At 44.0% G+C, this 103,500-nt stretch overlaps 2 protein-coding genes and 1 pseudogene across 3 annotated transcripts; 2 read left to right on the forward strand and 1 right to left on the reverse strand.

Moving 5' to 3' along the window:
* Positions 1–11,401: 11,401 nt before the first annotated feature.
* Dnajc22 (DnaJ heat shock protein family (Hsp40) member C22) lies at positions 11,402–15,620 on the forward strand. The gene is given in 4 exon segments (XM_027396515.2): positions 11,402–11,497; positions 12,917–13,231; positions 13,233–13,865; positions 15,018–15,620. Coding segments are annotated over 3 exon segments (1,020 nt in total). The 5' UTR covers positions 11,402–11,497; positions 12,917–13,024; the 3' UTR covers positions 15,198–15,620.
* Positions 15,621–26,040: 10,420 nt separating this feature from the next.
* LOC113831614 lies at positions 26,041–28,163 on the reverse strand (annotated as a pseudogene).
* A 2,681-nt stretch (positions 28,164–30,844) lies between these two features.
* Positions 30,845–93,984, forward strand: Spats2 (spermatogenesis associated serine rich 2). 2 transcript variants are annotated; one of them, XM_027396516.2, is made up of 13 exons: positions 30,845–30,997; positions 44,640–44,862; positions 52,199–52,278; positions 57,139–57,247; positions 58,525–58,574; positions 63,111–63,369; positions 65,888–66,067; positions 67,713–67,848; positions 81,965–82,023; positions 86,267–86,376; positions 88,813–88,915; positions 91,015–91,229; positions 92,793–93,984. In XM_027396516.2, exons 2-13 carry the CDS (start codon positions 44,838–44,840, stop codon positions 93,102–93,104), a joined length of 1,638 nt encoding a protein of 545 aa, XP_027252317.1. In that variant the 5' UTR covers positions 30,845–30,997; positions 44,640–44,837; the 3' UTR covers positions 93,105–93,984. The 2 variants fall into 2 exon arrangements, with proteins under 2 accessions (XP_027252317.1, XP_027252318.1); XM_027396517.2 differs by lacking the exon at positions 44,640–44,862 and having other exon boundaries at positions 30,855–30,997.
* Positions 93,985–103,500: the final 9,516 nt, after the last annotated feature.

The raw sequence follows: 103,500 nt of genomic DNA on the forward strand, positions 1-103,500 counted from the left end.
CGCGGCCAGGGCCAGCAAATCCTCCTCACTTTTGGGCGCAATGGCGGCGGAGGCCCGGGGCTCTCCGCGGGCTCGGGCCCCCGTCCGGATCTCCCGACGGCTGTGCCCGACCACCTTGCCCCGGCGGATTCTTCCTGTCACAGCGGAGCTGTTCCCCAAACCGCCGGTCAGGGTGGAGGTCTCCCCCGTGGGCCGGGCCAAGGACAGCCCTGCAGGGTAGTTCAGAAGTACTCTCGGGTGCAGATCTCACGGTCCAGGGCGCCTGAGATCCACAGCTTCTTGGACGGCTGGTTTCCCACAGGTCTATGATGCCTGCTCTCCAGACAGTTGCTTTCTCGCGGATGGCAGTGTCTGGGTCCCGGGCGCCCCTCGCTGATTTCTCCAAGCTAGACCGGGGGACCTCTCCCCGCTCTCCCGACGTCCCAGGCTGTGAGCTGCGGGGGCGTGGGGGGGTCTCCCTGGACGCGACCTCGTCTCTTTTGCACTTCAGCTCTTGAAAAGCACTGCCTGCCTCCTTCAGCAGCCGTGGCCTCAGCCCTATTCAGCGCCCTAGCCAGGCGTCCCTCTCCCGCAAGCTCTCTCCCTCTCTGCGTCCCTAACCTTCCTCCCTGGCAGCAGTGCGGGTGGTGTGAGTCGCGGCGCGGCAGGAGTCACTATAAGCGGCCGCAGACGGAGCGACCCCTGGCGCCCAGAGCGGGAAACGCGGGGGCGGGGCAGGGCGGGCCACCTCCCCCACCGCCCCGGCGAGCCCCCGGCCTCCAGATTCCTTGACTGCTCCTACGGCCTTACAGCAATTCTCATTCCCCACCAAATCCTCACTTTCCACCCTGTACCTGGAGTTTGGCATTCTCAGACCTTAGGGGAAGATGGACACAGTAATGGGGTAAACAGGGATCAGGCTACAACAAACATATAAGACCCAACAAGGGGACTGCGGAGCTAAACAAGGCGATGTGGGGTGGGGGGCGACTAACATATAACAAACAGAAAACAGAAATAAAATGCCATTTGCCACCACACGTCCCTCGGTGCCTCCAACCAAATAAAGGGTTCAGTCGTTACTTGTTGACCAGGCAATTCTCTTGCCGCCCTGAGCCTGGCCTCTATGATTGGGGAGCGGGGGTCTCAGAGCAGCATCAGAAGAAGGAAGAGGAGGAGGAGGAAGAGACAGAGACAGACAGAGAGGGAAGGGGAGAAGGAGACTAGAGAATGAGCAGGAAACATCTGAGAAATCAGAGACAGAAACAGAGATGGGGAGACAAAGCTTCTAAAAGAGACTGACAGCCCCAGAACGGGAGAGGGAGAGACAGAGACACAGAGAGGGAGAAGGGAGCCTAGACAGGTTGACAGATCGAGAGAGAAATGTAAATGGCGCGCTGCAGAGAGACACCCAGGTCCGTGTTCGGACTCCAATGTGACATATCAACTGTGAGGAAGACGCGGGGGCGGGGCAGTTCTGCAAGCAGAGTGGCTGTGGGTCTGTGTGTTTTGACAGTGCTGGATACTATGTGTGTGGTGGGGTGGCCATAAGACCCTGGCCTTGCTGTCCCTGGGTGAGTAGGACTGTGAATTGTGGGGTGTCTTTGTGTACACATGTGTGAGGCTGCTTGAAGAGGGTTATGTCTCTCTGTCTTAGTCCTAAGACCTGAGACCTGCAGGAGTCAGTTCTCCTGTCTCAGGACTGACGCCCATAAAATCCCCTGGTGAGAAAGAGCCAGACGGGTCATCTCATTTGCCCTGCCCAGACTGGCACCACCCGAGTCTTGCCCTAACACCAGCCTTCATCAGCGTCATTCCCCAGTTGTTTGTTATTAGAGACAATCTGGAGAAATTAAGCCCTAAATACCGGGTGTTTTTTGATTATGCATGATAACAAATTCAAATTTGGATTAGGTATTAGCCATCCCCACCTATAACGGTGACACTGTCTGCTTTCAGAGTGACCAAGAAGGAACACTGGCTTTCATCAGAGTGCAGAGGGAAAGCCAGTAGCTGTGTCTTCTCTAGGAATGGGAGCTCAGAGGCTGGCACAGTGGGGCATAGGACTGAAGGGTGCAGGAGGGGTGTTTGGAGACCTAGCAGTAGAAGCCTCTTGGAGAGTAGGGTAAATGCCAAGAGTGTGCTGTGTAGAATGTGTTGTGTAAAACAGAGAGCACAAGGCACACCAGGGCACAGTTGTCAGTAGAAGATAATTTCTTCCTCTCTCGACTGATTCCTGTGCTCCTTCCCTGGACCACCTGCCACACCTTTCTCTGTCAGGAGAAAGAAGTGTTTGGAGCTGGAGCTGGGCTGGGCCTTTGCTGGGAGTGGGGCGAGGTCCCAACCTGCCCTAAAGGATTCGGAGAGAAAGGATTGGCAGCCAGTGGGGGAAGGGCTCCTCCTCCAACCATAAATACAAATTTTATTCAAGGTCTTTGTCACCATTTGTCTTCCTCGGGGGGCTGAGGGCCATGTCGGCCCTGTGCATGTCTAATTCTAGATCTGCTCCCCCAGGCTGCATGATGGATGGATCAGGGAAAGCAGGTCTCAGTTCACACCAGCCTTCTGGATCAAAGAAAGCAGGTCTCTGTTCACACCAGTGTCCCCCCCACCCAAGAGAGAGCCTCAGGCCTCATCCACCCCCAAGTCCATATGCCCTTCCTGTTTTCTCCCTACATTCTTCTCCCTCCATTCAGCAGAGGCCCTCTCTGGCCAGCTCTTCTACCGGACTAATCCTAGTTCCCATTACCCCTTTTTGATCCCCTCACCTTAGCCCCTTTCAGATGCCAGGTTTCTTCTCTGGAGCATCCCCGTCTGCGTCTGCTCCTATCCCCAGCCCAAGCTGTGAGCAGCAGTGATCAGCCAGGTTGCAGGAGGCATCGGCTGTGTTTGGTGTGTGTAGGGGGTGGGGTGGGGGAGCAGGCTTGGCTCACAGGGAGCCAAGGGGCCAGCTCTATGAATTTATTCATGTTCTGTTGCTCTTTCCCCACGCTCTGGAATGAAGCTGCCAGCTCACCGGGTCCTCATAGCTCTCCCTGCAGCTGTCACATTCATCCTAGGAGGGACCTAGTTAGGGCTAAGACCAGTAGGTCTTTGTGGGGCCAAAAATCTATGAGAGAATGCAGGGGAGTGGGGAGAGGTCAAGGACATTTTAGCCAGCACCTCTCTGGTGATTGAACTAGCAGGTCCCAGTGAAGTGGTGAGCCTAAGAATGGGAGGTAGGCAGCCAGGGGTGCAGCAAGACAACAAAATCCTGGTGCCATGTGGGGTTGGTGGAGAGAAGGTGAGGATGACTTCAGCAATCTCCTAATCAAAGCATAGCCTAGTCTGACTCTGCACTTCCACTGTTTCTAACCCCAAGTTACACACTTAACTTCTCTCCAATCATTTCACGATTGGAGAGAATTCCACAGCAAGACCCCAAAGGGAATCCTTACTTTCCTAGAACCCAGGGGTTTCCCCGGAATTTTCCCTAAGGCTAGCCAGGTGTGTGTCAGAGCTCTAAGGACCAGATTTTAGATTAGCATGCGATTAGCATATGATTTGCATGTGTTATGTGCCTTCTACTCTGCAGAAGTTTTCATGTTAAATTTTTATGAAGTCTAGCAGAAAGGTCCTGGCTCCTTGAAGGTTCTTGCTTTTTGTTCTTTCTCTCATACTTATTGTCACTGACCCAGAAGCCCTCTAGGGAAGAAAAAAGGTGAGGAGGTCAGCAATAGAGAGGGTGGGAAGACTGGCAGTGTGGCTCAGTTTCCTCATCTGGAGAGAGAGAGAGAGAGAGAGAGAGAGAGAGCACCTGGCTGGTGTCCTGTTAAAATGGAATAATCACCTTCTTTCTCCTCTTCAGGGCCTGTAGAAGTGATATTCTCCCTAATCTTTCATGCTCTGGCTTTCCATTACACTTTGGAGGACATGCAAGCTAGAAGCAGCTTGGGTTGTCTGTTTCCACCTTAGAGTATAGGGCACAGCATAGGACTGGAGATAACATTAGTAAGTGCTTGTTTAACTTTAGGGTTTTTAACATGCAAGTTCTCATTGCATCCTTTCGGTATACCTAGGAGATGGGCACATCATTCCCTATCGGTAAAAGATGAGACAACTGGGCTCCAGAACTGGGAGGTGATCCTTCCAGTTACCACCCTGAAAGGAGATTATTCCTACAATGGGAGGGGGTGTTCTTAGAATGGGAGTTTTGATGTTTCAGATTGCTTCCCAGTGCTTGGGAGACAGTGGTACCATAGGCAAAGCAAGGGTAAGAGAACAACAGTAGGCAGCAAGAGTTTTATAGGATCCAACAATCTCCATGTTTACTTCAACCGGGCAGTCTTAACTCCTCGCTTTCCCAACCTCTGTCCCAGCTGTCAATTCTGACACCCATCAAGGTTCAAATATTGGCCAACAGAAGGCCAAAGTTAGTTATCAAGAATGGTTCCGAGAGACAGAAGAGGGCACAGAAAAAGGAGGGGTTGCACACGCCTTTAATCCCAGCACTCCTGAGGCAGAGGCAGGTGGATCTCTGTGAGTTCACCCAGCCTGGTCTCCAGAGCGAGTGCCAGGATAGGCTCCAAAGCTACACAGAGAAACCCTGTCTCGAAAAAACAGGAAAAAAAAAGAGAAAAAGAAAAAATAAGCTGGGGGAATTTTGCTTCCTGCACCAAAGGGAAAACTGAAACTCCCTCTGTGACCAACATGCAAAAGCTTCATTCACCTAAACACATCCAGTTTGCCTTCTTTTGAAGATGATGTGCCAGCATCGAAGGTTCAGAGGGTCCCTGCTACCTCCAGGCCATTGTTTCCACTCCTCAGTTAGTCAGCCCCCTTGGCTTAGGGCCACAAACAGCCTTGTTCAAAGCCCCGCAGGCCTGAGAGCAAAGCAAGCTCTAGGCTCCCCTTAGCCCCCAATTGAGTAGAGTGTTTCCAAAATGTTTATAAGGTCCGAGTGCCGGTTTCCTGCCACAGCCCTGCACATCTATCCAGATGAGGCTTCTAGTCTTCATTCGCACCCTGTCCACCTCCCTTTGAGCTGGCACCCCCATCCCTTGTCCCCATCACCACCTCTGACCCTCTCCAGTGTCTGGTTAATGAAATGTGGCAATTGGCTGCACAGACAGCTGTCATAACCCTCATTTCTCCACAGGGATATTGAATCCCTCGCTGGGAGATCGACAGGTGAAAGGAGGTGGATGAGGTGCAGAGAACTGAAGGAGGGATGCGGGCTGTTGAGAGCTGAGAGCCCAGGAGGGAACGCCAAGCTCGAAGTCTCCAGGGCTCATCCTAGGCCCTGGGAAGCTCTTTCTGTCGGGGGGTGGGTGGGTGGTTTTTTTTATTCTTTGACACCAAACTTAACTAGCCCCACACCCTCGGACAATAGTGAACCTCACACTTCTTGCCTTCACCCTGGGTCAGCCCTGGCTTCAGTGAGCTCAGCAAGCAACGCCTCAGAGCCCGCGGCGGCAGCCCAGTGCTTCCTGCCATCTCCTTCCATCCCTTCCCTCTCGCTCCCCCTCCTTTCTGCGCTCCCTCCCCCGCGGCCGCGGCCTTTATTAGGGATTCCGCGGCTGTCGGTCCCGCCATCCATCCTGTCCGCCAGCAATTAGGCGGCCAGACAAAGAGCAGCTTCGGATGGATGAGGGTCCCGGCGGATCGGAAATGTGAAGGGTCAGCGCTGCCGCCCGCGGCGCACCCCGCTCCCCCTTCCGCATAATCACCCGCTGCCCGTCACTCAGCCGGCCGCCCGGGAGCTCCGGGGCCCGGGAGAGGGCGGGGCTGAGACTGCAACCTGGGCACCCGGGCCGGGGCGGAGCACACTCCAGCAGGTGCGGCTCCTGTCCGAGAGGAAACGGTCCTCCCTCCGAGGCACTAACAGAGGAAGAGGAAGGCATTTGTGCATCCCCTAAGGGACACTTGGTACCCGTGGCCTGAGGCCTTCCTGAGGGGAAATGGACACTAACTAGTTGCCAGAAAGAAAGAGGCAGATCAAAGTTTTGGGTGTCCCCTGCTGGGAGACTAGAGGACTAAGCCTTTAGGGTCTCCACTCCCCGCAAACAGAACTAAACCCAAGGCCACCCCTTTCGGGGGGAAATGCCAGGCTTCTAGCCTATGGCGCCTCCTATCGGACTAGAATGACGCTGCGCGTCTCATCCCGGATCTCCTGAGTTAAAATCCAAGCCATCCATATCAAATCGAGAAATGCTCCAAATCCGGGCGAACCCAAGTGGAGCCAAGAGGAAGTTCAAGGAGTCCAGGTTTTACTGCGGATTCTTTGGAGCTGGCTCCCAGCTGACAAATCAACATCTCAATCTGACAATTAGTGGTCCTGGGTTGACGGGGGGGGGGGGTGGAGGGGGAATGGGGGGGAGGAAGGGCCCTTGCAGCCGGGGCCTCGGAGCCCTCGGCGGGAAGCAGAGGTGGGCGGTGCTGGCAGTGATGAACGACTCAGGGGGGGCCAGAGCCCCGAGCGCGCATTCATTACTCCACTGACAGGCCGACAGGGGCCGGGTGGGCGGCGAGAGGACGTGCCAGCAAAGAGGCCAGTAGCAGAAGCGGGAGCAAGGGAGCGTTTAACAGTCCCATGGCTCCCTCTATTCCTGATTTTTCATTTTGACCCTGGCCTTGACTACCTTGAACTTGGCCTCCCGGTTTGTTGGCCGCCTCCTTAACCAAGGAATTAGGAAATCCGAGATGGAGACAAGCTCTGCCCTTGGATTTGGCGATTTAAGGTCAGACACCGAGAAAGGAGGTAGATAGGCTTTAAAACTAGGCGCTTTTGGTGCCTGACCTCAGGAGAATTGTGCGTGATCCCTCACTCAGACAAAGGTGCGCGTGTGGCAGTGATGGATAGAGTAGACCCTGCATCAGCGCCAGGGACTATACGTGCCAGTGTCAAGGATGTGTCCCCCTGATTTTATCAGTGGAGGTGTGAGCTTCTTGCGTCGTCGTCGAATTAGCCACCACACCCCCCGCCCCTGCGTGTGTCCCCCTTCGACTTGCTGTCAGTTCTGTCTGCAGTTCTGGGGGAAATGGCAGTGCACAGGGTGACAGCTGAGGTGTGCTCCTGAGGGCGTGTGATATGTTAACTGTGAGAGTGCTGTGACAACTGATCCTCCTAGCACTTTCATCATCCCTTCCCCCGAGCGTTGAAGGCAGTGGACACTCTCCCCTCCCCAAAGTCTAGACATCTAATTGCTTAGTGTTGGAGAAATGATCGCTGCCGGAGTTCTTCCTAACCTACAGTCCTATATGTAGAGCATATGCAGTCTCTCCAGGGTAAGAAGTGATCTTCAGGGGCTGGAGAGACGGCTCCGAGTTTAAGAGCTGCTCTTCAGCTTCTCTTCCAGAGGACCTGAATTCAATTCCCAGCGCCCACATGGCAGCTTACAACTGATTGTAACTCCAATTCCAGGAAACCTGGCACCATCACACAGACATACATGCAGACAAAAATAAATAAACAGATCATAAAAAAGATGTGATCTCCAACCCAGCAGTGGGTCTCTCCTAGCTGGTAGTGACCTGAGAGTAGTGGCTAATGAGCAGACACTTGTGTGATGAAAGGCCACCTGGGTGAGAAAGACCGGATCTTTTGATATCTAAGGGAGCCCATTTCTTAGGGCCCAGAGAAGCATTAGCTGCTGGAGACCTCAGTCTTTGGACTCTTGGGCCTAATAGTTAATAGTTCACACCTTGGGAAGACAATACTAATCACACTATAATCATCTCTTTTCACCTAGCTTTGTCTCCATCCTTCCACTCCATTCTCAAACCATCAAGAAGTTGAGCCTGGCCTCTCCTGGACCTGTAGAGCCGGGGATTCTGGGTCTCTGGAACATTGCTGTAACAGGGCACTTTGAAGGCAGCTTCCATTTGCCTTGCTCTTTACAGGGCTAGATTGTTCTCGGGGCTTCTATAGTTTTGTCTCTTTCCCCTATGATTTAACCTTTAGGGATCTCTTCCAAATTTGTCTCCCCAGATTTGGGGTGATTTTTGTTCCTCTTTGGGCTCCTGCTTCTGGGAATAACCCGGTACAACAGTGAAGCAGTGAAGTGCTGTGGTGATCAAAGCAGTCAGGGGTAGAGCTTCCTCGTTGACACAATGGCGAACACAAGAATGACCAGGCCATGCCAGGGCACGGCTGCCTTCACTTCTCATTCCGGGCACAGACTTCTGGTCGATGCCTTCCTGTCCGCCCCCCTTGCAAACGGGCCCTCCTCCTGGCCCCCGCCCCCTCCGCCCGCCTGGAAAAGGCAAATTTGACATTTTTAAATCCCGAGCCTTAGAGGGATCGATGCGGCCCGAGGGCCCCGCCCGGGGTCGATATTCCTGATTGGGAAGCGGCCGCTGAGCGGAGCCCGCGTGTAAATCACCCGGGCTTGGGGGTGGGGATGGAGGGGGGTACCAGGGAACCTACTGAATCCCAGGCACGCTCAGCGGGAAGGGTCCGGGTCCAGGCTGGACGGAGGGCGACCGAATGAGAAAGAAAGGATTTAAAAGAAAGGGAGAAGAGCCCTCCCAGGGCCTCTCCCCTCCCCTCCCTGCCAACTCCAGCGGCCGACTCTGGTCTCGCTTCAGCGGCCGCCATCCTCCGTTGCCCCTGGAGCCGCGAGGGAGGCCGGTGTCGGAGCCAGCCATGCAGCGTCTCCTCTCCGGCCGCTCCCGCGGGGCCCGGGCTTCGGCGGCGGCTGTCACGGAGCCGACAGGCTGGGCTGGTGGGGAAGAGGCGGGTGGCGGGTGTTGGGGGCAGAGGGGGGAGATAGCTGGGAAGCCAGCGCAGTTCTTGTTCAGTGGGCGCAACAGATGTTTGCAGAATTGAGGGATAGCTAGGTGGTCTAGGGGAGCGAGCGACGCGGGGGCGAGAGGACGTGGGCACACTTAGGAACGAGACAGTGCAAACCTGGGAGGGGAGCAGGCACTCGAGGGCGCTGGCAAGAGAGAATGGGGAAAGGTTAAAGAAACTCTTGGCCTGGTCATCACCTCGGCCTCCAGCACTTGCCGCGTTCGGTTGGGGAAATCGAGGCCGCTGTGATGGGGGGGGGGCGTGGCGGTGCCAGGACGGTGGAAAGCGGAATCAGTGATGAAGGTTGGGGCGGCGATCAATTTCCGCTTCGGTTTCTGTAGTAACCAAGGCCAAGCCCGGGCCAGTAGCTGGTAAATGTGTTACCATGCCCTCCACAGCTGCTCACTCTCCTCTCCTGCTTCAGTTTGTCAGATCCCCCCACCCTCCGGCCGGCGCCCCACCTCCCACCTCTCGCCAGTTTATAGAACAATTTGGGGAAAACAATCCCGGCCGAGTGACGGCCCCGTAATTGTGACAAAGTGAGTGCGGACGTCTGGAGAGAGCGCTCGGGAGGGAGCGCGGCAGGGTGAGACGCAGGCAGGGGAGCCTCTAGCCCATCCCGTCACTCCTTAATCTCATTCTGGTCACCTCATCCCTCTCCTTGACTCTTCTCCAATTCCTCTTCTCTAGGCCCCTTGAGCCTCCCTCCTCTTGTCTCTCCATCGCTCTGCCCTTTCCTTGTAGCCATGGCTCTTCTCTTGCCTCTCACCCTCCGCCAACCCTGACCCTAGGTGTGCCTTTTCCTTGCTCATTTCTCACTCTCTCCCCCACCCTCCTCTCCTTTCTCCATCTTTTCCTCGCCTTCACATTGCCCTTAGGCCCCAGGCTCAACCGCAAAATCTGCTTCATTCCCTCCCCAGACCTTCCAGGGCTGGGTACCGAACCTCCATCCCTCCGGCGTTTCTAGGGAGTCTGGCGTCCCAGGCACTTTTGGGTTCCCGCTGCGCCCGGGAGGCCTTCCTGGCTGCTTGCCGGTCCCCTCCCCCTCCGCCGCGGCGGTCCGCACCGGGCTCCCAGCACCCAGAGCTAGTTTGTTTGTCCAGCAGCGGCTGCCGCTGCTGCTCGTGTGTTTGCCAAGCTTAGCGCGCCGCCGCGCTGTGCGGGCCCAATTAAGTCTCATTCATTATTCAGCGGCCCTGTCGTCCTCCCTCCCCCGTCCCCAGCCGTGGTTAGGTTGTCGTTTCTCTGCCCCTCCTCCGCCCTAAAGGGTCGGTGTCCGGAGCTGCCTTCTCACCCCCAAATAGGGGTAGGAGGTGTTGGAGGGAACGGAAACATTCTGCCTACTGTTGGCATGTGACTTTAAGTGACCCCCTCTGTCTCCATCCCTACCTCTAGTCAAGACCCGGAGATCTTGTAGATCCAAGCTTCTAAGCTCAGGAGAGGGTGTGACTTGGCCAAGGTCACCGAGCTGCACTAGGGATTGGAGTCTGGAATAATGAAGGCATTTTGTACGCCTCCAGCTCCATTCCACGCCGAAACAAGAAGGCGGATCCCCCCCCCCGCCCCGCCCATCCCGAGTCCTGGTTGTGATCTTATTCTTCTGAGGATGCGCTCCTGTATTCCTTGCTAGTGTGCGTTTTTTTAAGTCTATTTTTATTTTATGTACATTGATGTTTTGCCTGCATGTACTTTTTTTTTGTGTGAGGGTGTCAGATCTTGGAGTTACAGACAGTTGTGAGCTGCCTTGTGGGTGCTGGGAATTGAACCTGGGTCTTCTAGAAGAACAGCCAGTGAGTGTTCTTAACCGCTGAGCCATCTCTCTAGCCCAGCTAGTGTGTTTTTCCTTAGCTTCGGGTTGCAGGGTCAGAACAACTTCGAGGCTCTCTGGGGTTATGCAGGGTCAGGCTCAGGCGTGGGTGTGGAGTCCTCTAAAACTGGAAAGCCTGGAAGCCAGACGTCGAGGCAATATAGGGGGTGTTGCTGGGCTCTCCCTTTTGCCTATGGGTGGATGTCTCTCCCTTAAGAAACTAGAAGTGAAGGGATTGACATGTGAAACAAGCTTGTTCCTAATTTGAACTAATAAAAGAATAAAAAGAGAAAAAAGAAACTAGATGGTGGCTGGGGAGATAGCTCAGTGGTTAGGAGATAGCTCGGTGGTTAAGAGCACTGACTGCTCTTCCAAAGGTCCTGAGTTCAATTCCCAGCAGCCACATGGTGTCTCACAACCATCTGTAATAAGATCTGGTGCCCTCCTCTAATATGCAGGTAGAACACTGTATACATAATAAATAAATAAATCTTTTTAAAAATAATAAAAAACTTTAAAAAAGAAATTAGAAGTGATACTATAATGGCCATCTTGAAGCTCTTTGGAGTGTGGAGAGAAGCATTCAGCCTGAAGTGGGAGAGGGATTTCCTCCCATTTGTGGCAGGGAGAACAGGTAATCAAGAATTTTAGTTTTAATGATAGGAATGGCTTTCTTTTCCCCCAGGTAGCCGCACAGTCGGGACAGCTTTGGCCTGGGGTGTCCCAACTTTGCAAAAAGGTGATTTGGGACTTTTTGGGGAGTCTTCCTCCCGTAATCGGCAGCGCCACCTGGCGGTTGTGGTGACGTTCTGCAAGAGGTGCTCTTGGCGGGGATTGGGGCGGGGTTCCAGGCCCTAGAATATAAAACTGGGCGAGCCTGGGGCATGCTTTCTTTGAGTTTACCGGAGAGGGCAGGTAGAGGAAGGCAGAACCGGAAGGTGATTCCGAAGGGGCTGACGAGGGCTTCGGGGAGGGGCCTGGCGGAGGTGGCCTGACCTCAGAGACACAGTCAGCGGAGAGGGACAAAGTCCACTTGTGTGGAAGTGCGAGCAGAGAGAGAGAGGGGGGCCATTTTGATTCTATGGTCAAAGGAAATGACTAGTCTGAAGCGGCCTGGGCAGCCAGGTACTAAGGCTCTATCGGGACTGCCTGAGGGTGAGTTCGCTTGAAGTAGATAGGACATATTGGCAGGCACTTTTTTGGCACTGGATTTGATATTCAGAGGCTTTTTGCAGCTCTTTGGGGAACAGGGTAGTTGAGCTTTGGGGGTGCTAAGGTCTAGGTCAAAATGTTTCCCAGAATGTTTAAGTGGAAGGAATGCAGGATCACTTTCAAGTTTGACTTGTGGGAAATTTTCATGGCCTGGGGAGATGGGAAGGCTGGAGAAAGGCTAAAAAAAACTTTGGGGGCACGTGGTGGAGAGCAGCCACACACATGGAGTTAAAGGGGTGGGCTTTTAGATAAGACACTGGCTTTCAAAAGGGTTTGAAACTTTGAGAAAGTTTACTGTTCAGCCCTTTCCAGTCCCCAACCTCACCCCGGGAACCATTACTTTTCCATGAGTCAGAGGGGAGGCCTGAAATTTAAGATGTTTTTCTTTTTTTAAATTTACTTTATGTGTATGGGTGTGCACTGCAAGGTGTCTGGTGCCCTTGGAGAACACAAGAAGGTATCTATCTATGAGCTGCCATGTGGGCACTGGGAACTGAACCCCATACTCTGGAAGAGCAATAAGTAACCCCTGGGCCATCTTTCTAGTCCCAAGCTTCTAATTTGTTTGATTTTTGTTTGTTTGTTTTTGTTTTAGTTCAGGCACCCAGTTCTTAGTGTCTCAACTGAAAACATTTTAAACATTTTTACCCCTGGGAATGGTGTCAAATACTATTACCCCATGGACTGGGGAGATGGGGGCAGGGAAATCAGGAGCCAAGGGCATCCCCAGTTGTGGCCACGTAAGACCAGTTTGGCTACATAAGACTGTGTCTCAAAAATAAATAAATGAAAATTTTAAAAATGAAGCTAGGCAGTGGTGGTGCATGCCTTTAATCCCAGCATTCGGGAGACAGAGGCAGGTGGATCTCTGAATTTGAGGCCAGGTTGGTCTACTAAGTGAATTCCAGGACAGCCTCCAAAGTTACAGAGAAATCCTGTCTTGAAAAACCCAAACTTCCCCAAGAAAGATGCACTCCCCTAAATTTGGAGCCACTGTGACTGTAATTAACAGAAAGGTGCTAAGACAAAGGTACAAGACATCTAACCCCCAAGAGACCCTGAGTTAGGACCGGACTTGACTTACTGTGTTGGGGTTTGGATCTCGCCTGATAAGTCTGCTTTTTCTTCTTCACTCTATCTCTTAGGGCCTAAGGATAACTTTCAGAATTGTGGTGATTCTCACAGAGGACCTTGAGATTCTGCATTCAATGTCAAATGTCACTGGATTTGTTTTGAGACTCTTGCCCTAGAGGATGACCAAAGGGCTCCTGGTGACCTATGCCCTTTGGGCTTTGGGGGGTCCTGTTGGACTCCACCACCTGTATCTGGGAAGGGACAGCCATGCCCTGCTCTGGATGCTTACCCTAGGAGGTGGTGGGTTGGGCTGGCTGTGGGAGTTCTGGAAGCTCCCAGGCTTTGTTGCTCAAGCCAACAGGGCCCAGGCTCAGAAACAGAGGCCAGGAGAAGGGGATACCACCTCTGAGTCTCCTTCGCTTTGCTGCCCAGACCACAGTGGGTATCTATTTTGGTCTTGTGGCTCTGATCAGCCTCTCTTCCATGGCCAACTTCTACATTGTGGGCCTCCCACTGGCAGTTGGCTTAGGGGTCTTGCTGGTAGCTACTGTTGGCAACCAGACCTCAGACTTTAAGAACACATTAGGAGCAGCCTTTCTCATGTCCCCTGTGTTCTATGGCCGCCCCATAGCCATCCTGCCCATCAGTTTGGCTGCCAGCATTACAGCCCAGAAGCATCGGAGATACAAAGCTTCAGCAGAGTCTGAGACGATTAGCCTGAGGCTCTACCGGCTAGGTTTGGCTTACCTCGCCTTCACAGGCCCGCTGGCATATAGTGTCCTGTGCAACACAGCTGCCACCCTGAGCTACGTGGCGGAAACCCTTGGCTCCTTCTTGAGTTGGTTCAGCTTTTTCCCTCTTCTTGGCCGCCTCTTGGAGTCTGTCTTCCTTCTGCCTTGCCGGATCTTGTGGCTACTGGTTGGGGATCCTGGCTTCACCAGTAGACAGTTCCAGGAGTGGGAAAAGCTCTATGAATTTGTTGAGAGTTTTCAGGATGAGAAACGCCAGCTGGCTTACCAGGTAAGTCTCCCCAGGGTGTGTCTGGACTCTGAGAGTTAGAAGCCCTGCTGGAGCTGTTGGCCTGCATGGAGAAGCACTGTTGTGAGGCCTGCTGGCTAAGCTCTGAAAGGGAATCCTGGTTTCTTTGGGCTTTTGTGTGTACTGTATGAAGGTACAATACTGATGAGAAGCACATATGAATAATACTTTTGAAAAAATATTTATTTATTATGCATATAGTGTTCTGCCTGCGTGTGTGCCTACAAACCAGAAGGGTGTCAGATCTCATTATATAGAGTTGGTTGTGACCTACCATGTGGAAGCTGGGAATTCAACTCAGGACCTCTGAGCCACTTCTCCAGCCTTTTTGGCTTTTTAGAGACAGTTTCTCTGTGTAGACCAGGCTGCCCTGGAACTCAGAGATCCACCTGCCTCTGTCTCCCGAGTGCTGAGATTAAAAGCATATGCCACCACTACCCAGCTGAATAATACCTTTATTGAAGTTTAGCATAGCTAAAGTATATATGCCCCCCATGTCAGAGAATGGAACACTACCCGCTCCAAGAAGATTCCTTCCTATCCCTTCCCATTTATATTGTCTTGAAGGTTACCTCCTTTCTGCCACGTATCACTGTGGATTAGGGGTTTTATTCTTGTGGTATAGGAGATTAAATCCAGAATCCCTGGGTATGTAACACTGAGCTGAGTCCTATCATGACTTATTAGGTTAAGAAATGTATTACTGTGTATGTGTCTATGTGCCCTATGTGCCACAACATGAATGTAGAGGTCACAGGACAGTTGGCAAGATCGGAGTCTCTTTCCACCAAGTGTATTCCAGGATCACACTCAAGTCATCAGGCTGCTCTCATAAGTGCCTTTATCTACTGAGCCATCTTGTCAGCCCCCACCTCACCCCAAGTAATCCTGGCTCTTACACCATATCTCAAGTTTTTGGGGTGTTTTGTATGTTTGGGTTGTTTTGTTTTTCTCTCACTACTGTGGATACAACTCAGGACCTTACTCCAGGTAAGGTCCTGGCCCAAAGGGCTGAAATTCTGAGGTTCTGGGCCATTCTAGATACTAAATAGCCTGGTTTATCGAGCTGCAGAGAGCGCCAGGGGCTCCTAGAGCACTTATGAGATGCTAATTTGTGAGTTCTGTTTCACCAAGGTTTTGGGCCTTCCAGAAGGGGCAACCAATGAAGAAATACATCGGACTTACCGAGACCTGGTGAAGGTCTGGCACCCAGACCACAATCGGCACCAAAGAGAAGAGGCCCAGAGGCGCTTCCTGGAGATCCAGGCTGCATATGAATTCTTGAGTCAGCCCAAGAAACCCAGAGCATCTTAGAGGTGAGAAGTAACACCTCGAGGATGGACTCAATCTCAGCAGAGTTGGGCAATATACTAAAAAATGCATCCCAAAAGTGCCGAAGAAGCTGCTTGCGCCAGAGATGAGGAAGACTTCAAAGGAATGAGAAAGTTTGTGGTAGAACATATATATATGCTTTTCGTTTTTTGAGACAGGGTTTCTCTGTGTAGCTTTGGAGCCTATCCAGGCACTTGCTCTGGAGACCAGGCTGGCCTCGAACTCACAGAGATCCACCTGCCTCTGCCTCCCGAGTGCTGGGATTAAAGGCATGCGCCACCAATGCCTGGCTCTAGAACATATATTTATATTCTGAATTTATAAACTCTTGGCTACTGTATTCTTGATTATATTTTCTTAAGATTATATATTATAAAATCAATAAAATATCTTTCAAAGAATATACTATTGTATCCTATCCCAGCCCATTAATGTATGATGGAGGAAGGTTATTTTAACTTTTATAAACGTAAAGCACTGGGTTAGGAGACTGAAAAATATGAAGATTCTAGTATTTTCATATACTGTCATATGACAAGGGATTTCAAGAGGTAAGATGGGGTTAAATGCCAAAGTTCTGGGAAAATGTTTTTATTCCATTTGCACTTTTTAGTTCTATACTTTTCTCAAAAGGAACAAGTTGTTGTGGAGAGCCCCTCATGGGTTTGGAACAGGTTAAATTCTCAGGTCTTCTCAGCACTTGAAGTCTGATTGTATCATTTCACTCAGGAGCATCTGTTCCAACAGAGGATCAGAACATGGGTATAGAAATACCAAAGTCTGCTCTGTGCCATCATGCTTCCAAAGTAATGGTGAGTTTTAATTGTCAACTTGACATTATCTTGAATTACCAGAGAGAGAGAGACAGAGACTCATCATTGAGGCATTATCTAAATCAGGTTGGCTTCTGGGTAGGTCTGTGGGGGATTTTCTTTATTTTCCAGCTTGAATGCAGACAACACTATTTTCGAGAACTGGGCCTGGGACTGAATGAAAGGGGAAGACAAACTGAGCACTTCCATGTACCATTCAGGGCTGTTCCTGATTGTGGAGTCCCTGGGACAGGAGCCCTTGAGCTCCTGCCTTGACTGCCCAGACATGATAGACTGTGCTTGGCCTGTAAGCCAGAACGAATCCTTTTCTCTTAAGTTGCTTTTGTCAGGGTCTTTTATCAAGACAACAGGAGCAGAAACTAAGACAAGACTGATGGAAAGATTCATGATTTTATATCTCATGTGTCTTTAAGGCAGCTTGGGGAAGCCCCGGGGAATGAGCGGTTTGTGGATTTCAAGGAGGCTTTATTGAATTCTAGCTAGATGTGGAAAAGAGGCTAGGATGTTTCACTTCGTAGACCAGAAATGTGTTAAAATTATATACCTTTACTTGCTGTTTTCTTTTTGCTTTTACAGCGTGTTTTATTCAAACTTTTTTCCCCCAAAATATTAAAATTTAAAAACCCTAAAAAAAAGGCTAGGGGTGGTAACACACATCTTTGATCCCAGTACTCAGAGGCAGAGGCAGGCAGATCTCTGTGAATTCAAGGCTAGCCTGGTCTACATAAAGGATTATAGACCAGCTAGGGCAAGAGTAAGATGCTGGCTCAAAAAAATAAAAAAAAACCCAAAAAACCAAACCAAACAAAACAAAAAGCAACAGCAACAACAAAAACAAGAAATGACAATAAAAGGAAGTTATTAAGAACTGAACAAACGATTTGTCCTTATTCTATTGCTTAGCTGAGTTAATAAAATCTGATGTTTTCACATTGTCCTACTTCTACAAAATCCATAGACTTTGTATTGGAAAGGAATTGAGAAAGTCCCAGCCTAAGTATCATAGAGTCTTGAGAATTACTTTACAGGTGACTTTTCACTTTTGCTTGAATTAGAAATCCCTTCTTGGGGGGCTGGAGAGATGGCTCAGTGGTTAAGAGCACTGACTGCTCTTCCAGAGGTCCTGTGTTCAATTCCCAGCAACCACATGGTGGCTCACAACCATCCATTATGAGATCTGGTGCCCTCTTCTGGTGTGCAGATATACATGGAATGTTGTATACATAATAATTAAAAAAAAAAAAAAAAGAAAGAAAGAAATCCCTTCTTGGGGATGGGGAAATGGCTCGGTGCTTAAAAGCACTGGCTGCTCTTCTAGAGGACCTGGGTTCAAGACTATTTATTTATTTATTTATTTATTTATTATGTATACAGTGTGTTCTGCCTGCATGTATCCCTGCAGGCCAGAAGAGGGTACCAGATCTCATTACAGATGGTTGTGAGCCACCACGTGGATACTGGGAATTGAACTCAGGACCTCTCGAAAAGAAGTCAGTGCTCTTAACCTCTGAGCCATTTCTCCAGCCCAGTTAATTCGTAATTATTATTATCCTTGTTTATGCACCTATTTTTTTTTTTAAGATTTTATTTATTACGTATACAGTCTTCTGCCTGCATGCCAGCAGAGGGCACCTGATCTCATTCAAGGTGGTTGTGAGCCACCATATGGTTGCTGGGATTTGAACTCAGGACCTCTGGAAGAGCAGTCAGTTCTCTTAACCACTGAGCCATCTCTCCAGCTCCGTTTATGCACCTATTTGTATGCCACAGATAGCTTATGATTCTGTTTTCTCCTTCCATGTTGCGATCTGAGTATTGAGCTCAGACCTTCAGGCTTGCTCGTACAGTGCTTTTGCTCACTAAGCTATTGTGCTGGCCCTAAAAAAGTTAAAAGAGAGAGAAAGGGCTTGGGGAATGTAGCTTAATGGTAGAGTACTTGTCAAGAATGTCCAAGGCTTTGATTTGGTTTACAGCATAGCCCCCTAAAATAGTGGTTCTCAACCTATGGGGTCATGACCTGTTTGAGGGGGTTGAACAGTCCTTTCACATAGGTCATCTAAGACCATTGGAAAGCACAGATGTTTACATTCCGATTCATAATGGTAGCACAATTACAGTTATGAATTAGTAAGGAAAATAGTTTCATGGTTTGGGGTCACCACAACATGAGGAACTGTATTAAAGGGTCCAAGTGTTAGGAAGGTTGAGAACCACTGCCCTAAAAGGAAGAGAGAGACTCAGGGATTGTCTAGATGAGGTATAAAATGTATCCCCCTTTTTTTTTTTTTTGTTTTTTTTGTTTGTTTTTGGAGACAGGGTTTCTCTGTGGCTTTGGAGGCTGTCCTGGAACTAGCTCTTATAGACTAGGCTGGTCTTGAACTCACAGGGATCCGCCTGCCTCTGCCTCCTGAATGCTGGGCTCAAAATGTATCCTTTTTAACTTCATTTTCTTTTGTTAGGACAGGGCCTCATTCTTATAGGCCAGTCTGGCCTCGAACTCACAATCTTCCCATTTATTTCTTCTGCCCAAGGATTACAGGCATATGTCACTTATTCTTTTTGTTTTATGTTGTTTTATGACAGGGGCTCATGTGACCCTGGCCAGTCTTAAGCTCTCAGTGGCTGAGGTGATTCTGAACTGCTTATCCTCCTGGCTCTACCTCCTGAGTCCTGACTATAGGCACATAGGACTGCTTAGCTAAATGCATCCTATTATAGTATACAGTGTTAACCCCAGCACTGGGGAGGTAGCTATAGGTTGATCTCTGCATGAGTTCAAGGCCAGCCTAGTCTACATAAAGTTGTAGGATAGCCAGAGCTGTACTAACAGACACCATCTCAAAAAAAAAAAAAATTACAATGTTATGGTGTTATGCCTATTCACAAGTATAACCACCAGGACTCTAATTCTACAATTTCACACATACCCCAAAATACCCCACACTCCCTGGCATCACTTTTCCTTACTGTCTCCCAGTGGACAGTAAGTTCTCTCTATTTTGCTTCTGTCACTTGCTTATTTTGATGTTTGCTTCAATTAATTAACTAATTAATTAATTTCTCCTAGATCCTTTTCCCCCATCCTATCCCTGCCATTAGACCTCATTCTCATTTTCGTCCACCTTCTAGGCCTTTATCTATTTTTCCCCCTAGACAGGGCCTCATGTATCCCAGGGCTGACGGTGACCTTGAACTTCTGATCTTTTTTTTTTAAATTTATTTATTAGTTCTAGTTAGGGAACAAGCTTGTTTCAAGAGGGAGTCCCTTCTCCCTCTCCCTCCCCTCACCCCCAACCCTCCTCCCCCACCCCAAACTTCTGATCTTCTGAGTGTTGGTATGACTGGCTGGCATGCACTACCATGGCAGATTTATCAGTTTTGTTTTTTGAGACCTGCTCTTATACTATAGCTCAGACTGACATGGAATTTACTATGTAATTCTGTCCTCAAACGCCTGGTAATCTGCCTTAGTCTAGTGCCGGGATTATAGTCACAAACCACCACACTCAGCTCTATCCTGGATATTTTGTGTAAATGGAATCAGACAATATGCTACCCTCTCTCTCTCTCTCTCTCTCTCTCTCTCTCTCTCTGTTGACTCTGTCTGTCTCTCTCTCTCTCTGGCTTCTTTCACGGAGCATGACTTTTCAAGGTTTGTCCATGTTATTGCATGCACCATTACCATATTTATTTTATATTTAAATAATTTACTTTTTAAAGCTATTCAGTCATCCATTTTGAAGAAACATTTTTTACACAGAGTTATGTATATATAGTAAAGAATGTTGCGTTGATACCTTGCATATCTAATTCATCTAGTCTCTTGAATTATTCCCTTAGAATAAATTCCCAGGAGTGAGATTATTAGGTCAAAGGGCATGAACATTTTTACAGCTTGTCAATATTGCTCTTAAATTGTGGTGCCCAGAACTAATGCAATTCTCAGTGTGTTCAGACAGAACAGGGTGCTGTGGGGCTATTAAGTTCTCAAGGTCTGGACAATATATCATCCTTTAAATCAAGCAGCTCAAGAATTTAATAGTGTTTTTTTTTCTTTCCTTTCTTCCTTTCTCTCTCTCTCTCCCTCTTCTCCCCTTTCTTTGTTTTTAGCTTGTATGTCTGTCTTACTCTTTGAGCTTCTAGCTCACTAAGGCCCTTGCTTGTTTCCCAAACATTGTATCTTTATTTATTTTTCTGTTTTGAGACAGGATCTCAAGTATGTAGCTGAGGATGACTTTAAATTGCTGTCCCTGTCTCTGCCTCCCAAATGCTGAGATTACAGAATGTTCACACCACAAAGCTTGGGTCATGTGGTGCAGGGGATAAAACCCAGGCACCAACTAAGCCCCCACTCCCCACCCCCACACTGTATTAGAGTGGTGTTTGCAGCTGTTCTAAGACCTGGGGGCTTTTTGAAGATCTGGGACTTGAATTTAGCATGTCTTGGTGTAGCAGGCTTTTTCCTTAGGCCCCCAACCAGCTCCCAAATTATGACACAGAGACTTATAATTAGTTTTGAATGCGTGACCTAGCTTAGACTTGTTTCGGCCTAGCTCATTTAACTTAAAATTCTCTTTATCTGCCTTTTGCCTTGGGGCTTTTTACTTTTCTTTCCTTCTGTATATCTAACTTTCACTGCTTATCTTGTCTGGTAGACAAGTCTTGTCAGACTTTTGGCCCTGAGCTTCTCGCTCTCTTTCTCCCTCTCTCTCTCATTCTATTCTTCTCTTCTCTAGTTCTTTTCTCATATTTATTCTGTTCTCTGCCCAGCAGCCCCTGCTATCCTTCCTCTGCCTAGCTATTGGCCATTCAGCTTTTTTTTTTTTTTTTTTTTTTTTAAGATTTTATTTATTATGTATATAGTCTTCCGCCTGCATGCCAGCAGAGGGCACCAGATCTCATTCAAGGTGGTTGTGAGCCACCATGTGGTTGCCGGGAATTGAACTCAGGACCTCTGGAAGAACAGTTGGTGCTCTTAACCGCTGAGCCATCTCTCCAGCCCCCCAGCTTTTTTTTTTTTTTTTTTTTTAAGATTTATTTATTATGTATACAGTGTTATGCCTGAGGACCAGAAGAGGTCATCAGATCTCATTACAGATGGTTGTGAGCCACAATGTGGTTTCTGGGATTTAAACTCAGGATCTCTGGAAGAGCAGCCAGTGCTCCAGCTACCCCATTCAGCTTTTTAATAGACCAATTACTGCCAGGCGATGGTGGCGCACGTCTTAAATCCCAGCACTCGGGAGGCAGAGGCAGGTGGATCTCTGAGAGTTCGAGGCCAGCCTGGTCTACAAGAGCTAGTTCCAGACAGGCTCCAAAGCCACAGAGAAACCTTGTCTTCAAAAAAACAAAAAACAAAAAACAAACAAACAAAAAAATAGACCAATCACCTTAGGCAGGCAAGATGAGACAGATGTAACACATCTTATGTAATTAAACACACATCCTTACATAGTTAAACAAATGCAGCATAAACAACTGTAACACACCTTTATACAGTTAAAGTAATATTCTGCAGCTAAACAAACGTAACACATCTTTACATAATGTCAAAATAATATCTCACAGCATCATCGTGGGGGGAGGGATGGGGAACTGGCATTGGAATGTAAAAAATATATTAATAAAAAAAGGGTGGGGGTGGGGGAGGGAGAGGGAGAGGGAAAGTACATGTGAAAATATTAATAATTTAATAAAAAAAGGGAAAATATTCTACAGCATCTTTGCTTTTTTAAAAATTTTATTGAAATTTATTTCTTTTAATTGCTTTATTATTTTATGTGCATTGGTGTTTGGTCTGTGTGAGGTGTCAGATCCCTGGAACTGGAGTTACAGGCAGTTGTGAGCTGCACGTGGATGTTGGAAATTACACCTGGGTCCTCTGGAAGTGCAACTAGTACTCTTTTTTTTTCATTTTTCGAGACGGAGTTTCTCTGTGTAGCTTTGGAGGCTGTCCTGGAACTCACTCTGTAGACCAGGCTGGCCTTGAACTCACAGAGATCCGCCTGCCTCTGCCTCCCCAGTGCTGGGATTAAAGGTGTTTGTCATTACGGCCCAGCTTCCCCTTGTACTTTTTTTTTTTTTAAGTTTAATAGTGGCATCTTCTTAGGAAGATAATTTCCAGAGTTTAATTATTCCCCCTTTTGTGGGAAAAGGGCAGAGAAACTGTAAGCCTGAATTTGGGATGTTGTTAAAGGCAAGCTCCAGTTGCAGGGTGGTTTTTAGTTAACAATGTAATTTCCTGGGGAAATCTGGTAAAGTCAATTTCATTTTGTTTGGGCTCAGTAATAAAGGCCCTTGTGTGCAGCTCCATGACCTGAGTTTAAACCTTTGATCCCAGGGTGGCAGAAGAGAACCAACTCCTGAGAGCTGTTCTCTGACCTCTGACCTCCAGTCATGTGTACTGAGAAGCTGGCTTTGTTTTGCTTTTAGCACCTGTTATCTTTTTTTTTTTTTTAAGATTATATTTTTTTTGCTGGGCAGTGGTGGTGCACACCTTTAATCCCAACACTCAGGAGGCAGAGGCAGTCAGATCTCTGCGAGTTCGAGGCCAGCCTATTCTGCAAAGCGAGTTCTAGGACAGCCTACAAAACAATACAGAGAAACCCTGTCTGGAAAAACAAAAACAAACAAACAAACAAACAAAAATGTATGTGCCATTTTGGCTAAATGAGATGTCATTTTAACAATTTTTTCTTTTCTTTCTATTTTGTATACAATTCTCTTCCTTTGTCCCACTACACTGCTCACCCAAACTGTTATCTATCCCTCTGTTTATTTGCAGATTATAATGCTAAGCAAGGACTTTGGACTTCTGCAGTTTAAGTATTTTTAGCAAGTTTCAACATAATAAAACACTGTCCTGTATGGGAAAGTTGAATAGGAAAATTTTTTTATTTTTATTTATTTATTTTGTGGGGAGGTTTTCAAGACAGGGTTTCTCTGTGTAGCCCTGACTGTACTGGAACTTACCCTGTAGACCAGGTTGGCCTCAAACTCACAGAGATCCACCTGCCTCTGCCTCCTAAGTGCTGGGACTAAAGGTGTGAGCCACCACTGTTCAGTGAAAAGGACAATTTTAACTCAAAATGTTTCAGATCTCAGTTCTACTTCAGTGCTGAGAAAAACCAGGCAGTCAATCAGTTAACTTGAAAACTTGGCTTTTATTTGTTTTTAAATTGTGTGTGTGTGTGGGGGGGGGGCTGGAGAGATGACTCAGGTTAAGAGCAACGGCTGCTCTTCCAGAGGTGCTGAGTTCAATTCCCAGCAACCACATGGTGGCTCACAACCATCCATTATGAGATCTGGTGCCCTCTTCTGTCATGAAGAGGTACATGCAGGCAGAACACTACACAATAAATAAATCCTTAAAAAAAGTGTGTGTATGTGAGTGTGTGTGTATGTGAGTGTGTGTATGTGAGTGTGTGTGTCTTTCTGATGGTGGGGACCTGTGCATGATATAAGTGCAAGTTCTCAAGGAGGCCTAGAGATGGTGTTAGATCCTCTGGGGATGGAGCTATATGTGGTCTGTGAGTCACTGACACAGACACTGAGCACCAAATTTGGGTTCTCTGCAAAAGAAGCATGGGCTCTCTTAACTGCTCTCCAAGTCTAAACTTGGCTCTTACACACACACACACACACACACACACACACACACACACACACACACACACACACACAAATAAATAAATAAAATTGCTTATGTGTGGGAGATAGGGACTGAAGAAAACTTACCTCTGAACTCTGCAGGCCCATGTTGCAGATATGCACTCAGGGAAACACTCACACACATTTAAAATAATAAAAACTAAAGGAGTCAGGCTTGGAGGTGTAAGAGTTTAATCTTGCCAGGCAGTGGTGGCACACACCTTTAGTTCCAGTACTCAGGAGGCAGAGGCAGGCAGGTCTCTGTGAGCCTGAGGCCAAACTGAGCTACAATTAGAGTTCCAGGAGAGCCAAGGCTACACAGAGAAACCCAGTCTTAAAAACCACAAAAGGGCTGGAGAGATGGCTCAGAGGTTAAGAGCACTGGCTGTTCTTCCAGAGGTCCTGAGTTCAATTCCCAGCAACCACATGGTGGCTCACAAACATCCTTATAAGATCTGGTGCCCTCTTCTGGTGTGCAGCTGTACATGGAAGCAGAATGTTGTATACATAATAAATAAAATCTTGAAAAAAAAACACAAAAAACAAACAAACGAAAGGGAAGGGCTTGGGGGCCTATCAAGGTATTCTTTTCAGAAGTTTCCAGACCCATTAAGGCTCCTGTTACTTTCCACTCCAGACTTGATTTTTTTTTTCTCTCTATCTTTCCTTCCTGGAACCCACAGCAGTTTAAAATTACTGCATTTCTGTATAATTGGAATTTGAAAGCCAATGACTGCTTAAATTGGGCCCAGGGAGTAGGAACTTACTTCTCTTAGAAGAGGTGACCTTCTGTAACTGAGGGGGGCATACGGCCATGTAAGACCCTTCAAGCTCCAGTTCTCCCTCGGGTGTTGGCTGTTTTGCTGTTCCTAGCTTTGCTGATATCACTCCCATTTCTTATCATATTCGCCCCCTCCCGGCTAGTCTGTTATCTTTGCATTTCCTTTATGACCTAGCTTAAGGTTTATCCCTAAATGATATCTTCACAGATTAATTCTACCTTTAGTAATCTTTTCCCTTCAAATTCCTTTAGTATTCTTGTCTAAATTGCTAATTTGTACTGGTCTCTCAAACATTTTTTTTTGTTTTTTTGGTTTTTTTTTTTTTTTTTTTTTTTTTTTTTTTTCGAGACAGGGTTTCCCTGTGGCTTTAGAGGCTGTCCTGGAACTAGCTCTTGTAGACCAGGCTAGTCTCGAACTCACAGAGATCCGCCTGCCTCTGCTTCTGCCTCCCGAGTGCTGGGATTAAAGGTGTGCGCCACCAACACCAGGCTCAAACATTCTTTTTCTTTTTTTAAATTATGTATATAGCATTCTGTCTGGCTTGTATACTACACACCAGAAGAGGGCACCAGATCTCATGATAGATGGTTGTGAGCCACCATGTGGTTGCTGGGAATTGAACTCAGGATCTCTGGAAGAGCAGCCAGTGCTCTTAACCTCTGAGCCGTTTCTCTAGCCCCCTTTTTCTTTTTCTTTTTGGTTTTTCCAGAAAGCGTTTCTCTGTAGCTTTTGGAGTCTGTCCTGGAACTCACTTTGTAGACCAGGCTGACCTCAAATTCACAGAGATCCACCTGTCTCTGCTGGGGTTAAAGGTGTGTGCCATCACTGCCCAGCTTCGAGCATTTCTTACTATTTGTTGTGTGATTGTTATTTCTCCTTTTTACAAGTATTTTCTTAACTTCACCAAATTCCTTAAGGGCAAGAATTGTTTTCTCCCAAAGTAAATAACAAAACATTTAATAAATCTGTAATCGTGGATAAATTATTTAACACGCTTAGGGTTCAGTTTCTCATTTCTTACATGGGGACAATGTTGCCTATATCACAAGAATGATGAGGCAATCAAATGAGACAATGTGTAAAGAGTGCCTTATGAATTATAAAACATTTTTATAGCAGGTAGGCAGGATTAGTTATACAACCCAGAAAGCCTCAAACTTACAATCTTCAACCTCAGCCTCCCAGTGCTGAGATATGAATACTCCACCGTGATTGCCATTTTTATTTTGAAATTTTTTTTGTTTGTTTTTTGAGACAGGGTTTCTCTGTGTAGTCCTGGCTGTCCTAGAACTCACTCTGTAGACCAGGCTGGCCTCAAACTCACAGAGATCCACCTGCCTCTGCCTCCCAGTGCTGGGATTAAAGGTGTGTGCCACCACCATCTGGCTAAAGGCATGGTATTTTTAAAATAATAAATAAGAGCCATTTGATGGTGGCACATGCCTTTAATCATAGCACTTGGGAAACAGAGGCAGGAGGATCTCTGTGAGTTTGAGGCCAGCCTGGTTGAGTGAGTTCCAGGACAGGCTCCAAAACTGTCCTTGAACAGATAAACCCAGTCTTGAAAAACCAAAAAATAATGGTATAAAATAAAAAAAGGAAAGAACAATAAAACACCATTCTCATGATTTACTATTTTGAGACCCTTGATCTGTTGCCCCATCCTCCCAAGGCGTTGGGGTACCTGGCATCACATGCTCTTCTTCTATTGTTTTTTTGTTTTGTTTTGTTTTGTTGTTTTGAGACAGTGTTTCTCTCTCTGTAGCTTTAGCTGTCCTGGAACTTGCTCTGTAGGCCAGGCTGATCTTGAATTTGGAGATCCATCTGTCTCTCCCTCCTGATTGGAGATCCACCTGCCTCTGATTAAAGGCGAGTACCACCACTGCCCAGCTGACTTAGTTTCTTAAGTAGGCAGAGGACCTAGTCTTTTGTTGTGTGTGTGTGTGTGGTGGTGGTGGGGGGGACTTTTAAAAATATTTTTATTTTCCAAGTACTACTGATTGAAAATATTTACACACCTACTTTTTCTCTTTTCTTTCTTTTTTTTCCCGAGATAGGGTTTCTCTGTGTAGCTTTGGAGTCTATCCTGGCACTCGCTCTAGAGACCAGGCTGGCTTCGAACTCACAGAGATCCTCCGGAGTGCTGGGATTAAAGGCATGTGCCACCAACGCCTGGCTTTACACACCTACTTTTAAGTCCACAGTTTAGCACTCTTATTTGTATGGCTCTAAAAGTTATAGCACAAAATCTTTACATTAAGGATTGGGGGAAAAGATATCATTCAAAACAAAGCCATATATATATATATATATATATATATATATACACACTTTTCCTCTGTACTTTAAGTACATTAATTTTAAAATGATGCTCATCTAATTTTTTTCTTCATCTGGTGTAACTTCTCATCAAAATCAAGTTTACCGCAGATGTAAATGAATTTTTCCAATTGAAAATGGCCCTTCAGCTGCCGATAATGAAAATATTTCAATGTAACTTAAAGGCAAAAATAATTGGTAGCTGTCATTATAAGTGAAAGTACCAAATAGGCAAAATTTTAAAAAACGATTTATTTTAGGCAGGGTCTCACTGAGTAGCTTTGGCAGGCCTGGCACTCACTATGTAGCTCAGGAAGTAGCCTCCAAACGACAGAGATCGACCTGCTTCTTCCTCTTGAGTGCTCATCTTTTTTTTTTTTTTTTTTTTCTTAATACAGTATTTGTCTTCTGTTTGAGCCAAGCACTTTCCCAAGACTTTCTGGGGAGGTACAGGAAAAGGAACACACAGGGCAGACGGGACACGAAAGAACTACGGGAGGTGGAAGTGGAGACAGCTGCTTCACACGGATGAGAAAGGCCACCATTAGGCAAAAGAGCCCCATGACCTCTGAGAGGGCAAAGCCCAGAATCGCGTAGAAGAAGAGCTGTTGCTTCAGAGAAGGGTTCCTGGTATAACCAATGATGAGGCTCCCAAAAACAGCCCCAATCCCAACCCCAGAGCCAGCCACCCCAACGGTAGCAGCCCCAGTCCCAATGAACTTGGCGGCTGTGTCGATGTCTCTAGAAATGACGCTGGTTTGGAGGCTGCGGCTAGGCATGAGTAAGGTTGGAGGACGAGGGGCTGCCAAGTGCTGAAGCCCTCACCCATCCTGTCTGTGGTCGATTCGGGGATGACTCAGCAGTTGAGAGGTGCTCCTGATCAAGGAGCGGGTAGAGATGAACTTGTAGCAGGCATGCATTTTCTGGGGTGAGGGGTCAAGACAGGAGAGCTGCTCCCGGGGTAGAGAAGACAGAGAGAGCTCATCTTTTGTTTCTTGAGACAAAAACTGGCCTGGAATGTGCCGAGTAGGTTAGGCTGGCTTGCAGGTCGGCCTCAGGAATTCTCCCATCTCCAAACCCAGCATTCACCTAATGCTGAGATAACAAGGCCAAGCCACCACTCTTGTTTTGTTTCTTCAGAAGGGTTCCAGGAATTGAACAATTCTGATCCTCATGTTTGTATGACAAGCACTTTTACCAACTGAACTATGCCATTTGCCTTTTAAATCTGGATAATTATGTTTGGAGTAGATTGTACACGTGTTAACCAGGGCTCATCGTACTTCAGAGGTTTTTTTTTTTTTGTTTTTTGTTTTTTTTCGGAGACAGGGTTTCTCTGTGGCTTTGGAGGCTGTCCTGGAACTAGCTCTTGTAGACCAGGCTGGTCTCGAACTCACAGAGATCTGCCTGCCTCTGCCTCCCGAGTGCTGGGATTAAAGTCGTGTGCCACCACTGCTCAGCATTGTTTTAATTTTGTTTTTGTTTTTGAGACAGGGTTTCTTGGTGTAGCACTGGTTGTCCTGAACTCCCTCTGTAGACCAGGCTGGCCTCAAAGTCACATACCCTTACCCCCACCAAGTGTTGAGACTAGAGGCATTCACCACCACAGCTAAATTTATTATTTTTTCAAATTATGTGTATGTGTCTGTGTGTAATCACAAGAGTGCAGGTGCTCCCATAGAAGCTGGGGTGTAGGATACCCCTAGAGCTGGAGTTACAGGTGGTTATGAGTAATCTGATGCTGGTGCTAGGGACTGAACTGAGGTCCTCTGGAAGAACAGTGTATGTGCACATAACCACTGAGCTATCTCTCCAGTCTGTGCTTCATCTCAGGCTGGTTTAGAACCCACTATATAGTCCTAGGCTGGTCTGAAACTTGGGCTTCCTCTACCCTCAGCCTCTTGAGTATTGGAATTACAGATGTGCATCACAACTGGTGTGGTTCCAGATTTTTTTTTTTTTTTTTTTTATCTCCTACCCATGCAAAGTTAAGGAAGATAAAACTGGGCACCTGGAGCTCACTATGGAGACCAGGCTGGACTTGAACTCATAGAGACCCACCTGCCTCTTGAGTGTTGGGATTAAAGGATCGTGCTACTACACCCAGCAACTTGTTTCTTTTTAAAAAGACAGTGTCTTGGGGGTTGGAGAGATGGCTCAGAGGTTAAGAGCACTGGCTGCTCTTTCAGAGGTCCTGAGTTCAATTCCCAGCAACCACAGAACACGTCCATGCAGGCAAGACACTCAGACATATAAAAGATATCAATCTAAAATATTAAAATTACATTTAAAAAGAACGGTTTCTATCATGTTTAAGCCAAGGGGGTGGAGGGCACCAGTGCCCATCAGCATGGTCATAGGCCTTGGACCTCTTAGTTCTCAGAAGACTGAGGCAGGAGGATCCAGAGGTGGAGGCTTGCAGAAGCTTAGTAGCCAGATCTTGTCCCAACAAAAACAAAACCGTGCAAAGCAAAGCAAACAAGGATCACATAACGACTTGGTTGACACATGGTGTAGTAGTCAATTATATGACCTAGAACTGGAGTGAGAAATGTATGGAAACCAAAACTGTGTCCTGCCCGTAGTGCCCATTTAAAAGCACGGCCCAAATTTGAGGTAGTTCAGCCTGTTCAAAGCCCCTTTGGTTGGTTCGCGTCAAAGGATGTGAGGATTAATATTTTCAGTGGTGATTTAGTCTGAACCTCAGTTTCTATCAGGTGTATCCAACCTTTTTGAAACTGTGACATGAATGTCTTTTTTTTTTTTTTTTCTGTCTGTTTTGTTTTTTTCGAGATAGTGTTTCTCTGTGGCTTTGGAGGCTGTCCTGAACTAGCTCTGTAGGCTAGGTTGGTCTCGAACTCACAGAGATCCGCCTGCCTCTGCTTCCCAAATGCTGGGATTATAGGCATGCGCCACCACTGCCTATAATGTCTTGTACAAAGTCACAATCCAGATTTAAAAAATAATCGTCGAAACCGATCTCATGTTTAAAGTAAGTTCCTCGGCTTGCATGTGGGTCAGACAAGTGAGCCCTTTCTAGCCTCTGTCTCTCTAGACCAGCCAACCCAGCCCGTAAGACGCTAACTCAAAAGACACATCATCAATACTAGAGATGATTCTGGCCCTGGAGAGGTTGGAGTACTGATTACGAAAACAGGTACTTAAACGGAAAGATTCGACAACAGGCGTTACTAAGCACTGCCACGTAGAGGGATTTGAGTTGTTCGCCCACACATCCTCTCTCCTGACCCTGTCCCACCAGGCTGAGTGGCCCTGGGGCTCTGGAATGACCTTTAGGAGCAAGTGGGTCCGGAAGGGGTCATAGTTAAAACAGCGTGGTCGCGAGCGGCTGAATTGTACACAGCCAGAGAGAGAGGACCGACCTCCCTTGCGGACCAGGACCACCTTCGGCCACCTCCGGAGAGTTTCGGCTCTTTCCGTCAGTTCCCGCTCGGCTCTTCACTTCTGGGCGCGCTATCCTAGCCCAGCCGCTTCATCCAGCCTTTGGGCTGTCCCGCACGCGGACGCTCTCGCCGTTCCTTCTACGTTTGTCCCCTGACTCGCTCCTCCAACCCCTCCTCAGTAATCCCGGGTCTCCGGCAAACCCGGGCGCGCGAAGGAGGAGCGCCTGGGAGGAGCGGTAACCCGACCGGCCCAGCGTCCACAGCCGGCCGCGCGCCCTCGCGCGAAGCGGGGCCTCCTCAGCTCCGGTCCCCGCTCGGGTCCCCGCTCCGGTACCCCGTTGCGCGGCCCCCCGTCCGCCACCACCTCGCGTGCGCGGTGCAGCGGCGTCGCGCGGGCCTCGAGCACGCGCCCCTGCGCTCTGGCTGGCTGGGGCGCGCGCGTACGCGCACGCGCACGCGCGGGCTCCGAGGCGGGCGAGCCGGGCGAGCGGCGCGAGTGCGGGCGAGGGTCGCTGTGGATCCGCGGGCACTCCAGCCCCAGCCGCGCCTGCGAGTCTCTGCCCGCCGCCCGGCGGACTGAGGGAAGCGGGGAAAGGCGGCGGCGGCGGTGGGGGCGGGGCGGCGTCCGGCCTTGGGCGAGCTCGGGGAGGAGCGCGGCAGCGACGGCGGCGGCTCCCGAGGACGAGGACGAGGAGGAGGCGGAGGCTCTTCTTTTCCTCATCCCAGACCCAGGAGCGTCCGGGACGCAGAGCCCGGAACTGGGGGACGCGGCGACTGCAGGGAGCCCGGGCTTGGTGAGGTTGAGCGTGTTGGGGGAAGTGGGTGGCAGGGGTGAGAGGGGCCAGAGGTGGAGGGGGGGGGGAGGCTCGAGGTAGGGAAAAGAGAGAAGGGGCAGTTGTTGGGGGTTGGGGTACCGAGAGGAGGGGGCCGGGGGCCCTTTGGGACCTGCAGTGTTCAGAGGGCCGAGGGTTTGTGGGATTCATGGAGCGAGCGAAGCACACGGGTCCGAGTTGGGGAGTTTCCAAAGGATAGGCCGGAGAAACAATGGAGTGAGGGGGACCCTGGCGTGAGCGTGTGTGTGGTACTGGATTTAGAAAACTACGTGCGTGACGGAAAAGAATGAATTAATGGGTCATTCGAAACGTGAAGTACAGTGAAAGGGGGCATGTATGAAGTCTTCTGCTTGGGTGTCAGCGGTCCATAGGACGCAAGTGCCGTCATGGGACTTAAGGACAATTTGAGAATTCGAGAGGAAAACGGACTAGAGAAGGCAAAGAGAGGCAAAGAAATACGAGTTCGGTCTTGAATTAAAGCACAGTGTAGGATAGGTGCACTAGAGGGGTAGTCGTCTCTTAATCCATCCAGGATGATTGGATTTTTTTTAGAAAGTGGGTTAGTCTTAGTCTTGGCCCCTTGGTGAGACATGCAAGCCAGTCTTTCAACAATTTTATTTCTATTTGTAGTCCATTTTATTATTGTAAGGCAAAGCTGTAATATTTGTTCTAGATCAGCTCAGCAAGTCTGTTGTACTATACATAATTTCTCTGAATTTACTGAAGCAGGAGAGGACACATTACCAGAAATATCTTGCTAGGAGTGAGGTCAGTGATACTGCAGAGCTCAAGGTGTTTGGACTGGAAAGTAATGAATAGCTGCGACAAAAATCTAAATTGTTCATCCTTTGTTAGAATTTCAGTTTCCCACTGAGAAATGTTCACAAACTATCTAATTCTGGCTTTGTACTTGGGGAAGAGAATTGTTTTTGTTTTGAGAAATTGTCCAGTGATGCTAATTCCTAACGATAAGCTGCCTCAATACCTTCCAGTTTGAGTTAAGATGATTTGGGGATACTGTGAAAAAGTATTTCTGGGTTGTGGGATTTGTATCCACCCACCCTCCCGCTTTTTGGAGGGTCTTACTCTGTAGCCCAGACTAGCTTGGAACCCACTGTGTAACCCAGTTGCTCTTGAAATGGTAGTCTTTTGCCTCATACTCACCAAGTACTGGGATTACAGGTGTGAGCTACTATGGTAGACTTGTATTTTCTTGATACTTGTATTTCCAGATTGAATCTGATATAACACTGACTGCCATTATCATTACATATTCATAGATGTCTCTGTTAAACTTTTCATTTGTGAGGTGTTACATTTTGCTGACTCATCTAAACTAAAATTTCTGGGCAGTCACCAATTTATATTTTCCAGCAATGTTTCTGATAGCAGACAGCATTAGACTACCTTATAAATACCTACAAATCATCATCTAATTATACTTTTAAAAATTCTGGCTGGTGTGGTGGTGGTGGTGCACACCTTTAGTCCCAGCACTCTGGAAACAGAGGCAGACAGATCTTTGTAAGTTCAAGTCCAGCTTGGTCTACTGAGTGACCAGTAGACTACTGAGTGACCAAGGCCAGTGCTGTTACACAGAGAAACCCTGTCTTGGGAAAAAAATTCTTACTTATTATTTTAAATCATGTGTGTCATTGTATTTGTGCATGTGAGTGAAGTATCTCCAGAGGCCAGAAGAGGGGGTTGGATTCCCTGGTACTGGAGATAGTCAGTTTTGAGCTTCCTGAAGTGGGTACTGGGAATTGAACTCTGATCTTCTGGAAGAACAGTACATGCTCTTAGCCACTAGAGCTATTTGACAGGTCTCTAAATTGTACTTAATTTTTTTTTCTTTTTAAGATGATATCAGTCTATATGGAAAGCTGGTTTGTAATTCGTAATAACTGACTCTGTCTCAGGCTCCAAAATTCTGGGATTACAGGTAAATGAAGCAATCATGCCTGGCTAAATGGTGCTTTTATAGGGTTTCACTCTAAAGCCCCGACTCCCTCGGATCTTTTTGTGATCCTCTCTTACCTTAATCTCTCAGTCGTTGGAATTTCAGGAATGAATTGGTGTATCCTTTTCAAAAAAAAAAAAATCTGTGTGTGTGTGTGTGTCTGTCTGTCTGTCTGTCTGTCTGTCTGTCTGTGTATGCTGGAGGCCAGAAAAGGGTGTCAGATCTTCTGGAGCTGGAGTTACAGACAGCTGTGAGCTTCCTGATGTGGGAGCCCAACTCTTGGAAGAGCTCCTAACTGTTGAACCATCTCTCAAACTCCTACTCCTATCTTGGCTGTTGTAAAGCAGTATGAACTGGTTGAAACTTGAGTCTGATATGATGATAGTAATTTGTTTCCTCTTGTTTTCCGATTCCTTCCATCTCTGTTTTTTTGGATATGGTCTTGTAATAAAGCCCAGGTTCTCCTAAATCTTTTTGCCTTAACCTCCCATATGTTGCGTGTACTACCACATCTGACTACAGCAAACGATGGTAGAATAATTCCATCAGTAGAATTTTGGAAAAGTTTATTGCTCTTTTGGTTTTAAAGTTTCTGGGTTCTAGTTTTAGTGCTAAAACCATCTCACTAAGATTTGTCTTGTAATCACACTCACAAGATCTGTTTAGTCTAGTTGAAGTAGTCTGTAGTGTAGTGCACTCGCTCTTACAGAAGTCAAGATAGCCAGTTGCAGAGCCAGAACTAATTATCTTGGGGAAACAATTGAAAAGTGCTCAGTGCTCAAGTGCTCTCCAAGCACCTGTTGATCCCGCAGTTGATACTGGCATTGCTTCTAAATATAGACAGGATACTTACTGCTAGAAACCCAGAATGAATAGAACAGAGAAACAGCTGGGGCCTGAGGGAGGAGCTAGCTGTAGGCTACTGGTCAAAACATCAGCACAGTCCATGGGGAGGCTAATAGGCTACCGAGGCTGGTTACTAACAGAAGGGGAAGGGAGGAGGAAAGAGAAGGGAGGCGGGGAGGGGAAAGTATCTTCTTTTGTTGAAGTTTTATGTATTCCAGGTGCTAAACTATGTAGTTACTCAATATTGGTATCAACAGAAATTTATATTGACTATTTTTTAATTGCTACTTGTAGTTTCCCATTGTAGAACCACCATGTTAAAGCTGGGGATGAAAAAGACACCACTTGTTTGGATCACTTTACTTCTCTTTTAGAAGTACATCTGCTTATATCAGTCTTGCTGCTTTCTCTGGAGACTGGAAGGAAAAACTTTTGTTTGTTCTGTTTCAGGGAAGGAGAAGTCCATTATTTATGTGACCAAAAGACCTTGTAGAGTAGGTTAGCTGCTTAGTGTGTGTCATGAGGATGGCCTGTCTGTCCACCCACTTTGTACCAAGGGCCTGACTTATTGGGAAAATCATCTGGGCTCTAGACAGCAAAGCATTACCACTTTTCTTGATGTTTTGCCACAAAGGGTTTATTCTTTCTTGATTGATTTATTTTTTTATTACTATGGTAAAATATACATCCAGGTCAGTCAGGTCTACACAGCGAGACCTCATCTCAAACAAGCAAGCCACACAATTTTACTATTTTATTTATTTATTAAACTAGAATCAGATTAGAGGACATTTTAACCATTTTAAATGTACAGACCACAGCATTAGGCACTTTCACATGGTTGGACACTATCAGATGTCCTGTGAACTTTTTTCTTCTGAAAGGGAAACTATCAATGGGTATCAAACATCAACTCCTCATTCTTTCCTGAGCCTCTGTCAACCATCATTCTCCTGTTTACCTCCATGAGTTTGACTAGTCTGTGTATTTCATGATAATGGAATCCTGTATTTATTCCCCCCTTTCTCCTGCATACGTGTGTGCGCGCGCGCGCGCGCGCGCGCGCGCACACACACACACACACACACACACACACACACACACACACACACACACACACACACACACACACACACACACACACACACACACACACACACGTGCCCTGGGGATTGAATTTGGAGTTACATTCACTATACCATTGAATTCCTGGGTTCAAATAAATAAGCCTCTTGCCTTATTCCCTAGGTAGCTGAGACCAGGTGCTCACTACTGCAGCTTGCCATGCTGCATTGTTTATACATCCTCAGTGGACATTTACATTGCTTTTTGTCTTTGGGCTATTTTGAATAGTATCTACTCAAGTTCTTTCAGTTTTTAGTGATATTGCTGAATCAAGCCAGGTGAGGTGCTTGTGCCCTCAATCCAAAACTCTGGAGACTGAGTCTTGAGGACTGCCTCTCTAGTTTCAAGGTCAGCCTGAGCTATAGCACTAGACCATCTCCCAAAACATTACTGCAACAACAAAGAACATGTAGCCCAGACAGACTTCAACTTTAATATGCAGCGTATTTGAGTTCCTGATCCTCCAGTCAGTACTATGCTTGTTATAAGCATTTGCCACTCTACCTGGCTTTTTGTTTGTTTTGTGAGACAAGATCTCCCTCTGTAGCCCAAACTGGCATGGAATTCAGTGTCTAGGCTTTGTGTTCATTTGTTCTGAGACAGGGTCTCCCTGTGGAGCCCTGGCTGTACTGGAGCTCAATATGTAGATCAGGCTGGCCTGGAACTCACAGAGGTCTGCCTGCCTCTAACCTCATTAGCACTGGGATTAAAGGTGTAAACCACCATGGCAGTCATCCAGGTTGGCCTTGAGCTCAATATTGCCCTCTTACTTTTCCCTTCCAGACATGTGCCTTCCTCTCTGCATTGAATGTTTTGAGGAAGCTTAGTTATTTCAGAATGGTAATTTCAATACCTGCTCAACTGAATATGGCATTCCACCTTATGTATAAGGGTGGTGCTTGTTTAAAACTTTGTCTATACTGGCAGAACACTTGTAGAAATGATTTCAAAGGAAATGTTTTGATCACCTTTCTAATGTAGAAGGAACCATTTATGTTATGCAGATCTTTTTATCCACATATGCAAATGTGATGCCATTTTCAGAGTGTTGTATGTATGTATGTATGTATGTATGTATGTATCTATCTATCTATCTATCTATCTACCTGCCTACCTACCTACCTACCTACCTACCTACCTACCTACCTACCTAGTGTCAATAGTGGAGTGGAGAAAATTTCCGATACACTTGCTTGGGTATACTTTTTTCTTCTTGTAAACAGGTTTTACATGTATCAGTTGCTGGTTACTGTTGATGTTTTGTTTGTGTGTTTGTTTGTTTGTTTGCTTTGAGACAGGGTTTCTCTTTGTAGTTATGGCTGTCCTGGAATTCATTCTTTAGATCAGGCTTGTCTCAAACTCAGATCCATCTGCCTCTACCTCCTGAGTGCTGGCATCAAGATGTGCTCCACCAACACCAGGCCTGCTATTGATCTTTTATATCTAGTTCATTCATTGAAAATGATCCGACTCCATATGCTTGCACTTTTTTGTTCAGTTGTGTTTTTTGTTTTTAGACAAGAGTCTTACTGTGTAGTCTAGGCTGGTCTGTCAAGGCTGGCCTGGAAACTAGAAACAATCCTTCTGCCTCAGTATCTTACCGATGTATGCTGCTACACCCAGCTACTTCAAATATTTGTCATAGTTAGCTGGAATGCTTGAGCAGAACAGGAAGTTTTCCATTTTCTTTCTTTCCATGAGGATGAGTTGTCACATAATACCAAATATAAAGGTTGAAATAGCTATACCAAGCTGGGCGGTGGTGGTGCAAGCCTTTAATCCAGCACTTGGGAAGCAGAGGCAGGCGGTTTTATGTAAGTTCAAGATCAGCCTGGTGTACAAGAGCTAGTTCCAGGACAGCCTCTAAAGCCACAGAGAAACCCTGTCTCAAAAAAGCCAAAAAAAAAAAAAAAGAAAATAACTATACCAAAATGTTCCTAAGGATGGTCTCACCTTCTATTTTATTTTTCTAAATGTTCTTTGGAGGTTAATTATCCCTACATCTTGCCTATAGGTTCATACGATGTTTGCCTGGAGCTTTGTGGAAACTTAGTGAGGTTACACACACACTGTAGAGGGGTCTGTCTGAAGCTCAGGCTAACTGCTTGATAGTGGAATTGGTCCTGAGCTATTTTACGTATTTGAGACTCATAAACCCTTTGTTCCTAGGTTGCTGACTAGTGAGGATTCACCAGGGGCCAGCATTTACTGTCAGTGTTCCCTCACAGCACGGCAGCTAGTAGTAGGACTGGTGGTTTTTTTGTTTGTTTGTTTTTGTTTTTCGAGACAGGGTTTCTCTGTGTAGGTTTGGAGCCTGTGCTGGCACTCACTCTGTAGATCAGGCTGGCCTCGAACTCAGAGATCCGCCTACCTCTGCCTCCCCAGTGCTGGGATCAAAGTCGTGCACCACCAACTCCCGGCAGGACTGGGTTTTAAAGTGTGCTTCATTGACTACACAGTCTGTGGAAGCCCCAGGCCTCTAAGACATTCTGCAGGATGAAGATATAGCCTAGCTTAAAGTTATTTTCTGTAGCCAGTGTCCTGTGACAAATTTGTGGTTAGGTACAAGTTGATTACAAGTTTTGGGTTTTTTCACAAGTTGCATGAGGCTTTTTTACTGGCCTAGACCCTGAGTTAACATTGGATTGTTGGTAAGATGGAGTCTTTTGACATTACTCAGTCAGCAGAATGACATGTTGATATTGAGGAGGAGGTTTAGGGTAAGACCATTGTATAATGTATTTGAGTGAGGATATATATATATATATATATATATATATATATATATATATATATATATATATAATTGAAAGAACAGTTTAAACTTGAAAATACTGTGTTATTAGTTCGTTTTGGTCTGGGTAGCAGTGAAAACATCAGTTTGTAAAACCTGCAGTGTCTTCTGTGTTGAATACTTGGATCTGTTTGGTGGTAATTGGCTTGCTACTGTTGTAAGCTTACTCTTGATCGTAGAACACTACTCTCCCTTGAATTACCCACTTGGTCTATGATTATAGCTTGTTGATGTGGTTAGCACACAGCTGGCTTTTGCTGGCTTATTGTTACTCAGATTCTAAGTACGCATTAGTGTGTAGCAGAAGTGGCCTTTCAGCTTGTTTTGTTTAGCTATACCTTTCTAATACATTGCCTTTGTAAGCCCACTTGCATATTCTGGACAAATGCTTTATGTAAGGATCTCAGCAAGAGGGGCTCTATTATATTTATATTTTAATTAATAATAAATTTAATTCTGTGACAGGAACTCACTGAATAGTCCTAGTTGGCCTGGAACTTGCTCTGTAGATTTGATTGGCCTAGCACTCACAGAGATCTATCTGCTTCTTTCCCAGTGCTGGAATTAAAGGTGTGTATCACCACACCCATCCGGTCTGTTGTACTTAATGAATATAATGAAATTTGTTAAGGACAAGAAGCTAATGTACTTATGTTCTGAATGGTTAGTGATGCCGAGCCACCATAGGACTAAGTCAGCATTCGCTTAGATCCAGACTTGATGGTGGTTTAAATCCAAACTTTTTTGAGATTGTTTGCCTAATCTCCTGTTAGGTTGACAGTGTTTACAATAAGGTTCATTGAAATGCTTTGTTTTATTTCTTTTTAGAAGTTTTATTTTTATTTGATGTTAGTGGGTGTTATCTCTGTGTGTGTATGCATTGTGTGCATATACTGCCTGTGGAGGTCAGATAAATCTAGATCCCCTGGAACTGGAGTTGTAGACGGTTGTGAGCCTCCATGTGTGTTGGGAACTGAACCCAGGTCCATTTTATTACAAGAGCAACAGGAGCTCTTAACTGCAGGGCCAACTCTCCAGCCCCTTAAAGTTTTATTTTTATTTGATGTATGTAGGTGCTTTGCCTGCATGCGTGTCTGTGTGCCATGAGAATGCTGGTGCTCTTAAAGGGCAGAAGAGGCTGTCAGATCCCTGGAACTGGAGTTACAGATCGTTGTGAGCCTCCATGTTAGTGCTGGGAACCTAATCTGGGTTCTCTGTAAGAATAGCAAGTGTTCTTAATTGTAGAGCTATCTCTCCAGCCCTACATTTTTGATTGGACAATGAAACTGAGAACATAGAATTTTCTTTTTCTTTTCTTTTTTTTTTTTGTTTTTTGGACTTTTTGAGACAGGGTTTCCCTGTGGCTTTGGAGGCTGTCCTGGAACTTGTAGACCAGGCTGGTCTCGAACTCACAGAGATCCAACTGCCTCTGCCTGTGATTAAAGGCGTGCGCCACCAACACCCGGCTTGAACATAGAATTCTTACATATTCTACTGGCCACTGTGAAATAGCCAAAGTATATTATTAACTGCTTTTTTGTTTTATTTATTTTGTTTTTTGTCTATTTTCATTTTTCAAAAAGAGACTTGGGGACTGGAGAGATGCCCCAGCAGTTAAGAGCACTTGCTGCTTTTGCAGAGGACCTGAGTGCAGTTCCGAGGCCCCACAGCAGGCAGCTCACACACTGCCTATAACTCCAGCTCTAAAGGATTCAATGCCTTCTTCTGCTCCCAGTCCCAACTGTATACATACATACATACATACATACATACATACATACATAATACATACATACATACATACATACATACAAAAAATTAAAAAGAGATCAGTTCAAATGATGGCTCACTCTTATCCACCCTCCTCTTTCCATGCCTCCTTTATTTCGACTGTGTCTAACGGTGTTGCCCAAGCTGCCTTCCCAAATTTTGATCCTCCTGCCTCACCCTCCTGAATTCTGGCATTACAGATTTGGGCGGTACACCCAGTTAATAGTGGTATTAGAGCATAGGAGCTATTTTAAATTCATTACGGGTAGACATGGTGAAAGATGCCTATAGCTCCTGCTACATGAGAGGTTGAGGCACAAGAATTGCTTGAGTTCATAACATGAGGCTGGCCTGGGCAACATAGTTATGCCCCATCTCAGAAAGAAAAGAAAATTAATTACCTTTTAGTTGGGAAAGCTGGTTTATGTCTGTAAGCCCTTTTCTTGGTAGATGGAGGCAGGAGAATAAGAAATTTAAGATCATCCTTGGCTACATAGCAAGTTGGGGACAGCCTAAGACCCTGTCTCAAAAGTAAAGATGGGCTGGAGAGATGGCTCAGTGGTTAAGAGCACTGACTGCTCTTCCAGAGGGCCAGAGTTCAATTCCCAGCATCCACATGGCAGCTCTTAGGTGCCTGTAGCTCCATTTCCAGGGGATTTGACACCCTGACACAGACATACATGCAGGCAATACACAAATGCATATGAAATAATAAATAAAAATTAAATTAAAAAAGCAAAAATAAATAACAACCAAGTCTACATCTAACAAAGTATCTATTCCAGCTGTGAAGGGAAAATACACACTGGAAATTTAAAAGTTATTAAGTCCATGTACCCCACTTGTATGCACCTTTCAGGGCAAATGGAATAGGAAAAAATTGATTTGTGTTTTTCTCAGGCCCTTTCTATGACTGTTGCTGCTCCAGTAAATGTAGACTGTTAGTTTTGTGCATTACAAAAACTTGGAGCCAGACTTTTTTTATTTTTAAATTCTTTCCAAGAGTCTCATTCTGTACCCTGAGCTGGTTTTAAGCTGTAAAACTTTCTCCCTGAGCCCCTTGAGTGATATACATGTACCACCATCCTGATCTCTCTCTCTTTCTCTCTCTCTCTCTGTAATATCTTATGTTTGATATTATTAGGAGTAGTTTCAATTTTTTTTTTTTTTTTTTTTTTTTTTTTTTTTTGGTTTTTCGAGACAGGGTTTCCCTGTGGCTTCGGAGGTTGTCCTGGAACTAGCTCTTGTAGACCAGGCTGGTCTCGAACTCACAGAGATCTGCTTGCCTCTGCCTCCAGAGTGCTGGGACTAAAGGCCTGCACCACCACCGCCTGGCTTAGTTTTAAATTTTTAAAAAACTGTCTTTAATGTGTATACACCTTACCTTGTGCATGCCTGATGCCCAGGGAGACAAGAAAAGGGTGTGGGATTGCTGAACTAGAGTTGGTTGTGAGCCACCGTGTGGTTGAGTGCTCAGATTCAGCCTGGGTGCTCTGCAAGAGCAAAAGGTGTTGCTTATAACTGCTGAACTGTCCATCTCTCCAATCCCAGACCTTACTTTGTTTTTGTGACAAGAACTCAGTATGTAGTTCAGCTTGGCCTCTGGGTCACAGGTGTGTCCAACCATGCTCAGCAGTTTCTGACAGGTCTGATGTTAATTTTATTGAAACATTAGAAATTTGGAACAAAGCAAAGGTGACTAGGTGGTTGTGGGGAGGCTCATTGTGAAAGCAGTGCTTGCTAAGTTGGAAATTTGTATAGACAGGCTAGCATGACTGTATAATCCTGTAATAACAACAATACATACAAGTAGGCAGAAAGAGTGTGTGTGTTCCAGGCCATCGTGAACAACAACAAAAAATAAAACTTAAAAAAAAAAAAAAACAAACCCCTATCTAAATATTTGCCCTGTGAGCAAGAGAGATCCACCTCTATTTGAATTAGACTTTTCTTTACTATTAGTCCCAAAGCCCAGACTAATATTTAAATAAGCCATGTTGGTAGGACATAGTGGTACATGCCTTTAATCTCAATACTGAGGAGACAGAAACAGGCCAGTCTCTCAGTCCCAGGTCATCTAGAGCTACACAGTGATAACCTTCTTCAAACAACAACAAAAGAAAACCAAATGAAACCCCAACCATATTATAGGTTAAGTAGATGTTTTTGTTTTTTGAAATAGGATTTTGCTATGTATCCCAGGCTGGCCTTGGATGCCCAGCAGTCTTCTTGTATCAGCCTCTAAGTGCTGGGATTATAGTACACCCACTAACCTTTTCTTTTTTCCTTTTAGAAACTATTCAATACAGTAATATAACATCTCTTTAAATAGTTGAGGGGATGGAAGAGTCATGGATTGGGACTGGAGAGATTCTTAGAGACCAAGCATTTACTGCTCTTGAAGAGGACCTGGTATCTTATAACCCTCTAGAACTCCAGTTCCAGGGGGTCTGGTGCTCTCTTGTGGTGCACTTACACACCTGCAAACACTCACACACATAACATGAAAGTAAATCCTAAGATTTACACACCTGCAAACACTCACACATGTAACACGAAAGTAAATCCTAAGACTGCAAACACTCATACACTTTACTTTCATAACATGAAAGTAAATCCTAAGAAACAGCCCTAAATATCTGTATTACTCACTATTTAAAGAATCATCATAAAACAGGATATGTATTTTATTCCTACTAAATTAATTATGATCATATTTTTCTTGGTATTTGCTAAAACAAACATTTGACTGTCTAGAAAAAAGTGAAGAAAGCTTAATTAAACTGCTGCTAAATAATTCAGGGTGTTTAGTGACTTAGCAGATGAAAGCTACCCCCTTTCAGAATGTCTGGTTGGAAGTATTCACATAGTGGAGAAAGCAACTCCTTTCCTTTTCTTTCTTTCTTCTTTTTTTTTTTTTTAAGATTTATTTATTTATTATGTATATAGTGCTCTGCCTGCATGTATGCCTGCATGTGAGAAAAGGGCACCAGATCTCATTATAGATGGTTGTGAGCCACCATGTAGGTGCTGGGAATTGAACTCAGGACCTCTGGAAGAGCAGCCAGTATTAACCTCTGAGCCATCTCTCCAGCCCCTGCAATTCCTTTCCTATAGGTATGAGTTACCTTGACTGCTATCATTCTTGTTGGTCTCTTCCAATTTACCTTTAGCCGTTTTGTTGGGGCCAGTTAGTTTATCTGAAGCTGTTTTAGTTTTCCTGCACAAGTCAGGCATAAATGTAAATACAATCTGTACATTTAAGAATTAAAAAAAAAATGGGGGGCAGCTTGAGACAGGGTTTCTCTGGGTAGCCCTGGCTGTCCTGGAACTCACTCTGCAGACCAGACTGGCCTTGAACTCACAGAGATCTACCTACCTCTGCTTCTCGAGTGTTGGGATTAAAATTTTATATGTATGGTGGTTGTTTTACCTGCCCTGAGCTCACAAGCAAAGGGTGGGGCCAGCTCTCCCGAAACCACAAACATTAACATGGCTTCAGGAAGCAACCCAGACCACAAATATCCCAGTGGGCTTTGTATGTACCATGGGCAGCAGTGTATTTTGAGCATTCTTAACAGACCATGTACTATTTGCTTACTGATTTACTAATTGAAAATGGGAAAACAAAATATTGATGTGTGAAATATTTATTTTTAAGTCATTTCCATGGTGACAGTAATAATGGGATTCAGTTGTTTGTTTTTTGGTTTTTTGGTTTTGGAGACTGTCCTGGAACTAGCTCTTGTAGACCAGGCTGGTCTCGAACTCATAGAGATCCTCCTGCCTCTGCCTCCTGAGTGCTGGGATTAAAGGCATGGGCCACCACCGCCTGGCTTCAATTGTATTTTTTTTTAAATTTTATTTATTATGTATTCAGTCTTCTGCCCGCACACCAGCTCTCATTCAAGGTGGTTGTGAACCACCATGTGGTTGCCGGGAATTGAACTCAGGACCTCTGGAAGAACAGTCAGTGCTCTTAACCGCTGAGCCATCTCTCCAGCCCCCTCAATTGTATTTTTTAATAGTTTCTTCTGTTCAATAACAGATTTGAAGAACTGAAAATATCTCAAAATAAAGAAAATATACTTTAAAATGTATTTAACTAAAACAATTATATCAGCTAGGCAGTGGTGATGCACACCTTTAATCCCAGGACTCAGGAGACAGACATAGGAGGCAGACATAGGTAGATCTCTGTGAGCTCCAGGTCAGCCTGCTCTACAGAGCAAGTTCTGGGAAAGCCAAGGCTACACAGAGAAACCCTGTCTCCAAAAAAGGATTATCTCTTCTCCTTCAACTTCTCCCATGTTCTGGCTCCCTCCTATCTCCAATTCATGGTCCCTTTAGTTATTCTTACGTGTATGTATGTATGCAAAAATATGAAATGCAATCTGCTGAGTACATTTAGTGTTGCTTTTGTGTGTTTTTAGGGGTGACCACCTGGGATTGGATCATCCCTGGGGAAGACTAATTCTCTCAGCAGTTATTAACTACCTATATGTTCTCATCTAAGGATGGGGTTCTGGAGAGATTTCCCTCATCCATGGCCTGACAGCTGATGTTGTCATTGTTCAGGTCTTGTTTGGGCAACTATATATAGTTGAGTATTGTACATGTAGCTTCCCTGTTTCTCTAGACACAGTCTTGCAGCAGATTTCCTGTGTCTTACACTCTTTCTCCCCATCTTCCACAGTGTTCCCTAGGCCTTCAGTATAGTAGTTGTGTTGTAGATGTATCGGTTTGGGCTGGGCACCCCTGGTGAGTAGTGCTCTGCATTTGGGTCAGTTGTAGCTTTCTGTAATAATCTTCATGCAAAAAGAAGCTTTCAGGAGTGGTTAGGGCTGTGCTTATGTCTCTGTGCCATGTGTGCAGGCCAAAGTGTCAGAGATATGTTGAGTCCCAAAGAGAGGAAAAGGGACTAAGAGAGAAAGCACACTTTTCAGCTAAGACAATCAGATTATAAGGTTAAGTCTTCTGTAGGAAATGGTGCTTTTCGTTAACTAAAACTAGTTTTGAAGAAATTGAAAACCCACAAATGTCACTTACACAATTTTTACTGACATTCATTACTGTAATAGTAAATGTGTTTGTATTTTTCCTTCTAGAATCTCTCTGGAAAAAGACATGACTGTCTGCAATGATACATCCTGACAAGAAGTTAATGCCAGAGAAGGAAAAGAAATTAACAGCTAGTGAACAGAATTTTAAACAACCAGGATTTTGTATTTGTTACTTCCAACTACAGACTTTTTAAATCCCAGAACTTGAACAAAGATTTTTTTTTTGACACTGAGAAAACTGCAATGTCTAGGAAACAAAGCCAGAAGGGTAAGATAACATATGTGCACAAATTGTTAGAAGAATAGTTGTTGCCGTCTGGGAATGTGTATAGCTTAGTGATGGAGCACTTGCCCTGCATACACAGAGCTGTGGGTTTTATTCCCTAGCACTGTGAAAATAAAACCAAAGCATAGGGGTGGGAAGTACAGCTCATTTGGTAAAACAAAGCTCAAGTGCTTTCTGGCATGCACCTGGATTTGATCCCCAAGAACTGCAAATTGTTAAAACCAAAGCATAGTTGTAAACAGTATTACTTAAATCTCTATGTTTTGAAACTATTACTGTAGTAATGTGTTCAGAATGATTTTGCAAGTATTATATTAGGTCTTAGTTTTGTGGATAAGTCTGGGAATTGATCTCATTAGAAATAGTTTTTCTACTCAGACAGATTTATACAATTGTAATAAATTTGTTAGAGATCTAGTAACCTGATAGTGTGTTTTTGTAGCATGAGCATACGTTAGGGAGGTGCGGTAGGAGCTGACTTCCTGCACTAGGCTTTATAATCCTAGGGACAGGAAATGGAGTAAGAGTGAATGCTTCCAGGTTTTGTTTCCTTCGTTAGCTTTCTTTCCGGGTTTGCTACCCTGGCAAATGGAAAATACAGACATGAAGAAGTATCAAGAGAGGTTATAATGAGGAGCAGCAAAACAAAGGCTGAGTAGAACTCTTTTCTAGTGTGCTAGAATAGCTACAGAAGTGTAACAGCACCAGAACCATTACAGCATCAGAACCGTTGCACGTGGCTGTTGAGTGTTCATTTAAAGAGTGACCATAGGTGTCTTGACTTTTTTCTCTTGTTCATTTTAATTTTCATTATGTTCTTTAATTCAAAACAGAATTCCATGGATTGAGGTCTTCACAGATTAAATACGGTGGAAATGCTTTTAATTTTGATTTGAAAATTCAAAAACCTCAAAAGAAAATAATGTGCCAGAGCTATTCGTAGTTTTGGAAGCTGTGATTTCATTGTAGTATTAAGTAGTATTAGCAGAAGAAGATTATCACTCACATACTAGAGTTGTTGGTGTCTTCCATTTTGAAGCTTGGAAATATTCTAGGCATTAGCTAGCAGTTCTTTGACAGTGGCTTGCTTGCTTGATTTCCTTCCTTTCTGCCTTTTTTTTGAGACAGGATCTATGTAGCCCAGGCTGTCCTAGAACTTAGAGGTCTGCCTGCCTCTGCCCCCGATTGCTGGGATTAAAGTTGTGCACTGTACCATCTGGTGACAATAGCTTTCTTACTTGACACTTGTATTTGTACAGTAGAACTCTGGCTCCTACATTTTCCAATAGTTAATGTGAAGAAACAGCTCCACTTACAAGTTTATAATTACTCTTCAAACTGGCATGAGAAAAAGGAGGTCTAAGGCTCATTGATAAGGAAAGAGCTAAGTTATAACTGCACTCCCCATTGTATTTATTCTGGCAACTTCCTGACCCATCTTTTATGAACTACCATGTAAGTTACCTCTCTGCTTTGTCCCCTTAGCCATACACATGTCCTCATGTCCCTCCCTCCTTTCCTTTCTACCCCTCCCTTCCTTCCATCTCTTCCTCCTTCCCTTCTTTCCTTTCTGTCCCTCCCCCCTTTTTTTTCTTCCTCCTACCCCATCTTTCCCTCTCCTTCCTCCCTTCTTTCCTATTCTTCTTCTTTCCTCCCTCACACCCCACCTTTCTCTTTCTTCCTCTCTCTCCTTCCCTTCTATTCATCTTGTAGTCTAGAGACAAGTGGCTTTCTGGTTCTCACTGTCCAGCCATCCTAGTCTAGTTCGCAAGCCTCAGACCAGTGAGAGACAACGTCTGAGAAATGGTCACTTTGATTGTCACATGCCAGGTATATTCAGTTCATGCAATGCCACGTCTATATGAGCTTATATTTGTTCAGGCATTTATTTTCAGTTTTTAAAAATTTGTATTTGTTTGTCTATTTTATATTTGCGTGTGTATGTGTGGGGACATGTGCATGACACAACTCCCATGTGGAGCCCAGAGTAAAACTTGGCAGGATTTGATTTGCTCCTTCTCCTGTTTGACCAAGGGATCCAACTTAGGTCCTCAGGCTTGACAGTGAGGCCTTTACCTACATAGTCATCTGTGGGCTCTTGAGTTTACTCTTTAATTTTCAAAAGGGAGTTGAATAAAATAATAAAGATGACTAATGGTAGCTGCACTTCCAGGTTATATGGGCTTCCAGATTTCCTTGTCTCTAATATTACCTGTTACTTGTATCTTACCTTTTCTTTGGCCATCTTAAAATGTTTATCGTATTATTCCTCATCTTGCTGTATATCTGTGTGAGGAATATCAGTGAGTAGCAAGAAGCTGTGATATCCAAGGTACTGTTAGAATAATGGAGCCTTGAGAAGTAGAGTATCTAGTGAGTCTCAGCAGCAATGTTGTCTAACATAAAACCCTGACTCCCGATTCTGCAGCAGGACTCAGGGTGTTACTTTGGACAAGGGATAGTAACTGACTTTCTCATTTTTTCATCAATGAAAAATTAAGCAAGCCTCAGGCTGGGAGTATAGCTCAGGGGTAGAGCTTTTGCCTAGCATGCAGGAAGCCTTGAGTTTGATGTGCCTAGCATTGCAAAGTATGGGGAGGGTTCTCAGATTATAATCCCATTTTTCACCTCACTTTGTCAAAGGAAATAATTTGTCATCATCTGTATTCATGGGAAATGGTATAAGCAGTCTAAATAAAAGGTACAAATTTAGTAGCTTTCTGAGCATCCCTCAGCTTATTCTATACCTGAGCCAAATCTTCTATACACCTAAGTTTGCTATAAGCAGACTAGAATTGGGGGTGGGCAGGTCTTTCAATAAAGAGAAATCTGTCAATAAAATTCCCTTCAGTACTTTTAGGGAGCCTCTGTGTATTTATGTTAGCTTTGGTAAACTTCTCAGGATAGCGTCCAAGGTGGGTAATCTCTACTCCATAGTGGTGGTGTGGGAGTCTATTGCATGGTTTATTATTATTTTATTTATTTAATTATTTAGAGACAGGTTCTCACTGTGTGGACGCACAGTTTGTGGACCAAACTGGCTTTAAACTAGCAGAGATCAACTTACCTCTACCTCTCGAGTGCTGGGGCTGGGATTAAAGATGTGCACTACCAAGCTATTGCATAGCTTTAGTTCTGTGCAGTTTGGTAATTCTCAGTTGCTTTTATATTAAGACAGTTTTGTCTCTCTTTCTTTTTTTTTTTTTTTTTTAAAGACAAAATCTTACCGTGTAGCCCTGTCTGGCTCAGGACTTACTTTGTAGATCAGGCTGGCCCGGAACTCACTGAGATATGCCAGCCTCTGCCTCCCAAGTATTGGAATCAAAGTCATGCACCATGATGCCCAGGTCAGAGACAGGGTCTTCCATTGTTCTGGAGCTTACTGATGAGGCTAAGCTGGTTAGCCAGCAAGCTCCAGGGATCTGCCTGTCTCTGCCTTCCCTGGGCTGGGATTAGAAACACAGTCATGCATTTCTTTCTTTTTGTTTTTTTGAGACAGGGTTTCTCTGTAGCTTTGGAGCCTATCCTGGCACTCGCTGGAGACCAGGCTGGCCTTGAACTCACAGAGATCTGCCTGCCTCTGCCTCCCGAGTGCTGGAATTAAAGGCGTGCGCCACCAATGCCCAGCCATGTCTGGCTTTTTAAAAATGAGTTGTGAATTAGAGAGTTGGCTCGATGGTTAAGCGCGTTGGCTGCTTTTCCAGAGGCTCCAGGTTCAATTCCAACATCTACCTGGCAAGTCCTGTGTAACTCTAGTTGCAGGGGATTTGACACACTCTCTGATGTTTAGTGTTCTGATGTCTCCCTAGTCCCCTAACTCTTTAGGACCTGGGGCCAGGGATGAATACAGTGTTTACTAGCCAAGATGTAGTATACTAGGACCTTCAAAAATAGACCCTATATTTAAACTATTTCAAATTTATCAATTTGGATTTGTTCTCTTTTATTCTTTCTCCCAATCCCCTTTTCTGTCATTCATCCATCTAGTGGTGAGATTACAGACATACTTTACCACACCCAGTTTGCTTTCTATATTAGTTTTATGTTAATTGGCATGCTGGATTAAACTCAAATAATATAGAAATTAATTTTGGGAGCTGAATGCAGAACTGCTCTGTTTTCTCTGTAGTTTATATTTGCTGGTGTGTTGTGAAGGGAGCAATTAAAAGGCTAGTAATAATCCTTCTCGAATAGAAACTATAAATTGCTATTTTGATTCAAGTGTCCCCTCTCCTAAAAGAGATTGGTGGGTTGAGTCTCTAACCATAAGTAGATGATCTTGTATCGTCCCACTGCTCACTGGAGTGGGGGTGTGCACTGTAGCTTTCAGATGACACCATTTGACTGATCTGTACTCTGAGGAGGCTCTAGATGACAGTGCTTTGGCTATCTAGGGTCTTTCCCATTCTATACAGCATCTTTTCCAATTGATAAAGATAATTGAGAACTAACCATGTTATGTAGATATTTGGAAAACTGAAGCTTACACACACTGAGTTTGTGTAAGTGCCTCCTGATCCTTTTGTTTAATACCAGGTTTGTATTAACCTAAATGAATTCACAATTCATTGGTAACTGGCAAACATAATTTCTCTTAAAAATGACATGGGCAATATTCATGTTTTCTCTCATACTTGTACTCAGATACTTAGATTGATCTTAGAAGATCAATGTAAACTTGGATCTTCTATAGCAACCAAGAAGAATTTGGAAAGAAGGTACAAGTTAAACTCTAAACCAAACTTTAATTAAAATGTTTGTAGTAATAGCAAAATAATTTGGAATATACTATCATATTTAATGTTTTCCATACTCCCTTTGTCACAGTTTCCCTTTTTACTTGCTTTGTTGAGATTTCAATTCCCAAACTGTTCCTAAGTGGGGTTCAGTAATGCTGAAACCAACTGAGGGTCAAAACCTTAAACCTCAGCTGGGCTGTGGTTGGGCATGCCTTTAATCCCAGCACTGGGGAGGCAGAGGCAGGTGGATCTCTGAGTTTAAGGCCAGCCTGGTCTACAGAGTGAGTTCCAGGATAGCCAGGAATACACACTGAGAAGCCCTGTCTTGAAAAATCAAAACAAACCAAGACAAAAAATATTCAGCCTTAGTAGACTGTTGGTTGAGGCACAGCCTACATTTGGCTTAAGATTTCTTAAAAGGTAACGTGTACATCAGAGTTTGAGAAGTTCTTTAAACTTTTCCTAGGATTGCCTCTCATAGAATTGCAACATTGGCTGTTAAGGCAGAGGTGCAGCTAGTGGAGCAACTCAGTGGCAGAGCTCTTGCCTACCAAGTATATGGTTCAGTAGCTGGTATCTCTCACACAGATACACACAAATGCACACACAGAGCTGTGGTAATTCACAGTGCTTTGGTAATTTGCTGATTGTGTAGTCACAGTTTAGCTAAACAACAGCAACTGATTAAATTTAATAGCTTTTATTAAATTTGGACCAAGAAGCTAGACCTTATTATTTTTTTGTCAAAAATTTAAAATTGACTTTATACAGATCTGAATGTGCACACGGGTCTGTTTTCTTCTATACCTTCTAGTATAGGGTTGTCTGGTCTCCACTGCTTAGGGCAGAAGGACCCGGGCCTTTGTGTAAGTTTTTACTGCTCCTTAACCTTTCTGGTTTTTGGTGGGAATAGAACTTCTACATGTATAGGAAAGTACTTTTCTATACATTAAAAAAAAAAAAAAAGAATGTAGGTTATTAGGAAGAAGCACAGCAGAAACAAGTTAAAGGGCAAGAAGCTGCAAAGTGAAGCAAGTGTGGAACTTTGAAAGGCCTAATAAAGGGAGGAGACAGTCCTGTGAAAGGTGAACTGAGGCTACAGGAGACAGACTCAGCCTCATTCTGCAATGACCAGGCGGGAAGGAATGCTTTCTATGCACTTGGGGACAAGGGACTGCATCTGCCTATAACCTTGAGACACTGAGCTCCTGGGCTCCACAACCCACAAGTGTTTTGCAGATAGCATCCTCGTGTCCCCATGCTCCCTTCAGGCTGGACCAAGGTTGAATGCCCCCATAGGTCCAAGTCCACCTTCTCACATCTTCCTGGCATCATCCACAGCCAACATCTAGACCTTATTTTTAATCATTCACATTGAATAACTCATTCCAGGTTTAGTTTCATTTACCTTGCTTATTGAGTACAGTTTCATTTGCTGAATACAAACTTGGATATGGTATTGGTAATGTAAACTTGGATACATTGCTTCATCATACATCAAATCTGGGACATCAGTCAGTGAATGTATTCATGAAGCTCAGAGTCTAAGAATATATGCATGGCAATCTGGAAGACAGAAATTACTTTTGTTTGCTACTAATTACAGATGCTTCCATCTCCACCCACAATATCATAGGCAGCTTCTTATAACATTTTTAGGGGGGGCTTATAAATTAAGGTAGGATAATTAAGAAAAAGATTAAGGACTATAGGATACTCTTTATATAGTTGGCATATTGCTAGTTTCCTTAAAACCTACTTTAAAAAAATAAATAGTTAAGAGCACTTGCTGGGGTGGGGGGTAGACTGGGGGTGGGGGTGAGGGGAGGGAGAGGGAGAAGGGACTTGAAATAAGCTTGTTCCCTAACTAGAACTAAAAAAAAAAAAAAAAAAAAGAGCACTTGCTGCCGCCTTTAGTACCAGCACTCGGGAGGCAGAGGCAGGCCTGGTCTCCAGAGCGAGTGCCAGGATAGGCTCCAAAGCTACACAGAGAAACCCTGTCTCGAAAAACCAAAAAAAAAAAAAGAGCATTTGCTGCTCTTGCAAAGGACCTCGTTTTGGTTCCAGTACCTATGTGCTGGCTCCCAGCTGTCCAAGACTCCATTTCTAGAGGATCCAATGCCCCTTCTGGCCTCTACAGGGACCAGGCATATATGTGGTGACATATATACATGCAGGCAAAGACTCATACACATAAAATAATTTCTTTCTTCCTTTTTCTTAAATTTAGAGATACGGTCTCACTATGTACCTCTGGCTGCCCTGGAACTTACCATATAGATCAGGCTGGCCTTGAACTTACCAAGATCCACCTGCCTCTGCCTCCTAAGTGCTGGGATTAAAGGTGTGTGCCACCATGCCAGGCAAAAATTAAATAAATTTAAAAAAACCAGAATTTCATTTTATGGCTAATTCATAATATAGTTATATATGAGCTATCTATGTAATGGATTTTCTAAGTAACTGGATTATTAGTAATTACATGTGGGGAAAGTAGCTATTCTTGATCTTTTTGTCTTGGATGAGTAAAATATATAAATTGTATCATGTTGAATATATTTTTCTCTATATTCTTTCAGATTCATCAGGATTCATTTTTGATTTGCAGTCCAATACTGTACTGGCCCAGGGAGGAACTTTTGAAAACATGAAAGAGAAGGTAAGATTAATTACTATGGATATTAAATTTGAATACCATAGGAAAATTTATTGATATATGTGGTGACTATCAAAAATGCATTATGAAAATGGAATCTTCTGGGCATATATATAATCAAGGATAATTACCACGGTAGTTCTGAGGAACCAGTTTATTAAAATGTACAAACATGATTTTTTATTTTTGTTTTTTTTGGGGGGGGCATTGAGAAAGGTTTTCCTTATAACCTTGGCTGTCCTGGAACTTGTTCTGTAGATCAGGCTGGCCTCTAATTCAGAGATCCACCTTCCTCTGCCTCCCGAGTGCTGGGATTAAAGGTGTGCACCACTGCTGCCCAACTCAAAGATGATTTTCTTTGACATCTCCATTGGTATTTGTTCTAAATTCTTTGAAGACATAGGGTTTTAATGCTATTTAATATTTATATGACTGAGATTACATCTTTTGTTTACTTTTTTTAAAGATTTATTTATTTATGATGTATACAGTGTTCTGTCTGCATGTATCCCTGCAGGCCAGAAGAGGGCACCAGATCTCATTACAGATGGTTGTGAACTTGTGGTTGCTGGGAATTGAACTCAGGACCTCTGGAAGAGCAGGCAGTGCTCTTAACCTCTGAGCATCTCTCCAGCCCGTTTATTTTAATTTATTTTTTTGAGACATAGTCTCTCTATCTAGCCCCAGCTGGCCTGGTACTAGCTATGTAGATCAGGCTAGCATCGAACTCAGAATACTACTGACTGTGTCTGCCTCCTGAGTGCTGGGATTAAAGGCGTATGCCACAACACCTGGCTCAAAGACAAAATTTTTAGTGCTTTTTTAAAAAAAAATTAACATTAATTATACATGATAATTGGCTAAGGTATAAAGGTTAAGAAGAAATCCATATTTAAAATTTGATGGCAATGTTGTATTTGATTTGAGAATGTTAGTGTGAACTCATGATTTAACAGAAAACGTCTCCGAGTTGTATCCATTGAAAGGATGTGCAGTGACTTCCTAATAACAATAAGCTCACATAACTCCTAGATCTTGATTTCTGCTGTTTTCTATCAAAAACACCCTTAGTACTTCCTTAAGAAATAATTAATTATACTTTGTACAGTAAGACAAGTAAAAATTGAAAATACAATTATCTACACAGAAAAATCCTTGAAAGCAAATGAATAGGACAAACGCGTTTATCAGTTAAGCCAGGCATGGTACTGCATGCTGTAATCTCAGCGTTTGGAAGGCTGAGGTGAGTAAAGCTGAGTTTGAGGCCAGCTTGTGCTTCATAGCAAAAGACCCTGATTCCGCAAAACAAACAAAACCATAAAAGAGTTCATTGTAATTTGTAGATATAAAATAGATATATGCTGATAAAATATTTGGGGCTAGAGAGATAGCTTTAAGATTGTTCTTTAGGTTTATTTATGTATGTGTGTGTTTTGCCTGCATGCATATATGTGTATCATGTGTGTGCCTGATACCTGAGAGTTTAGAAGAGACCATTATATAAAGAGAAAGCTGGTGTATGTAGTATTGCTGGTAATCCTAGGACTGAGGAGGAGATAGGCAGACCCTTGGAGTTTGCTGGCCAGGGAACCCAGCCCAGGGCAGTAAGGGAGCCTGCCTCAAAAGAAAAACAATGGGCCAAGCTGATGCATGCCTTTAATCCCAGCACTTGGGAGGTAGAGACAGGCATAACTCAGATCTCAGTGAGTTTGAGGTCAGCCTGTTCTACAAATCGAGTTCTAGGACAGCCAGGGCTGTTACACAGAGAAAGCTTGTCTTAAAAAAACCAAAGAAAAAGCTGGGTGGTGGTGGTGCATGCCTTTAATCCCAGCACTCAGGAGGCAGAGGTAGCAGATCTCTGTGAGTTCCAGACCAGCCTGGTCTACAGAGTGAGATCTAGGATGACCTCCAAAGCCACAGAGAAACCCTGTCTCAAAAAACCAAAAAAAAAAAAGAAAAACAGTGGACACCTGAGCTTGTCCTCTGGCCTTTGCACACATGTTGTGCACATGTTCTTGCATACACATGTGTATATGAGTATCCAGTTATTATAAACTGTTTTTTTAATTCTTTTATTAGTTCAAATTAGGAACAAGCTTGCTTCACATGTCAATCCCTTCGCCCCCTCTCCCTCCCATCCCCCCCAACATCCCACCTGCTCCTAGTCATCCCCCCTCCACTCCCCAGGCAGGGTAAGGCCCTCAAAAGGGGCTCCCCAAAGTCTACCACATCATCCTGGGCCAGGCCTAGGCCCTTCCCCATGTGTCCAGTTCAAGAGAGCATCCCTTCATATGGGATGGGCTCTCAAAATCCCTTCTTTTTTTTTTAAGACCTTACATATTTAATACAGTGCGTTACCCCTGTACAAATGGAAAAAAAATTAAGTTCAACATTTCTAGACCAATATGGCTGTTAATTTTTGTACAATGCCAACTCAACATGGTAAACTGGGATACTTTTTTCCAAAGTTGACAGCACAGCTAACGTTTCCAAAAATTCAAATTATACATGTATATATATTTATATTTATATAAAAAGAACAATAATGGCAGTATGTTATGCATCAATAGCAGCAACAGCTTTTCCAGGTTCTGCAGTCATTTGAACAAAATTGTAGAGACATCCAGCACACTCCATTTTAAAAAAAAGTAAAAACAAAATCCCAGAAAACAGCATAGTTCTGTTACTCTTGTGGTACCTGGCACCGTTTTTTTTTTTTTTTTTTTATAAACTTTTTAATTTAAAAAAATAAAATGCTTCTGGAGTAAGTGACAAGATTGCCGTATCCGCCAGGCATGTGCCTTTAGTCCCAGCAATTAGGAGTCAGAGGCATGCAATATCTGTGAGTTTGAGGAGTGAGTTCTAGCCAAGGCTACATAGTGAGCCCCTGTCTCAATAAACAAACCAACATGAAACAATTAGGAATATCCATTTTACATAGCAGTTTGCATTATCAGAGAAGCACTGATTACAGGTCCCATGCCATCAGAATTCTAATAGTTACAGGAAGACATGGCTTTTCATTGTTCTAAATATTGTTCAAGGCACTAAGGACTCAACAGCAGACAAACATAAAACTGTGGTCTAGGATTGGCACTCCAGTGAGTGAGGGCTTAGCAGGAATGAAACCTCTAGTACTGTGAAAACAAAAAAAAACTAACAAAAAAGCCTTCTAACTATCCATTAACAGGAGAATGGATAAATTAGGTGTATTATACCATGGGAATGATATATATGTATATATATATATATATATATATATATATATATGCTAAACTATATGAATAATAAATGTGACTATCAGTATGGAGAAAATGAAAATGCTGTGTGGCAAAAATTGAAAAACGGCATGCATGATGAAATAATATTTACATATTATAAAATAGTATATATTGCCTATGGAGATATACATATATCATGAAATGCAAATATATTGAAATTAAATCAAATTCTGGAGTAGGAATTTTTGGAGAAATAGTATTTAGTACATGTTCGTTGGCTTTATTTACATTTGTTTTATTAAGGTGGGGTTTTGTTTTTTTTTTTGTTTTGTGGGTTTTTTTTTTGTTTTTTGTTTTTGGTTTTGGTTGGGGTTTTCGAGACAGGGTTTCTCTGTGGCTTTGGAGGCTATCCTGGAACTAGCTCTTGTAGACCAGGCTGGTCTCGAACTCACAGAGATCTACCTGCCTGTGTCTCCCAAGTGCTGGGATTAAAGGTGTACGCCACCACCATCTGGCTTGTTCATTATGTTTTATGTTCCCAAATAGCTTGTAATAATTCAGATGAATAATTTCAGTTACCTCTGTAAAACTTTTATACAGTTAAGCGGCATAAAGTAAGTGCTCTGAATAGTGCTATATAAAAATCTAAGTTGTTGGAATGGAGAAATTTTGGCTGAGGGGTGAGAGCATTTGCTGTGCAAGCAGGAGGACTTGAATTCAGATCCACAGAACCCACATATACCTGTGACCCCAGCACTCTGGGGAGCAGAGACAGGAGGTCACTGGAGCCTGCTGGCTGCCAGCCTCACACTGTCTCAAGGGAGTGAAGTGGGGAGTTAGAGAGTGGCACAGCCAGTGTCCTCTGGCTTCTCCAATATGCATGGGAACTTGTATCCACACACATATATTCACATATACAACATGCACACATACATAACATGTAGACATTAAAAAAAAAAAAAAATCCTAAGTGAAGAACTACTGATGGTGAATTAAAGCTCACACCTAATTGAAACTACATTTATGTGACACCACATCTTAATTGCCTACTCTTTCTTGACATATAATCTTGTACGTACCATCTTTTTTGAGACATGGGACTTACTCTGTAGACCAGGGTGACTTTAAACTCACAGAGATCCTCTTGCCTCTGTTTTCCCAGTGCTGGGATTAAAGGCGTGCACCACCATACCCAGCACCTTCTAACTTTAAAAATAAAAATTCTTATTATTATTAGTGTGTGTGTGGGGGGGGGCGCGAGTCTATGTATATACATGCAGATGAGATGTGTACCTTGTGTGGGATGTCAGTGGACAACTTTTGTGAGTCAGTTTTCTCCCTCCACCATGGGTTTGGAGATTGAACTCGGGTCCTCGGGTAACTGTAAATGCTTTTATTCATTGACCATCTCAGTGGTGCCCTTTTATTTCTATAAATGTTCTGTCTTTTTAAATTTTGAAGTTTTCATGTGGTGTTATCATTTTTCTATTTATTATTCCCAGTGTGATGGTTGTGTGTCCTTACTGACATTAAGAGTGATAATATTGCTGAAAGTAAAATGACACTGTGATTCTCCCTGACACACTTCAACTGGCCAGTGACCTACTCATGTTAGAATTATATGACCTGTCATCTTTTGCAGATAAACGCAGTGCGTGCAATAGTTCCTAATAAGAGCAATAATGAAATCATCCTGGTTCTGCAGCACTTTGATAATTGTGTGGACAAAACAGTACAAGCATTCATGGAAGGTAATTAATCCTCTCTCAAGTTTAGACTTTTGGAACCTGAGCCTTAGCACAGTCTGACAGTGTAGCGTACTGTGATATTTTGTTAAGGTGATACTGTTTCCATTTCCAAGCTATAGAAAAACTGGAAGAGACAAACTAAGAAAACCCCTTTACCTTTTACTGTTAAGAGTATTCCCTGCTGGGCTGTGGTGGCTCATGCCTTTAATCCCAGCACTCGGGAGGCAGAGGCAGGCGGATTTCTCTGAGTTCAAGACCAGCCTGCTCTAAAAGAGCTAGTTCCAGGACAGCCTCCAAAACCACAGAGAAACCTTGTCTTGAACCCCCACCCCCCAACAAAAGGGAGTGTTCTCTACAAGCATGTAAGAAATCAGACCAAGTGTGGTGGACAGTGTTTGAGGGGTAAAGGCAAGAAGACTATGACTTGAGGCCAGTCTTGGTTATATAATGAGTTATAGGCCCGTCTCTTACTATATTATGAGACCCCATCTAAAAAAGTTATGTCCCCCTCCCCAAACAAACTATGCAGCTGATGGTGTAAGGGCTTTGAATGGAATCAGACAAAGTGACTTAAGTGACTATTGCAAAGGAATAACTCAGTGTTTCAGGAACAGATGGCCAGTTCAAGGACTCAACATTTATTTCCAAATTCCACTATTTCCAATTTAGTTTGGTTTGGGCAGGTGAGTCAAATGTATGAGTTGAGTTTCCTTATGTTTTCTATATGTTAGATAGAAAACAATAGCCTTGTTCAATGCCTTAGATTTGTAGAGTTAATAAGTGTTTTTTTGTTTTTTGTTTTGTTTTGTTGTTGTTTTCTTTTGGTTTTTCGAGATGGAGTTTCTCTCACCACTAACGCCCAGCAGTTAATAAGTGTTTTTAAAACACTTTATATCACTTTACTTGAAGCTATTTTGCCTTTGAGCAGAGTGGTGTCAGGCCAGGGCTCTCTGCTGCATTTTTCTGGATTTGCAAGTACAGGAGAAACAGGTCAACATCTACAGGGTTTTTCTCTGTCATCGTGTTTTCTTTATATTAGGGTTTGAGTCTGGTGTAGGTTGCAGCTCTTCCCAAACACCACAGTCAAGATGGTATGTAGCTTGGAGGGAGAAGACGGTGAAGACTAGTCACCTCTGTGTTTAAATGACCTCAGTAGGCTCTTGCCGCAGAAGCCTGGCAAGCCTGCCTCTCTGCAGTGTCCAGCAATTGTGAAGGATACCAATTTCTCCTTCAGTTTGTGTGTGGCACAAGAGGAAATCTCTATTTCATCTCTTTTTCAGGTAGTGCCAGTGACGTACTCAAAGAATGGATAGTAACAGGCAAGAAAAAGGTAAAAATGAATTATATTATTTTGTCTTTTTTTTTTTTTTAAGATTTTATTTATTGTGTATACAACATTCTGCTTCCATGTCTATCTGCACACCAGAAGAGGGCACCAGATCTCATAACAGATGGTTGTGAGCCACCATGTGGTTGCTGGGAATTGAACTCAGGACCTCTGGAAGAACAGTCAGTGCTCTTAACCTCTGAGCCATCTCTCCAGCCCTTGTTTGTCTTTTTAATTAGGCTTTAGGGGCTGGCAAGATGGCTTAGCAGGTAAGAGTAGCACAATGCTCTTGTAGAGGACCTGGGTGCAGTTGCTGGCTCCTCATAGCAGCTTACCATCTGTAACTCCACTTCACAGGCATTGGGTGCACATATGTATAGGAGGGCAAAGTACTCCACATAATGTATAAAAAGGAAAAAAAAAAAAAGAGGCTTTAAAATATGTTAGATAATATTTAAGAGCTTCTTTGGAAGTTCTAGCAGAGAAGCATTGTGGGTGGAGGGGGACACCTGCCTAGCCATCCAGATCAGCCAAGTCTACCCTGGTGATCACTGAAGTGAGAAATCACAGCCAGCTCACCCAAACATCTCATAATATTTGAAAGAAAAAGTTTACATGTTTACCATCTCAAAAATGCTGCTGTTGGCATTGAGAGCCTGCTGTATCTCACAGAGTATTATGGTTTGCCCTCTGTGGTTGGAGCCAGAAAATTTTAAGTTTGCCGGTGCAGTTGCTGGGGCTGCCCTGCACAAGAGTAGAAGGAAGAGAGCATGTTGGAGAGCACAGGGCCTCCTGGTAGGGTGGCTGGTTCCCGGCAGGATTTGTTTCATATATTAGCTAAAACAGTGCAGACTTTCAGGTTAGACAACTGTGTTCTAGTCCCTAGTAGTGGTGAATTTTGACTTAAAGCCAGATGGCAGCTTCTGCTTCTTTAAAAACTTTATCCTGCTATCTGTATTTATTTATTATTTGCATGTTTGCATATGCATGAGCTCACAGAGGTCAGAGGGCAGCTTGCTGGGGTTTATTCTTTCCTTTCACCTTTGTGTGCTTCCTGGGGGTGGAATTCAAGTTACCTGCTGCACATCATACTAGCCCAGATTTTGCTCCTTCAGGCTAAGTGCCTTCCTGAGACATCTGATGTTACATGTTAAAGAGCAGAAGGCATTTATTTGGCCTTCAGAGCCAGTCAGAACGGGATTTCTGTCCTGTTCTGCTTCATCTGGTCTTGTGAACTGTGGGTATTGTTTAACTTTAGTTTGCTGTCTATAAAGTAGGATAATACAGATATGGTGGCACATACCTGTGATCCTAGCACTTAGAAGGTTGAGGCAGGAGGGTCAGGAGTTCAAGGTCATTGTAGTCTACATAGCACAACCCTGTCTGGGGGGGAAAAAGACAACAACAACAAAAAAATCCTATAATGCTAATACATATATATTCTTGTTATAATGCCTAACATATTAGTCCTTAATCCCTTACTTATATCCATTTAAAACTGAATTGCTTCCCTTATGGGACACTGGCTGGGTTCAGTATTCTTCCCACAGCTCTGTATCCAGTGTATCTCCTATAAGGAGTGCTTCCAACTGTTAGGAGTACTCTTCCTTTAAGTTAGTGTGTTCTGAAATACTTTCTCTTAAATTTCATTATCATGTTGTGTGTGTTAAGTGTAGGTGTATAAGTGCCATGGTGCAGAGTACAACTTTGGGGAGTTGGGTCCCTCCTTCCACCTCGGATTCCAGGGATTGAATTTAGGTGGTCAGGCTCTGTGGCAAGAGCTTTTATCCACTGAGAACCCGTGCCAGCCATGAAATGACTTCTTGACCAGGCCAGGTTTGGCTGTATTAATCTTTGAGAATTTCTTTCCAGAGGTCCGTAACACTGTTCAGGTTCTCATGAAGCTTTCTGTGCCTGTTGCTCTTCATGTCTGTTTCACTGATTTCACCCAGCTTACATGGCTTTGAGTCTTCAAGAAAACACCAGTGTCATAAGTTATCCACCTCAGAATATAAATGATTAACAACACAAGAAAGACATGGCATAGTTGTAAAGGTGTGTGTGTGTGTGTGTGTGTGTGTGTGTGTGACATGATCTGGCCAAAGAAAAATAGATGTAGTCTGATACTCTCCAGTGCTCCAATCTGTTACAGCTAACTCTTAGGTTAGCCTAATAAGACATGATTGTGAGCTGCTAATTACATATGTGGAATGACATGGGAGAAAGTGAGATATAGGAGAAAATGGAATGCCAAGTTCAGGAGTTATCCTGCTGGACAGGGTCATCAAAAGGCCTGGCATGAGAACGGACTGGTTTGCTTGCTCATCTAGCTGTAGGAGCTAAATGTTGCCAGCATAGTTGTTAAAACAAACAGTTTTTTTTTTTTTGTCCTGTCAGCTTATTTATTAAACCAATCACAGCGACATATATTCACAGTGTAAAGGAGTATTCCACATTTACCCCTTTTTGTCTAATTAAAAAGGAAGGTTTTAAGTTTATATATTATCCTTCTGTGGTCTTTGATAGAGTTGAAGAAGACAGTTATGGTTATAGTTTTCTTCAGTTATTATAAAAGATAAGTTATCCTTTTTATTTAGATAGAAAAGAGGAGATGATGGGAAATGTACTTGTGTGTATGTTCATCTTACTGATTGAATAAAGTACTGTTTGGCCAATGAGGAGTCAAGGAGGGTTCTGGGAAATGTAGTAAAGAAGTGATGATCCAGGCAGGAAATGACATAGCAGGGAGACTCACACATAAACAAGGGAAGAAGGAAGTGGGTCCTTCTCTCTTCCTCCAGATTCACCATGTGATCCCAGGATGAGGACGCCAATGGAAGGTGTCCGATAAGTCTTATAAAATAAAATATATAGATTTATGATAATTAAGACTGAGCTAACAGATGAGAATCCTAATCATTGGCCAAGCAGCATTTGTACCTAAAAAAAAAAAAAAAAGGTTTTAACTTTAACATAATAAAATTATATACAACAAAAACAGTTGCCAAAGAAGAATTACAGTTATAGTATCTAGTCGATTTGTGTTCGGCAAATTTAGAGAAATTTTCTAATATTTATCTTACCTGTTTTTTTTTATATATAGAGATTTTACTTATTATGTGTAGAGTGTTCAGCTTGCATGTATGCCTGCAGGCCAGAAGAGGGCACCAAATCTCATTACAGATGGTCATGAGCCACCATGTGGTTGCTGGGAATTGAACTCAGGACCTTTGGAAGAGCAGGCAGTGCTTTTAACCACTGGAGCCATCTCTCCAGCCCCCCATCTTTATTAGTCTAAAGTTTTATACCTAAAATAGTTGCATGGCTCAGATTTCTAATATATAAAAGTTAATGCCCTCTAACAGCTTTATCCTACCTCTTTTCCCCAGACATCTAGTACCCACTTCTCCCCAGGCAGACCATATTGTCAGTTTATTTATCTATTTATTTATTTTTTGACATTGGGGATCAAACCTAAGGCCTTGTGCATATTATTCAAGTGCTCTACCACTGAGCTACAACCCCTATTAATTTCTTATGTAGCTTCCAAGATATTTTATTCACATAAACAATTACAAATATATATTTTCTTTGTACATTCCATGTAATAGAGTGTGGACTGTATAAGTCTCCTATTGACTACATTTGCATGGCTTCTCAGTCTTTATTAATGTTAACATAACAGTGCTATGATGAGTAATCTTTATACCTTTGTCAGTCCTGGCCAGGATAAATTGGTAACATTAGAATTGCTGGTTGAAAGGTCTGTGTGTTTGTAACTCCAAAGCATTACTAGATTTTATTTATGCTGTTGTTTATGCAAATGACTGGCTGTTTCCAGAGCAGTCAAAGCTGTCTGTTAAGTGAAACCAGTGACTTTATGTCATTAAACTCTTTGACCTTTGCTAATCTAGTAGTTTAAAAACCATACTGCAGTGCAGATTTTATTGTTTGTCAGTTATTGGACTGAGATTATACCTCATTGAATTATTTATAGATTATATTTTTCTGTATTGGGTTATTGTGATTATTTAGAGCTCTGCTTATAAATACATTAACTTTAAACTTTAAAAATACATTGCACTTGAATTTTCACATTTTATAACTTTTCATTTTGCTTAAGATAGGTTTTTTGGGAGCTGGAGAGGTACCTCAGTGGTTAAGAGCATTGGGTGCTCTTCCAGAGTGCCCAGGCTCAATTTCCAGCACCCATATGGCAGCTCACAACTGTCTGTAACTCCATGATCTGACATCATTACACAGACATACATGCAGCAAAATGCCAGTGTACATAAAATAAAAATAAAAGAGGTTTTGTTATGAAAAATATTTTGGGTTCATTCAAAATTCGGTTTTTCTTAGTAAAGTATTATTTTTGTCATTAGTTCAATATAAACACAATTATCTTCAATTTCTAGAAGAATGTGTGCCAAATAGGTAATACGGACTTCTTTTGTAGCTGGAGTTAGTTAAACCTCTTTGAGCTGTGTTGGAGGGTGTGCTTTTTCTTTTCTTTTTTCAAATCTTTAATAACCATAGAACAAGAAGAAGAAAAGCAAACCAAAACCTGCATCAGAAGCAAATAGCAATGCCCCGGACTCCAGTAAGTCAGTGCCTATTCAAGAGGAACAGCCTGCATCTTCAGAGAAAGGAGGCATTAATGGTTACCACGTTAACGGGGCTATCAATGATGCTGAGTCTGTGGACTCACTCAGTGAAGGTTTGGAGACACTTTCAATAGATGCCAGAGAACTGGAGGATCCTGAGTTTGCCACACCAGATACACTGGATAGAACTGGTGAGTTTTTTTGTTTTTTTGTTTTTAACAGATTTTAGAAAGTTAATTTACCCAAAAAGTAGTGTGTATGGGGGGGGGTGTCTCCATGATCTTTTATAGTATTTGTTCCTATGGTATGGAAGAGTTCATGATAACTTACCAAAGACCTTAAAAAAGTAGAATTCTTGCTCCTTTGACTCAAATTTTTCTTTATAATACATAGTCCTAACACTTCTGACATTGAATAACACAGGGGTGTCTTGGTATTTAGGAATATGAGAATGAGTGACCTTTTAAAGATCTCTTAAAATATGATAGAAAATGAGGATGAGAAGATGATGTCGTTCTCAGGAACATGTGAGGAATGCTAGTCAAAGACACTGTTTTCTAGCACAGATCCTGTCCAAGAAAGGGTAGTGTTTTAGAGCATGGGGGTGGGGGGAGGTGAATTAGTTGACCAGTCTTCAGTACAGAAAGAAAATAGGTAAAAATGTTTTAGGTATATGTAATATTAATTGTCATAGCTTTCTTAACTTGAAGGTATGTCTATGTGCTTGTTGCCTGCAGAGGCCAGAGGAGGGCATCAGAAGGTGGTTGTGAGCCACGGTGTGGATCCTGGGAATCAAACCCGGGTCCTCTGAATTACAGCCAATGCTCTTATTCACTGAGCCGCTCTTATTCACTGAGCCATCCTCCAGTTCTAATCATAGCTTTGTTAACAACTAGATTTTTGTGGGTCTTTTAAAAGATTACTTTTATAGTCCTATATATGTTTTCTTTCTTTCTTTCTTTCTTTCTTTCTTTCCTTCCTTTTTTTTTTTTTTTTTTTTTTTTTTTTTGATTTTTCGAGACAGGGTTTCTCTGTGTAGCTTTGGAGCCTATCCTGGCACTCGCTCTGGAGACCAGGCTGGCCTCAAACTCGCAAAGATCCGCCTGCCTCTGCCTCCCGAGTGCTGGGATTAAAGGAGTGCACCACCAACGCCCAGCTTATGTTTTCTTTTTTAAAATTGTTTTTTTTAGGGCTGGAGAGATGGCTCAGAGGTTAAGAGCACTGACTGCTCTTCCAGAGGTCCTGAGTTCAATTCCCAGCACCCACATGGTGGCTCACAACCATCTGTAGCAGGATCATGCAGACAGAGCACTCACATACGTAAAATAAATAAATAAATCTAAAAAATAAAAAAAAAAGTTATTTAAAAAAATTGTTTCTTTAGGTTGACTTATATGTATGAGTGTTTTGCCTGAATGAATGTCTATGCACCATATGTATGCCTGGTGCCTGTGGAAGCCAGAAGAGGGTGCTGAATCCCCTGGATTGGAATTACGGTTATGAGCTCCCATATAAATAATAAAGTGTTGTGTGCTGAATCTAGGTTTTTTAGAGCAACCAGTGTTCTTAACTGTGGAGCTATCTCTCTAACCTCCCTACATATGTTTTCTAATAAAGAATTAAGATTAGTTAATAATTAGAAGTTCATGTATTTGGTACATTTATCTGTTAACAATTTTGTTAAGGACTGAGGAGAAACTAAGAATGTTTGTCTTTTAGAAATAACTTGTTTGGAAGCCAGGCATAGTGGTGCATGCTTTTAATGCCAGCATTTGAGGGGCAGAGGCAGGCAGATGTCTGTGAGTTTGAGGCCAGCCTGGTCTTACATAGAGAGTTCCAGGACAGCCAGGGCTACATAGACCCTGCTCCCTACCCCCCAACAACAAAAAAGAAGAACAAAGTAACTTCTTTTTGGAGGAGGGGCTGGAGTGATGGGCCAGGGTTAAGAGCACTGATTGCTCTTGCACAGGACCCAGGTTTGATCCCCAGTGCTCACATGGTGTCTTGTGACCATCTATAACTCCAGCACCAGGGTATCTGACATTCTCTTCTGGCCTTTGGGGGCACTGCTTTCTTGTGCTACCCAGATACAATGTAGGCAAAAAACCCATATATACAAAATAATAAAATAATCAACATATAACTATTTGCATTTTAAAAAATTGCTTATTTTTTAATCTTGTTCCTTCTGCTTTAGTTTCATAAAGGTAATGCTAGTGTACAGGGTTTCTCTGTGTAGCTTTGTAGACCAGGCTGACTTCCAACTCAGAGATCCACCTGCCTCTGCCTCATGAGTGCTGGATTAAAGGCATGCGCCACCATCACCCCTGGCTGCTAGCGTAAGAATTTTATTCTGCATTTTAGCTGTTCTTTTATTGGTTAATTCACACATTCTTTTAAAAAAGATGCAGAGAAAAATATTGTACCTGACTTCAAACAAACCAAACCAAAGATAACCAGTGGATTTCAATTCATTGTGTGTAAGCTCTCTTTTCATTTTTCAGTCTGTACTTTCTCTACTCTGTAAAGCTTTTTTTTTTCTCTGAGACATTATGAAACTTTTTCTTTATTGTAGCTTATGGAAGCTAACAGTCTTTTTAATAGGTATGGCTTTGTCTAACATACTTTTCCTGCTTTCTTTCTGTCCTGAATATGGCTTAGATAATTCACCCCACATTGCTCCAAACCACTATTCTCTTTCTTGGACAGGCTCTGTGCTGGAGAATGGTGTGTCTGACTTCGAGCCCAAATCTTTGACAACGCACTCTATTCCGAATGCCCAGCAGTCTCGGAATGCTGCCAAATCTCTCTCAAGAGCCACCACAGGAGCCCAGGTTTCAAATCTGGGAATGGAGAATGCTCCACTGTCTTCTACCAATAAAAGGCTAGGTAAATCCAAGGCCCTCTTGGGAGAGGAAAAAACTGTTTGACCAAAGAGAACAGCTTGACTGTTTCTCCTTAGCTGAAGTTCCAGAGGCCTCAGGTGATAATCTGTGCTGAAATCATTGCATGTTATAGTATAGTGTCTTGACACAGCAATAGGGACCTTTCTGTGAGTTGCAGTGTTACTGCCAGGATGACCTAGCTAACACTGACCTGTTGCCCCCTGCTCATCACTGCAGCTGTTTGTGCTGTTCTCTCCCTTTTTGTTCTCTTGGTTGAACCAACAGGTGAAAACCTCTGTCTGACAGGATGTTTTCACTGCTCTCTCCAGCTTGAACTCTTCCTAAAGTCCAGCAGAAGCTCTAACAGGAGCATGTCCTCTGAAATACTTGGTATTGATTGGTGGCGACTCTTTACTTTTAAAATAGGACTATTACAGTCATTTTGTCAGGGAGTTGTAGTGCTCAGAATATACCTGTAATCCTAGCCCTGGGGAGCCTGACCCAGGAAGACCACAGCTTCTAGGCTAGCCTGGGCTAAGGCAGTTGACCTTATCCCAACAACAACGAATAATACTTAACACCAACTAGTAATAACTTTGTGTGTGTGTTAGTGTCTTTGTGTATTTGTTTTGAGGTAGGGTCTAACCATGTAGCTCTGTCTGGCCTGGAATTCTCATTGTAGACCAGGCTGACCTCAGATTCACAGAAGTCTGCCTGCCTCTGCCTCCTGAGAGCTGGGATCAAAGGTATTCATCACCACACTCAACAACTCTTGTTTTCTCATATATTGTAATAATCATTTAAATGAATAGTCACTTATTAAACAGAGACACTAGCTCATCTGTACTTCATACATCTAAGCATGGTGATCCACTCAAGTGAACAGTGAAATAGAAATTTAGAGGACCATCATAGGTTGTAGTTATTTATTAAATTATTTCTTCCACATGAGCTACTATTCAAACTTTCACGCTCATTTATTTGTTTTCTAAACAGGGTTTCTCTGTGTAGCCCTGACTGTCCTGGAACTCACAGAGATCCACCTGCCTCTGCCTCCTGAGTGCTAGGTTAAAGGCTTGCACCACAACTGCCTAGCCAGCATTCATTCATTTATTTGTGTGTGTGTGTGTGTGTGTGTGTATAAGTGCGCACTTTCTTGCCTGTGTACCATATACTCCAATAAAAACTTCTTAGAGTCAATTCTGTTTCTCCTTCATGGCATCTGGGGATCGAACTCAGGTTGTCAGGCTTTTTTCTTCTCTTTATTGTGGTTTAGAAACTGCCTTGCTTCAGTTACTTGTCTCTGCTTTTCCAGGGGAAGTATTGGCTACTGTCCATTGTTGTTAGAACCATTATTTCATCTGTGTTATGGGTTAATTGTTTAATATGAGAGGATAGACCCACGTCTTCATTTTCATTAGGCTACTTTTGGTTGTGAGCCTAGCCTTTAACGGCTGAGCCATCTCTTCAGCCCTCATTAGGCTACTTTTTAAAAAAAAAAGTGAAAATTTGAAAAATGGCTTCCTTTGTTGGGAAGGTGGTCATTTGGTTTACAGTCTTAGTCCATACAACATTTGACTATAAACATTCAGATCCAACTTTTAATTTACGTGTTCCCTTTAAAATAATGTTTTCTTTTTCCCTCCAAGGTTCTAATATTGAGAAGTCTGTGAAAGACCTTCAGCGATGCACAGTGTCTCTTGCAAGATATCGAGTTGTAGTTAAAGAAGAGATGGATGCATCCATTAAGAAAATGAAACAAGCTTTTGCTGAATTGCAAAGCTGGTAAGAGAAGTTGCATTTGATATGTCATAGCACAGTGTTCACTAGCTCTTTAATCTCCTTCTAACTACACGTGGGGAGAAACTGAAAAATCCTAAAGTGTATTTAACTCTCTGCTTCGTTCAGTTTCTTTTGGCCACAGTATGGGATTGAGTGGTAGAACTCACTGTGCTCTAGAAATGGGCTTAATGGTAATATTTTTGGTAAAGGACAAATAATTATAGAATAGGGTCCATCTGTTGAGGCAACAGTATAATAAATGCCATATAGCTAGATCGAAACCATAAAGCAGAAAACCAATTATGTTGGGTCAGCCTGTAATTATAGCAATTGGAAGGCTGGGGCAGGAGGATCACATAGTTTCTAGGACATCCTGGCTACAATTGAGATCTTATTTTAAAACAAAAAAAAAACAAACTAAAACAGGTAGAGATTTGAAATGGTAAAGATACATGAAAATGTATGTGTGTGTGTATTTAAGTGCAAGTGCTCATGTACCACAGAGCATGTATGGAGGTCAGAGGACAACTTCAGGTGTCAGTGGTCCTCTTCCTCTTTGGTGAGACTGGTCTTCCTGTGTGCCCCTGCATTCACCTACAGCTGGTCCAAGAGCTTCCAGGAATTGTCTTGTCTCTGCCTCCCATGTGGAGAGTGGGATTGTGGTGTGTGGAGGGGAGTGTGGCGTGAGTGTATGGAGAGTGGGAGTGTGGTGTGTGGGTGTGAGTTTGTGGAGGGAGTGTGGTGTGTGTGTGTGTGTGTGTGTGTGTGTGTGTGTGTACCCATGAGTGTGTAAGTGGAGGCCAGAACAGGGCATTATATGTCATTTCTGTTGCTGAGACATTGCCTTAGGACAGGGTCTCTCACTCTCTACTAGGTGGCTGAGCTTCCCCTCAATGCTGGGGTTACATACATGTGCAGCCATGCTCAGTCTGTTGTGTGGGTGCTGGGGATTCAAACCCAGGTCCCAGTGTTAAGAGAAAGCATTCATACCTGTTGAGCCATCTCCTCAGACCCCAGAAAACACTTTAAAAAAAAAGTTTAACCTGAACCTCAGTGCTTTCTCAACTCTAATCTGCATTGTGAACTAAAAGGGGAACCATAACTACTTTTTTCCCCTCAAACGTGTTTCATCTTTGAGTCCTTGGGGAGAAATTCATGCTGGTATAATAAAGCTGTTTGAATTAGACATTAAGATGTTATGTGTTTAAACATAGCTCTTTTCTGGGTAATTGTTTTTTTGCTTGGTTTGGGGTTTTTGTTTGTTTAGTTTGGATTTTTTTTTGTTTTTTTGTTTTTTGGTTTTGGTTTTGTTTTTTTGAGACAGGGTTTCTCTGTGTAGTTAGTCTTGGCTGTCCTGTAGACCAGGCTGACCTTGAACTCAGAGATTCTTTTGCCTCTGCCTCCCTGGTGTTGGAATTAAAGGTGTGTGCCACCACCGCCCTGCTAGGAATTATATTTTTAACGGGTGCTTTTTAAAAACTGGTTTGGACCAAATTTTCAAAAAAGTCAAGAAAAGTCTGGCAAGATGGCTCAACAGGTGCTTGCCTCCAAGCCTAACAACCTGAGTCCAATCACCTGGACTCACACGGTGGAAGGAGAGAATTATCCTGAAAGCTGTTCTCTGACTCTACACATATTCCATGACATGCACCTCCCACCTCTCCTACCCAACAGACACACAGATAAATAAATACAACTTTTAAAAAGAAAATGTCAGGAAAACAGGCAGTTAGGGTGATTTAAGGATTAGGACTACACATTCTGCTTATGTAAGAACTATTTACCTTTACAGTGAGTAGTGAGAAGAGCCCTCTGCTGCCCCACGATTGTCATCTGTCTTCTTACTAGTGGTCCATGGACTGTTATGGACCTGATCATAGCCTCTTTGGTACCTGTGTACCACAGCAATAGAGGGAGCTGGGCAGAGAGGACTATGATTATGGGTCCCCTCAGTTCTCCTTGTCTCTTGGGTTGAAAAGAGAGTGAAGTAATAAAAATGAAGTAACAAGTCCAAAACATTGTCCTTATAACCAAACAGTACTGTGTGTTGGTGTGAGGGGGTGTTTTAAGAAAGAGATTTTTAAGAAAGGATTTTTTGCCGGGCAGTGGTGGAGCATGCCTTTAATCCCAGCACTCGGGAGGCAGAGGCAGGCGGAGCTATGTGAGTTCGAGACCAACCTGATTTACAAGAGCTAGTTCCATGAGGGAAAAAAAAAAAGGTTTTTTTTATGTAGTCCAGGCTGGCTTCCAACCTGTGGTCCTCATACCTTTTCTAAGTGCTTTTTTAAAGCCTGTGCCACTTGCCCAGCTCCAATAAAGTACTGTTTAAGACAGCTAGTTCTCTTAATCTAACCTTGCTTTGGAGCCCCAATTTCTGCCTTTCAGTTTTGTGGCTGGGACATCGTGTCATGTTCTCTTTCTCGATGTACATCTGTGCTCAGGCCAAATTACTTACTGTCTCCTAACTTAGGTTTCCTCTTTCATGTATGAATTGGTGCCACTTTCCCCACTTGATGCCTTCTTCTGTGAAAGTCTGTAGCTAAGTGCAGCCAGTGCCCCAAACTGTCCATGTACCTTTGTTCTGACCATCGGCAAGGATGAGGTGTGCCATGTTTTTTTGTACAGATTTTTTACCATTTTACTGGCATATTTGGATAAACAGCTAAGTATAGTTTATCACAACTTTGCTTTGATAGGTCTCTAGTCTCTTAAGATCATCCAGTTTACTGCTTACTCAGCCACAGAACCCAATTCCATTCAGCAAGCCTAAGCCAGGCAACACACTTCTGAGAGATTTGTGAGTTCCAGCTGTCTTGGAACCCAGCCAGGAGGAACCTCCTTCAATAAACGACAGGTGAAATGGTTTCCTCCCTGGGAACTGTGTGTTTAGTATTGATCAGCAGGCTAACAGCCAGGTCAGTTGAGCTGGAGAATAGAGATGCTCTGTTCTTTCCTGCTGGTCCCTTCTCAGGCTGACTGGGGCTTTAAAAGCTGCCTTCCTCCATGTACCTTGTAGTTGTTAATGATGTGATGGACAGGTAAGCTAACCTTACTTGACACCAAACAGCTTGCAATTAATGCCAGCTAGAAAGTCATGTTTGTGTTCATTATAGTATCAAAGAAAAGCAAAGGATTCTAACAGATTTGCAGCAGTAAGATTATAAAAGCTGACCCATACCAGAAGGAAAGTAAAATCAGAATTCTAGTATCTAAACTTAAAATCTATCCTTATTTAAGATGACTTAATCATTTCTAGATCCAGGTTTACTTTTCTTGTTAATCAATAGAGTTTACATTGTGAGAGTAGTTACTTGGCTTAAGTTTAAGACAATCAAGGAAGCAGGCTGTAAGTGCACCCTGGAAGGTGTGGTGTGTGGTAGAAGATCGTCATTCAATGTGTTGGCTACAAAAAGCCAACAGGAGATATGTTAGTATTCCTTTTTGAATAAAAATAAAGTTTTAGTTTTATGAAACACCAACATTAGAAAGGTCTCTTAACCATCTGTGAAAATTACTATTAGGAATGCTGTCCTTGTCTCCTTCTGTTGCTGTGACAAACACCGGACACAATGAAGTTGGCGAACAAAGTTTATTTGCTTTATTTGCCCCGATTCATGGTACTTCTTTGAGAGACAGAAGTCAGTGCATGAACTGAAGTGGGCACCATAAAGAAACACTGATTATAGACTTGCTCACCCTGGATCACCTTCCCAGGGGCAGTACAGCCCACAGTGGGCTAGGCCTCCTCCATCAATTAGCAGTCAAGAAAATGCCTTTATGCATATCTACAGGTCAGTCTGATAGAGACAGTTCCTCAGTTGAGATTCCCTCTTCTCAGGTATCAAGTTGACAAAAACTAACTAGCACAAATATCTTATTAAATGTGGTTGGATATATTACTTTAATTATTTATCCTGAGTTTTTTCCTACTAAGTAGTTGGGTTTTTTTATTATTATAGTAAAAAAAATGGGGGGGGGCTTGAGTATTAGTTATATAGTTTGTTTAATGTGATACCACAAGATGCAAGTTCAATATTTGAATCTGTGTGTATTCTGACCTAGTAACCTTCATCTCAAACCTTCTTGATGACTTATTTCCTGTACGTAAGCTTTGGAAAACTAGACACATATGATACATACCACATATATTATTCCTTCCTCAACCCAACAGCTGTAACATATAAACCAGTGTGGAATAGGATTTAGAACTTTGTCATTGTACAATAGGGTTGAAATGAAGGATTTTAAATTTAGTAAAACAAAATTATAAGGCCAGCAAGATTGTTCAGTGAGTGAAGGCACTTGCCACCAAGGTTGACAGTTTGAATTCAATCCCTGGGTCCCACATGGTGGAAGAAGTGAACCAACTTGAAAGTTGTCCTCTGACTTCCCCATATGCCTGCTGTGGTGCAAATGCCTCATGCACTCATGCATTCATGTGCACACATGCATAATAAGCACAAAAAATAAATGTACAAGGGGAAATGTCCCATCAAAATATTAATTGTTCTTTGGTTTTTCTAAGTCAGAAGGTCTTAAATCACTTTTAGGTTTTTTGTTTTTTGATTTTGTTTGTTTTTTGGTGGCCGGGGAGAGTGTTAAGACAGGGTCTTACTATATAGCTATGCATGACCTGGAATGTAGACCAGGTTGGACTCGAACTCATAAAGATACTTGTGCCTCTGCCTCCTAAGTACTGGAATTAAAAACATATGCCACCATGCCCAGCCGAAGTCATTGCTGTTAAGTCACAGCTTGGAGTCTCATGATTGAGGTTTTCTTTAGGTCATATCTCAGGAATGGAAGCAGTATTAAGATTAAGGGTCTGAGGTTGGTAGCATGTACCTGTAATTCCAGCATTCAGAGGCTGAGATAGGAGGATCATTTGAGTTCAGGAGTTCAAGACCAACCTGGGCAACATAGCAAGACCCCCATCTCAAACTAAATTAGAAACAGCAAGGTGGGGTGGGGCTAATTAATAAATGTTTTTTGGAAGGAATGAATCATTATCAAAACTGGGGGTGGGGGCACGGCAGAATTTCTGTCGTTAGAAGACAGAGATGGCACTGTGTTTAGGAAAGACCCAAAGGCCTGCAGAAGGGCAGGGCTGAGCTAGAGTTAGGGGACAGTAGCTGAAAGAAGAGAAGAATAAAGTCAGGACTAAAATTGAATAAGTATTTACCCAAGGAATCTATGTCTTGCCTCTCTTAAGAGAACAAGTGCCTAGCTAACATGCAGAGGCTGTGGGTTTAATCCCCAGCACTGTTTTATGTATAAAACAGGTATAATGGCACAGTCTGTAATCCTGGCATTTGGCAGGTGAGGAAGGAGGATCATCTTTGGATACATAGCAACTTGAAAACCAGCCTGGGTTACAGGAGACCCTGCCTCAAGTGGGGGAGCTGGATAGATGGCTCAGCAGTTAAAAGAGTGCTTGTTGCTCCTGCAGAGGAAGGACCCGGGTTCAGTTCCCAACGTGCATATGATGGTTCACAACCATCTATAATTCCAGTTACAGGGGACCTGATGACTTTTTCTGACCTCTACAGGCACCAGGCATGCATATGGTTCATATATGTACTTGCCGTCAAAGCAATCATACGAAAAGAATAAAATAAGTCTTTCAAACAAACAAACAAACTTACATTTATGGGCTTGGTGGGCTGACTGAGCAGGTAAAGGCACTGTGGCCAAGTCTAATGACCTTCGCTCACTGCCCAGCACCCACATAGTGTAAGTAGAGAGCAAATGTCTGTAAGTTGACCTCTGATTTCATGTCTGTGCCTTGGCCACATACACAGACTAAATAAATAGAATAAAATTTAAAGATTACATCAGTCCCTTTTAGTTTTTTGTTTGTTTTACTGCATTGCCCATAAATTATAATGCTTTTTTAGAATAGAAGTCATAATTTTCTACCTTAACAGGTAAATAATTTTTATTTTCTATAAAAGCTAAAAATCATTCCTGGTATTAGTACTTCCCACTACAAAGTATATATAAAACACTTTGATTTTCTGTGTCTTAACAAGTGTCCCTGTGTTCACATGTTCTCCTCTTTCTGGAGCCTTAGATGTGGATGTCATTGTTCTATAAAGAAGCTGCACAAAAACAAATCCTGATTTCAGATGAAAATCCAGGCAGTCACTCACTATGTATGTTAACATTCCAGCCATTTCCCTTAACTAGAAATCTAGTCACAAACTTCTTGGGAGTATAGATTGCAACTGCTTATTTTCCCTGGCAATTTATAAAATACCACCATTCCGTCATGTGATCTTCCTGCATAGCCCAGGCTGGCCTCAAACTGGTCCTCCTCAGAGCTTGAGTACTATAATTGATTTCAGGTGTGGGCAGCTTTGGCTGAGTTTGAATCCAGATGTTCTTCACCATTGAAAAAGAGTAGAAAGGAAAGGTCAAACTTTTTAAAAGTTATTTCTGAGAATTGAATTCCAAAATCAGCTGGCCATGGTGACACATGCTTGTAAGCCCAGAAGTCTGGAGGAGGAAACAGAAGGGTTGCTGTGAATTCAAGGCCAACCTGGAATGCATAGCAAAACTCTTACCTGTAAAATAAAATAGGGGTGGAGAGATGGCTTAGGTGTTAACAGTGTTTCCTGGTCTTGTAGAAGACCCAAGTTCAGTGCCAACACCTGCTGTGAGGTGCTCACAACTGCCTGTGACTCCAGCTCCAGGGTACCTAACACCCTCTTCTGGCCTCCACAGGCACTCATACACACCTATAAAGAAAAAAATAATATAAGAAAATCTAGTTAGTAAAAAGCAGGAAAATAAACATGGAAGTCCTGTCCACATGCTCTGTAAAAGCCTCCAAACAAAAAGAGCCCTCAGAATTTCACAACAGTGAGGTTTAATGTATGCTAGTTCTTGAGTTTGATCAGGTGATGTGTGTTAGTTCTTGAGTTTGATGAGGTGATGTGTGCTAGTTCTGGAGTTTGATGAGGTTTGATGTGTGCTAGTTCTGGAATTTGGTTTTGCTGTGGTTACTTTGCTCAGCTGATCTGGTTCTCCTAAGTGGTCTGTTTTGTTCTGAGCACGGGAGAATGAATGTACTCTAGTAATGTTGCTGCTAGGGATGTGGAGGGAGTTTTTTGTTTTGTTTTGTTTGGTTTGGTTTTTCCAGACAGGGTTTCTCTGTGTAGCTTTGGAGCCTATCCTGGCACTCGCTCTGGCGACCAGGCAGGCCTGGAACTCACAGAGATCTGCCTGTCTCTGCCTCCCGAGTTCTGGGACTAAAGGTGTGCTCCACCAACGCCTGGCCGGAATGTGGAGGTTTAAAAAACATAGGAAACATCATTCATTATCTTCTAATAAGACTATTGGGCACTAGAAAGGTGGCTCAGCAGCTAAGAGCATTTGTTGCTTTCCCAGAGGATCCAGGGTCGATTCATAGCACCCATACAGATGATTGCATACCGGAATCCTCTGTGAATCACTGTTATTCCAGGCCTAGGGCATCTTAAGCCCTCTTTTGGCCTCCAAAGGCACCAGGCACACCAGACATACAGGCAGGCAAAAAACCCATGCACTTAATTGTTGCCAGGTGTGGTGGTGCACACCTTTGATCCTAGCTCCTGGGCAGCAGATGCAGGTCAATCTTGTGGGTCAGAGGTCAGCCTGGTCTTCTGCATAGTGAGTTCCAGGACAGTCAGGGAGATGTAGAGAGACCCTGTTTCAGAAAACAAATAAAAAACTATTGATGATTCTCTTTTAATTCCCATTTGCTTTAAATGGGAAGAATAAAGTCTTAAAAGGAAAAAAAGATGCTTTGCTTCAGTTTCTGCTTTGATTTGCAAATGTATTAGAGTAAATGTGTTTTAAGTTTTGAGCAAATAAGAGCGAGTAAAAATATTACCTGGGAATATTACTAAGTGGTTTATTATTATTTTATAATAGTGTTATCCTGTTACATAATTGGCTGTATAATTACCACAGCTGTATTTAAAATAATGTCTCCTAATGCAATAATCATAAAGAAATGATGATTATTTCTGGTGCCAAGAAACTACTGAAGGCAAAGCCAGACTCAAAATGAATAGCTTAGTGTTAGGGATATCAATCAAAGACCTTTCTTGAAATGACAGGCACAGAATATATCTCAGAGATGTCAGTGGTGATGCTGCAGTAGCAGCTACTCTGAGCAATAAATTGTGCAAAGCTTTAAAATAAATTAAGCAATTTCAGTGCTATAAGAAGTCCTAGAGGGAGTGGAGGAGATATGGACCATTTAGTGTTCAGTGTTCTCTAGTAATAGTGACCAGTGGTGCAAAGTGTATTTCATGATTAAAGAAAAGATACAGAAATTATCTACACCAAGCTGGGTGGGTGGAGTGCATTCCTTCAATCCCAGCACTTGGGAGGCAAAGATAGAGGAAGGTGGATCTCTAAGGTCGAGGTCTATAGAGTGAGTTCCAGGGCAGCCAGTGTTATTGTTTTGTTTAAAAAGAAGAAAAGTGAAATTGCTGAGACATGAGACTTAAGACTATAAGTTTATTATAAGGGCCGGTAGAATGGGGAGACTAAGAAGAGGAACAGGGTAATGGCTGACCGCCATGGCGGTCGCCATAGAGAGACAGAGCGGGGAAACAGAGACGGGAGAGCACACATAGAGAGAGAGAGAGAGACAGGGGGAGAGAGAGAGACAGGGAGAGAGGGGCAGGGGCCTATCTTTTAAAGGGGTCCTCTGCACCTGCGTGCAGACTTCTTTCCCATGGAACCTTGAGCTGACCAGGGTATTGCCTGAGTGGATTCCACCAGGTAACAGGGGCAGGCCAGCATAATGCCTGAACCTTTCAGCCAGAGCTACAAAGAGAAACCCTGTCTAAAAATAAGACCCAGTGTCTTTCCAGGCAGGGCCCCAGCAATGTTGAGCAAATCACATTAGCCGCTTCCCAGCCTACCCAATGCTGCTGTGGCATCCTGCCATTGAGGAGAGCCTTGAGGGAAGCTTAGTGCCTGAGGTGTTGGAGTGAGCAAGGTCAAGGAAGTCTGACAGCTTGAACGAGCCTTCCATCAGGCCCTGAGAGTTCACTCTGGTTTCTAATGCATTTATGATTCTAAGAACTATTACTTAACACCATGGACAGTGGATCTCTCAGCCACCATTACATGCCAGGACCACTGTTTAGCTTAACAACAGATAGGAAACTCCAGTGAAATGTCTGATTTGGAAAGTCGAATTACAATAAATTATTTTTAAAAAATTCCTCTTCTATTATCCGATACCTAACCTTTCTGATTTTAACTTTCTATCCTTCTCTGTTTATGTTGTAGTAAACACATTTCTCCAACTTTCTATGATGAAAACATAAAAGGATAAAATAGTGGTATATATTGGCTATGTATATGTGTTGGTAGGACTATCTGGAAATTGCAGATGTCATAAAACTCTGCCCTGAGTTCTTTGCTTAAAATGAATGACCTAAGAAGAATACATAAAGTCATTGTGTCAGAACTTTTAATGAGAGTTGTTACTAACTTTAATATTACATATCTTAATGAGTTGTAAAATCTTTAATGGGTAGTTACAAATACTGGTAGAGCTCTGTGGATGGAGGTTTTGTTCTGCCTGGTCCCATAGCCCTTTAGTACCAAATAAATACACACAGAGGCTTATATTAATTATAAACTGTTTGGCCAATGGCTTAGGCTTCTTACTGGCTAGCTCTCTCTTAATTATTAACCCATTTCTATTAGACTAAGTATTGCCACGAGGCTGTGGCTTACCCATAATCCGGCATGTTACTCCTTCGGCAGCATGGCATCTCCCTGGTGGCCTCTCTGCCTCTTCTTTCCAGAATTCTTCTCTTTTAGTAGCCCCACCTATACTTCCTGCCTGACTACTGGCCAATCAGTTTTTATGTATCAACCAATAAGAGAAACATATATATAGAAGGACATCCCCCCCCATCAGAGCTCCTTCAAGCTCTGTTTTAAATTCCTGTTTACTCTGAGCCAGTGCCAAGATATTGCAGTAGATGTTGTTGTGTCAACATGACAAAAAAAAGTAATGGCTACTTTTCATTAGTCTTTGAAGTGTATTTATGTATTTGTTCGGGGGAGTACATGTGGAAGCCAGGGACCAACCTCAAGATTCATCCTCAGGAATCCCATCCAGCTCTTTAAGAAAAAAAATAGATTTATTTTGTGTGTATGAATGTTGTGTCTGCACGTGTCTCTGGTACCTGTGGAGATCAGAAGAGGGCATTGGATCTCCTGGAACAGTTATTAGCCATCATGTGGGTGCTGGGAATTGAACCTGGGTCTTCTGCAAAAGCAGCAAAGTGCTGTTATCATCTGAGTCATCTCTCCAGCACCCATCCATCTCCTTTTGTATGTATATGGTTTTGATTGGGGGGCTGTTGTTTTGCTTTTGTTGTTGTTGTTTTTGAGACAGGGTCTCAGTATGTAGCCTTGGCTATCCTGGAACTTGTTCTGTAGACCATACTGGCCTTGAACTCATAGAAGCTGGCTTGCCTCTGCCTCCAGAGTACTAGGATTAAAGGTATGTGCCGCCACACCCAGCTTTATCCACCTCGTTTTGAGGCAGGGTCTCTCACTGGCATAGAGCTCACTAATTAAGCTAGATTGGCCAACCAACAATCCCCAAGCATCTACTAGTGCTTACTTCCCCAGCCTGGAGTTACAGTTGTGTGACACCATGCCCAGAATTTTTACATGGGTTCTGTGGATTGAATACAGGTCCTCAGACTTTCAAGACAGGCCTTTACTAAGTTTTTATTGATCTTTGTTATGAAAAATGTAAAGTAACTTTTTAAGAGAGTGCTCATGTTGTCAATTGTATAGGTTAAACACATTAGTGATTAATAATGTCACCCTAAGGAAAGAAACCAAAGCATTTGCCCTTGGTGTCACTTAATCAAGAGTGAGCCCAAGGGGCCTGGAGAGATGGATCCACGGTTCTTGCAGAGGACCCAAGTTTGATTGCCAGCACCCTCACAGTGGCTAACATCTTCCTGTAACTCCTATTCAGGGGATCTGATGCCCTCTTGTGCCCTCCACAGTCATCAGCACACATGTGGCAAACACAAGGCAAAACATTCATATAATAAAAGTATTTTTTAGAAAAGAGTGTGTATGTGTGTCTGCCGCTGAAAGGGCTATGCTCTCTTCCATTGAACAGTACCAAAAGTATAGCATGCAGAAGAAATAAGGGCTACTTTATAGAAATGTTTCTTTAAAGGAATTTTACAAGGATTGAGTCATTGACTCCCATTCACCCAGATGACAAAACAGTATTATAAGCATCATTGTAATCAAGTAGTAACCAAATGTTGTGTTTAACATTTACGGTGGATGTTCATCTCTACATTTGCTGCTCTCAGCTAATGATATACATGCATTACTCTAGGTCAGCTGCATGAAAGAATTAAGAGTTTAAGATTACAGTGATACATTAGCTTAGGTTGCAAAGCTGAGTACTGGGAAGCCCAAGGCTAGTAAGTTGGGTGTTACAATGTTCTCCAAAAGGCAGGTTAAACAAACAGGGTAGGTACACAGCAGGCTCTCAGTCTCGAGTCTTAAGTGACTTGAGGTGTATTATTAATCTGGGTGTGAGGTCCAGCAAAAGTTCCAGTCTTGTAGAATGTAAGGGGTTTTCATAATACTGCATTGCTAGTCAATGTACTATGAATTTTTTGTGCTCACCAGTGAATCAATCTAGAAACCAATGAATACCATTCATTGTTACAGTGAAAAAAAATGTCATCTCAATTTACCCCCTCATATTCCACAAGAAGGTCTGGTAGGGTCGTTGTAGAACTGGATTTGATGAAACACCCTGCATAGCTCTACTTTTCACAGTGAAGACTGTGAGATGTGAAACTCTTGTTTTGTGAAGTCAAAGACAAAGAACTTGTTATCTGGTACACACAGTGTGTACATCTTAGGATGAACTGGCAGCAGGAGGGCGGCAGCGGCAAGCTGTAGGCCTGGCAGTTCCTCTCCCATTTGTGGCTTTTGGGTATTCTAGTTCTTGAACAAACTGCCAAGGTGGGAAATGTTTCAGGGCAGAGTGTGGCCATCTCATGATAGTTTTTTCTCTCCGGTCTGGTGGTGTTAGATTAATTTGCCACCCAAATTTATTTAGTTACCAGTCTACTATTAACGTGCATAATCATCAGACTAGTGTTCTCTGGCTCTTTTCTGGGAAAGAACCCTGCTCTGTATGGTAGTGTAGTCTCAGTATTAACTACTTACTTCGTGCTAGCACAATTACATAGAGAGAGAGAGAGAGAGAGAGAGAGAGAGAGAGAGAGAGAGAGAGAGAGAGAGAGAGAGAGAGAGAGTGTGTGTGTGTGTGTGTGTGCGATTGCCTTTACAATCAGAAAGAAGAGTAGAATTTCTGTTAACATTATAGCCATACCCTTTTTGTTTTGTTTTGTTTTGTTTTATTCATTTTATGTACACTAGTGTCTTTACTAGATGCATGTCTTTGTGAGGGTGTCAGGTCCCCTGTCACTGGAGTTACAGACAGTTGTGAGCTGCCATGTGGGTGCTGAGAATTGAACCTGGGTCTTCTGAAAGAACAGCCAGTCTCCAGCCCCATGTTTTTGTCAGGGTTTCTCTGGACTGTCCTAGGACTTGCTCTATAGACCAGGCTGGACTTGAACTCAGAGATCCACCTGCCTCTGCCTCCAGAGTGCTGGGATTAAAGGTGTGCGCTACCATATGAGCCAAAGGCCTTCATATTAAGAAGGAGAAATCTCAGATTGATGGAATGGCTCAGAGAGTGAAGGTGCCTGCTACACACCTGACAACCTGAGTTCTAGCTGGGACTCACATGGTGACAGAAGAGAGTAAACTCCTGCACTTTGATCCTGACAGCCAATATACACATATAAGTAAATAAGTATGCAATAAAGATATAACTAACTAAATAAATAAATCTGTAATCCCAGCACTTGGTTTGCTAAAGCAGAAGACTGACAAGTTCAAGGTCAGCCTAAATGACACCTACGCTTTGTCTTACAAAAACAAGAGCTGAGAGTATAGCTCCAATAGTAGAATGTTAGCCTCACTCACGCACAAGGCCCTATGTTCCACATCCAGCTCTGCAAGAAGAGAATCAGAAGTAGAGCACTTGTACCACTTATATGAGGCCCTGGGTCTGGTCCCCTACACGAGGAAGGAAAACTCTGTAAGAAACTCTTCATCCCATCTTTTCTGGTTATTGCTGATTTTATATCATAAATCAGCTTGTACTATTCTGTGTACTAAGGACTATAGCGCCATTGAATCACAACGGCACAATGGTCACATGTTGGATACATAGAGCCAAATCTTAGGCAACTTTCTGTGGCCCTTCCAGAGAGAGATGTTGCCTGTAAAATTAGAAGCAGAACTTTGAAATTATATAAACCAAGCTCAGTGCACACCTTAATCCCAGAACTCGAGAGGCAGAAGCAGATGGATCTCTGTGAGTTCAAGGCTGGCCTGAGCTACTTAGAGCTCCAGGACATCGAGGGATACACAGTAATACCATATTTTTTATTAAAAGATAAACTAAAATATAAAAATTGTGGAAATAAATAATTTCCATAAGTACTTAAATTTGCATAACTAAGAAATATTTTTGTGGCTTGTACTGCCATCTGCTGGTTCTTACTTCCTGGATTTCTTTTTTTTTTTTGTTTTCCTTTTTTTCTTATTGTGTTTCTTTTTTTATTTTCTTTCTTTTTTTTTTTTTTTTTTTTTTGGTTTTTCGAGACAGGGTTTTTCTGTGTAGCTTTGGAGCCTATCCTGGCACTTGCTCTGGAGACCAGGCTGGCCTCAATCTCACAGAGATCCTCCTGCCTCTGCCTCCTGAGTGTTGGGATAACTTCCTGGATTTCTAATAGCTTGCCTGCTGTGTTACATGGAACAATAGGGAGGAGTGGAATCCATTTATTTCCTTTACAGTCTTTAAATATTCTTTGTTGTGAATACAATACTAGACTTTCATGTAGTCCATACATTGTTTCTTAGCCATATGCTTTTAGTGATCACATTTGCTAGTCTTTCTCCATTATTAATTATCCTATTTTAGTATTTGAGTTTCTCATCTAAACTTTTTTTTCTTTGTCATTTTCTTTCCTAGTTTAATGGATCGAGAAGTGGCATTGCTTGCTGAAATGGACAAAGTGAAAGCTGAAGCAAGTAAGATGATTGATATTTAACTAAAGCTATTATTGAGCTGGGGTGTTGTGGCACACACCTTTAATCCTAGCACTTGGAAGGCAGAGGCAGGCCAGTCTTTTTGGGGCCAACCTGTTTTACATAGTGACTTGAAAAAACTATTACCAATACGAACAATAGGTTGCTGCCTCTCAGTCAAAGTTTAGTATGAACATCTGCAGTGATATTTTATGTATTAAATATTATCAGTAAAAAAAAAGTTTATAAATTTAATTTGTCTTGAGCAATTGTACTTTGCTCACATAGTTACTCTCTGTAAGAGTCTTTTACATTTTTTCCCAAATTTTTAGCATTCTCAATGTAGGATTTAATCTACAAAACATTGTATAATGAATGGTGTTGCTGCCATAGCATCAACCTTAGGAAAATAAACACCTTGCAGGTTCCCGGGCTTTCTTTTGTTTTGCTTTTCTTTCTAGTGATTAAAGCTTCCACTGGGTTTTGTTTTGTGTTTTTTGATAAAGCTAAAACATTGGGATAATCAGAGGATACTTCACCACGGCTCCTACAATTGTTCTTGTCATTTTCTGTCATGGAATTTTATTTTTCTGTTTTAGGATGATCTTTACTCAGTGTCTGTAATCAAGGAATAGGGGAAGGGCAGTGAGCTGAGAATTCAAGATGCCATGATTGCTTATTACAGTAGAATGGAGGAATGAAGTCTAACTGGGGCAATCTGTATGGCTTTAACATGCACTGAGTCCGACCCCTAAATCCCATGGTGGAAGAAAAGAACCAATCCCTTAAAGCTTTTTCCTCATGACCTCCACACCTGTGTGGCACACCTGCACCCAAAACCACAACCAGGCTTCTGCTCTTCTGTTAAAGCCAGAAGTGGGCATCAGATCACTTGGGTCTGGAGTTTATAGGTGGTTCTTAGCTATTGTGTGGGTGCTGGGATTGAGCCCAGGTCCCCCACAAGCGCAGCCAGTGTTTTTAATTGCTGACCTATTGCTCCACTCCCTAAAACGTGTATTTTTAAAAGGGACCTTCTCCTCAAAAGTAATGACCATGTCTTTTCACCAGCTTTAGTTCCTCTACACCTTTATCTTGTAAAAGAATCAAAGGATAGGCAATAGCTGTGAAATTTAGAGATTTCAAGATACACTGTTTATTGCATATGCAATCTTATTTCTGAGACATATGAGACATTCTCAACATTTTCCTTACCATGGACCAAACTAAACTCTGCTCAGTACTTTCAGGGCGTCTCTTCCCATGGTTGTGGTCACAGGTCACCTAATGTAGAATCCCTACTCTTACTAGTTTGAGGGTAGGCTAAAAGAAACAACCTTTCTAAATAGGCATGGCACTCAATGTGTGAAGATAAACCCACCAATGGACCAGCAAAATGGCTCAGAGGGGTAAAGCCCCCACCAGCAAACCCGACAGCCTGTGTCCAACCCCTAAATCCCATGGTGAAAGGAAAAAAACAATCCCTTAGAGCTTCTTCTTCACGACCTCCACACCTGTGCTGCACACCTGCCCGGAGTCCAACTGTTAGGAATCAAGCATAATTGGATCTTTCTGCGTTCAAGGCCAGCTTGGTCTACAGAGTTCCAGGACAGCCAGGACTACACAGAGAACCCTGCTGGGGTGGTGGGGGGAGAAAAAGAAAAGAAGTGGTTAGTAACTGAGGAATGACACCCAGGGTTACCCTCTGGCCTCCAAATGCATGTGCACTGCACCATGCTTTCTTAGGTTCTCAGGGTTTACCTCAGATCTTCGTGCTCCCAAGGCAAGCACTAAATTGGCTGAGCTGTCTCATAGCCCTGGGGTAAAGTTCTGTGTGATGTCAGTCAGGTATGGATGACTGCATACAATAGAGTGACCTAAGTAAATGTATTTACTATGCTCCTGTGAAGTAAGAAGTCCAGAGATTTTAATTAGTCATAGTTAGCAGGGTATCGCCAACATGACACTGGGGACCCAGGCTCCTCTGTCCTTCACGTAGCCATCCTTACAGTGTACTCTGCTCAAAAGATCACTGATAAGGTTTCGGTCAGGGGAGGGGTGACATGACATGATTCCTTGCATTACAATGCTTTCAATTAGAGCCTCCTGGATGCCCCATCCTGGGAACTCTATCTATGGCTGAATGCTGGACTGTATAGCACACAGCCAGCTCACCTGGAACAAGGCCAGAATTGTTTTGTTTTAATTTTTTTTTTATTCATTTTTTACATTCCAATCCCAGTTCCCCCTCCCTCTTCTCCTCCTGGTCCCCCACCCCCACCCCAGAATTGGTTTTTAAGTAAGAACATTGGTACTCAACATTTTATTTTGGTTTAGTTTAATATGGTTTGATTTCTCTTTTTTTGTTTTTTGTTTTGGTTTTTTCGAGACAGGATTTCTCTGTGGCTTTGGAGGCTGCCCTGGAACTAGCTCTTGTAGACCAGGATGGTCTCGAACTCACAGAGATCCGCCTGCCTCTGCCTCCCGAGTGCTGGAATTAAAGGCGTGCACCACCAACGCCCGGCTTTGTTTTGTTTTGTTTTTTTTTTTTTGTTATGGTTTGATTTCTTAAGACGGTCTTGCTGTGTAGCTGAGGCCAACCTGGAACTCAAAATGTGGTCCAGACTAGCCTTGGAATCATAACTCATTCTCAGTTGCCCAAATGTTCAGATTATAGGCATGAGTCGTCAGACCTGGCTAAACATTAGACTTCTGAGAAGAAGAAAAGGAGAAGGGGTGAGAATGTTCATTTGACTAACAGACTTTGCCACAGTTCTCTACTTCAGCTGCCCAGTGGCCCTCTTTATTTTAAAATGAATACATCCGTCTGGGGCTGGAGAGATGACTCAGCAGTTAAGAGCAGTGGCTGCTCTTGCAGAGGTCCTGGCTTCAATTCCCAGCACCAACATGTTGCTCACAACTGTCTCTAACTCCAGTTCCAAGGAATCCAGAGCCCTCTTCCGGCCTCTGAGAACACATAGTACACAGACACATGCAGGCAAAACACCTATGTGTTTATGTATGTAAAGTAAAAAGCTAAAGATTATTATTAAATAAATGTAATTATAAATACATCTCCAGTTTTTTTTTTTTTTTCCTCAGTGGCAATGACCCTGAAGTCTGATGGGTAGTCCCTTTATCTGAAAGACCATGTCCTCTGAATAATTAAAGCTCTCATCAGGCCCTGATATGGCATATTATGGCTTTGGTCCATAAACTCAAAGAAGAGAAAATATCCCTTCCTCTATGTTACATTGATAGAAAAGAAGATCATAATTACAGTAAAAATTCTCACTTAGAAAAACAATGGTTGAGGCTGGAGAGAGAGCTCAGTGGTTAAGAGCACTCCTTGCTCTTCCAGAGGACCATGGTTCAATTCCCAGCACCCACATGGCAGCTTACAACTGTAACCCCAGGTCCAGGGAGCCTGACTTGCTCACACATACATGCAGGTAAAACACCAATGCATATAAAGATAAATAAATTTTTTTTAAAAACCTATGATCGGGCTGGAGAGATGGTTCAGAGGTTAAGAGCACTGACTGCTCTTCCTAAGTTCAATTCCCAGCAAACAATGAGGTGGCTCACAGTCATCCATAATGAGATCTGGTGCCCTCTTCTGGTATGCAGGCATACATGCAGGCAGAATGTTGTATACATAATAAATAAATATTTTTTAAAAGAATATAAGGACTTAACTATTGATCAATAGTAGGTGTGCTAAATAATTGGGGTATGTCTGTAGAGTAGATGACTGAGTAAGACATAAACAGCAGGATAGCAGTGGCTAAGATGAAGAGAAGATTGTGTATTTTATAGACTCCACTGAGGGAGGGAGAGGTCTGTGCTGTACATACATAGACAGCATTTGGAATACACATAAGAAACTGTTAGTGGCTCTCTGAGTAGAGAAAAACAAAATCAGAAGGATGAGTGGTTTCACTTCATTCTGTACCTGTTTAGATAAAGTTTGTGTCTTAATTTATATGCTTCTTAAGAAAAAAAAATGGGGTAGGAAGAAGAGAGAGAAATGACAAGTGATTTGTAAGTCTTTGTTTTTCATAAACACTTATCTTCTAACTGTCTGCAGAGACCCCTGAGGTGGAAACTAGGCCTCTGGTATTTTCATTTGCTGGGTGAGTGGGCAGCTAGGCTTTTGGCTGTCTCGATGCACATTCAAGGCATCTTCTTTCACTCTGTGTCTCACTTTAACCACAGCCTAAGTGTTGTGCTCCTCTTTCTTCCCCAGTGGAAATTCTGCTCAGCCGGCAGAAGAAAGCAGAAGTTCTGAAGAAGATGACGGACGTGGCTGTACGCATGTCGGAGGAGCAGTTGATTGAACTCAGGGCTGACATCAAGGTAAAACTTGCTTCTCCTTTCTGTCTTTCGCTGACTCTCAGGGCCAGCCCAGTAGATCTCCAGAAGTCATAGCTGCCCAGAGCACACTAGACCATGAGCCTTCCTTCCAAAGTGTGGCCCTTTCCAGACTGTCTTTTTCTGTCATCTCTCCAGCTATCTAGGTAGGAAATCTTAGGACACTTTTCTGTTCCTCAAATTAAATCTCTCAGGGGACTCACCTGCTGAATCTCAGATTGACCTTGTTTTTTGTGTCAATTTCTACTGTCATCTGTTGCTTAGCCTTTTGAGTCTTTCTGTTCTCCTCTTGTCCTGTTCTTCCCACCCCCATGTCTGAGTCTCACACTTCAGTAGCCTGATTCAGATCTTCTCCAACATTTAGGGTAAATACTATAATCCTTAGCACTGACTGCTTTCCCAATCTGGGTTCAATTCCCAGCACTCAAATGGTATATCACAACTGTCTGTAACTCCAGTTACAGGGGCTCCAGTGCTCTCTTCTGGCCTCCATGGGCAACAGGCACATGCAATACACATGCATATATGTGAGCAAATATCCATTGCACATAAAGTAAAAATAATTTTTTTAATTGTGTTTCTCAGACTTTTTGACCCCCAAAGAGAAATTGGATAATTTGCAGGTACGCATGGACAGTGTTTTCTAAATCATTGTTTATAAACAGAAAGCTTTTTGAGCAAAGGAGTAGGGGATGACATTTTCTGTTCCTAAGCTTTTACCTCTGCTCTGTGAACACAAGAACTTTATTGACATATATGAGAGGGATGCCTCCTGTGGAGGCTTACAACAGAACAGCCTGGAGAAAGCACAGACAGATAGGTGTAAGGTAATCTAGGGCCTTCCGGGCATCGTTTGAGCCAGTGCTGATACAAACCTGTTGAGTATCCCTTGCCCCTCACTCCTTTCCCTGAAAGTTGATTGGGGTAAAAATGTGAGTTTAAAAATTACTTTTTTTTTTTTTTGGAGACAGGGTTTCTCTGTAGCTTTGGAGGTTGTCCTGGAACTCTCTTTGTAGACCGTGCTGGCCACAAACTCACAGAGATCTGCCTGCCTCTGCCTCCTGAGTGCTGGGATTAAAGGCATTTGCCACCAACGCCCAGCAAAATTACTATTTCTTATTAACTAATAGCACATTACAGAATTTTGTAGAACATTTCCCTCACATTAATGCCACTCAGTCCCATTCAGCTGTCTGGGAGAAACCAGAAATCCCTTTGTAATTAGATGAGAATTCTGGCTCCCATAGGTTTCATCTGTTCCTCTTCCTACAAGGCTAAACGAACGGTTTCTAGAAATATTTCTGCAGGCTGACTAAGGATTTGTTTCTTTCCACGTTTTTAATGTGCTGAAGTGAGTGCTGTGCAATTTAAATGTCTTATTTCCAGATCATTGTACCTCTGTCATTCCTATTATGTCTTTGGCTCAACAAACCCTAGAATTTGTTTCAGAATTAATATTAGACAGATCCTCTATATCCAAAAGTGCCATTACAGGAGGTCTGTATGCTTTCCTAAGATGGAGTGTACTCAGAACTTTTAGGATGTCAAGTCTCAAGGGTAATTTTTCTCTCTTTTCCTATTGGTATTTCTGGATGCATTCCAAGAATTCTGATGCATTTGAAGTGGGAGTAGACTACCCCCAGTTAGGAGATCTACTCTGAGGAGGAGTTCAGTTGCAAATCTTCTCTGAGCTTTTAACCTTTCTTTTTCATCTACTCATCTGGTGTGTGGGGGGGTGATCCTGGCCACCTAGACATTGTTTATTTAATGGATCCCCAGAAGTGCTTCATTCCTGACATGTTTCTCATCCAACAGTTTCCATAGTATAGTCAGCTTTTGACCCAGGGGGCTGGTTACTTCTTAGCTCAGTCTGCTTTTAAAAGGATTAAATCACTTGCAGCACAAACGTCTCATTTGCAGAGTTGCCGTTCCACATGGATGATTTTCCATCTCAAAAAATTGCTCCTATTTCAAAGACTCTGAAATCCTGTTTTATAAGGAGACGAAGCTCCTTTCTTAAGGCGGATCCTACCAAAGGACAGCAAACCTGGATGGGATTACTGTTGTAGCTTATGATTACTTTGGCTGCCTCTGCTTCTATGCAAAATGAAACTGTGTGGAGACTAGCCCAGGGAGAAGATGATTCTTTGCTATAAATTCTTCTTTTTCCTTTCTTATCATTCATTTGGGTTATACCATTGGGTGTTGGCCATTTATAGCATTTCATTAAATTAGCAGGCTTAATCTTTGGGCTCTTGAAAAATGAGTAGCTTTATCTGATTACTTGGCATTGGTAATGTCATTAAGCAAACTTTAAAGCAATAAAAATGAAAAAATTGAAGATAATTCTCTTCACTTGTGTGTGTTTTAGGTTCTGTGTACACTGTCTCTTACCCGGAAGCTTTTCTGTCTTTTCTCCAGCACTTTGTTAGTGAGCGGAAATATGATGAAGATCTGGGAAGGGTAGCCCGGTTCACCTGTGATGTGGAGACCCTGAAACAGAGTATTGATTCATTTGGACAAGGTGAGAGATTCTGAACACTACAGTGCTAAGGAGACTACTCTGTGGTGGTGGTTAGGTGTGCTGACTGGTGTTCCGATAGGTACTTCTCAGTGCCTCTTGTCTCGTTTATGTGAAAGTCACTGGGATACTTATTGGATCTGGGGCTGCAGGTGCTTTGGCAGTCCTGAAGTATGAAATACTTTTTGTTCTTTTGGAGCCCAGACTGACTACGAACTTGCTGAATCTCCAAGGCTGGCCTTAAACTCCCAGTTCTCCTGCCTTTAACTGCGGGGGTGAGGTGGGAATACAGACCTGTCCCCAGCACCCAGTACCCAGCAGAATACTCACATTGTTTTCTGCTGAGATGAGGTGTTGTGTGATAGTATGACGAGCTGTGGTCTCGGGTCAGGCCAAGTTGAGTCCCTGCTTCAGCATTGAAATCCTGGACAACATTTTACTCCTCTTCAAACAGAGATGATCATGCCTACCTTGCTGGGCACATGACAGGCCCTCAAGTAATAGCATTAGAAGTGGGAAAGAGCTGGGGCTAGAAAGATAGGGGTTGAAAGGACTGCTGCTCTCCAGAGGACCAGAGTTTAGTTCCCAGAATCCTCATTGGATGCCTCATAACCCTAGCCCCAGTGATCCCTCTTCTAGCCTCTGTGGGCACTTGCACACACACAGAAATACATATGCATAAACATGAATAAAAATAAATCTCTCTGGGCCTGGAGAGATGCTCATTGGTTAAGATCACTTGTTGCTCTTATAAAGGACCTGGGTTTGGTATCTGGGACCCACAGAGTAGTTCACAACCATCCTTAATTCCTGTTCCAAGGAGTCAGTGTTTTCTTCTGACCTGCATGGACACCAGGCATCCATATGGTGACATATATACATTCAAGGTAAACACTACACACACAAAATAAAAACATTTCTTAAGTGGGCAGGGTCCAGGGCCTCAAAGTGGGAGTTTGTAGGCATACATTAATAATAGATCAGGCTCTGAACTTATTCCACTCTTCCTCTCAGTATGAAATCAGTGTTGAGACTGGGGTTGCGGGGCAGGGAGCTCTTGCCTAACCTGTACCAGGGACCTTGGGTTTGCTCCCCAGCAATACAAAACAAAACAGTGAAATATTGGTCAGAGCAGTAACTGTTACCCATTGTAGCCCAGCCTTAGAGCCAAGAAGACATCCGGGGAGTGCTTCAAACTACGGTATCTGAGAACATTTGAATTGAAAATAATATTTTTCAGTTATATTGGTATATTGAATTTGGGATTATTTTGCAGAAAGAAATTTGGCGAGATAAGTGTTGTAAAGACAAGTTCTGTTTATATTTAATTAATCTTGATTATCTTTCCCTTACATCATTCGATTTTTTTAAAAAAAGGCTTTAGCAGAGATTTGATTGTTTACCTCTTTCTTTTTTTGTAAAATCTGTCCTGCAGGACATTTCATTTCTTTTTTTTTTTTTTTTTTTTTTTTTTTTTTTTTTTTTTGAGACAGGGTTTATCTGTATTGTTTTGTATGCTGTCCTAGAACTCGCTCCGTCTATAGACCAGGCTGGCCTCGAACTCACAGAAATTCCCCCTACCTCTGCCTCCCGAGTGCTGGGATTAAAGGCATGTGCCACCAACGCCCAGCCTGCAGGACATTTCTTGCATGGGAAAGGAAACATATGGCCTGGCCTGTCATTCCCAGGTTTTAGTTTGCTGGAACCACAGCCAGGAGTTTAGGTGGAGGAAATGGTGAGAGCCATCAGTAGGGGGTGGGTATGGTTTGGTCTGAAACTCTAAATTCTTCACAGAGCAGTGGGTTTGGGAGACAGAGACTTCCTTTCCCTCTTGTTAGCCACTTTATAGGTTTTGCTTATGACTGGTAGCTACCAGTCACTTGGACCGTTTTAAAATGTATTTATTATTAGTGGGGAGATGGCATGCCACAAAGTACATGTGAGAGTCAGGAGAAGTCTGAAGTAGTCTCTCTTTCCACCTCTACAAGTGTTCTGGGTATCAAACTGTTGCTTACCCAGAGCCAGCTCTCCAGCCCTCCAATAGTTCTATTCCTTAAATTGCATCATATGACCACAGCACAGTCCTCATGTTTCTGTTTCAGTGTCACATCCAAAGAACAGCTATTCAACCAGATCTCGATGCAGCTCCGTGGTATCTGTGTCCTTGAGCGGCCCTGGTGATGTGTCTGCTGCTTCCTCTTCCCCCTGTGCCTCTGCTCCCAGCCTTCCAGGTGCTAACAAGAGAAACTGTGCCCCAGGAGAGACTTCAGCAGCCATGACAAACTCCAGTGACAAGCCCTGCCAGGCTCATCAGGAGGTAATGTGCTTTCATACAGAGCATGTGAGGAGAAAAGGACACCCACTTGTTGCATTTCCGTGCTGATCACTCATTGGATAGTCTCCGTTAGTTCCCGAGAAAGCATTTGAGATGGTATTCCAAACCACCAGCCAGTTGAGACTTCCTGTTGCCCCAGACAGCTGACTTTCATTTCTTGGCAGTTTGTTGTAGGTTGTATTGTCTGGTAATTAGTCACACTGGGAGTTGTGCACCTATCTCAAGGTAGACAAGCAGTTCAAGTGTCAAGTTCACCACCATGTGTCTGAAAGCTACAAGAATCAAGAAGCCCAGTATGAGTAGATCAGGGGAGGAAAAAGTGAGCCTGGTAGGGGTGGAAGCAGAGTACTCCATAATCTTGTTTCCTTGGTTTGAAGGAGAAAGTAATTCTTGAGAACTGATAGAACATTGGAATTAGGAGATAAAAAGCCAATCCTGTAAGCTTCCTGGGTTGTGACATGAAAGGTGTGCTAAGTGTCACACCAACATGCTGTGAGCTGCACCTTGTAATCCATAGCCAAGCAAATTGGCATCTATATACTTTTTGGTTAGGGTTTTCTCTGGCAATAGAATTAATCCAAAACTTGTCACTTTAGCCTCAGGCTGTTCTTCAGACAAGGGCAAAAAGCAGCCACATTCTTCACCAAAATATCCTAAGAATGCTCTCTAGGTATCATACTAAAATTCTTCCCCTCTGAAACTTCTTGAGCTAGGCCCAGAAGTTCATCAACTCACACTCAGTACCACTGTCTTCCATGCTCCTACTCGGATGGCCCACTAAGCAGCACTTAAAGCATTTGACTGCTTTTCTAATCCATAGTCCCAAGGTCCATATTCCTTCAAACAACAGCACAGTCAGGCCTATTGCAACAACACCCCAAGTCCCTGATACCAACTTCTGTCTTAGGGTTTCTGTTGCTCTGAAGAGACATCATGACCAGGGCAACTCTTAGAAAGGAAAACATTTAACTGGGGTGGCAGTTTACATTGCAGAGGTTGAGTCCATTATCATCATCATACGAAATGTGCTGTGCAAGCAGACGTGGAGAAGCTCCTTACTGGAGAAGGAGCCGAGAGTCTTGCATCTTGTCCCAAAGGCAACAGGAGGCCACTGGGCATTGCTCGAGCATATATAAGACCTCAGAACCTCCTCCACAGTGACACACCTCCTAATAGTGCCACTCCCTATAAGCTTATGGGGACAATTAGGTTCAAACTCCCACACATGTGCTCATGTCTTTACAGTTGGCTTAGGATCTACTTGTTCAGACATTTATCTGACTCAGAGCTTGTGACTCTACTGTGTTCATTTCCTTCCCATGCACATCTAAAGAGACAGGACTCCTCAGTAGGGAAGACCTAAGCATGAGAGGCAGCGAGATTCGTGGGAGGTATATTAATTATGACAAAGTGAACGGGTTGGATAGGCTGGTGGGATTGAATCCCAAGCATGATGCTTATGCTTTCAAAACACATGATAAAGTGGAACAAACCAGGCATCATCATGACAGAGCACCGTGAGCATTGTACTTTTTTTATCTGTAGGTGTTTCCAGGCAACAGGCGAGGAGGACAAGGCTACAGGCCACAAAACCAAAAGACCACTGACCCCACAAACCAAGGGCGGCATGACAGTGCGGGTCGTTACAGAAACAGCTCGTGGTATTCATCTGGGTCCAGGTATCAGAGTACTTCACCTCAGGCCCCAGGAAACGCTAGTGAATGGAGCCAGGCTTACTCTGCAGGGACCAATGGAACTGGAGCCAGCATGGCACCTAGCCCACCCAAGCCTTCATTCAAAAAGGGGCTCCCACAGCGCAAACCGAGGACCTCTCAGGCCGCAGCTGTGAACTCTTGAGGGAAATTTCCAGTCGGCCTCTCTTCTATCCCATTCAGTTCAACCTAGTAACTGGACTTTAGGAAATGTATACTTAGATATAATAACAAAAAGAAATTTATGCATATCACTTTGGGCCATCCTAAATATTTTTTGGTTTCTTCTCTCATTATTTTCTGAGGGAAAGCTGTTTTTCCTTGACCTTTCCTAGTGATATGGACTGACTCGGTTGGTCATTTTCACTAGGAACCAGGGCAACTATTGTCGATTTTCTCAAGGGTAAGCAGCCTTTCTCTCAGTGCACCTGTCTTCCAACTGCCCGAAGAGGCCTTACTCAGCAAGCCCCACCACAGAGGCTGTCTCAGGAGGAAGAATGCCAGCGCTAGTCCACCACCTTGCCATTGAAAGCAGATGCTACTCAATGTCAATTCCACCAGGGGCAGCAATGAGGGGACTTTATACAATACTGAATCAGCCAGGAAAGGGAAATAAACGTTATTTGTGAAGAGGGGAGAACACTAGGAAACACTTGAGAACCTGCCTCTATTTGGAATGTGCCTGAGATTTGACACTTGATCAAATTAGGGTTTCAGTCCCATGCTTGGCACTGTACCTTAACCTGCGATTTCTTCAAAATGCCCAAAGCCTTGTTTCCTCTTACCTCAGGCTGCAACCCAGTCCAAGGAAGTCTGTGGGAAAGTAGCGTTTTAAGTTTTTAAAAGAAAAAGAAATGTTTTTTCTTTGTTTCAGTGTTTGGAGATTTTTGTTGTTCTCCCCCTTGCCTGAATCCAGTTAGGAACCAATCTGTAGTAATGTAATTAGTGTTAATCTGAGGGTTACTCAGCACAATCGTTGCGGTCATCTTTATAGGTGAATAAATAAAAGCAACTGCATCAATGTTCCTGTGTTTCACAGCAGCAAGTGGCTTCATTATCTCTCTCTCTCTGGGCCTCTCGGGTAGAAGTCCCTCGGACAACGTGTTCTGTGCTTAAATGACTGGATCTGATTCCCAAGTCATTTGTCTGTTGTTACCTAGTTCTAGAACCACATTAAAATGTGAAAGCCAGGATGAGCAAATAGAGCTGTTCCTTGTAGGAAAGGCTCCCTGGCTAAGGGATGGTGACTTTCAGAGGAGACCATAATTGCCACCTGCTCCCCCGGGCATCTGGAGAGTGTGTTGGTGTCCCCCGCCGCAGCTCCCCATCCCTCAACATACCCACCCACTCACCCCAGTGTTGATGGTAATAGCACTGTCTTTCCTCCAGCATGTTTTCTCCCAAGCCCAGAATCCTGCTGCCTCAGGGCCTCCCTGGCTCTCAGTGGAGCTGAGCTGCCAGAGTTCAGTACGGGCTGGAGAGGGAGAGGAAGAGGGGAGGGAGTTACTGAGAATGAGATTGATTTACAGTTAAGAAAATAGCAGTCACAGGCACCATGGAAGTTGTTTTCCAAGGGACTGACCACCATGCGCCCCGGTCTCAGGAGGAAGCCCTCCTTTCTTGGTAATTGCTTTATACTTTATAGGAATCCAGAGACTAAAATGACCCCTAAGGTCTAAGAGAACATTGCTGCCCAATTTTGTTTTCTTTTTCATAAAAAGAGATCATATTGTCTATTTGGGCCTCTACTTTTTAACCACATTCAAATTTTACCTTTTGGGTTTTTTTTTGTTTGTTTATTTTTTAAAGATTTATTTATTACGTATACAGTGTTCTGCCTGTATGTATTCCTGTTGCCTGAAGAGGGCACCAAATCTCATTACAGATGGTTGTGAGCCACCATGTGGTTGCTGGGAATTGAACTCAGAACCTCTGGAAGAGCAGCGAGTGCTCTTAACCTCTGAGTCATCTCTCCAGCCATGTCCCCCTTGTAGGTTTTTTTTTTTTTCCACTTAGGGGTTAAATCCAAGGCCTCACATGTAGGCAAGTGTCTACCACTGAAATATGTACCTTCAGCTTCCTTTGAAATTTTTATTTTGTGACAGAGTCTCCTAAGTTGCCCTAGCAGACCTTGTGCTTGTAATATGCTTGCCTTGGAGCAAGCTGAGACTATAGATATGTGGCACTTGCCTAGTAATAATTTTAGCTTTTCGCCGGGCGTTGGTGGCACACGCCTTTAATCCCAGCACTCGGGAGGCAGAGGCAGGCGGATCTCTGTGAGTTCGAGGCCAGCCTGGTCTCCAGAGCGAGTGCCGGGATAGGCTCCAAAGCTACACAGAGAAACCCGGAAAAAAAAATTAGCTTTTGAAAAAAATATGGGGCTCCAGAGAAATTGCTCAGTGGTAAGGTGATTGCTCTGCAAGCATGTGGACATGAGTTCAGTTCCCTAGCCAGATACTACAACGAATGCCGGGAATCCCAGAATTGGGAGGTAATGACAGATGGATCCCAGGGATTCCAGCCAGTCAGCAGGCCAAGTTCAGTGAGAGACCCTATCAAAAAAAAAAAAAAAAAAAAAAAAAGTGGGAGGGCTGGAGAGAGACTGTAGTGTGGTTAAGACCACTTGCTGTTGTTCAGAGGATCTGGGTTTGATTTCCAGCACCCATGTTGGGTGGTTCACAACCACCTGCAACTTCAGCTCCAGAGATGCCAGCATCCTCTTCTGGCTCCACAAGCACTAGCACACACAGATACAGGTACACACACACACATATACACGTAAAAGTAATAAAAATAAAATCTTAAAAAAAAAAGCGAGGGGCTGGAGAGTTGGCTCAGAGGTTAAGAGCACTTTCTGTTCAGATAGAGGATGTGGGTTCATGTTTCACAGCCATCTGTAAGTCCAGTTCCACATTTGGTATACATAACCCTAACCCTAACCCCACCCCCTTCCCCAGACAAGGTTTCTTTATGTAGCCCTGGCTGTCCTGGAGCTCTCTTTGTAGACAGGCTGGCCTTGAACTCAGAGATCCACCTGCCTCTGTTTCCTGAGTTCTGGGATTAAAGGCTTACGCCATCACTGCCTGTCCATTCTAGAACTTTTTTTAAAAAAAATTTTTTTAGATTTATTTATTATGGATGCGACGTCTGTCTGTATGCCTGCAGGCTGGAAGAGGGTGCCAGATCTTATTACAAATGGTTGTGAATTACCATGTGGTTGCTGGGAATTGAACTCAGGTCCTCTGGAAGAACAGCCAGTGCTTTAGCCTTTGATTCATCTCTCCAGCCCCCATTCTAGAACTTTTTAAAGAACAAACATGAAATAACTATTTTTTTTTGTATAACTGGTAATAATACTATGTATACATTTACACTTTTTTTTATTACCTTTGCTTTTTAACTATTTTGTTTTTAAGAAAAAGCATGAAAGCTTGGCATGTCAATGTATGCCTTTAATCCCATCACTGGGAATCAAGGCAGGTGGATCTCTTGTGAGTTCAAGGCCATAGTGAGTTCCAGGACAGCCAGATGTACTTAGTGAGACCCTGTCTCAAAAAAACCAAGGGGGAGGGGGGAGGAGGAGAAAAGCCTTGAGCCAAGCCTGATAGCATGCCACTGTAATGCCAGAATGTAGGAGGCGCAGGAAAGAGGGCCAACAGCTCAAGGTTGTCCTCAGCTGCTTAGTGAGGTATTAGGTCTAAGGTTACAGAAGACCCCATAGTTCCCACCCACCCCCCAAAAAGACCACCTCAAGACTAGCCTGGGCTTTATAATGAGACCCATCTCAAAAACATTTAAAATAAAAAATTAAAAACATGTAAGTGTTGGGGTTCTTTTGGGGGGAGGTAGATTTATGTGTGTGCTCATGTAGAGGCCAGAGGTCAGCCTTGGGTGTTCCTCAGTTTTTGAGACAAGGTCTCTCAGTGTAACTGAACTCTGAGCTCGCTATGTAAACCCACTGGCTTTGAATTTGTAGAGCTCTTCCTGTCTCTGCCTCCTGAGTTTTGGGAGTAAAACTGTGCACCTCCACACAGCCAGTTCTAGTTGTCTGTCTTTAGGTTACAGCTCAGCCACTGTTCAGGCTCTCACATGTTATTGGTGAGGGTGTGTATCTGGACCACTATCACTAGTAGATCAGCTGGCCACAGTGGCACACACCCACAGTCCCAAAGCTCAAGCAGGATAGCAAGTTTGATGTCCACATCGGCTACAGTAAGTTGTCTTGAGAGAAGCCTGTCAAGAACTATATGCTCAAGCAGTTCTATTTCTAGTCATTTGTCCTTCAGATGTGTCTTCACAAGTGAGAAATGATTCCTGTGTTATTGAGTATTCAATGCAATGTAGCAATGATTATAAATAGAAAACAAGCAACCTGCACAAACCCTGAAAACTATCACCAGGAACTGGTTCCCCTCATTACATCTGATTCATATGGTGGAATCCTGTGTAGCCATAGGAAGAACAAGATGTTTAGGTGGGCTCATAAATACTGGCATAGAGTGAGGACCCCAGGCTTGCACTCTTATGATACTCTTGTTTTAGCAGAGAAGATCTGTAGAGGAGTTTACTAGAAACCTCAGAATGTCTCGTTGGAAGGAACCATCAGTGCAGAGTAGCTTACTTTCCAACGTATTTCTGAATTGTTCAGGCTTTTCTTTAAACAAAACAAATGCTTGCAGGGTTAGGGCCGTAGATCAGTCAGTGAAGTGCTTGCCTGAGTTTAATCCTCAGAACCTGTGTAAGAATGCCAGGTGTGATAGAGTTGAAGAGGCAGACACGCAGGCAGACCAGCGGAGTCTACTTGGCAATTTCCGGGCCAGAGAACTTGTTCTCAGAAACCATGGAACCTGAGGAACGATGCCTGAGGCTAATCTCTGGCCTCCACATGTTTGTGCACTGTTTCCAAAACAACACACACACACAAAACCATAGTTTTGTCTTTCTAGTAATTGATAAACTGATTCAGGGGCTGGAGTTGAGGCTCAGGGCTAGAAAGGAGGATGGGAGGCAGCTGAGATACACAGATACAAAGCAGAGCAAGGGATGGATGGATGGATGAAGGCCATGACATCTCTGTGTAAGGTGAGAGAACCCAGAAGCGCTGGGTCCCACCCTGGCTAGAACTGGACCTGTGTGTGTTTTCGGGTGAGAACACAGGCTTGCAAATATGTAACCGGAATAGGGTAAACAATTTTGAGCTTAGGTGTGACCTAGAATATCTGAGATGCATGGCCATCAACCTGTCAGCCAACCTTTGTATTCTTGGAAAGGGTTGGTAGAGCAATGATTTGTGGGAATTCACCTGGTCTACTGAAAGTGAAGGCTTGATTTGTCTGTTTGCAGAGGACATTCTCATTGAGGACTACTGTGTCTGTGTGGTAGCATGCTTCCTGAAAGGAATGGGTGTCTAAAGCAGGGCCTGTTGGGAGACCACTGTTTCTACACCATTGAGCCAGTAAGTTCAGAGAGCTAATGATGCTGGTAACCGGAGGAGCAGCCTGTGAAATACCAAGGTTCTGGCTGAAGCCACTTGGGCACATTGGATACCTGCTGTGTCCAAGGCACCACACTGAGTTCTGAAGGCAAGGAAAATGGCTTCACACTTTCCCCCAACCAGCAAAACTCTGCCTGGCAACCAATAGGGTCTTGGTTCTTACTCTGCTTCCTAGCTTGGCACCTCCCCTCAAAACACCATAATAAAACATCCCCAAAGCTGTCCTGGAGTTGTGATGTGGACACAGGTGTGAGTACTTTAGGCATATTGAGCCAGGTGGGTGTCTTAGCTGACCTGTGACAAGGAGAATGCCCACTTAACAAGATACTCAGCTTCTCTCTCCCCCGCCCTCTGTGAAAGGGGCTTCCTTGTCTGTTCTCTTCAGATGTCTTTAGCCAAAAGAAATCAGGAACACAGCTATCTATCCATTGTCTCCTAGAGTACACAGCCCTCCCATAGAGTGTGGGCTCTGCCCTATTTGCTAGGATAGCATCCCTTGGCCCATCTTCAGTGTGTGGGTGGGACAGGAGGGATGCAGAGCTGTCACCGCAGCCTGCAGGAATGACTCTTAGGTCAGAAGGACTCCCCAAGGAATGCTATTTCCATACAGGTGATGAGAGATTTTATGATAATGAGGAAAGCCTATCCAAAGATGTTTCTGCATAGGAAAACTCACCCACCATCGTCAGCACACCGGCTCTGCCCACCCACCCCTTCGTTGCCGTCAAAACAGCAGGAACAAGTGCCTCCCACTCCTGACTCCTCAAGGAAACTTCAGGTCTCCTTCTATGTCTCTTCAGCTTAACCTGACTTTCTCTCTAACCACGTTTTAAAGAGACCTTGTGGCTGATGCTTCCAGAACACGGGGTTTGGGGAAATGAGGTTCCTCAGAGGTATGACCCTCCTCCCTGGGGAGCTGCAGTCAAGAGCTGTCTTCCTGGGGCATTCTATAGGTTACCATCAGACTACCCTTTCCATAGGTTGTCTATTGAAAGGCACTCTGGAAGCATGGCAGGAGCAAGCTGCTATCAGCCTGCCAAATCTTGATCTGATCTCCTCCACATAGTAGCCTGTGATCAATATCAATGATCAGTATCAGGTTTCTCTAAATCATGGACCTTCTGTGATTCCTTGTTGTCTACTTACTGTACTCTAGCTAGATCCTCCATTTAAGAGAAGGAATGCTTGTTCTAAAAGCAGCCGAAGTGTGGCCAAGAACTGGTGGTCTCAGGGACTTCCAATGTCTGCTGCTTCAATTGGGATCCTACCAGGCCTTAGTTACCTACCATGTCATGGACTCATCACCACATGTAAAGTATCTGTATAACTAGACTTTTTTTGAAACAGAGTCTCATGTAGCCTAGGTTGACCTCAAATTCTCTATGAATGAGAGGGTGACCTTGAATTTTAGATCTTCCTGCCTCCCCAAGTGCTGGGATTATAGCACATGCCACCATATCCAGTATTTGTGGTACTGGGGATGGAATCCAGGCCTTCATGGGTGCATAGCAAGTCCTCTATCAACTTAGTTTCTTTCCCTGCCCTTACAACATTCTTTATAAATATCATGTTACAAGGACCCCCTCCCAATGTGTGCAACCCCCTATCCTACCCCAGGTCCTGCTGGTTCATGCCAGAACTAGAGTTTGAACCCAGACCTTCCCATTGTACAACCTCAGGAGCAGGAGCAGTGCCTGAATGCATTGGCAGGGAGCCAGGATCCATCAGGTCTGGGGACCTCCCTAAGGGAGTGGGAAGATAGGAGGAGTCCTGGGGCCCTGTTCCTCGACAGCCACCTGTTCCCACCCCCTGCACACAATGTCTGACTCTGCCTGCACTCTGGGGTTGGGAGGAGGGCTTTTTCCATCTTTTGTGTCTTGAGCAGTTTTTTCCCTGCTCTGCTCTTCTTTGCGCTCTCTTCTTGTTCCTTTTTGTAGATAATACTCCCACGGGCCTCCCACGGCAGCTCCAAAATGCAGCCTCCTGAGTTTCTTCTTGTTGACAAAGGTTTTGAGCTGTCTCTGAGTAGGGCTCCCCCTCAGCCTAGCCCTTCCCCATACCTTCCAAGCAGGGCCCAGCATGAGTCCAGGGTTGGGGAGAGGAGGATGGGAAAACAGTGCTGTGACCTGATGCTCTCTCCCATTTTCTATACCATAATCTCCTCCTCCCTGGCTCCTAACCACAGGTCCCTGTACCTTCAGTGTAAGTGTGTCTCAGGGATGGTGGAAAGAGGGTTGGGGAATTAATCACTAAGTGCCAAGGAAACCTATATAAACAAACAAATGCTAGACCCGAGCAGATATGAGAGGCTGGATAGGTGGAAAGAAGTCCTGTCCGACCGATTGAATGCATCCTTTAAACAGAAACTGCAGGGAAGAACCCATCCACCCCTTACATGTAGATATGTTGAGGGGTAGTGTATTGAAGGAATGCAAGGCACATCAGACTGCAGTTTCGTTCTGGGATAAGAGTGGTCAACAGGGTGGTGGTGGTGCACACCTTTAATCCTGGCGCTCAGGAGGCAGATCTCTGTGAGTTCAAGGCCAGCCTGGTCTGCAGAGTGAGTTCTGGGACAGCCATGGCTGTCTCCAAAGACAAACAAAAACTGTCTCAAAAACCAACCAAAAGAGTGGTCAGCCCGGTGGTGGTGCACGCCTTTAGTCCTAGCACTTGGGAGGCAGAGGCAGGTGGATCTATGTGAGTTCGAGACCAGCCTGTTCTACAAGTGCGAGTTCCAGGACAGCCTCCAAAGCTACACAGAGAAACCCTGACTTGAAAAAACAAACAAAACAACCAAACAACAAAAAACAGTGGTTATAACATCCAGTACATATCTCCTGGAAATGGGACCAGGCATGGGTTTAATGCAGGCAGTGCACCTTAGACCAGGTGGGTAACCTCATTGCTTTAGTGTTTCCATCTGTACACTGGCAGCTGCAATTAGGAACTGCTTCTGTGTCTCAGGATTAGTAAGGGAATCCAGGTGATGTATTTAGCGAAGTGCTTGCCTCGGTAAATGCAACCCTCTGTAGTTCCCATACCGTCTAACTGGCTCATTCTAATCCAACGTTTTGGCTTCACCAGCCGCCCCAAGCCAACCCAGTCAGGTCAGCAAGCTGGAAGTCTGAGAGTGAGCACCTTTTGACCTCACAGGAATGACCCGGACCAGTTGGATCTGAGGACCCTGGAGCTGATGTGCACACAGCCTCAGCTATTCTGGAGACAGGATCCGGACCTGGGGTGGGGGAGAGACTGACAGGGACAGAACCCTGGCCTTGTCTCCCTTCTTCCTTCCTTCTCTCCTTCCCTCCCTTCCTCTCCCTTCTCCCTTTGTGAAATGACTACCCTGGCTGTTCTCAGGGTTCCTCTGAGACCCCAAATCAGACAATAAATATTTGCATGAAGCATCGTCACACACTGTCCTTAGGTCTTTTATACATGTCCCCTTATTTCTTCCACAGAGCCCCCAGAGGTAGTTATTGTCATTCCCATTTCACAGATAAGAGAACTGAATCACAGAAATGTTAGTGAAACTGCCTTAAAAAAAAAAAATCTCTGGGCAGCAAGCGGCAGAGAGTACTTAAAGCTGGCGAGTCTATTTCCCCAGATTTTGGGGTGAGGGGTGCTTTCAATGACAGCCTCACCGTGGATTAAAGTGACTTAAAAAATGTCCCCCTGCTTAGCGGGATTCTTTAGCACTGGGCCCATCAGGAATGGGGGACATGATCTGCGGACTTTGTTAGGCTCGCCCCCGCTCCTGGGAGCCGGATTACAGGGTGCAGCGGACTGGGGGAGGGGACCCTTTCCTCCCTTTCTTCCCAAAGCTCCTGCTCGTTTAAATACAGCTGCCTTGAGCTTAGCCTTTGCTAGTGGCTGACGGGTCGTCGTTGGAGCAGGGTACACTCCTCTTTCCGACGCTGGTGGCAGTGGGTGTGTCTCCTCCAGGGGCGCATTGCTGAGCTCCGGTTTCACCCATTGGAGAGCAAATTGCAGTTTGGGCCCCGGAGGCTCCTCTGGGCGCGGGCGGCAGCCGCGCTCTCTGGCAAACCGTAGGAGGGAGGAGGAGCGGCGCTGGCAGGAGAGGCCGCGGGGACGGTCGCGGCGCGCGGGGACAGGAGACGGCCGTCCGCCCCTGCTCTCCGCCCCCTCGCCGGAGGTGCAGACTCCCGGGAGAACCGAGCTCTGCGACGGAAGGGGGCTGGGGCGGGGGGGCAAGGCGAGCACACACAGGGGTGGGAAGCTTTCCCTAGTGTCCCACCTCGAGCAGTCCCCGACCCTCGTGCAGCATGGGAACCGGCGACAGAAACTTGAGAGGATGCGAGGGGCGAGGCGGAGGGCTTGGGGTTCGCCTGTCCGGCGCGCCCTCTGCGCTCCGGGGTCTCACCCAAGTCCCTGGACTTCACTCGTGGAGCTCTCCACCCTCGGGTTTCCTCAGCACCTGCCTGTACTTTTCAGGGGTCAAGCAGAGTCGGTGGCGGTGGGGGGGGGGAGCTTGGCTGCTCGAAGCCGGGTTCAGAAGCGCCCTTTCCGAGTACTCCTCGCAGTTAGAGTTCCTCAAGGGGCCCTCACCTACTAAACCTTCCCCGCCGCCTGGTCGCCAGCTTTCTCACGACAATTTTCTCGTTTCGAAGCACATCTACAACACACACACTCACATACACACGCGCGCACACACCCCCTAGTCCTCCTCTGGGCCCTCTGGAGGAGAAGGTGCGCCCCAGTCTGAGCCCACCCCGCTGTGGTTCTCGCCTCCGGGAGCGTGACAGCGCTAGGGGGCGACAGCCTTCCCTGCCCCCCACCGAGGTCCCTAGGGGAGGGGGATCCCTCCGCGGGAGGCCTGTCTCTTTAAGGAGGCGGCCCTGACTGGGTGTGCCCCGTCTCCATGGTTACCCCGGTGCAGGCGGCGGTGCGGGAGGTAGGTTGCCGCTTCTCCCCGACAGACGGAGGGAGCTGCGGGGACCCGGTGCCCAGCCGAGCCGAGCCCGAGCGGGAGCCACCCCGCCAGCGGAAACGGGAGCCGCGGGCGGGTGGACGAAAGGTGCCGAGT

Source organism: Cricetulus griseus, chromosome 2, assembly GCF_003668045.3.
Source record: "Cricetulus griseus strain 17A/GY chromosome 2, alternate assembly CriGri-PICRH-1.0, whole genome shotgun sequence".
NCBI lineage: Eukaryota > Metazoa > Chordata > Mammalia > Rodentia > Cricetidae > Cricetulus > Cricetulus griseus.

Bases quoted from the DNA above. Each gene is read 5' to 3' on its own strand.
- Spats2 (XM_027396516.2), top strand. From the start codon at position 44,838: ATGTCTAGGAAACAAAGCCAGAAGG. The intron at 58,575-63,110 runs GTAAAAATGAAT...TAATAACCATAG, and splicing joins TAGTAACAGGCAAGAAAAAG to AACAAGAAGAAGAAAAGCAA. The intron at 67,849-81,964 runs GTAAGAGAAGTT...TTTCTTTCCTAG, and splicing joins TTTGCTGAATTGCAAAGCTG to TTTAATGGATCGAGAAGTGG.